Source organism: Lichenostomus cassidix, chromosome 12 (genome assembly GCF_008360975.1).
Source record: "Lichenostomus cassidix isolate B80296 chromosome 12, HeHo_3.0, whole genome shotgun sequence".
Lineage (NCBI taxonomy): Eukaryota > Metazoa > Chordata > Aves > Passeriformes > Meliphagidae > Lichenostomus > Lichenostomus cassidix.
The window spans coordinates 2,842,349-2,986,527 of NC_139493.1; the positions used below are offsets into that span (position 1 = coordinate 2,842,349).

At 43.1% G+C, this 144,179-nt stretch overlaps 1 protein-coding gene and 1 long non-coding RNA gene across 2 annotated transcripts; one reads left to right on the plus strand and one right to left on the minus strand.

Moving 5' to 3' along the window:
* The first annotated feature begins 7,775 nt into the window (after positions 1-7,775).
* CNTN3 (contactin 3) lies at positions 7,776-97,041 on the plus strand. The gene is made up of 21 exons (XM_085072269.1): positions 7,776-7,924; positions 30,030-30,163; positions 51,867-51,962; positions 63,601-63,804; positions 64,491-64,593; positions 65,552-65,736; positions 71,664-71,800; positions 73,005-73,134; positions 74,184-74,334; positions 81,772-81,899; positions 83,257-83,429; positions 85,602-85,719; positions 86,764-86,922; positions 87,003-87,152; positions 87,981-88,051; positions 88,885-89,119; positions 89,242-89,357; positions 89,996-90,182; positions 93,258-93,370; positions 94,421-94,589; positions 95,100-97,041. The coding sequence occupies exons 2-21, from the start codon at positions 30,109-30,111 to the stop codon at positions 95,198-95,200; spliced, it is 2,781 nt and encodes a 926-aa protein (XP_084928395.1). The 5' UTR covers positions 7,776-7,924; positions 30,030-30,108; the 3' UTR covers positions 95,201-97,041.
* LOC146431534 (uncharacterized) lies at positions 94,523-108,071 on the minus strand. The gene is made up of 6 exons (XR_014854681.1): positions 107,976-108,071; positions 100,866-100,961; positions 99,585-99,706; positions 97,800-97,856; positions 95,083-95,217; positions 94,523-94,632 (listed from the first exon to the last, which is right to left on the minus strand). It is a non-coding gene; the product is annotated as an uncharacterized LOC146431534 (long non-coding RNA).
* Positions 108,072-144,179: the final 36,108 nt, after the last annotated feature.

The window sequence follows — 144,179 nt, forward strand, 5'->3', positions numbered from 1 at the left end:
AGGACAGGAAATTGTGAGTTTTCTTGCAAACGGGAGGTGAAGGGTTGGGTAGGAGGGTTTCAGCAGAGGGTGAGGTCTTGATTTCTCCTGTATTTTATCAAATTCCATATTCAACTTCACATTATGCATCAACTCCTACAGATTTGATTGAAAATGAATGTTCCAAAGTTGCTGTGAACTTCGTAAAGGTTTCTTGTCACGCAGCTTTGTTCTCATGGTTTCCAGCAGCACAGCTCCTTAGAGGTCTGATGAAAATGAAGTTCTCCTTAGCTGTGTAAACACACCATCCACACCATCATCTTCTCCTCTTGCACAGCCTTTTTATACTGCCTTAACAGCAAATGGAATTTTTGTTCATAAAATAATATCTGTAAGCAATTAATGGGCTAAGATTTAATGACAAAAATGATTCGGTCTTCAAGGGTGAAGCACAATTAAGGAAAACCCCCAAGGAACAACAAAAAGTTGATTTGGGCACTCTGTTTTGGTGCAACATCTGGAATTGAGGTATTTCTTTCTCTTTTTTCATTATTTTCTTTATGCCAGTAGAGGGCACAACTGTTTAAATCACATTTATTTCCTACACTGTGGGCCATAATAAAAGCAATTTAAAAATTCATAGGGAAATAACCCCATCTATTTCCAATAATGAACATTTCGTGGCATTTTCCTGTACTATCCAGAAACTGTTAATAGCAAAAAGAATGTTATTTAAACGATTTTGCATTCCAGAACTGCAAGAGTGTTTGAGTGTTTCTGTCGAGTTTACTATCAGAAAAAGCAACATTTTGGGCAATGGGATTAAGGGAATGAAAGATAATGAGATGGAAGTGCATGATTGGAATAAAACCAGTGTTAATTCAAACCCAAAGCCCCATTAATTTGCCGCTCTTATACAATAGGAATTGGAAGATTAGTGACTTTTTATTCAAATTTTCTACAAAAACTTGCTAACTTTCTGTACAAAACCACCTCTGCAATGGGAAACAAAATCTAGGGGTAATTTTTCATTGTATTATTCCATCTGACATCCATGTAAAGGGAATTAGAGAGGCTTGGGATAAACCAGGGGCTTGGAAATGAGAAAACAACAGTTCTACTTTTCATGCACAGCTTAGGATCCTTTCATCCCAGAGTTTATTTCTGGAAAGGCTTTGAAAAATCCTCAAGTCAATAGATTAATAGCTTACCTGGAACTGTAAAGGAAAAATTAATTAACAGAAAGAACATCCAGTGGGACCAAGTTTAATAAAACAGAGAAAAAAAACAGTAACTTGTTTTCTTCCACTTTCTGGCCAATACCTTTAAATTTTTGGAGACAGCTCGGTGCAGGATTTCAGGGAGGAGAAAACCTGATATTGGATTGATTCTAATGCTGAAATGAGAGATGTTATCTTCCAGCCAACCAGCACTGTCAAGGCAAGTTTGACAGAATGACTGAAAAATGTGGAAAATTGCCAGCCGAGGGTGGAATTGGTGTTTGGGAGAGGGGCAAAAAAGGATCAACAACACAGACTTGGAAAACAATACATAATATTATCAACCTGAATGCTCTTAGAATCTTCCTTTTGTTTTAAAATCTGCTTTCCATATGTTGAGGTTCACAAGTTTCCTCACGCTGAGCTGCAGGAACATTCTGGCTGGAGGTCACTGACATGCTGCTTCCCTTATTTTTCCTCTTCAAAGCCATTTGCACAGGGTCATTTGTATTCATTACTCACGCAGAGTTTTCCCATCAGGGTATTTATAGATCTCAAAATTATTAATATTTGATTTAGGGAGGTATTCTTCACCTGGGCAGGAATTAAGGCTTGTGTTTTCATGGAGCTAAATGCAAATAGTGGCTGAAATACTTCACCAAATCCAAGCTCTTGGGGCTCTTTTTTTGCCTTGTTTATCTCTCAGGTAGGCTGGTTTTCATTTTGTTTCTTTTCCAGGTCACTGTTATTTATGCTCCTTGTTTTATCTGGCTGCATCTGATCCTGCTGGCAAAGTCTGGGATTAAATGCATTTACCTTTCCTTCCCCTCAGACATGTCTGGGATGCCTGAGCTAACTCATGAATGAAACTGCAAAATGCTAAAGCCAGAACCCACTTTGTTGTATTAAAATTTAAAGCATCAGATGATTTTAAAAGTTCTATATACAGAATTATTCCTTGGATGCATGGAAAGTGCTGTGGAAGAAACAGGGATGAAGGCAGTTCCTGATATTTGTGTGTTGACTGCCATGAATTCCTCAGCTAGAATGCAAAGCTTTGGGAAAAAAGACTAAAATCCTGCATCACACTTGCAAACAAGTACTGTCCCATTGCAGAAATCACTTTATAAATATGGCTTAAGTTCTTTTGAGTGGAATGAAAAATCCCTGTGAGTCCAAGGAGGGAAGGAGGAGTAGCTGCTGTTTCCTCCTCCTTAGCATGCTGGTGCCAGTAATCACATTTCAGAGCACTTTGAAGGAGTATCTCTTTGCTGGGCAAATATTTCCTAATCAGATTTTACTGGCAGTGGCTGCCTGTGCTTTGGTTTGTGTCTGCACCCCCTGAACAGCAAATTCACAGCCATGGGTTGGATTCTTTTATCCTCTGTAGGTTCAGCTCCTCAGAAGTCAGTCAGAGCCCAGGAGAGGAGTCATTCCAGAGAGAACCTCCTGCCACAACAAAACAACAAGATCTCAACAAAACAACAAACAAAAGGTCTCATTTCTTTAATCAACTAAGCCGAGCTTTTGGTAGGATTACAACCTCTCATTTAGAAAATGTTCTATATTTAGCAAACTTGAATAGCCCATCAGGCAATTTGTTGGAACAAAGGATGGCAGGGGTGGTGGGAATAGAATTTTGTGTTTAATTGCATTTGATTAGGAAAGTTACCCAGCCCATCACTCAGCTTCCAGGACAGCCATAAAATATCTCTGCTTCCCACTGAATTGCTGGCCAGGCCTGCAGGCATCAGGCTGGTTCCTGCTTCAGCTCAAGGTTGCCAGTTAATAGGTAATGATAAGAACTGATCCCTTGCATTTTAATGGATGTGACAAAATCAGGCAGAAGTACTGCAAAAATAACTTGAAATATAGGGGAGTGATCGTATTTTAATGCCTGGTAGCTGCAGATGTTCAAATTACTGTAATGCTATTAAAATGAGGAGCTATTAATACACAAATATCTCAATGACACACAAAAGCGGAGTGAAAAAAAAAATACCCCAGAAATAATGGCAAAACTAAAATTGCCTGTTTATTGGAATTAGCCTTCAATCACTCCTTTCTAATGGGCAAAAGGCTGCACATCTGACAGTACCACTCTCATTGCTCACCCTCCCAGAGTTCATAGATTGCTTTTATGCCTCCATCTACCTATATGGGAAATCATTTCCCCATTTTAATTTTCTTTCACTGTGATTTCAAGATATTGTATATCAGCTCGCCCTCGCTGGGCACTTAACCTTCCTATTATCATTTTCTTTCTGTGCTCTCCGGCACAATCACACTTACTCCACTTTTTTTTTTTTTTATGGGGTCTGGAATAGTCACTGTGTCCTGCTCCAGCTCCTGCCTGCATGAAGGATATTTACATCCCCACTACACCTCTGCTGGGGTTTTTACAGAGGTGTAAACCCTTAATGCAGACTCTGCACTTTAATCCGGCCGCAGAATTAATTTCCTTAATGCAGCCAGAGCCTCTCATTAGCCTCCCCCTTCCGGCCCTTCCCTCCTGCTGCTCCCAACACCAGTTGCTCTCTCCGTTTATTAGCATGAGCAGCACCTCGTGGAGGCAGTGAAATGGGAATTTTAAAATGCTTGGTGATTTAATCAATCGAGTTTGATGCCAAAAAAAGTGTTACCATTGACTGCAGTAAAATTGGACCAGGGCTGTGCTGGCTGCTTCTGAGAACAGAATTATTTTAAGGTAATTTCTCTCCCAGGCCTGTGGAGAGCAGGATTACCCAAAATGGGGACAAAGTCCAGCTGGCCTTGGGCACGAGGAGCGTGGCTGATGTTGGGGTCACTGTTGGTGACTACAGACCAGGAACAGGAGTGAACACAGCTTATCCTGTGACAAAACCACTCCAAGGAATCTCCTTGTGCTGTGGGGAACTGCCTTGGCTTGTCATACAGATATTCCCAAAAAACCCAATCCAGCTGTTACAGCTGACCTGGATCTTGAGAGAAATGCAGAATTCTTAACAGTGCCTGCAGATCAAGGTCTGAGATTAGTTGGTATCAGTGTCGGCTTAAGGAGAGAAGCATCTCTTAAAAATTAGGAAGATTAAATTTACATTAAGCACTTATCTTTAAATAAGAATCCCATGAGTATAACCAGAAAGAGTCGATTTGCTACTCATTTAACTGCATCCAAAACATCATATTCTTTGCCCCTATATTTTTGTCCTTGACATTATTATGCCTGAAAGTGTGAGTGGAAAAGCTGGGCTGCTATAACCTTTACACCTAGAAGAACAGAAAACCAAATTTTCAACTGTTTTTGAATTTATTTTTAATATTCTACTTTCTAGTGGCTGTTTCAGATGAAGTTAATTGAAAAGAAAGTGACAGTAGGGATTGTCAGTGGTAAGAGCAGACTAATGGTCCATTGAGCCCCACTGACAAGATCCCACTTTGACAATGTCCTGGAGGTGTTGTACAAAACAAGTTCAGCTTCAGCTTGAGGTGAGTTTCTTGGTATTTCTGCCAGTGGTAAAAGAAAGTCTTGGAAAGCTAAAGCAGCTGAGAGACAATTCTGATAGATTTTCCTTTTCTGGAGGAATTTCTGGTGTATCTGAGTCTGCTTGTTACTGGTGGCTAATTCCCATCTCAGATTTGAAAAACAAGGTTTGGCAGAGCAGGACACAGAAGTTACATGGGCAATCCACGTGGTGAAAACATGACCACGGAAAAATTGCTTGGAAGTGAACACAGCAACTCTGGCAGAAAACAGTGAGGGGTGTAGTTAATATAGCAGCAAGAGCTCAGTTGATAGTTCAGCTCTACACCAGCTGCCATCAGGATGGACAGGGTTAAGCTGGGTCTTCAAAATAAATGATAAATTGGGAAGTTTAGCTATGATCTCCATGTACCTGCTCACACCTGTGCTCGTAAATCAAAGCAGGGTTTTTTCCCCACTTTGATTCTTAGGAAGCATTAATTAGACAACACTCGAGCAGCAGCATTGCTGATCTTCACATCTAATTTCAGAGACCTGTCGACAGTGATGTCTGAATGACAAGTGGAAATGAAAAAAAAAAATCATTAGCTGCAAGGAGGTGAGACTGGCAATTAAGTTGTTATTATTGAACGTGAATATTGCAGTGGGTTCAGAAGCCCCAGATGGCAGAAGGGCAGCACAGGCTCAGGGACTGTGTGAAAACATCCCAGGGAACCTCAGAGAATTCACTGTCTGCAAATTGCTGCTCCTCAGTAAGTATATGGTGATACTGCAGCTCTGCTGTGTTTTCTGAAATGAATACAGGAAAAGCACTTACAAACCCACTATTTCTGCATGCCTGGGTTGCTGGAAAATAAGTGAGGGAAAGAGTGGGTTTTGTCCTCTTTAACTTGTCATCGCCAAGATTAGAGTCATCTTTTCAACCTCACAATCTCATAAAGTGCTTCTCTGACAAACTTAAAATAAAAGCATCTTTTATGTGGCCTAACTTGATACCTATGATCAGAATTTGAAGTCCTTGACTTAACTGAAATTGAAAAAATATATTAGTTGGCCAAAGGAGTCCAAAAATGGGGCTGGGCTGGAGGTGACAAAGGACACCGGGGAAGGCAAGCTGCAGGATGCATTTTCAAAATTTTAACAGCCTCTGTGGTCGGTCAAGCATAAAAACACAGGCTATCCTTCTCATGCTGGCCTTGCACAGCTAGAGCTGATATTTCCATGAGGAGAGCTGTGCCACAGGTCCCTGACCTTGTCAGCTCTCATAAGGCCAAGTGACTGGGCTGCTGTGACTACGTGACCAGCAGAGGTGTGAGGAAGCCAAATCTGCATTTGGGGTTGGTTTGCTCCTGGCTCTGTGCTCAGTGCCCCAGAGAGGAGTTCATGACTCCTCACTCCTACCTGAGCTGGAGCTTGCTGTGGAGCTAAGGCTTGAGCCCAGTCCTAGCTGAGACTTCATGCAATAATAACTGAAAGTTAATCTTATCTTCTAGGCAAAAGTGGAGTTTTAGAGATGTGGTGGAGTTATCAGACTGTGATACAGCAGCTCCAAACGGGCTGAGTGCTGCTACAAACCTCTGAGCTCAGTACATGGTAACTCCTTAAATCACTGGAATTCCATCATCTCCACGAGTCCCATTTGATCACACTCTGCCGATTAAAAATGCAACTTGTTTTTCTGAGATCGTTTATTTTCTGACATGCCTTCCTCAGAGCAGTGCCACATTTCATTATAGAGGTGGCTACACTTCAGTGCTGGACATTCCTTAATTACAGCCTCACACATGCATGGGAAAGCAAGGGCATCTCTTCAGGTCAGGGCTCCTGCTCTGAGTCTGGGTCAACAGATGCTGTGTCAAGTCACTACTGATCCCCAGAGGACATGTCATTGCCTCTCAGCCAGCAGATTTCAATAATTCATGCCAAAACTGGACAGAAAGGGAATCGGAGGTGGCAGGGACTTAAATCTCACTGTCTGAAGAGCAAACTGTTTTCCTCATGTCCTTTCTCCTCATGCCATGGGAGCAAAGCATCACCACCCTGTCCAAGACTCCTTTGTGTACAGGAGGACAGACATCAAGTCTTTTCTCCCTTCTGGGAAGGTCCCCAGCACAGGAAGGGCATGGAGCTGCTGGAGCAAGACCAGAGGAGGCAGCAGGATGAGCAGAGGGATGGAGCAGCTCTGCTGGGAGGAAAGGCTGGCAGAGCTGGGATTGCTCAGCCTGGAGAGGAGAAGCTTTGGGGTGACTGAATTGTGGCCTTGCAGGGCCTAAGAGAGATGACAAAAAACATGGAGGGGGATGATGTGACAGGATAAGGGGAAAGGCTTCACAGGAAGAGACAGTGGGTTTAGATGGGATATTGGGAAGGAATTCTTCCCTGGGAGGGTGGGGAGGCCCTGGCACAGGGTGCCCAGTCTGTGGCTGCCCCTGGATCCAAGGCCAGGTTGGACAGGCTTGGAGCAGGCTGGGACAGTGGAAGGTGTCCCTGCCATGGCTGGGGTGGCACTGGATGAGCTTTCAAGTCCTTTCCCAGCCATTCTGTGGTGCTATGATTGCCTCTCTTGCATCAACACTTCACTGTGGCTGCAAAGCCAAAACCATTCTTAGCAAAACTCAACTGAGGCACAGGAGGCTAATGCACACTTTATTATAACACACACTTCACTGTGCTTTGGAATGCTGGATGATAATTGAGGTTTCAGGAAATTTAGCACTATTTGCTATATAACCTAAAAAAAAAAGAAAAAGAGGAATTCTGCTCAGCCTTAATTACACCACCCAGCTCTAATGCTGTGATCAGCCGGAGCCACATCCAATAAAACAATAAAACCCCCACCCGGCTCCTGCACAGCGACCTACGTGAACCTGCCTCTTTCCCTGGGCTTCCAGCCCAGAAATGAGATGGAGTTTTTATTTAAGCGATAACGCCTCAACTTTCCCCGCTGGCAGCCCCGGGAGCGCATCCCTCCTCGGCGGCCTGATCAGCGGGGCTCTCGGCGGAGCCACCGGCTGCCTCCGGAGGGGCTGTGGGCCGGGCTGTACCGGGCTGGGCTGGGCAGTACCGGGTTGGGCCGGGCTGTACCGGGCTGGGCCGGGCTGTCCAGCCCCGGGGCGGTGAGCAGCGGTGGGAGGAGATCGCTGCAGTCCCGCCCCGCCGCCGGGAGCGCGGCCAGCGCGGCTCAGCACAGGAGCTGCAGGATTACAGCGCTGGCTCCGCGGGAAGGGCAGCGCTGCGGAGCTGGGCACAGCCTGGGCTGCAGGTGGGCAACTTCGGGCAACTAAGTTGGGCAGCGCCGAGCTCCCCGCCACCCTCGGCAGGGACCGTGCCGGGGACACCGAGAGGGCTCCGGGCGGGGGGCAGCGGGCGGCGGTGCCGGGCTCGGGGGTGCCGCGCCGAATTCGGGGATGCCGTGCCAGGCACCGCGGGGGATGCCGTGCCAGATTCGGGGGATGCCGTGCTTGGGTTCAAGGGATGCCGTGCTTGGGTTCGGGGGATGCCGTGCCGAATTCGGGGGATGCAGCGCCCCGCACCTCGGGGGATACCGTGCCAGATTCGGGGAATGCCGTGCCGGGTTCGGGGGATGTCGCGCTCAGGGATGCCGTGCTTGGGTTCAAGGGATGCCGTGCCTGGGCTTGGGGATGCCGTGCTTGGGTTCGAGGGATGCCGTGCCCCGCTCGGAAGATGCAGCGCCAAGCACGGGCGCTCGGTACGTGCCGCTGCCCGCCTGGGTGATCCTCTCTGCTGGCATTTGCGAGGCTCCTCGGCTGCCTGCAGGGAGCTGCTTGTCCCACCAGCCCGCCCATGCCCGGGCTGAAGGCTCCCCAGGCTCCCGGGCTGGGGATGCGCTCGGCTCCGGCGGCGGAGCGTGCGGCTGCTGAGATCTGAGCTTAGCGTGGGCTTTGGGCTCTTTCCCCCCCTAAAATTGTTCTAAGCGAGTCTGGAGTTGTTCAAGTCCTAGTGCTGTGCTGCTGTGGCTTTGCTTCTAATTAGTGCTAATTGTGCCAAAGCGAGAAGGAGTACAGAGCTCGCCCTCTCCGGTGCCGATGGGGATCCGGCGTGTTGGTTTGAAACAACCCCGCACCGCGCCAGCCAAGGCGTTTTGACAAGCGCTTTCCTTTCCCTCTCTAGCGCTAATTTTGCTCTTTCTGCACGTCCCTGGCGGCCGCTGGGTTTTGCCCAGGCTGTGTCAGAGGCAGAAGTTTCCCACAGCCGGGGAGAGCAGCTGAGCTCCCCAAGTTCGGCGATGTCTCGGTGGCTCTGCTCAGCCTCTGCTCTCCTCCGCTCTTCTCTCCCTCTGCCACAGCCTCTGCAGGGCTCTGCTGCTCCTTCCCGAGCCACTCATTTGCCTTCCCTCTGGCAACTTTATTTTGGTGTTCATGCCTTGCTGGGTGCGAGCTGCCGCTGTCCCCAGCTCCGTGCTGTGACCTTGCTGCCGCTCGGGCTGTGATTAACCCAAATCCTAGCACCATTTTGTTGTGTGCCTCGGAGGGAGATCAGCCCATTCCCGATGGGAAATGATCCAGCGATAGCCTTGGGTGGGAACTGGTTAGTCAGGATCGCCTTACTGGTGCCACTGACACAGAATCGATACTGATTTTCAGCTGTCCTCGAAGTGCTTGTGATACACGAGGGGAAAGAATGTCAGTATATCTGAGTGCAGAAATAAAATCCAAGAGCTTAGGAAGGACTAGAAACTCTCCAAAGTATTGGCTGTTGTATTTTGCAAGAGAAACTTGAACTCTAGCTTAAGCTCCACACCAGGCTTGTTTAGTGATGTATTTTTTAAATATATATGGAATGTATGAACAAATTATTAAAATCAGGAATGGAAATGCTGAACTTGTAAGCATCAAAAGCGTGTTGCTACCCCGTGTGGAATTGTTCCAGAAAGTTGTTTATTATGCAAGAGACTTTCCATAGTAATCTGGCAAACGAATTTGTGAAAGCGTTTGAGGGAAATGCTTTGGTGGAGGTGTTTGATTCTTGCCAAAATGCTGCTGCCTTGGCGTTGGAGCTGTAGGTAGAGCCACAGAGTGCTGTGAGCTCTGTCCTGCTGGCCCTCCCTGCTCCTCAGGGCTCCTACAGCATCCTCACTACTTTAGCTTCTCTCTCTTACTCTCGGCGTTGCCTTGTAGTGCAGGGAATGAGCTGCAGGCTTGGAGCTGGAAGCAGTGCTGTTTTCTGGGAATAAACCCTCCTCAGAGCACAGGATCTGTGAGTTGGCATTGGCTCTGGGGTTTTTCCACAGTGGGTTTTGTGCATGGCGCCTCACTGAGTGGAACAGGTAGGGCTTGTCTAGTTGCTCTGAAACTTGGTTTTTTCCGTGTTAAGGCAGTTAAACCACAGGATTTTTGGGGGTTTGGAGCTGCTGTGGGGTGTTGGCAAGCTCTGGTTGGTCATTCCTGTAGCCTGGCACTCATTCAGCTCCAGTGCTGGCGACCTAAATTGGGGTCTTGTCCAAAATCCCGTGCCTGATCCAGCTGGCTGCACGCCCTGCACACCCTGGAGCTGGGTGTGATGTATGGACCTACTGAAACAAGTCGTTCTTTAAACTCCCAAAGACCACGTCACCGTAGCTAAGGAGCTGTGCCATATTTTCCTGTCGCTTTTCTGTAGTGCTTCTGTTGGAGTTTCCACCCACAAACAAATGCTTCCAGCCACTTGTGCAGGGGCGGTGGTTTTGGTTGGTTGGTTTTTTTTTTTCCTGAGCAAGCCTTTCTGTCTTTGATGTTGTTTATGTTTATGTTCTTGTGGTGTTTCTTGTGGGAATTTTCCCGTTGCAATACCGCAAGAACATCTTAATGTTGTTGTGATAACAGCAACGGGAGCTTTCTGCAAACAGATTCAGTCCCTCTACTGTTCTTCCTGGAAAGGGCTGAGTCTTAGAAGTGATATAAGCCAATGGTTTTATATGTATGGAAGTGATTATCAGGGCTTACTTTGATAGCAGAAGACACAGATTAACTGCAGTCTGCAAACAAGATTTTTCGTGTATTTGCAGTGGTGTGAGGCTGTGTGTGAGGAGCCAGGAGCCTGCAGGGAGAGGGAGGTTGTTAGTGATGAGGAATGGCTGGGGCTGGAGGTGAGTATCTCTCCTGAGTGTATAAAGAAGACTTTGGGTGACTTGAGAAATAATCACAAGCCTGGTCTTAGTTTACTAGAAAATCAAGGAGAATGGGCAGTTTGTTCATCTGTGACGTAATTTTTATGTGTATTGGTTTCCATCCTCCTTGCTGCTCAGCTTGGAGCTAGGTCTGTCTTGCTGTGCTATAAATCCATAACCTCCTAGTTCCTATTTGGGAACCAGGGAACACTGGATTAGAGTCCCCTGGGATGCCTGCATGCATTAAAGTTGAACACTACTGAAGATGCAAGTGATGAGAAATGACTTTTTCAAGGGACTTGTTTGATGAAAGCATTGCTTCAGCTCGTGTTGTGCATGGCTGATGTCAAGATGGATTAAGTGGCAGCATGCTCTGAAATTAGCTTTTGTTTTGAGAAGCTTAGGGACTTAATGTTTTGGTTCTTCAAAACTGAATGTGCCACAGAAATTGACTCTGGAAATGGACTTGCCTTGGTGCTCAGGCAGAGATAGCAGCTCTTTTCCCATGTATTTTTGTTTGTTTTGTTTTGCAGCTCCGCAGCTGAAGTTTCCTTCTCTCAGCCAAACCAGGGATAGTTCAGCCAGTGATTATCCCACTGAAAAACAACTGGAATGCAGAAAAATGGAACTGCAAGAGCTGTAGTCCTCTCTTGTGCCAACATCTCCACCTTATAGAGTTGTAGCCCAGACTTTTCAGTGGAGATTTGATGCTCCACATTTTATAGGATGTGGTGTAGGAAAATGAATTACAGGGAAAAATTAAACAATCATTAATTATAATGTGCCTTAACCAGGAAAGGATTAGGGAAAGGCTGCAGATTTGCATGAGCTGAGATGTACTTTTCTGATTCAGTGCCCAAAAAGCCACACAGTTCTCTTGTCCACTGAGACAGATGAAAAGCAGATCAAAGTTGATGTCCTTTTAAACAAAAGGGTATCCAGGAGAGCAGTGTTGAGGTACCAAAAGTAGGAAGGGAGGAAGAAAGCTTTGACTGCAGTCAAAGTCAACGAAAATTTACTATATATAGATATATGTATATTTAGTATGCTGTCTAATACAAAGAAAAGACTTAATATGAAGAGAGGGGAAGTGGCAGGAGTTCAAAAATTTTATGGATTCTCAGTCTTGTGTTTGACTGAATGAAGAGTGAAGGTGGTGGGCAGCTGGTGAAACAATGCAGGTAGTTGGTATCTTTTTTAGTATAAAGTTAAAATCTGTATGTTGAAATTTTGGTGTGAGAAAATACCAGTTGCAATTCTGGTCATAGTGTTTCTAGCACTGGCTTTATTTTGAAAGAGCAGTTAGTTTTGATACCCCTAAAGTTTCACTTTTTAAGTGTCATATAGTAAAATTCTTTAAAATAAGTGATACTTTCCTTTGGTATAGCTGATGTGGGAATTTTCCCCAAATTACAACATCCAGGTATTTTTCTCTTGAAAAATAGATGTGTTGACCAAGGTAAAGAATTATTAACTGGCAGAGGTGTTGCATTTCCAGCCGAGGGAAGCAGCAGTGGGAGAACTACAGAAGTTGTGCAATCCTTGGACAATCCCACCTGCAGCTGGTGCTCCTCTGGAGAAACTCACCTAATGGGAACAGCCAGGATTTGAAACCTGCACATGTGTTTTGGTGTTTTGTTAACCCTGATTGCACACAGGAGGAGCTTGCTCTGTGTTTGAATCACAAAGAGTTTAAAATCTGGGCTGCAGAGCTGCCAGGGTGAAAAGCTCCCAGAAAATCAGACACAGCCACGTGGGCTGGGAAGGCTTTTTTTGAGTAAGTGGCTCAGGTGAAAGAAAGAGAAAAGCAGGGATGACCAGACTTGTCTGGGAGGCTCTTTTTGTCAGCCAGTTGTTGGTTGCTGTAAAACACAAATAACACATTTCTGACCTGCAGTTGGAGGGGGCAGCACAGACTGTGATGGCAAGGAGTGCATAGGTGTGAGCGTGAAAAAGCTTAACAAAATCTCTGTGCAGGCCAAATCTGACAAAAAGAAAATGCCACCAACCTCGCTGAGATCCCAGGGCACCATGTGCTCCCTGATCTGTGGCAATTCCCCAGCTGGATGGAGCAGAGCTGCTGCATTGCCCTGCCAGGTGTGGGAGCAGCTGCTCTGCTGTTCTCATCCCAGCCTGCTTGCAGAACAGCCCAGGATGGCTAAACGGCTTCAGCTGGTACAGATCAGTCCCTCCACACCGGGTTTGAATGAGGAATGCTAAATAAAACCACTTTTAATGCAGTCACCTGTGCAGCGCAGTGCCAGGGATGCTGTGGAGTCAGAGCTGTTCTGCCCAAGTGAGGAGTGATGGACAGCACTGCAAGGTATGAGCAAAACTCCTGCATATTACCATAAATCTGTTCCTATATCCTGTTCCTTTGGTTTTGGGATCTATGGTTGAGGAAAGATAAACCTGTGTGTTCAATTTTATCAGACAAATGAGAAATCTTGAATTTTACTGTGGTTTTAAAAGGATGGTTTCAGCCTCATTGAAAATTTAAACAGTTAAATCTAGATTATTTTTCTACCAACACTAAGTAGTAATGGGCTACCATGGTAATAACTATTCTAAAAATGCTCTTCTCCCTATTCCTGTTTTTTGTGTATTGACTTATTAAAAAAAAAAAAATCCTACTGGCTTTTCAGCCCTGCTGAAATCACAGTGCCATGTTGGTGATGTGGGAAGCATATTTCACTTCAATAGGCCTTGACAATTGTGAAGAGTATTACTGCTCAACGTGCTCAGGCCTTTTGTGAAATCTAAAATATAATAAATTACAGCTGTTTGTGGCTGTAAGCCTCTCGTTGGAGTAAACTGGTGGGGAAAATCAACTGGTTTTCCACCGTCTGGCTTAATGTGAAGCATGTCCAGCATCCCTTCTAGCCGTGCTGAGGTCAGGACAGTAATTTCCAGTGTAGTGCAGTGCTTGACTACAGAAGGAGCAATTCCTGTCGAATCCAATCCAGGGTGGATCAGTAAATGATGAATTCTGTTTAGCTTGCAAGCATACAGATTTTCATAGTTCGTTTGCAGAAGGATCACGCCTCTCTGCATTTGAAGGCTTTCCATTTGTTGAAGTTGGCATCTCTTAGCATTCCTGGTAAAACGTGTGAGATGAAAAATACTGCTTTAATGGCATATTGCTGTGAGGTGTTTTATGGGGAGAAACCAGGACATTCAGCTGGTGTGGTGGATGCAGAAACCACTGTTTGTTTCCCTGCATATTGCAAAATGGTTTGATTTTATCCTGCTTATAGCACTCACCTGGATGTCTCTGTCCTGCCCAACCATCTGTCCTGCTGCCTGAGGATTGTTTGTTTCTAAACCCATTAAAATGGGGGTTTTTTGCCTCCACCCAACCACTTGTCTGTGCCCTCCCTGAGTGGGGAGAATACTTGATTTTTAGGAGATGCTGCAGCAGGCAGTAGCCCTTGGTGGTCCTGGGCGATGCAGTTTTTGCATCAAAAACTCATGCCTAAAATATCAGCGTTTCCTGCAGTGAGTTTTTCTGTGTTTAAATGGAAACCTCTTTGTTGCCTGCTGCTGCTAGTGTGGTGCAGGTTGTTGTGTGGGCAAAGCAGAGTGGGAGGAAAGCTCTCTGGGTTATTTATTTAACATCTCGGCTGAGTGTGTTGGTGGAAGCTGTAAATGACAACAAAAAGAAAAGGCTGGATATGCATGTTTGCTTTCCCAGGGTGGTTTGTAAAGCAGGGTGTAATTAGTAGCATTTCTGCCAGGTCACTGCTGGACCACCAGCACCTCTTTCCCTCTGAAGTGCTGTCCTCAAGGAACAGGCTGCTGGCCAATTAAATAATAACAGTGGAATGATTTTTCATTTTTAAAACCAAATGCTGTAAAGAAACAGGATGAGGAGCCATTAGCATCTACCCTGACACAGGTGCATTCCTCTCCACTGATAAGATCAGTAGAAAACCCCAAGTTTTTATGGTTTGTAGTCCTTCAGCTGCACCAGTTGGAGCATTTAAATGCATGTTTTTAGCAGTGTGCCCCTCCTCTGGATAAAGATTTATTGATGCTGCAGAGCTGGTGTGTTTGTGTGTGTGTCAGTGGTGTATGACAAACATCTGAGCTTTTTACCCCACAGAAAATGTTCTGTTGGTTTAAACTCAAGATCTCATCTTTGATCCTAAAGGAAGGAAGGTGTAGCTGTGTTTTCTTGCCCAAATGTCTCCCTGCTGAAACTGGTGGAAGTTGGCTGGTTAAATTCCTGCTGAGCACTTGAGTTTTTTGTGTTAGAGCTGAATGCCAGTTCACCTGGACCTGTCTTAGCCCAGGGCTGCTGTTCACAGCCCCAGGAGCTCTGTGCCATCCCTGCCTGGCTGCAGGGAAAATGAACTCAAATGGGTTTTTTTTCCCCCTCTTGACAAGAAGAGGGGCAGCAGCTGCTCATGTGCAACCCTTTCCCATTCCTGGGCATTGAGTCATTTGTTTTCTACTCTTGACTAAGCAAGAGTAAGCTTTTGTCCTAGGAGGAGCTAAATTAATGTAAACCAGAGTTACATTCCTCTTCTCTCCCATTTCCCTTTCTCACATAGCACTACTTCTCTCAGTGATTGTCTTATATCTTTCCTAGTCTAAAAATCCTGTTGAAATTATAGTGGAAAAAGCAATGAAGCCTCATAGAGAACTGGCAAACTGTTTGTAGAATCAAATACAGTTCCTGAAGTGGCTGCATACACATGGTAGTTTTCCTTTTAGTTGTGGAGCTTAATCTGTTTATAGATCTTGCAGTTTTTCAATTTCTCGCTGTAATTTTTGTACCTATTTGATTTTGAATCTCACATTGACTATTTTTGCTATTGTACTGCTAAAGAAAACAAAAATTGCCGTGGCTCTGACGAAGAGCTGTGTTTCTAATGCTTTAAAAGCTGTGGTTTATAGTCTCCTCGAGCATCTCTTTTCCTTGAGAAGCTTAAAATGTAAACAGCAGAGGTGTTATACCTAACAGTGCTGTTCTTCTGTGACTGTTAAATGAACAGGCAGAGTTTCATCCCCTTTTCTCCTGGAATAAGAGATGGTGGGTTTTGCTTGGCGCTTTGTTTTGTAGCCAACTCTTCCCTGCCAGGTCATTGTGCTTCACACACTGAAATGGAGGGGCTGGAAGGTTCCAGGATTCCACTGGTTGCACCTGGAGAGTTGTTCTGCAGGTCTGTGCTCCTCCAAAACAGCTGAGAGGAGTTGAACCTTGATGAAGAAACAGCTGATCCTCTTCAGCAGCCCAGGGGAGAGGGGAGCAGTGCCAGCCCTGGGTGTGACACCTTCTGCAAGTGCTGCTGGTGGCATTTGCTGCCTCTCCAGGAGGCACTGAGCTCCAAGAAAGGACTTTTCCGAGCTTCTTTCAGGTTCTCCTCAACAACTGCCAAGAGGACTGGAGTGTCTCTTTCTTGTTAGTTATCCATTCAGCTTGGATGGAACTTAATCCAGGCTGTTGTAGATCCTTAAGACTTTGACCTTGTCCCTATCCTGTGCCATGAACACCCTTGACTAGACCCGTTGTGGGTTGATAGGTTTATTTTCAGATGAAGGAGGAGCTGAATAGCTCTCAGAAGGTCTGTTTGGTGACTGCAAGGGCTGCAGTGCTTCAACTCCTTTCTAAAGCTCTTCTGCTTCTCCTGAAGTACCACAAAGCAGCTTCTTCATAGTCAGCCTGCACTTGGAAATGTGAAATAATCTCTGAAATGGTTCACAAGCTGGGCTTACTGTGCCATTCCCCACATTGTTCATGGGAAAATCGAGGAAAACAAGTGTGGGATTCACCTCTACTAAACTGTACCTGGCTTTTTCTGGACAGATGCTTTATGGGGAGGGAGGTTGGGATTTTTTTTGCTTATTTCCTTAGTAAGAGGGCAGAATGACTGGTGAAGTGTCTTCCCCAAGTGTAACTTCACCTGAGCACTGTTGGCTATCACTTGCTGAATGTTCTCCAGAGTTCAGAAAGTTGCATAAGCTCCTTCCCTGGAGTTAAGCAGCTTAAGGAAGTTGTCAAGCTCCAGCACCTCGTGCTTCCTCCTGAGCTGTTTTCACCCAGCCTTTCCTCCCCCAGCACCTGAACATCCTGAGCTTACAGATTTTGATAACCTGCAGAGTTAGCTGCTCGTGCCTCTGTGTTGCCCTGAAAGAACAAAAAAGTTCTCAGACCTTTGCACAGTTGTGAATATAAAATAAAAACACAAAATGTGTGAAACTGATAGAAAACAGTGTCACAGTTTGGGATTAAACCTGAATTTTTCTCCAGTCTGTTCTCATTCTTAAACGGTCTCTTGATTACTTAATGCAGAATAGGCATCAGTTCTGATCTGAGTCATTGAATCCCCGAAATTCCTCACCAAGTACCTGCTGCCTTTTTGGGAGCTTTGGTCATTGTCAGAATAACTGTTTCCAGCCTGAAAAAAATTACATGTAAGTCTTAAACATATAAATCCCTAATGACATAGCCATACCTCCCCTAAATGGCTGAGGATGTTCTCTGTCCAGCAGATAATAGTCCAGAGTGACATTTTTAAGAGAACCAGGCTTGGGATTTTTATCTGGAGCATATGACAACACCCAGAATGTAAAAATGACATTTTTTTCCTCCCTGCAGGCAACCTAGCAAAATAAGGAGAAGAAAAACAGTCTCGTCTATCCTGATGTCCCTTTACAATATTGTACCAAAGGCCATCTTCTCCCAGCCCTTGGCTCCCTGCAGCAGGGAGAGAGGAATCAGCAGTTCCTCTGTATTTCCAGAAAAATTGGAAGTGCATTAGTCTGGGGAAAAAGCACAACAGACAGTTAACTGTCTGTAATTCCAATGCAAATTTCTTTTAATTCTAGATTGGTAAGGAGCCACATTTTTCTATTCCAAAAGACTCAGCAGCTTGTCCAATAAGTCCAATTAAAGGTAGTAATGGACAGTCCATTCTCAGATTGATTTATTTCTGTGCTTCCCAGGAAATAGCATTGCAGAGTTGAACTGGTTAAATGACACTTGGAAAAGGGGCTGAGATAGAGGCAAGGATGGCAGCAGAGAGCTGATGTGGTTTTCTGAGCTTTCACCAAGGAAATGTTATTGTTGCACTGATGGAAAACCCATTTAGTCTTTATGTTTGTAAAGTTTAACTCATAGTAAACTTACAGAGAATCCCAGGATGGTTTGGGTTGGAAGGCTCTCAAACCCTCCCAGGCTCCAGCCCCTCTCTCCAGATGCAGGAAGCTGCAAATTTGGGCACAGTTGTTTGTTATTTATCTGGTTCCTTTCCAAATCCATTATTCTGATCAATTCCATGAGCTTTCTCTGCATTGTGTGGAAGACTTGGAAAAAATACAGCTCTTTGTTTCACTGGGATATGTTTTACATATCTGAGACTTTTTGGACTAAAAGGGGTTGGTACTTCTAGAAACAGAATCAATTGACAAAGCTCTGTGCTTGTTTTCTTTCTCTCCATGATATCCAATATATATAAAGCCAATTAATGTTATAAGAAGGTGAAAGAAGTCTTGAAAAAGTCTCCTTTAATATTAGGCTTTGAAAAAAATCCTGCTTCCCAGATTCATTGTGGCCAGCTGAATTTAATGATCTGCTTAGTAAAAAAAAAAAGGTTGTGAAAGCCTTTGTAGAATTAAAATTCCTTTTTATGAGTTAAAAACATGCATTGCAGGCACAGCTTTGAGTACTCTTGTACAAGGTTTTTTCGTAGATGAGTTTATACTTTGTTCTTGCTTTAATAGCACCACTTCAAGCCAGGCACAATATGTTCTTTAAGGCTCTGTTTAAACATGAGCTCTGATTTTCACCTTCACTCTCCTGTGCAATGAAGGATGCAGAAGTGTCCCAAATATTTTAGCAGCTGCATCATCTTTTGGGCCATGTGTAATAAATGTGACTGCTCAAATTCTGTATTCAGCTTAGAATAATCTTTCCCTGTGAGGGAGATAAGAACCCATCCACTGTATGTGTTGACACACACAAATATCCCCTCTTCAGAGAGGATCTTCCCTTTTGATGATGGTAACTCTGGAAAAATGAAATGCAGAAGATCTCGAGTTCTGTGGGAACATCTGGGGAGAGCTAAGGGATGCTGCCCTAGATCTGAGAGGCTTAGGAAGGAGTGTTAACTAGGAGTGTGCTTTAGCAGAGAAAAATACAGATTTAGTGGTGGATTGGATTTATGTAGCGTGGCTCTAGTCTCTGTTTATAAAGGAGCTCTGGTGTCTTCTGGCCTCTTCCTTCCTGTCCTGGCTCAGGACACAGCAATGTTGTTAAACCATATAAACAGTTTAAACCCAGTGCTCTAAATCAAGGTGGTAGTGCATCTTGCCAGGGGGAATAAAGCAGCTTTGTGTGCTTGTAGCCCACTGCAGAAGGGCTGAGCTTTCTGGTTCAGTGGGTTTATTGGTTTTTAAAGAATTATGAATTTAGTTGGAGGTCATTTCTGGAAAAGCACTTTCTCTTGGTCTGCAGTGCGCGATTAATGGTGAGAGCAACGCCGAGTGCATTAAGACATGAAGTGAACCTTGGAGATCTGAAAGAAAAACAGCATCTTCTCAGGCCTGGGGCTTGTTGCTGCTTTGCTGTTAGACATGGTGCAGAAGAATTGTTGCTCTCTGAAGGAAAGTGATATTTGGGGAGTGGAGCTTTTTGGTTAGTAAAGCTCCCAGTGTAGGTTTGCTGGAGCTGTATGCAGACTCGCTTTGTTGCCGTGAATAACCTCAGAATAATATCATCATATTATTATTATGAAATAAAGCTCCTGAACCTCAAAATTTAACTTTGTGTTTGTTTCTCCATCCCACACCATGGGCTCTCTCTGCATCACCCTTCTGCAGATTTGTTTTCCTGCCAGGGCACTTTGTGTCTTGGTACTCTTCATACTTTACAAACCAATTAACCTCTCCCATCGACTTCTCCTTCCATGTTTTTCAGACCTTTGGCAGACAGAGATTCCTAATTTGAATTTAGTTCCTGGGTCGAGAAATTGATTTTTTTAGTACTTTAGATACTCTTGGGTTCATTGCCACTGAATGTTATCTCAGTGTAGCTCTCTGCTCCTTCCAGTTTGTTTGGGTTTTTGGAGTTTTTTTTTTTAAACCAAAGCTGTCAAACTTACCCAGCAAAGCCAGTGGAGTCTTTATCACATCTAACCTTGTACTGATATTTAAAGAGATCTTGTTAAGTAATTTAATTACTTGTTTTGTTGGTTTTTTTTCTCCCTGAAAGTGAGGCCTCATTCCATGGGAAGGATAAAAGAGATGTTCCACAGCTGTTTGGCTAAAACATCTGGTTCTTTCTTTAATGCTTTTGGTGGATCAGCCATATTTGCATGTATTAATCTTAGGATAGACTATAACATTCATCTTTTAGTGCCAGTGGAAGAAAACTGAGTGGAATTTAACTTCTAATTTCTGCTTTTTCCAAATTACGGTTTTATGCTGAGACTTGGTTTCCTGGAGGCACGAGGAACAAAGATACCCAAATAATAATTATAATATCTAAATTACACAAAACTGAGATGAACTGCTGTCATTTCATTGATCATCATGTTTTCTCCTTTTTCCCCTTTCCATCGCAGGGCTCTGGGTTCTGTCCTCCTCCAGCAGTGAGTTAATGAAGCAAATGTGTATCTAAACTAATGCTGGAATTAACTGGATTAATGAAGGGGAGCAGGGATGTGGGGAGTGGGAAGAGGTGGTGAAGTGTTAGTTAAAATGAAAGTATTAATTAACAAAAATTACCATGTTCTGTGGTATTAATAATAACCACAAAATGGTTTTGGTTCTCTTGCTCTCCTGTCATGTGCAAGCAGATCAGCCACACATCCCCTGAACATCTGTAATGACTTTCCCATGGTCTCCAGTGGCTTTTCTGCCTCCTGCTTGGGTGGGTTTTTTTTCTCTTACAATCTCACTTTTTGATTAGTATCTGTGCTGCTGGTTTGAAATTTGGCTGAAATGCAGCATTCAAGTTCTCAGGCAACGTCTCGCGGTTTCTTTTGTGAAACGGAAAGAAAAACTTTTGCATAGAAATATTGGAGCATTTTATTTCTATTCACCAAAGAGGAAACTCTCCCAGACTGAAGAACTTTTCAAGTGAAACTTCACAAACATCAATGCAGATTAAGCTGCCTTGGTCTCAAGTAAGACGTGGAAGGGAAAAAAAAGTGCTGAAATGGGTTCAGCTCTAACCACTGAGCTGTGACTTTGAGCTTTTCTTTCCTTTCACATCAGTGCTCTGTGCTGCAGGGGATTATTTTCCTGCATGTGACTTGGAGGGAGATAATCACAGACAGGATAGATTAAGGGTACCTGTGGCCATATCTCCCAAAGCTCAGTTCCTTGCTGAAATTGGTGAATATTTCTATCAGGCTCCTCCATTCCCAGGCTCTGTATATATTTGAAAAGAATAAGAAAAGGCTGGTGAAGCTGTATATAAAACACACATTTCAGATTTTTACCTTTATTCCTCTTGTTTGCTTCCCTGCTTGAAGCATCTTGTCCCATTTTTCTCTCTTGGTTTATTACTTCTTGGGAATTAATTGATTTTTTTGTGATTAAACTGAGACAAAACATCTCCTTACCTGTTGCATGTTGGGCTGTAAACAGTTGTGGTGCTGGAGCATCAATTTGATGTCAGCTTTGGTCTGGGGAGTTTAATTTATGTTGGTCAAGAAGAAATAAATGTGTAATGTAATGATAAAATATCAAATTCACACCATGTAGGAGACAATCATCAGCCTTTAAGTCATGTAATATATTTATTTGTTGGAGTTTTTGATGGATTAGACTCTGTAATGTGCAAAACCCCAAATAAAACCAGCCCAGCCATCAGACCTTGGCAGGGCAGTGGGGAAAAGCTGTCCTGTCTTGCCCTGAGTAAACTGGCCAGAAAAGTCTGCATTAAAATGCATTATTAAAGAGTTTCAAATCTGCAATCTGGGAGGCATTTTCCATTTAAAAACCAAGTTGAGTCCAGGGCTTTGTAGGAAGCTCCAGTGCCATGCAGCTCCTCATCCTCACACGTGTTAAGAACTATTTTTCATTTCCATTGGAAACAAACAAGTAACTGTAGTGCTGTTTCTGGAAAATTCCAGAATGTCACAGGTAATTTTTAAGGTTTGATGTGATGTTTTGATGATGTGGTTGTGTATGGAGGATTTGTTCCTGTATTGAGTTGGGCGTATGACAGAAATGCCATTTAAATTGAATAAAGTTTCTTGTAGGCACTTGAGCTTAAATGAGAATTGGAAGGAGGAAAGAGAGGGTGAGAAAGAAGAAAATTTTTTTTCTTAAATTCTCTCTTTAGTATACATTATTAGATTTATATATATACATGTATATAAAAATATATTTATTTATCTGTATGTATGTGAGTGTATACAATACACACAGCCAGCAACACCTTTTACTGTTAAACCTAAAAACTCTCTAGGGTTTTTCAAGCCCAAAGCATACTGACTATTTAATTTGTCAGCTCTGAAGTTATTCAACACAGAGTGATTTTTCTCATATGTTGCAGTTTAAATTGTCAGTGTAAGGGAAGTTTAGTGGGTTGGAAATGTTGTTTCTGTCTGCTCTGATTGAGTTTCTGAGTCTCTCCTGTAGTGAGAGAGACCAGGCAGGCTGGAGTGTTCATTTCTATCAGGATTTTTGGGACTGTGAGCAGCAATATTTGTTAGAGAGAGCTCTGAAAATCAAAGTAACATCTTCCTTAGGAGAAGTTAAACACAGTGCCCTGCTGCTGTAAATTTTGGTGCATTTGGATGATGAGAGTATTTTCATGTTGAGTTTTACATTCTTTTAAGCTGCTGAGCAATATATTGTCAGCACTTTTTAACTAGATTGACTGTGTTGCTGTTTTGTCTGGTGGCATTTAGTGGACTGTCTGTGGTGGATTTTTTTGTTGTTTCATTTTGGTTTGAAATCTTCATGTTGGGAGCAAGTTTAGGAAAGGCTTCAGGTTTGTGTCAGATTTTTTTGTTCTGTTTATTTCCTGTGCTTGCTGGCCTGTTGTCACTCTGTGACACTTTGTTCCCTAGATTTGAGCTCAGGAACTGCCTGAATTTCACTGCCTAGAATTTGAATTCCATATCAGGGCTAGCATCTTGCTTGTCCTATATTGTGATTTTGAGTAGAGAGATGAGGGAGAACAGCACATTCTGTTAAAAAAAAAATATTTGAGGTAGGTGGTTTTACCGTGGGCTGTAGCATCATTGGAAATTCAGCAGCCTGTAAATGTTTGATGAAGAGGGAGCTGCTGACAAATTGCTGTAGGTGACCCTGGCAGCCAGGGCAGCCAGCCTGGATCAGCATTCCTGGGGCTCCAGGTGGGACCAGGATGGGAATTCCAGCTGGGACACCACGAGAGGCACAGAGCAGCTTTGTCTGGCCAAGGAATATCAAAGGGGAATTATGTATGCAAGGGAAAGTGATGAGTTTTTATTGGGGCAGCCGTGCAGGATGAAAGAGGCTTTTGAAGTGGTGATTTGTAGGGGATGGAACCAGAGGTGCTCTGGAAGAAATGCTGGTGTTTGTGCCTCAGCAGAGACTGCTCTGCTGGGTTAGTAATGAACTTGGGAATGAAGGATGGATTGTGAAAGTGGCCTGGGCTGATCCCCCAGCCTGGGCAGCAGGAAAAGGGGAATTCTGTCCCTCAGGTGGATGAGAATTCTGTCCCTCAGGTGGATGAGAATTCTGTCCCTCAGGTGAGACCCAACCTGCAGAGCTGCCCAGCCCTGGGGAACAGCAGCAGGAGGAGCTGGAGCTGCTGGAGAGAGCAGAGGAGGCAGCAGGATGAGCAGAGGAGGCAGCAGGATGAGCAGAGGAGGCAGCAGGATGAGCAGAGGGATGGAGCAGCTCTGCTGGGAGGAAAGGCTAGGAGAGCTGGGATTGTTCAGCCTGGAGAGGAGAAGCTTTGGGGTGACTGAATTGTGACCTTGCAGGGCCTGAAGGAGCCATAAAAAAAGATGGAGACAGACTACTGACAAGGGATGAAGGGGCAGAAAAAGGGGGAATGGCTTCAAACTGGTTGGATATTGGATACACTGGATATTGGGAGGGAATTGTTCCCTGGGAGGGTGGTGAGGCCCTGGCACAGGGTGCCCAGAGAAGCTGTGCTGCCCCTGGATCCCTGGCAGTGTCCAAGGCCAGGCTGGACAGGGCTTGGAGCAGCCTGGGACAGTGGAAAGTGTCCCTGCCATGGCTGGGTGGCACTGGATGGGATTTAAGGTCCCTTCCACCCCAAACCATTCTGATTCCAGTGGTCACTTGTCTCTTCAGGGACTCAGCAGCAGCATCTCCTCCCTGCCCAGGCTCTCTGTGCTGCTGGCACTGAGTCCCCAGCCAGCCCTGGACAGTTTGTGACACAAATGAGACATCAGAGTCATTCCTCTTACAGAAATACAAATCAGGTCTCACCCTTTCCCCCTCTGCAGCAACACAAGCCAGAGTTCATCCAGCTTCATATTGGATTTTTATTTTTCCCCCAACTGCTCTGATTTATTTATCATAGTTCTAGAGCCCTAGATTATTTTGAAGTGATTTGTGACATGCTGTCTTGTGGGTTCAAAGAATTCCTGACCTCTGGGTGTACCTGTCTTGGAATGCCTGTTTGGAGGTGATGACCCATGTGTGTTATCAGAAGGGTGTCTGAAACTGGGAGAAATTGTAAATTTTTACAGGGGAAAAGCCTCAGGCATGCAAATTATAAGAGCAGGGGACTGAAAATAACAGAGGAAATAGTTGATTTGTGACAGGTCACTCTTCTGGGAAATAAAAAAAAAAAAAAGTAAGAGTTTTTGGAGTTGATTATTGGTTTGAAATGTTGTTATTCCAAGAAAGGAAAAATTAATGGACAGAGCACAGGTCATGTCATCGAGGGTGCAGTGCAGTATTAATATTGTGGTGTTTTAATCATCAGGGGTTTAAATGCACAAGTTTGCTTTGCTGTCATGGGTTGGGAAGGCATTTAATAATTACTGAAGTATAGAGAAATGTACCTCTGCAAAGTAATAAAGGGAAGTATTTAAAGTGGCAGCAGAAGTTGGCTTTTGGCAGTGACTGGTGAATGAGTATCTACTCTTAAATTTTATTAACACTTGTAGGGAATCACAAATTTCTATTTGTGCTAAACATGCAACCTCCTGAAATACCACAGGTAAAGAATTCTTCCCAAGGTGCTGCAGCCTGAAAGTGTTTGGTTTTTTTAACATCTTTTCCTCCTGTATGTTTGGGAAGTGCAGTTTTGGCACTGAATGGAGGTTTTGCTTGGAGCCTGGGAGTGGGTTTGGTGTTCAGTGGGACACTCCAAGTGTGTGTGCAGACGAGATAAAGCAGATTTCCACAGCAGTGCAATGTGTGGATGTTTCACTGAGTAATGCAGGAAAGGGTAATCTAATTCTGATTTCATTTAATAGCTGCCTTTTGAATTTGAAAAATGGACCCACCTTGTGTAGCACCTTCAGTGTACCAACACCAAAAATAGTTCCCAATGCCAGGAACTAAACATATCAGAAGATTTGAGTCATATTGGGAATTATATCTCATAACTGATTAAATGACAAGAGTTTAGAGAGTCTGATGAACATTTCCTGGTAAACTCTGGGCAGAATGCAGAGCTGGTTGTTGTGTGAGATGTTCCCAGGGGTGTCCCAGCACTGATGGAGCTGAGCTGTCCCCACAGGAGCTGCAGAGTAAAGACCTCTGGCAAGATGTAAAAAGGCTCTCGAGTGCTTGATGATGCTCAGAGTTATGAAGGTGATGGTGTCAAAACAGAGCAGGATTCCTGAGGACTTCCAGATAAATGCCATTCCTTAATTATTTTCTTTTTGCTACTTCAGTGCTTTTGTTGAGCTGGAGTAACTCCCCGTGGTAAAGGCTGAGCTGAGCTAGAGGTTTTTCGGTGGTTGCAGCTCTGAAATGGCAGAAGTGCAGGTAGTGAGCTGAGAAAACCCTGCTGGTGTGTTCAGGGGCTGGGATGTCGCGAGGAATGAGGGATAAAGAGCAGAGATTTTCTGTGACACGGCAGAGAGATGAGGATGTGGGCAGGGTGGGCATTCAGTCACTACAAATGTGCTCTGCTGCAGAGGGAGGAGGAGGAGGCACTGAGATCAGGGCAGGGCAGGGAGGATGCTGTGTGGAGCAGAACCACCTGTGTGAGCTGTGCCTGGGAGATGAGGATCAGTGCAGGGATGGATGGATGGGCTGGGCAGGCAAGGGACTGGGGCTCAGAGTCGATAAATGCAGCCAGACAGGAGAACTTGTAATAAAACTCTCCGCAGAACGGTCCAGATTAAGCTGTTGTAAATTAAATTTGTATAAAACGATGCTTTTAACTAGGTCTCCGCTAATGGCACACTGGAGAGAACTCGAATCCTGCTCAGTGCTTGGAAATGGAGAAGTTTCTGTCCGAGTTGCTCGCTGGTTTTGGCAGCCCAGGTGGTCACAGGGTTTGTCTGTCAGAGCCCTGCAGGGACAGGAAGGCTGGGAAGAGCCACAGGCATCTCACAGGGCTGCCTGGCTGGAGCTTCCTAATGACTGTGCTGTGCAACGAGCATCTAATGAGAGCCCAGAGGAGCTGCAGCAATCTCAGATTTCCTTGGAGCACCAGTTTAAACTTAGCTCAGGAGCAAGGCACAGCAGTGCTTAGTAGGTTTTTTAACTCTGTGCTTTGTCTTGCTGCTGGAGCTTTTAACTGGTCAATCCTTTTTTATTTACAGCCTTTCAGGTGTGGTGGATGCATCTGGATTTGTTTCAGAAGTGTGCTGCCACTGCTGGCTCTGGACTCAATATTGCCTCTGTGTTTTGTTTTCCAAAGCCTTTCCAGTCTTTAACATGAAATTACTCTGTCTTACTCTCTAGATCTGCCTGGTGGATGATGTCAAATGGAATTAACTCCTTCCTTCAACTGACAGAAATCCTGTCTAAATTCTCCTCTTAAACTGGCACCATCTCTGCCTCAGTGCAACAAATAACGTGTATCAGTGTGATTTTAATAAATAATTAGTGGTCAGCTCTGGCATTGGGCAGGTCTGCCCTTGCCTTGATACCTGCAGATACTTGCAGGTACTTTTAGCAGTTTTGATTTAGATTCATCTCAACAGAGACAACTCCAGGTGAACTGGGCTGTGTTGGCATCAAAGCAAAATCTGGAGATTACCTGGTATTGGGGAAAGAGTGGCTTGATAAATTAGGTGCAAATGGAGTTCTACTACAGGGGTATTGTTCCCTTTCCTTTGGATTTTCCAAAGCCTGTGATTGTGGCATTTTTCTAAATTTTTTTTTTTTTTTAAATTTAACATGGAATTACTTTGCAAAACTGGACTATTTGCATCATGGCATTGATGCCTTTCAGGCTCGGATCAGGGACTGCAGGAGGCAGAGGCTCAATGCAGGGATGTGGGAGATGAGTAGCTCATGTTTTCTCACTGAAATCAAGTCTATTGGCCAACTTTGTACAGTTGAAATCCCCTGATTCCATTTCGAGGGGAATCAGCGATGGAGATCATTCCCCTCCCCCAGAAATAAATGAAATGGGATACTTGAGCTTCTTGTGGAGAGTTCAGCACCTCATTGTTTGATGCTGTCCTGTGGAGATGACTTTACCATTAACCACAGTGTAATTCCATAATTTATGGCACATATTACATGAATACATATGTATTACACAATGCATATGTATTACATAATTTATTATAAAGATTCCCAGAGAAGCTGTGGCTGTCCCTGGATCCCTGGCAGTGTCCAAGGCCAAGCTGGACAGGGCTTGGAGCAGCCTGGGACAGTGGAAGGTGTCCCTGCCATGGCACTGGATGAGCTTTAAGCTCCCTTCCAACCCAAACCATTCCATGATTTTATGAGATTTTAATAATTCCCTCCCTTGGCAAAGATCTGCTGACCTCTAGTGTCAGGACATCACTTGATTTTCTGTCCTGTGGTTTCTGATCAATACAGAAAAATTAAGTTCTGGGTCTCTATAGCTCTCCTGACTTCCAGGAATTTCTGATTAATATAGACTCGATGACTCTACAAATTCTTCTAGCTCAAGCTCCAAGTTTAAAATGAACTTGCCAGCCAGATCTGACAAGTTCCAGTTCTATATATAGAAATGAAAATTCCACCTTTAAGGAACTACTGCTTTTTATGTTTGACTCTGCGTGGTAAAAATTAAGGTCACTGAATAAAATTACTAACTCTTGAACCTTTCCCAAACTTTTTATTTCGTTCAGACATTCTTGTGCATCACCTGCCATATTCTGTGATCTGAAAGTGCACAGGACTTCGAAGGCTAATTTTAAAGGAAAAAAATTGAAGCTGAATTTTTTTATACATGTGTTTTTCCATCCTGCTTAATTTGTTTGGCTGGTAGTTTGTTCTGGTGGGTTTTTTTTTTTTTCTGGATAATCAATTGTTTTCTTTAAAAACGTTGTTGGAGCAACTCATGAGAATTGACTTAATCTCTGAAAGTTAAAGAAATAGAGAAATTAGATCTGATTTTTTTCTTGGTGTTTTTTTGCACCACTTCACAGGTTTGCTTTTTTACTGCTTTCAAATACCTTTGACTTCTGCAAACAGAGCACTACCTAATAGTAGGAGGTTTTCCAATATAAAAAAAACAGATTTCTATTTCCTTTTGCATATTCTGTGGCTATCACTCTGTTTCTTTACTATCTTTTCCAACCTCAGCAGGTGCTGTTTGCCTTTACTCTTTCTGGCATTTTTATACAAAGTGCTGAATTTTGGGGGAGCCAATTTAAGTCCAGTTCTTTCCAAAAGCCCCCAAATGGTGCTTCATCCTCCCAGCCCTTCTTCTGTAAAAGTGGCTGTAAAAATTACTCTTTACTATTAATATTTCCATATTACATTGCTTTTAATTTGTAATGTGTGACATTTTGGAAACAAAATCCAGAGGCACTTCCTGAATCCCTGCAGTGGCAGTGATTTCTTTGATGCAGGTTATCCCCATGGGAAAAACCATTGGAATATATGATTATAAAAAGCATCTCACTGCAGCCTTTCTAATGTCATATTTTGGGGTTTTTAACATCTGATGGGGACCTTAATTTTTAGATTATTGCAATGAGAAAGGAAGGGTTACAGCAAAGCTGAGCTGCAGTGGTGTTCAATATTTGATTTTTTTTTTTTTTTTGGAGCAATTTCCAAGCAAGAAGCTTTTTCCAGTGCCAGCCATTGACCAAGGCTCTACAAACAGCCTGACACCACTGACTTGGCCAGGGGCAGCTCTGCTCTGTAGCCCTTCATGTGCCTCTCTGCAGAGAAAAACTACTTTGGGCTTCTTTTCTTTATGGGAAAGCAGTGAAGTGAGGAGAAACTTCAATGAGTTGCTACTTGGGGGGTGAAGAGGATTTGCATCTTTTAGAGAAGTGATGTGTCACTGAGCACAAGGATGCATTTATCTGGCTTGGAGCTGGGAATTTGAGCACTAAGTGTGATGCTTTTCCAGTGAAATAGTGGAGTTCAGGAATAGATGCTAGATTAGCAAAACCTCACAGAACACAGCAAAAATGAAGTGTTTAAAGTCATTGAAGTCTTACAAGGTTAGCTGGTAGCTACTATTCTCTCTTCAAATATTAAAATTTATTAGAATGCAATGCAGCCAGAGGTTGGGATGTATTTTTATGATTTTATACCCACCTACAAAGCTTTCCAATTTTTTTAATTTTTTTTTTTAGCTCCTACCAAAGCAGTTTTTTTTCTGGCCTGAAATGAATCTATCATATTCTCCTTTGCCCAGAGCACTTAGAGAACAAAACCAAATTAATTTAGCTTCTCCTTATTTTTCTATTCCTTGCAAGGCTGCAAGCAAGCTGACACATAGGAGTGACCTACTTTAGTATTCCTGCTTCACCTCCTGCTCTCCTTTCCTCTGCCCTCCTGGCTGTGGAACCCCTGGGATCCTCCTGGGCTGAGAGGTGTCTGGGATTTGCCAGGCTGTGCCTGGATAACCTTCCCATGGAAGGCTTTGTTGCTGTCCCAGCATGAGGAATGGCCAATTCCAAAGTTTTCTGTTTCAACAAGAAGGTTTTCCTTGTTTGGTTTGATTCTCCTGCTGGAGAGTAAAACTTCCAACACCTCATATACATGAAAAAAGTGAAATGTGAATGCACCCTTCTGTTGGGGATTAAACCCTGGAAAAAAGAGGAACATGAAAGGAGCTGTCAACTTTGTATTTATTTAAAAGTGCATTATCAAGGAAGCCAGTCCTTAAGGACCATCAAGGGACTCAATTTGCTGTCTGTTCTTTTAACAGGTTAAACCTTGCCACCTGAAAGGCTTAAACACAGAGTTCCCTGGAGAGAAGCACAATTACTGAGTTCAGGTGCCTGAAGATGCTGCTGCTGTGGAAGCAGCTGTTCCTGGTGTCGTTGGTTGGCTGCCTTGCAGGTAACAATCATCTCTAACTCCTCTTTCAGAGCAGTGCATGAGTGCCCAGATTGAAGATTCCAGCTGCAGTTGAGAAGGAAAACCCAGAAGCTCTGAAATGCAAAAGTTATGTAGAGTTCAGAAACCAAGCTTGCAGTAGATACATTAAATAATACAAAATATTTAAAGTGTGTGAATTAAAAAAATCTTTGCTCCATAGGGATGAGCTTTCAAAATCCTGGAGCTGAATTGATTTCCAAACAGATTTTAGCAAGAGCATGCTGGAAATGTAAAAAAAAGTTGTCAAACAGTTTGGAGAATGTTATTTTAACCTCTTATTAGGGTAGATCAGCAGGTATTCTGCCTCCCTATAGAAAACCATTTTTCTTATGCTTTGCCTATAAGCAAAAAGACAGTTCTTGTAAGACCTGTGTGCAGTTCAGGGTTATGAAATAACATCACAGGTAGCAGAAGATACCTGAATGCACTCAGGATGTTGTTGGCAGCAGTGTGCTGATGGAAGAGCTGCAGTTTGTGTTTGGCTTTAGCTGGACACTTCAGCCTCCTGCTGGAGCTGACTGCTGCAGCTTTGTCACAACTTGGCATTGGTTTATTCCTGAGGAGCAGCCCTGAACTGCTGAATGGGGCAGAGATTGGCTTTTCTGGCTCTGCCAGACAGCTCAGTGTTTGGAGCTGGTGCTGCTGTCCAGATCTCCTCTCTGCTGCCTCATCAGCTCTGCAGAGTCATTTTTCTTTACCTTATGGAGGTCAGTGTTTGCTCACAGCAGCACAAGTGCCTTGCCTTGGTGATCTCTGCTCAGCCTGTTCTGTTTCAGCATCCCCAAGGGGTATGAGGGGACAGGAGAGGCTGCTGTCCTGTGCTCAGGGCTTGGCTCTGGGCAATTCTGTGCCCCCTGGCACTGCCAGGCTTGCCCAAAGCAGTGCCCAGATCCCCCTGTGCATCCTTCTCAGAATAGTCAGCATGGCTCTGGAGAGGAGGGAGTTTTTCATCTTTTAGTTGAAGATGAAATCAGATGGTTTATCCCCTGATCTGCTGTGCACAGATGTGTTTGCTTTCCAAGAGCTCCAGGGCAGGGCAGGGGTGGATGGAGAGAAGTGCTGGGGTGCCCTGGGCAGTCCCCTGGCTGTGATTTCCTCCTGATCTTCTTCCTTTCCATCCCCTTCTTCCTGTGAGCAGTGCTTGTGTCCTGGCTGTCCTCGGCAGGGTTGGATTCCTGCACACAGCTCTGAGGTTTATGGAGTTAGCTTATCATGGAGACTCAGAAGGCTGGGATTTGCTCTTAGCTTAGCCAGAACTGTAAAGAAATGGAAATGGCACTGTCCCTCCTCCCAGTGGCACTGTCCCTCCTCCCAGTGGCACTGTCTGAGCAGTGTCCCTCCTCCCAGCCCTTCTCTGCACCTATTTCAGGTCACTCCTTCAGCACTGCCAAATGCCACTTTAGTGGCCATGGGGAGTTGGTAGATTGGAGGACCATGAAGAAGTGGAAGGAAAAGCTGCTTTCCCCATTTCCAAAATCCAGCTGGCTTGGTGGGGCAGCACTGCTCAGGAGCCTTGAGCACCCACTGAGGATGTCCATCCTGATTTAGCATTGCTGGATTGCTGTCACTCAGTCCCAGGCAGAGCTGCAGCCAGATGGAATTAGCCAAATTGAGCCTTTCCAGCTGCCTGACCCACTTCCCTCCAAACTGTGCAGAAGGGCTCAGTCCTGACCCACAAATCTCCTGATATTTGGAGCCTGGGCAGGAGTTCAGTGCCAGCATTACCTGTTGGCTTCAATAGCTTGAGTGTTGTTCGTGGGCCTGTGGAACAGCAGGCTGCTGAAACCCGCTGGGGAATCCTGGAGCTGAATTGATTTCCAAACAGATTTTAGCAAGAGCATGCTGGAGATGTAAAAACAAGTTGTCAAACAGTTTGGAGAATGTTATTTTAACCTCTTATTAAGATAGATCAGCAGGTATTCTGCCTCCCTGTAGAAAACCATTTTTCTTATGCTTTGCCTATAAGCAAAAAGACAGTTCTTGTAAGACCTGTGTGCAGTTCAGGGTTGTGAAATAACATCATAGCTGCAGAAAAGGAGATGATGCTGATCTTGCCTTATAAACCCTGACATTCTCTGTCTTTGCAGATAATGTATTTCAAACTGGGCCCCTTATTGCAGTGTCCTATATTGAATTGCTTCTCCTTTATCCAGTGTGAATCTTCATAGTTCATCAAAGAGGAGAATGTGAGAGGATCTAATGGAAAACAGTGGCCCTTGGGTTTTTGTTTATTGAAGTATGATTACATCTGTGGGACTAATGATCCCATGGTCTTTTTGCCCATTTACCTCGGGGAGCAAAAATGTGATTACTGAGCATTAAATATATATATATATATATGTGGAGTTTCAAAATGTCTACCTTATTAGGAGAGGAATTTAAAACACACACTTTTAGCATTGTTACATTTAAATTACTCCAAAGAGCAACTTCAAAGATAAAAACGAGTAAAATATGCAAAACAACATCCAACAGTAAAAATGCAGAACTCAGCTGTGGTGAAGTCCTGAATTAATTCCAAGTGGAACTTGGTGTAAATTCTCATCCTTGCAGGTAGAATCAGGAAATCAGGACTCTCCTGAGTGCTCTGACTGCGCTTGGTAATTTGGGGAGCAATTGCTGGCTGGAATGAGTGAGGATGAGTGTGCTGGGCAGTTTGGTGAACATCTCAGGTGAAAAGCTGAACCCCCATCATATAAGTGTGTAAATACACTTCTCTCCAGCTGGTGAGGCTGCTGGATTTCCTGACCACTTTGTGAATTTTGGGTGCATTTTCCTGCTCCCCTGGAGAGGCAGAAAAGGCTCATTGCACACAGAGCAGTGCCTGGGCTGCTCCAGCCCTGCAGAGCACAGCCAATGCTCTCTGCACCTTCTCAGCATGGTTTACTTTTTCCTGCTGCTCTCTTCTCCCCAGAATATCAGATGTTTTTAAAGGTTCTCCTGAGGATTAACAGGAAAAACCACGTTTGAAGGATGGTTGAAGGGGAAGGAAAGCTGTGAAGAAAGAGAGTTCAAAGAAACGAAACAAGGAGGACTCTGTGTGTAAATGCATAATTTTTTTTTCCTTCAGCAGATGAAAGGGGACATTTCAAACAGCATGTCCAGGGTAACTTGGATTAACTTTCTCTCCTAAAATTCTGACTTCCTGCCACCATAAACTGTGTGTCCTAACACCATGTTTACTGCACTTTATTGATATAGAGAAAACCAAAAATCATTATGAAATTTTTTCCTCCAGCCATTGCAAGCTTTGGCAAAAAAACCCAAAAATCAAACCCACAAACAAAAATCCCAGCCAAAGCACTACTGCAATATAGAGAGACTATTTGGACATTGAAGCCTGGTTCCTGTTCTATCACTTTATGCTAAAATTTGCCAATAGGGAGATTTTTCTTCTAATTCTTTATTCAGCAGTCAATTTTGAGTTTAAAACTAGATCATATTACACATACTTCTTTATGCCAATTCAGGTGTTTTTATTACTTTCATTTTCATTTTTTCATTTTGTTTTCTCAGTCTAATCCAGAAATAAACTGTTAAGCCCTCAGGCACAGCAATGTCGTGTATCAGATTCACAGTTCTCTTTTTTTTTAGTATCAAGTTTAGGAGACTTATGAAATTGGCAAGCATGATTCTTTCTTTATTTTCCAAAGAGCATGGAAACAAACCTTCTGTGCTCTTACTGCAGTGTTGTTGTGATTAAATCAAGCCACAAGGAAAGCAGAAATATCCTCTTCAGCTTTAGTCTTAGGTGAGGAGTTTCTCTATGGGCAGAAGTCCATTTGTAGGGAAAAAAAAATAAATAGCATCGTTTACTACTCTTGTTCAAATTCAGCTTTCATTAAGAGTTACAGCCTTCAGACAGAGCCAGCCTGGATCTTGATGCACAGTGCTTTTGCATATTAATAGTAATTTCCTTTTTGTGCATTATAGATGTGCAGCTGTGCCAGTTGTGACTGTCAGAACTGTTCGGTGGGATGGCTTGGCTGCCAGGATTCATTGCACAGACAGAAAATTTGGGTTGAGGTACTTTACGAGATGAGAAGCCACTCTTAAAGAGTTTCTGCTTCTCTCTGAAGGGTTTGGTGTCACAGGAAATGAATTGTGTGCTGTAGATGTGGGAAATCACTGGAGCCAACATGATCTCCTGACCTGTGAATTGGCAGAATTCAGGCAAAAATTTTATTCAGGCAAAACATCTGAATTGGTATAAAGAGCTACGTATAATATGATCTAGTTTTAAACTCAAATGGACTGCTGAATAAAGAAGAAAAATCTCCCTATTGGCAAATTTTAGCATGAAGTGATAGAACAGGAACCAGGCTTCAATGTCCAAATGGTTTCTCTATATTGCAGTAGTGCTTTGGCTGGGATTTTTGTTTGTGGGTTTGTTCTGTTGAGGTTTTTTGTGGGGGGGGAGTTGTTTGGTTTTTTTTGGGTTTTTTTGTTGTTTGGGGTTTTTTGTTTTGGTTTTTTTTTGGGGGGGGGAGGTTGGGTATTTTTGTTTGTTTGGGGTTTTTTTGTTTTGGTTTTTTTTTTGCCAAGCCTGACTCTTCTCCTGTGGTCAGCACAGGACACAGCACAGTCCAGGCTTGGGAAGGAAGGAATTTTCCTCTCTGAGAAAGGCTGAGAGCTGCCAGCTGGAGGAGCTCAGTGCAGCCCCAGTGTCACCTCTCCTTGTGCCCAGGGTGACTCTCCTTCCCAGGGCAGCCAGTTTAAAACCACAGTTTTAATCCATTTTAATTAGGGGAGGGAATCAACAGCCTCCTTCATGAGGATCTGTGTGTTGTGGTTAGCTAAATATAAACCTGGGGAAGCCCAAAGATCTTCACTGGCATCATGGCTTTTCTCCCAGTCCATGAATTTCCAAGAGTCTGGATTTCCATGGTGGGTGTGCTCTTATCAGCAGCAATATTGAATTCAAATTCTTTTTGAAGAGAGACCTTTAATAGCTTTTGAAGAGTCTCCTTGGTTTCTGCTTTATCTTCCAAGCTGCAGAAAACCCCTTTTGAAAACCCTGCTGCAGATACTGTCTAACCTTAGAGCTGAATCCTCACCTTCAGACAATTAATGCTTCATTTCAACTAGACAAACGCTGCCTTTATCTCCATTAATTAAGCTTATTGCAGATTTGATGGCGTTTGAATGGGGAAATGTTGGCTTGTGGCAATTCTGATTTTTACATAAATTACCAAGAAGGAATTTTTCAGGCGGTTTATCTTGCAATAAAATTGTGTCACTGCAAATATTACTGAGCGTGAAGGCTGTGCATTTGTACTTACACAGTTCTTCTGCCTACTGCAGTTTAAAGTGCAATAGCATTGAGCAAGTAATTCCAATCTATTTCTTGTAAAAGATTCTGGTGCTGAGGCACATTGAATAGTAATCCCTACTGGAATACTTACTCCAATCCACATGCAAAGTATTAATTTAATAGGAACTGGGATAACTCCCAGTGCCTTAGGACTTCTGTTTGTTTAATTTGTTGGTAGATAGATCTTTGCCTGGTATTTTGATTATAGCCACTTATTTGCTGTGTGACTTTGGCCTTTTGTCCCAGACATTTTGGAAAAAGTGACTTTTGAAGATTCTGAGTTTTCCCTGATTTCCCTTAGCATGAAGCCTTGTGACAAGGACAGCACAGGAGCTCTCATTGGGTGTTTTTTGGGTTTTAGTGTGAGCCAACACTGTCAAAGCTTCAGAAGAAGTGAGATTATTGTAAATTATTGCAAGACCCTTGGCTTCCAACCTTTCCAGCCCTTTACTTGGGAAGCTCAGGACAGTGTGGAGTTAAAAAAATAAAGAGGTTGTGACTGACAGTTGAAAAACAGGGAAGGTGCACTGGGTTGAAATCTAAAGCTGAGTAATTTGGCAGATGTTCAGGAAACCAGCAGAACTGAGAATAATTCAGTTTGTATTTAAAACCAGCTCTTCAGTAGAAACTGTTCTGATTTTTGTTGTCGTTCCTAATGATCATGTTCAAAATGAATGCTTTAGGTTTTTAATTTTTGGTGATTTTAAATATGTGGCTGCCAGTGCCTCGGACAAAAGCTTTGTTTGTGCCATAATTAACCTCTCAGCTTTTCTGTGTAATAACAAATGTGCTAATAGTAGCCTTTAGCTTTTCCAATCCAGGATGTGCATATCAGCAGTGAGATTTCAGGGATCAGTGTTCATCAGGGATTAGAACAGAATTTACACACAGTTTTTTCAGTTAAAAAAAAAAATAACACAACACTGTGAAGTAGAAAGCTTAACCTCGACCATATTTACTCTACGTGTTTGAAAACCTAAGCGAATAAAAGCTCATTTATATTCTTGTCTGATTAGCACAATCAGAACTTATTGATGCTAAAACGAGCTGAATTTCCATAACTATAAACAGAATATTAAAATACAGTTGACTAGCAGAGCATGATGTTTTCTCCCTCCTTGGGTGGAACATGGAGTTATGACTTTCTGGGTGACTTTTTGGGAGTCTTTTAAGAAAGTCAGAGGCATTTCAAAGCCAGGCTTTTGGGCAGGAAAGCAGAATTCTTTCTAGGCAAGTGTTTGCTGCCTGGGAATGGAAGGCAGAAGGTGAAATGTGGTAAGTGTGTTTGTGCCTGGCTGTCCTTGATTTCTGCATAGTTGGGGGTCAGATGTGCAGGAGCTGAGTGGAGAATCATTTGGCTGTAAAATCACTTTATTTGAAGCAGCCACTAAGAGTGTTTATAGTATTGTACTCAGTAGATGGGACCAGAAAGCCTTAGTGCAGAAGGGAGGTGTGGAGTGACTTTGTGCAGTGAGATAAATGAGGGAATTCCATGTGATATAAATGAGGGAATTCCATACTGGAGCCAGCTGGGTGTTTCCCTGTGGTGTCAAATGAGAATGGCAGAGTGGGTTGGGTTGGGAGAGACCTTGCAGATCATCCAGTTCCACTCCCTGGAGCACAGGAACATGGAATAGCCTAATGTAAAGAGTTTTGGGGAGACCTGGGTTTGACTGTGGTGGCTGGGAGCTTCTGCAGGTGACTGAAATTTCCATTCAGATTGCCAGGAAAAGCCCTGATGACACTTGGGAAGTTTCTGTGTGCTCCCAAGGGTGAAAAGAGTCCCCAAGCTGAGACTTGCCACATTACCCTAAATACACATCAGGGTTTATTCCCATCCCATAAGTGCCATTTTATTAAAAAAATAACGTGAGGAATTAGCATCACTTTAGTTGAGTAGAAACAACAGATCAGGATGTCAGGATTCTGTTCCAAATAAGCAGAAATTTTTGCAACTCCAGAGCTGCCACTCCACCCTCCCAGACTGAGCTGCACCTGCTTTGCAAAATAATTTGGTGCCACTGGAGGTGCCCTGAGTGCAGCAAGAAGCAAAGGAAAACACAACATTGCCTTGCCTTTGGCAGTTGTTGTGCAACGAGAACTTCAACATGGCTTAAACCTGAATTAAAAATAGCTTCATTTGCATAGTCAAGGGTAATTAGTGTATATTTTATCCTGATTCCTCGTGCAGCTATTTATAACTGAAAGCAATGCAGAGAATCTCAGAGAGTTGGATTCTGTTAAGGATTCTCCTGTAGCTCAGAGGTGGACATGGAGATATCACTCTCAATAAACACCTGAATGGCAAATTTGGATATTGGAGATAATGGGGAATAGATAAGGTGCAAATAAGAATTCCTCTTCCCAAGCTGTGCTGCATGTCCAGGAAATGTTTTTAGCTCATCCATTCCAGATTATTTCCAGGCTTTATGTTGCCAGAGATCATCTAATGGTAGAGACTTTGTGAATTAGGTATTTTAAGGTGTCATCCCATTGCTCATTTTTGAGATTTGCCATGTAGGGAGATGATATTGCCTTTTATTTAATGAGTCAGGGCAGCTCTGCGGGTGTGCAATGGACAGAAAGACATCTTCCCTACTCTTCAAAAAGAGAAGAAATATCCTGTATCAACAACTTGAAAATAGTTGAGATTCATTCCTTCCCACGATGTTTTGTGCTGGCTGGGAAGTGATTCCAGCAAGCACTGATAAGAGACAGTGGGTTTTGAGATAAACTCCTGACAGTAATGGTGCCTTGAATTTTTGGGGAGAGGAGGTGTGTGACAGTTCCTTCAGAAATTACAAGAATTGCCCTTGATTGCTGCTGTAGAAAAACCCTAAATCTGAATTTGCTTACTAGCCTTTGTAAAGCTTTATTGTAGAGCACAGACTGTAGTTACAAGTAAGACAATTCCATGCCTGAATCTGTTTTTTTATACATAATTCACCTATAAAATGTAAAGATTCATCTCAAATTTCACATTTACATCCATGGCATTGCTGCAGAGGGGACATAGTTCAGCTTTTGCAGGAGTTTGCCAAGTGAGTGACAGCAGCGAGCAACATATTGGAAAATATTACTTCTAATTCATTTTTTAAAGTTTTTTGAATCTTAACATGAAATACTGTATTCTGCAAAAGAGATTCTGAGGAGAAAATGAAATTACATGAAAGCGTAGAGGAAATGAGGGAGAAAAAAGCAGTTGTTTCAGATCATAACCTCATTGGTTGGGGTGACAGTTTCAATTCCATTTGAGTTCTCTCCAGTTCTCATCCTTTTTATGTTGGATTAAGTAACAGTTTTTGTCTTCTTATTCCCATAGCAACCTTATCTCTCTTTATTTTTTTGATGTAAATCTGCTTGTCTCTGACTATCTTTCAAAGCTGGTGAGGGAGAGGAGTGTGGCAAGGAGAGAGCAGAGACTTTCTGGCATGGAAAATAAGGGAAAGAATATTTTGGAGCAAAACAGAGCTAAAAAGAATATTTTTTTTTCCTCCCAAAGCTATTTAGGACATCATTTTCCTCTAGCTTTTTGAAACTTCAGTGCTGTTTTAGGATGTTGTGTGAGCTTAACTCCTTTAAAAAGTTTAGCTTTGCTTTGTCTCTCCACATCTTTTCCTCATCTTAAATATCTCCTATTAAATTTCATATGTCATAATTTCTCATATTAAATATTTGACTTGATTGGGCTTTGATTGATGTAAGATGTGCTTATATCTTATAAAAGTGTTTGAAGTGCACTGGAGTCAATGGACACCAATATGATTTTAGGTTTTTAGACTTTATGACTAAATTCTGAAGTCTTTTTAACAGGAGCCCTTTGAAGTGTTGGCTTCATTTCCATAGGTGTGAAAGTATATATAAATAATTAACAAATATGGCATTTCCTGCACAGCTCCCATCGCCTGGTAAAGCTCTAAAAGGAAAATTTTTTAATTTCTTTTGTGTGAGTTTGGTTTCAAGGTTTTTTTAAGAAGGATGGTGACATTCATTAGGATTTTTCCATTGCAGGATAGTGCTTAAAACTCCAGAATATGGATTATTTGGGAAAGCAGAGCTTTTATTCACTGAAAAAAATCAAAGCAAATCCTTGCTGAGGAAAGTATTTCAGCCTGGATTTGTTTGTCAGAATTACCCTAATGGGGTCTTGTTAGCCCATTTAACATGCTACAGATAATATGAAGATAATACTTAAAAATGTTTACATTACATTAATACCCCATTAAGGCCCTGATCTAAAGCCCATTGAAGTTAATAGGAATGTTCAGTAGGAATTGGATGCTTTGATCTTTCAGCTGTAGTTCTTGCAAGTTAAAAAAATCAAAAATTAAAATCATTTCAGTCAACAGAAACACATCTGTGCTGTGTCATGACCCTCCCATCATGGCTCACTAAACTAGTGGGTTTGGAGCATCCTCAAACTGAAATAAAGATTCAGAATATCACTTTGGAACGTGTTTTACAGCACCAGGGTTTGATGTAGAAGAAAGACTGTTGCTAAGAGGTGTTTAATGAGGACTTGAAATCAGGAAAGCTTGGCTGGGTAGCTGAGAGTGTTTGACTTTGTCATTTGGTAGATGTAGAGTTTGGTTTTATTTTTTCTTCTTTTTTGAGATGTAGAGTGCCCTTGGCATGGTTTTAGACAACATTATGTTATTTGAAGAACAACACCTTCAATAATTTTGTTTTGAGATGCCTTGGAAGATGTGGATTTAGGGATGTGGTTCAGTGGGATTTGGCAGTGCTGGGGAATGGTTGGACTCAATCTTGGAGATCTTTTCCAACCTAAATGCTCCTCTCTTTCTATAACAAGCACAAGTGTCTTGTGATGCACAGAATTACTCTGACATTCAGTGAATTTATAAATAAATATACAGGAAAGTTTGACTGAAGTAACCCATGGCTGCAGCCCAATAAATGTGGAGAGATTGCAAATAACGATTTAAATGTCTTCACTGGGTATCATCTTACTTTAAATACTCTTTTTCAGAGCTCCAGTTTGCTGCCAACCTTCGTATTTTGCTTTGTGATGTTTACTGCAAGGCAAAGTGGGTGTCTTAAAACTGAAGCAAAGGAACTTAGAGAGCTGCTCCTATTACACTGCGTTGCTCTGTCATGATTTTTGTATTGATTATGTATTTATGTCTTGTTTCTCATCCAGTGTGGCACTGAGTAGTCACAGAGAGCACAGGCTGGGAGTTGTGGGGAGTCTCATCTAATAACCAAGGAAATTCTCTGTATTTGTGAGAAGAGATGCAGCACCTGATTTTATTTTCCTGTTATTGCCTCTCTCAGCCCCGTGCAGCGAGACAGCTTCTCTTTTTCTTTTTATGAAACTGTATTTTTCCAGCCCATGCCTTTTTATTAAATCGCAGTTAACGATATACTTTTGAGGATTACATCACCCTGCAAGGAGCAATTTGGCTTAGGCTGGGATCAGTGTGCACAAGGAGCATCTGTCACCTAATAGATACCAGCAAAAAGATTGGAGGTGCCCCTGTGTTTTGGGTCTTTTCTCCTTCTGTACATGTCTCAATCTATTAATCTCTCCTCAGCAACACTGGGATTGTATTTGTTTTTACAAATGCACTAGCAGAACTCAGGTATTTCTCAGGAGCTGATTTTTTTTCCCCACTCCTGATGCTGAATTTATTAATCTGCGCTGCTGCTCAGGTGTAATCCCTTGTTCAGCCCCATTTATTCATCCACTGAAGGATGTGCACATTGGTCCATCATGCTGTATTAAAGGTTTGCCTCCTCCTGCCACAGCTGTCATCTCTTTGACCTCTCAGTAAACTAACAGCCTTCCACAGAATTTTGCTTTCATTCGAGTGTAATGCCATTACTGGGGAGGCAGACAGAATGCAATTCTCTGCAGATCTTGTCTCGTTCCCTTCTCTTCCAGGGAGGTTAATGTGCTCAAATGATCCCTGGATTTTCCTTTTTGCTCTCTTGCTGCAAGAAGAGCAAAAAAATAGAGTGCTCCTGGATAATTAGGTTAGATTTTGGGGGATGAGCAGACTGGGAAGATGAACTCACCAGTTGGGTAGAACTCTCTTCACCACTTGTTTTTCAAATGCCTTCATTTGTTTCCTTAGCACTTCTTATTTCTCCAGCTTTTTGACAAAAATGTTATACAGATGTTTTTATTTAATGGAAATAACCAAGTCAAAACCTCTTCACCCAAAACAAGCCAAGCCAGGTTTAAATATTAATGAGGTGTGGGAATCACTGAAGTCTGAAGTTGAACCAGCTTTGTCCACAGCCATTTGTCCTTTACAAGTGACACCATTTCAGAAAAAGCCCAGCCAGCCCCTCAGCCTGCCTGCAGTGTCACTGCTTTGCTGGCAGTGTGCTCCTTGTGCTCCTGATTTTGGGAGGGACAGGATGGTCTGAAATGAGCCTGGGGACATCGATTCCAGCCTGAGTCACATCCTCAGTGCAGCTTCCCTTTATGAACTTCCACTGTCATTGTCACATCTAATGACTTGGAATTACATTGATTGCCCCTACTGTACGTCCTGCTATTTTACCCACTAATTAAGTTAAAAAATCCAATGAGTCAGTGATTTATTGGGTGGAGAGGCTGGTTCTGCACTGCCACGGTTTCTCATCTGCTGGCTGAACTCGTGTGTGATTTGCCAGAGGCTTCCCTGGCTATCAAATGGGTGTGTGATGTGATGCTTTTGATTTTTAATAATCTGATGTTAACAGTAGTGTTTTGCATTTCCTTATCAGTTGTTAACACTCCTTTGCATTCGGCTGGTTTTGTACCTCTGATTTCTTACTACATCTCTCTTTCTGATTTTATTTCAGATTCTTTTCAGAAGAATTTTTCTTCTTTGTTGTTTAACAAAATGTAGCATTTTTCTCCTTAGTGTTTCCTAACTTCAGCTCTCAGTAACATATGCTACTCTTACTTTTTCATCTTTTCGTATAACTGTTTTTTGCTTCCATTTAGAAGTAACTTTGGCTTCTCTTTAAGCCAATTACACCTCACCCATCCCTTATTTTTCTTTCCCCTGTCTTTCCTGATGGGGATTCAGTGGAATTACTCTGACTTCTCCAGGAAATCGTTTTGCCTCATAATAAATCCTTCTTTAGTGGAAGAAAAAGAACTTTCCAAGAGATTGCAGGTCTGAGCTTTGTAGCTAAACTTGTGGTTCCTAACCATCCTTCCAGATTTTGGTATTTACTGATATCACAGCCAGGGTGGAGTTGATTTCTCCCATCCCAGAGTCCGTGGAGAGGCTGGGAAAGGCTGCTGTGTTCAGGCTGGGAGCAGGCAGGTGGGCACAGTGTGTCCTGGTGTGCCACACACCCTGAGTGCCATCGATCTGTCACTGCCCAAGGTCACCCAGCAGGTCGAGGTGCTCAGTTCTGATCACAAACCATCACTTTGGGTAATGAAGGTGATTTATTCCAAGTCATGCTTGTGAGGATCTCCTGTTCTTCCTCCAGACTCTGCAGTATCAGATCCCAGCTGGGTCTGAGCCACACCAAATGCAGTTTTGTCATCTATTTACCCCTTTGGTTAATTGGCTAACGATTACTGTTCTGCCTTCATAAAGCAAAACATGGGATTTGTTATCTGCTGGGGGATTATACTGATTGGGTTTTAAATGGCTCTCTGTTACATCTGGGTCAGAGCAATGATGAATATTGAAAGAGAGGTTTTGTAACCAGGCTGGAGCTCCAGCACGTGCCCTGAAAAGGCTGGTGGGGTTTTGGAGAGGCTGGGAGGGGCAGAAGTGGATGTGTGACAGAGCAAGTGGAGTTTGGGTTTGATTGCAGTTTGGGGAGGATTTGTCACCCTGGTGGGGCTGAGCAGGCGGGGCTGGTCAGTGGCAGGAGCAGGGCTTTGGTGAGATGGAAGGGTGCTGACAGTGCTTCAGACTGGAGACAGTGAGCTGTGCCAGAGCTGTTCATGTCTCTCCCTGCTGAGGGGTCAGAAGGAGCTGTTGGATTGTCCCTGCTGGTTTCAAGGTATCCCAGCACAGTTTTGTGGGTAACCCTGGTGGTGACTGATGCCTGATGGTTTTTTGCCTTTTCTTTTTGTACATTTTTATAGCCTTTCCCTTTCCTTGTGCCCTTCACAAAGGTTCCCTAGCCCTACATGTTTATAATCATTTTACTCTGATATTTAGCTTAGTTTGGCTGTTCTCTCTTAAAACATCCCTACTATCTCAAAACTAGAGGTTCCAGCCTTGGACAGAGCCTCCTCTCTGGAATATGTTTTTGTAAACTAGACTGTGGCCTCTTTTGGGGAGGGATAACTAGAATATGGGGACAATTGCTTCATTTGTTAAGTTTCTTATAGGGGGATTTTAGGTAGATATGCTGATTTGTGAGGTCCATAAATTGTGTGCTTGTTGTACACAGTGTGCTCTCGGTGTGTTTCCACCTTTGACAAGTTGAGCACCAAGGATCCTATTAAAACCAAGGTAATACCCTTTTTTCCCCCTAAACTGCTGTTTCTGATTATTTTTACCAGCTTTAAGGCATCATGACCCTTCCCCACTGTGCAGTGACTGACCTGGGCTTGTCATTCTGACCTGAGTGTGTCTGGCTGCAGCCTTTGGCGTGTCCTGCTCTGGGCAATGCCACCAGGATGGAGTGCTGTGACAAGTGATGGGCAGGCAGATGGGAGCATCCCCCCAGACCTGCTGATGGCATCTCCCAAATCTGCTCCCAAACCCCTTCACCCAACACCCCAGAGCCTGTGCTGGCTGCTGGGAGCCTGCTGAGGACAAGCACAGGTGTAAAAAAGCTGCTTACACACCTCCAGATCCCTAGAACAGCAGCCACAGGTCTGTCTGGGTGTTTTGGAACAACTGCAAGTCACCTCTGCTCCTCTGCTTGCCCCAAACATCCCAGCAGAGCCCAGAGCCAGCCAGAGCTGTGTGCTCAGAGCCTGCAGCTCACCCTTCACACCTTCCACTGAGCACTCAGCCTCTCCACAACTAATTAAACACACTCAGCAGCACTGCAGAGGTTCCCAGGTAAGACAGGAGAGTGGCTGCTTTAGGAGCAGGAAGCTCTGGTGTGAACCATCAGTGCTCAAATCTCACTGATGGGGCTTTTCCCTCTGCCAATAGTTGTGGAATTAGGCAACCCTAATTCTGGCATTTTCTACCTCCAAATAATTGAGTTTGCAGCCTCGGTGTGCTCTTTTAATTTTATTAGGGACTAGAGAGTTATATGTGTGTGCAATGCTGAATTAGGTTTTCTGCTTTTCATTAATTAATTACCAGCTCGTGCTTGTGCCCAGGTTGGATGTGTGACTTCACTGGGAAACTTCATCATTTAGCTTTCATCTTCAGCACTGAAGAAATGATTCTGCCTCGTGGACTGTAACCATGGCCTGTCTCCTAGAGATAAAGCTGTAATTTTCATTCTTGGGTTTTTCTGCAAACCTGGCAAATAATTATTGTTTTAAACATCTCCGCTGCCCACATCACAATAACATGAGGGTTCTTTCATTTTTTCTGCCTTATCTGCCACAGAAAATGCCCATTTTGCTTGTCAGCTGCAAATGACATCAGGGAAAGAAATGCCTTTCACTGCATTCCTGCTCGCTGAAGTCTGTAAGGAAATAACTCCAGACCATCTGCTTTAGCCACTTCTTGCTGCTGTGAAGGAAGTGAACAAAATCTCCTCTGGTTTGCTTTGATGTTCTCCTGAACATCCATTAAGCTACAACTCCAGCGTTGCTGTACAGTGCTGGGATAGAAATAGATCATTTCTCTTATCTCTGCTGTCCTTCTGAGCCTGTTAATGTAGAATAATCCCAGCGAGTAACCGGAGAGGTTTACAGTCAGAAATGTTTGCAGCAATTTGGCAGAATGTGTTTTATGCTGTGGTGACATCCCTGGGCTCACTCACATCCTGCTGGGGTTGGAGAGGAGCACATTACATCCCTGATGCAGAAATGGGAGGTTTGAGCTTCTCAGGAGCAATTAATGTCAGTGCCAAGTGCTGTGCTCAGGATGCTGAGGCTGAGGTACTTTATTTGTCAAAAGGGAGAATTCACCCACCTCTTCCTTCCAATTGTGATGTGAGTAGTTAATACATGAAATTACTCTTCTTCCTCTGCATGAACCAGGAAAATGTGCTCTGAAAATGTATCACTTTTGTTTCTGCCTCTGTCTTTCTCATCTCTGCTTCAATAATAGAATTAGAAGTTTCAATTTCTTCTAAAGTCCTCTGCAAATATTATTTTTGTTACAGCATTAATCTATCCTTGCACCTTATCCTCTGTACAGCTTACTTCAAGTGGGTTATTGAATTCAGTTCTGTAGAAATAGTCACCTTCTCCAGGTTCCTGTGAATTTCTTTTATTAGAGTTGAGGTATAACATACCTGAGGTTGAGAAACATTAAGCAGGAGAATTATTAAAATAAATACTAAAACCAAAAGTCTGTTAGTGTTTAATGTGCCCAGTTAGAAACACTGAACAGCAGGTGGAACTGGAAATAAAACCCACATCCCAGGAATCCTTTCTGGTGACGAAATATTAGTAATATTTATAGCAGAATCTGTCCATTTCTCTGTGGCATCTTTGGAAACATAAAGGAGTGAAGTCAGTGGCAGGAAAAAAAAAATCCAATTGTCATCAGCATGTTCCCAGTGCTTTAAAACAGAGCTGTTGTAGGATGGTTTTCATTGATTTATTTATTGAGGAAAGGCTTTTTGGGAATGCTGCTGCATATTTAATAAATAAACAAACCTTCAGATAATGAGAGCTGGGTCTGGCAGAGCTTTAGCCATCTGTTTAACTATTAAAATGTGAATATCCTGGTGGTGTTCAGCACTAAACCTGCTTTGTGGTTTCGAGGGCTGGTGCTTGGTAAGGCTGTCAGGATATTCTTAGGGTTTGTTTTGGGAAAGTGTTGGGGGAAGAAATAATCTGTGTTGCATCTGAGAAGTTGACTGTGGGATAATTTCCTTGAGCAAACATCCTTCCCTCCTGAGATATTTCTCCAATTGCTTGAATTGCTTTGTTCAGTGCTGTGTTTGCCTGGAGTTGAGTGGTAATTCCCAGATAATACGAATTTATGAAAGGCATATTTTTGGAAATACCTATTGGTGGAGAACATTTTTCTTTCAAAACATGCATTTCCCTAGTAATGCTGTTAGGGTTTAGTTTGGTTTTTTTTCCCAGTCCTTTCAGTGCATTTTTGCCAGTGCAAAGCATGTTTTAGAAGAAAATACTCCTTGCTTATCAGATGTTGGCTCAACTTTTATACTATTAATATACTTCTACTGTTTTATTTTTTTTTTCCTTGCTGTCTCTGGTCTCTTCCCTGAAATCATCCTTCATCCCTCTCTGTCCATCTTTCCCCTCCTTATTGCAAACTCTTCTCCCTCTTCCCATGCTGGCATCTCCTGTTCACCACACTCTGATGCATCTGTGCCACTTTATTTTTAGCTTTTCCTACTTGTGTTTCTAGAACACAGACTTTTGAATTATTCTCCTTTAATTGCTATAAGAGCATTTAATTCTCTCTCGTTTGATTTTATGCTGTACCTCAAGTTGATTTACAGGGAGGGGAAGAGTTTCAAAGATTTGTAAGGTTGTTTTTTTTTTTTTTTGGTGCTGTTCTCTGCAGCCTGTTCATCCCAGCAGGATTCATCAGTGAGAAATTCAGAATTTCCTGGGATGGAAACAACCTGCAGGCTCTGCTCACTCCCTACTCCTTCTGCACTGAGGTTTGCTGCAGTGGGTTGGGGTTAACAGGTCGTGTATCCCAAATATCCTGGTGAAAATTAGTTATACAAATAATAAATTAATTATTCAGTTCTGGGTGTCTGTCTAAAGAAATGCAAAATTCCTGATCACAGCAAAGCCTTGGAATAGCCAAATTTGGGGTATGGGGTGATGGGGAAGAAAGTTTGCTCAAGCAGGCAGGTGAGGTAGGGAGGTGTTGAAGTGTCTTGGGTTTTTTGGTTTTGTTTTGTTTGTTTGGGGGGTTTTGGGGGTTTTTTGTTGGTTTTTTGGGGGGGGAGGGTTTGGGCTTTTCTTGTTTGCTTGCTTTTTAAAGAAGCAAATGAGTGTTCCTCTGTTTTCTGCAGAAGTTCTCATTACCAGCACAGCTATTACAACGTGCCGAGGCTGTTATTTGCCCTTAAGAGCCGAGAGTGTGGAATTTCCTTTCTGGTTAATAATGTGACTTTTAGCAGGGCGAGTGGGCTGTGAATTAGTGCTTCATTAGGGGCTGGCATCAAACAGAGTCCCCACTCCAGAATTACCTACTCAAGAAAACAGCTTAGATTTGGTTGTCTGACTCATTTAGGCACTTGAACATCCTACCCATGCAGAATTATACCTAAAGTGTGTTTAACAAGTTCTGCTCCCTTGAATAACAATGAGCCTGATGGAGCAATACAATAAATATTTTTCTGGCTATTAAGGGACAATTATGTTTGTAGAGTTCGGATACTTGTTCTGCAGTTTTCAAAACATGGTAGAATTACAAATAAACATGTGTTGACACTAAAGAGCAATTGATATCGGTGTAATAAGATGCTTGGGAGTTGCTGGACTTGGAAACCTGAATTAAAAAAAAAAAGAAACAGGGAGGAAACTGAATCCTGCTGCTCTCACAGTGAATGTGTTTTGTGCATTGTGTTAAAAAAAAAAAAATAGAAGTTGGTGTAATTCCTGGCAGTGTCTGTGAATCTGATGAAGTTCCTGTATACAGAAATGTGTCTGGGGCTGAAATATCACATGGGTTTCTTGACAATATACGACATAACTCAGCGTCACCACCAGCCAGCAGTTGTGAGTCTGGAGCAGCTTTGTCATCAGAAATTCTCTGCATTTTTCATGGCGTGATGTTGTGTGTCTTTTCCAAGCATGGCTGTAGGATTTGATGTGATTTTGCCCCATCCATTCCCTTCCCATTACAGGAGAACACAGAAACCAGAGCTGTTTGGGTGGCTCTGCAGATAAATTCATTTTTATACTTTTATAAAAATGTCACAGTTTTCAGTCTGTTTTACCTCCCCCAGGTGCTTCAGGTCATGTTTTTCCCCTCGAGAATCCCCAAATCCGTGTATTTTAATGGTCCTGGGTTTCACAAGAGTGTTCAAATGCTGCTGTTCTGATGCATAAAGCAGCTGGTCAGGTTTGATACTCAAACTTCTGTCCCTCTGAATTTTGGAATCTTTCTCAGCAACTTCAAGTCTTAGTGCTTGAGACTGAAAACTTGGTTTATTGGGCAGAAGGAGAGAACCCAGTGGAATATTCAGTTTTCATATCCCTGTTTGTATGGGCAGGAACTCGTTTTGTTGTGCTCACTTTGGGCAGAATCAAAGACTTTTCCACAGAGCTGAATTGCCCCTTTTTTGGCTCCATTTTACTGCAATGGAATGTGTATTTCAGTTGATACAACTTTATGGACTTGGTACTATAGCAATGAGGCAAATATATGTATTAGCAGGGGAAAGGAGAAGAAAATGCTGTTTCAGGAGTCAGAAAGCCTCAGTTGCTAATTTTAAACTTTCTTCTATATGGCAAACTATAAACAGGCAATAAAAGCACTTAATTGGCAAATTACAGAGTTTTAGATTGGTTTTTAAGTTGGAGGGGTTTCTTTTCCTTGTAGTCAGTATTTTTTGTGACATCTTTAACAAAATATTTTCAGTGTCAGGATTAGAGTCTTTGCCTGGTGGGGTTAAGTAATTAAGTTGTTAATTTTGTCCATGAATAGTTGCATTTTAGATGAAATGGGATTGTGAGTGAGGTGGAATAAATGCAAGAAATAAAAAGATGAAGTCAGGAGACACTAATGAAAGCAGTCTGGTGACCAGTTTGAGTTTTAAAAACCTGATGATGAATAAAGCCAATCTTCAGTTCAGCAGATAAAATGCAGAAATACTTGGTGTGCTTCTGCCCTTCTCTTTCAGAGTGAACAATGGGATATTGTCATCCCATGGGTGCTGAAAGGGAGTCCTGCTCTGACTCATCTCTCCTCAGAACCATCCTGAGCTCTGCTCTTTGGTTCCAGTTATATTTTATCTATTGAGACGTTCCAGCAGGATAAGAGCCTCAGATTTCAGGGCTGCAGTTCAATCTGTGAAAATAAACAAGCTTTGCTGTTATTAGTGCACCTTTTAGGGGATTTTACTTACCCTGTCAGTTTGCTGAGGATTTCCCATCCCTTCCCCATGAGTTCATGCAATAACAAGTTTTTTTAAGAAGCTACAGCTCTGCTCCCTGGTGTTACTGTGCTTGGGATGGTGGCTTTATTAAAAAAAAGGAAAAAAAAAAAAGCAAAGAAGCCCAAGGATAAACAATCACTCTTGATATAATTCCAACCATTGGAAGCTTTGACCTGCAGTCCTGTGAATATGCTGCAGGAGCAGCTGAAAATCAGAGCAGCATCTTGTTTATGAGCAGCCAGTGCTCTCCAAGGTCAGGGATTTGGACTTCATTGTGTAATGCTAATAAAGAGCCCTGCTCCTGGTTTGCATGTTGATTTTGCATTGTGTTCAGAGCAGTGCCAGACAACGTGTAAAGAGAATACAGAAGTATATGGAGGAATGAAGTGATGATGGTTTTTGCAGCTGTGTGATGAGTCTGGTGCTTGAGCTGCTCTGGCAGGTGGGATGGGGAGCTTGCTGCTAATTGGTGAAAAATGATTATTTATTGTAGGGTGGCTCATACTCTCCATTTTTGGATGGATTTGCGTCGCTCCTTGTTTCCCCAAAAACTGTTCCCTGGTGATAACAACCTTCACCTGCAATCAGTGAGGAACAATTTCTGCTGTAACACTGCAAGAGATCAACCTGCAGGGTCCCTGTGGGATAATGGGGTTGTGCCTTGCAAACCCTTCAGCATCCCCCAGAGCTCTTCCCAAGGTGCTGCCAGCCCATCCCAATCCTGTCCATACCCATTGTTGGGCAATAAATGAGCACCTGGGCTGAAAAAGCACTGCAAACCCATTTGGGTTAGGGAAATTGTGTTTGTTAACATTTATGACTTGTGATGGTTGTGATGTAAAAGGGGAAAATGTGGTATAAGTTAATTTAATGTGTAAAATATAAATTTTATCTCTGAGTGAAACCAGTTTGGCTGTGGTTGTGTTTGTGACTCCTACATCATGTCCAGCAAAAGCATCTGAATTTATTCTGAGGATACCTGTGTGGAAATTCACTTGGAAAGCTGAAAACAGCCCTTGGAAGGAACATTGCTGTGAACTTCATGTGCACTAATAAAGGATTGTTCAACACTCTCCTACTGCAGCATTTTTCTAGAGGAAGTATTGAAATTCTAATCGCTCTTATTCAGTGTTCTCACTGTAACAGCTGTTGCTTTGCAATAATAAAAAATACTGTATTTTGGGGAAATAGCTACTGTTGGTCAACTCAGTACTCCTGTTATGCTTGGTTATGAAGACAGCCTTGTTTAAAGATTGTGTTAGTATCCTATACAAGGTTATAAACAAATATGGGTTTTTTTTTAAATTGTCTTTTGTTTTGTTATGGAAAAATACATGGTGTATTCATGGAGCAGCCTCTGTTAGTGTAGGACTTTGATCTTGGTTTGTATGATGTGTTATATTTAGCTTATTTCAAAGCTTTAATGAGGCTGTACTTTCTTGTGTCTTGACTCACCAGTTCCAGGGAAAGCCAATATAAATTTATGATAAAATATTTGTATTCATGGATATTCTGTAGCATTTGTTTCCCCCCCAGGAAGTGTTTGGACAGTGCTGTGTGTGATTTTTGGGGTGTCCAGAGCAGGGCTGGGAGATGGACTCAATAATCCTTGTGGATCCCTTCCAGCTCAGGGTATCCTGTGATCTTACACACCTTAAAATAACCCCAAACCCCGAGTCTGAGCAGAGCACTGGGTCAGCACACTGAGGGGCAAAGCTCTGGCTTAGTGATATTCATGGGATTCTCCTGCAGGAATATGGGCCAGGAGGTTCTTCTCTCTTTGGAAAGATCCATATCTGTTTCCTGAATAGCTGTTATTAATGTTATTAATGTTATTTTACAATGGGTGTGGAAGCTCAGTAGGATTGTGATGCTGTTTTCATCAGAGCCTTCATTTCCAAAGAAACAGCAGCTTAAGGACCTGTTTTTAAGTCATATTCATTGTCTCCCTTTTCATTACCAAAATCAGGCAGGAGAACAAAATGAGCCACAGGCTCTGTTCAGTTTTATCTCTGCAGAATAATTCCCTCCAGCCCTAATTCTGTCCTGTTCCCTCGTGCTGAGCTGCCTTTCCTCCTGCATTTGCTGGATTTGATTGAGGTTGGGGTTTGAGAACCTGAGCCCCTGTGTGCCATGCTCCCTGTCTGTTCCCTGATGTGCAGCTCTCCTCTGTTTCTCCTGCAGATGTGGAGAACTCCAGGATGAAGATGAGGAGCGCAGTGTCCGTCCGGGAGGGCCAGGGAGTGGTGCTGCTCTGTGGACCTCCTCCCTGGGCAGGAGGTAAGGAACCCTCTTGATTGGCATGTGCAAGACCCCTGGAAATGCCAGAGAACAGAACAAGAACCAAATCTGAGCTCAGAGGAACCAGATCTGGGCTCTGAAGCACTAAATCTGGGCTCAGAATATCCAAATTTGGGCTCAGAGGAACCAAATCTGAGCTCTGAAGCACCAGATCTGGGTTCTGTGGAACCAAATCTGGGTCCAGAAGAACCAAATCTGGGTCCAGAAGAACCAAATCTGGTTCAGAAACACCAAATCTGGTTCAGAAACACCAAAAATCAGGTTCTGAAATAAATGCCAAGGGAAAGAAACCAAAAGCAAAGGAGGGGGAGGGAAGTTTTTAAGAGGATTTACTTATATCTCGAAATGCCTTTCTAGTTCCTAGTAATTTCTGTGCACTTAACGTGTCTGATTTTTATGGCGTTTGCTGCAATTAATGTTGTATCTTCTGGAGTTAAATTCTGCCCAATTTCACAATTGCTGAGCCTGGATGGAGCCAGTTTTCCCTGTGAGCAGACAATTGCAGAGAGGAGATCGTTGTCTTTAACAGTGCTTGTGTCTGCCTGTTCTCTTGCAATCAGGGCATTCTGGGCTGTGATGGAATAATTCTGGTGTAATTCAAATCCCTGCTGTACTGTGGGGCTGAGAAAAGTGGATCTATGGATCCTTGGTGGGCCAAAAGTTGCTAGAACATTTTATCTCTCACTCTGCATCTTTCAGTCTTTGACTAATTGCTCTTGAGCCTCAAGTAATATTTGAAAGGAACTGGTTTTATTGTTTTTAATTGATATGGAGTGGCATTATTGAAGGGCTGTGATGTTAAACATCAGATTTGATGGCAACGACAAGGTAGTAGAAGCTAGACATTATATTCAATAATATAGGTATTGTGGCCTCATAAATTTGGCAGAGTCCAAGCAGACACAGCCATAAAGTGGCAATTTTACAACTGTCTGAGCTTGCAGAATTTTTTTCCCCTCTAAACTGATACATCCTCTTAAATCATCTTTATAGCCTTCCAACAGCTTTGTCTTTTCAGCAGCTGAGGAAATGGGTCGTTCTCCCAGCTATCTGTAAGAATTAGAATGATTAAATTTCACTCCTAGATGGAGTCCCAAGTGTGAATCCCCCCAGCTGTTGCCCAGCTGTGCTGTGTGTGGATTTACACCCAGAGGTGATGGCCAAGCTGAGGCAGCTCTGGCAAGGTGTGAGCTGTGCAACAGGAGGTGACACCAAACACGCTGCTGGTGCTGAGAGCTGTGCTTGGGAGAGGTGAGAATTCCCTCTGCAGGCAGCAGATGGGAGATGATTAACCTCCCCACACTAATTGTGGTGTTCATGCAGGAAACAGAGCTGGGTTACCAAACGGGAGGGAAAACTGGTACCAGAATTATTTCAAATTGTTGGGTTTGTTGAGAGCTGGAGGTTTAACTGTTCAAGTTTTCAGGAGACACAGATCCAGGTGGGAAAACTCCTCCTGCTCCTTGGTTGGGTGCAGTAAAGCTGCAGCAGGTGACATCAAACAGGCAGTGCCCCTGATCCAGCAGGGATAAAACATTAAACACCCAGCCAGGGAGCAAAGCAGTTTGGTAGGAGAGCAGGGCTGGTTTAGGAGCAGCTGACCTGGCCTGAGGGATGTTCAGCCCTTTCCAGATCACTGATCTGACTGTTTTTTGGTTTTTTTCCACTTTGATTCTGTATTTATTGCGCTGAGCTATCAAATAATTCCAGACAATTCTAAAAAACCTTCTCCACCTGCTTGTTTCCTCTCCCCCTCTAGCCCCCCAAAATGCTGTGCTTTTGTGTTCTGGAATGTTGTGCAATTTCTAAGATCTTGCCAACTTAATTGCACTTATTTCTTGCATTCTCTGTAAGGAGTTTGCAAGAAGAGACTTGATTAAATAGTGATTATTCCTCCATGTACAGCATTCCAGTGACAATAGAAACCAATGTTCATCCCCAAAGAAATGCCAGATCACAGTATGGAAAAAGAAAATTGCTTCCCTTCCACAATTTATCATATTTTTTTCCTTGCTTATCTTAGGCACAGATATTTACATAAGTCATATGAATGTCCCTTTTTAATGGGGAACAAATTATTCTAGCAGTTAGCAGTGGTTTTGTCCTTTTGAAATGTGCAGTTCCAGCTCCATTGGGGTGTGGACATCCAGCATTTAAACCAACAATGAAACTCTTGTTTATGAATCACAAACCAATATTTTCTGCATAGTTAGCACTTTCCCCCTTTCTGGGAACTAAATAAAACTCCCTTTTTTCACAGTCTTGTTTGGGATTTGCTGAGTGGAAGATTTGGTAAATGGCTGGCTCTGAGTGTGAAGACTTTCTCCCCAAATAGTTTTCTGATTCAGGCTGGTTTTATGTTAGATATTCTAAGTTGTATCATAATTGAGCACTGATGTTTGGATAATTAAGGTGATCATCTGTCAGCGTTCTGCATGGCCATGCTGCTGGATCTTTTCATTCTGTTGCACAGAACCTGTTAAAATATCCTTTCTTTTGCACAAAACAATCAGTAAATCATCTCACCCACATATTCAAAAGATAGAATGACATCAAAAATGGATTTATGTTGATCTCCTGCTACTTTTCCAGTTGTTACAACCTTTAAATTGCACTGAATTCTCTAAAAATATTTTGACTTTCTGCTGTTCAAGTCTTTAATGATTCCAAAGGGCTGTCGATCCAACAAACATCTCAATATCCCAAACTCTGTGTTGGACACACTTGATGTGCAGCTGGTTAAAAAACATTCATGTGATGCTAATTTTTGCCCAATCTGCCAAGAATGGAAAAGGCTAGACATATGGAGATCTAAAAATGATTTTTCTCTGCTATTGATTTTGTTCCAAAATTGCTATCTAACGAGTGACAAAGCCCTCAGTAAAACAAATCTGCAAGTTCCTGTAGGGTTTTACCTCCTGTTACAACTGTACTCTGCATTGTGATTATTGTGTAGCTGTTATTTCTAATTCTATATATTGTGATTTATGTTTGTTTAGAACAGTTCGTTTTCCTCATCTGACATTGATTTTGGATTTATGAGGTATTTTTGCTCTTCTAGAGAGGAGGAGGCAATGAGGCATAGTCTTTTTATGTTGTCTGGGGTGGTTTAAAGCTGCTTTAAACACAGAGAAAAAGATGATTTTTAATGGTAGAAGTGAAGATTTACTTGATGGTTATTTGAACATTTCCGCAAATTTTAGTTTGCCTGGAAAAAAACAGGCATTAGTTGTACATTGCTGTACTTCCTGCTAAATTATTCTTATGTGGAATGTGACCATAACTCAGGAGAATTTAAATAAATAACGAGAATTTTTGTGGAGCTGAACTGTTGCTTGGAAATGGCAAGGAAGTTCTGCTTGTCTTCAGTTCCTAATTAGCCTTGTGTGCTGTGTGTTCCCATTTCATGCAATATGGCAGGGATGTTCCTCCATGGATAAAGCAGCAAGGAAATGTCCTCCTTCTCCATATCATTCCCTGATAAATGTAGGATTAATCCATAAATGAGAGTGGATTTGAAGGACAGGGATCAATTCAGCTCACGGCGTGTGATGTCAGAGTTGTGACAAACTGATAGGAAATAATATCAGATCATGGAAAAATAATCCCAATTTATTGCTCAGTGTTTGCTATGACAAATCCTGCAATGAATAATGTCGTGTCTGTTCCAAAGGAATATTTAGACTTGCAAATTTTTCTGCTCGTGTCTCTTGCGTTGCCATTTGGAGACCTGCAAGTTCCAGCAAGGCTCTGCTTCCTGACTAACATGGCAGGGAGAGAGCCTCAGATGCCAGAAATATCTGGATACTTTGCTTACTTCTTGTCTGCAGCTCTTGAATAGCAATGTGATGTTTTTCAGGGAACTATGAGTTGAATTTTACTTGTTTGGCTTGGGAAGCATTTCATACCCTTAGAGCAAAGGTAAACAGGTGGAGCTCCAGAATGGGATTTCTGCTGCACATCAGTGTTTTCATAGCATTGCATCCTAGAAAGGTTTGGGCTGGAAGGACCTTCAAGATCTCACATCACCCCTGCCCTGGCAGGGACACTTTCCACTGTCCCAGGTGCTCCAAACCCCATCCAACCTGGCCTTGGACATTCCAGAGATCCAGGGGCAGCACAGCTTCTCTGGGAATTCCATCCCATCCCTCTCCACCCTCCCAGGGAACAATTCCCTCCCAATATCCCATCCCATCTCCCCTTTCAGGAGGTGAAAATCACCCTGGTTTCCCACCTTTGCTTTCTGCTTTGGTTGCAGCTTGTGGATGACACACATCTGGAGCTGAGCAATAAATCACACTGGCAGAGCTTCTTGCACAGAAATGCATTCTGAGGAGAGTGGGACCTTGAATATTGCAAGAGCGATGGCCTTAGAAATAGTTCCACAGTGTTCTTTGTGCTCTTTCAATCTGCCAAGGAGAAATGGCGTTTTTATTTAAAAATATATTTTGCGATAGTCCTGCTGGTGTCCTCATCATCATCTGCACAAATTTCAGCTGACAGCTTGAAATCAAATGGTACCTGAGAGACACTTACAGTTGTCCGTACGAGGGAAAATAATACATGTTCACAGCTGGGTTTGCCAATGATTTCTATCTGCCAGAGCATTATTTTCACCACCAGGAACAAACCAATGCTGCAGAGACACTCTGCTATGCACTTGGTCAAATGCAGTCTTTCTGAAGCACTTTTTCCTTTTGATAAAGTTGTTCCAGGCTAAATTAATATACCTTATTTATATATTTGTGCACCATCTGCAGTTACTTCACAGTGCATGTTTTTCAGCTGACATGGAGGTGTGTAACTGACCTGAGAAGCTTTTAGCAGTTTCTTACCCTGAAATCTCACAGAACTCTTTAACTCCCTGTTCCATTATGGGGTAGCTGTTGGAAGAATGGAGGGGATGGAAAGAAAGAGGGAGAGGTGGATTGGGAAGAACCAAATTGCAAGGAAAAATAGCAGGTTGAACCTTTTCACTTACCCACTCCCAGGTATCTCAGTTGTGCCTTGGGGAAAAGAGGAGAAAATTGGAGAAAATAACTGCGTTTGGCTCTTCACCAAGTTTATTTTTATCCCTAAATTGTGACTGTGGGGTATTTCTCCTTCAGCTCTTTATTATCTTCTCTACTAAAATATTTGGGATTTTCATTGGGAACAGGATAATTGATTAGGAAGAGGCAGGAGGGAGATCCCAGCTGATCCCAGCACTAGGAACAAGAGTGCCAAAAGGAATTTTTGTTTTTCCCAAGGGTTTATCAAGTACCTTCCCCTAAAAGAGTGCAAGAGTATCACATGAAAGTGTCACTAATTACTGCTTCCACATGTAAATATTGGTGCTTTACTTTGAAAATTGACTCCTGGGTATTTCCCTTAGTTTATGTCCCTAATATTTAACATTCACAGGAAATCAGATTTCTTTTAATTCAGCAATAAACTAAACTGTCGCCTTTTTATCCTCAAAATTATTATAGGCAGGAAGCAATTTTAAATACTTCCAACTATTGAAAAAGCACAACAGAGCCGTTGAAAATGCTCTCAGCAATTAAATGTAAAGTTCTGGGGAGGTGATTAAAAGAACAATTTGTCACTTGAAATGGATCTGGCTAATGGGGATGTATTTACATTTTGCTTCCTAAAGCACTTTCTGACTTTTCTGCCTACTTTCCAGAGTGGGAACAGTGTGATCAGAGCCAGGACACTTGGAATGGCACAGCGAGTGTGGAGCAATTAGTGCAGCAATGAGATAAAGACACGGATCAGTCTCCATCCCAAACTGCTCCGGGGGAAGCCAAACGGGGAGTTTTGTTCAGCAGTTTTGTCAGCCTTTCTCGTTAACATCTGGGCTTCCTGGGGAGCACCAGGGGGTGTTTAACCTGCCAGCTGAGGAGCAGTTTGGGATTCAAAAGGGTCGTTTTTGGGGGTGAAAGCTGCCCCTGGCCAATGGTCCCAATGTGGCTGCAGAGCCTTGTGCTGAGTCCTTCTCCAGGGAATGAACCCTGGGGAATTGGGCTGGCTGTGGGGGTTTTGGTGTTAATAAAGAAATAAGCTGTCAGTCTGGAACATTTGTGTCCCAAGGGTGAGCTGAGGAATGGGGATGCTTTAATTCCAGTGGTGAGCATTGCTTTTGACACTGCTTTGAGCGACTTAGAAAAGCTCCAGGAATTGCTGAGTGTAGGGAAGGAGTGACCTTGAGTGGCTGTGTGACATCCCTGGGACATCCTTGTGACATCCCTGTGAGCACAGGTGACAGAGCACTGTCTGCAGCTACCCCTTGTCCACTCCTGTGGCTGGGGGCCAGCAGAGAAAAAACACAATTTACCACCTTGGGAGAATTACATCTGTTTTTGTATCAACCTAAAGCTCATTTCAACATCAGAAAAACGAGCAGACTCTCACCCTACCCCGTTTAAAAATGAAAATTCAGTTTTAGCCTGAAGTGGGAACCTTGCAACTTCAGCTGAAAGATTTCAATATTCTCATTAAATGAGTAGATTGAAATGGTGAGATGCTGTGTGTGTCTCACGCTGCTCTCATTGTTCTGGGCTGTTCCAGACACACAAGTTGCATGGCTGATTACCTGCACAGCAGGCTGAAAATTGATCTGCTATATTTTAGCTATAAAATAATTCACCTTTTATGCCAAAACAATTAATGTTATACATTAGTTTCAAATCAGAGTGTTTCCATTATACTCCGGAATAAAGTTAATTTCTCGGGATGCTTTTTCTAGTTGCCCTTGTATTCCCATCATGCAGTTTACATTTTGTATAAACAGAAATTCAGCCAAAACAGATATTCTGCAGAGTTCAGCTGAAGTTTCACTGGTTGGGAAAACATTGCACCTATTTTCAGCAGATCCTCACTGTCTCATCTTACTCCTGGTGGCCACAATCCAAGCCCTGCTCTAGAGGTTGGATTTGTAAATGTCATTATTTTCATATAGAGAACATTACAAGAAGTAAGCTACCAACCCACAGTTTGTTCTCTGAAGTGTGGCTGCAGCTAAAAACTTTCTAATTATCAGTGATAGAACAGTTTGATAGAACAATCCAGCAGCCCAGGATGCCACTCAGAAATGCACAGTTTAGTTTGTTTTTTCCCAGCTGAACCCACCTGGGATAGTTTTTAACTTCTGGGCATTGAATGTGTGCGAGAATATACCCTAAACCCTCGAAATAACAAAAAGTTTCTCTCAGATAAAATCCTCAACTGTTTTTCCATTGCCAGAATGATGCCATTTGTGACAGTGGCACCTCGTGACATTTGCAGCTCCAGTTTACCCATTTGTTGTTGGAGCACATAAACACCTTGTCCTACGCCTCCAGGGCAGAAAGCTTTTATTTGGGAAGCAACCTTTAACGTTTGCCAGAAGAAATGAGGGAGATATTCTTTATTTTATGGCAGGGAGATTGCCAAGAGCAGCTGGTGCTTGGGGCTCTCCTCAAGGAGGATGGGGTGGGGAACTGAGTGGAGGAAAATTGGCCCAAGGAAGAAAGGAAAAGTAGTTAAGGAGCAGCTTGAAGGTGATTTATGTAAAATAAACCAGATTATACCCCTCACATTCCTATCTCAATCCCACAATGATTTGCCTGCAGGAGATGAGGACAGTTTGCACCCAAGAGCATCCTCTGGGATATTAATGCTCTTTTACCCTATTAATTAATTAATTCCCTGCTTTGAAATAATTTGTTTGCACTCTCCTGGAGGTCCCTGTAAATACAGAGCTGTAGCAGGGGTGATCAATGGACATTTTTGTGGTTGATTGTCCCAAAAAACCCAACCTGAGTGCTCAGTGTGATCTCTCAGAGCTCCTCCCTAGTGATGCTCATCCACAAAGAGACTTTGCTCCATTTTCTGCCATTTCATACAGTTTGAGCTAAAACTGGCCCAAATGATGAGCTAATTGATTTCTGCCTTAATTATGGAGTCTGTCATTATCCTCTCCAAATCACTGTTACTTTTCTATTATTTTTAACTCTAAGGTAGATCATTCAAAAGAGCTGTTTGCTGCAAATTTCCATGTTTTTAATTGCAGTTTCTGTCACTGCTAAATCCTGCCTGATTGCTTTCTTGCACACCGTTTTGCAGAAGCCATCCTGTGGGATAGGCAGAGAGCCAGCTGGAGACAGAAAATACCAGGATATTTCAGCTTCCCCTTGTGTCTCTGGTGCAGAATATTGTAAATTCTGGACTGTGGAAGTGCAGGAAATAATTAGGATTTAGGTGTCAGTGAGCAACATGAAACTTCTTTATGTTTGGTGGTTTGTTTTTTTAAAAACCTCAAAGTATTTTTCAGTCACCCAAAAATCAAGAGTTTTCATTTCTGACCAGGTTTATTCATGGAAACACCCACTTGATTCATTCAAATCCAATTAGTTTTGAGCATTTTAAATCTCTTTCAGAAGAATATTGCTCACATCACTCACCTGTGGCTGTTCTAGAAATCCCATTTAGGTGTGAATTTTGGGGCTGACAAATACACATTGGGCAGTGATGGTCCAGGAGACCATCCAGAGCTGTTACTGAGTATTCATGAAAATAGTGGATAAAATGAACTTCATGAATTGTCCTTCTCCTTTTGAATCAGAGGTTTGTGTGCCTTTTTTTCCCCCCAAAACTTTTTCCTTTTTTCACTTTTTTCCCCCCCAAAACATTTCTGCCAACTTCCTGAATTTAATCACAGCTGTGGATTTCCACATCTTCTCTTGTCGCTTAAATTCTCTTTACAAGAAGTCAAATCACCTTGGTGCTGTAAAAGGTCTCTCAGTGATGTGTTGCAGCCTCATTAGAAGAAAATGTGTAATATAATTTAAAGCCACTTTTTCAAAAAGATTTGCATGAATGTAACTTGACTTTGAACATAGTTAAAAACAAAAAAATGCGTGGGGTTTGCACCATTATTTTCCTTCAGCAACCACAATTTGGGGTTTTTTTAAGGTTCATAAATAGCAGGAAATGACCCTGGTAAACCTCAAAGGCCGTGGTGATTCAATTATTGAATTTCATAGAAAAATTCAAGTTTTAAAAATGACAGGTAATTTTATAAGCCTTTTTTTAATTGAGCACTTAGGTGCACAAAAGGCCTGGAACAGTGTGAACATGCTGAGTGTGTTGGAGACTGCACAGTAAATAATAATCAAATAATGCAAAATAAAGAGAAGCCGCCAACCAAGACGTAGTAAACAAATAAAAATTGACTAATAACTGTAATTTCCAATACCTTTTCCATGTATGGTTGCCAAATAAGGAAAAAAATGCATTGGAAAGCAAAGGCTTAGAACTCAGAGGAAGCCCAGGAGAGACATATTGCTTCCATTTATAATAGAAAATCAACTGAAAACTTGTAATTGACAGAAAGGGACTCAGTTGGTGTCCCTGGAGGTGCCCTAAGATCAGCAACAGGCAAATGGTGTAAACATAATAAATCACACCACTAGTTGTTTAATATGATTTTTTTTTTTTTTTTTGGGGAAAATAAGAATACAATTTTGTAAAGGCCAATAAATATAAAATGAGGTAGTGGTTGTGGAGCACAGGGAAAGAAACACACTGCTCCTTTTTTTTTAAGAGAATCAATGAAAATATTTGTTGAATGGGGAATTAGGTTTCTAGGAGTTTTTATTCATAGGCTGTTGAAGGATCCAATTAAACTGGAATAGACTTTGCATGGCTTTGGTAATCCCAGGGACTGATTTCTGTGGGTTTACTCCTGATTTAACCCCACAGAACAGGAATGAAATGAAGTTTCTTATTTTCCTGCTGCATCTCCAGATCTTTCCATCCCCTTGCACTGTTTTGGACATCCCTTTTTCTGCTTTTGTGAAGCATAAAATAATATTTAGAGTAAGGAAACACGAGTAGCTGAATAAATAGCAGAACCAGTAAAGCCTGGTGTCACCCTCTGCTGTGTCTTGGGGATGTCTGGGTTGGATGTTGAGCTGAAAATGGGGTTTTTTGGTACCTGGCTTGGTGTGCAGCCTCTTCCTCAGCCCTGGGATCACACTATCCACCCAGCTCTTCTGTAGAAAGAGTTCTACTCTATTTTCTAGTCTTTCCCGTTTAGAAAAACCCTACATTCCTTGCTCCCTAAAAGACCTTGTAGTCCCCTTCAAACTCGTCAGGTGCTCTCTTTCTTTTTTCCCCTTTAAGAATAGTTTTAAATTTATTTTTTCTGTCGGAACTGGTTGATGGATGGAGCAGTGCCAGGCCAGAGAGTTCTGTAGGAAGGAACTGTAGAGAAAACCATCCCTTCACTGAGGAGATGCTGCAAGTCCACAGAGGTGATGATCTAACAGATCTTCTCCACCCTAGATGATCCCATTGTTCTGGTTTTTTTCAGCCATAAATATTTCTAAATCTGACAGAAGTTTAACTCCTGAGCAGAGTCCTGGGACTGTTAATGGTTGACACACGCCACTGCTAGGAAATTATCTTAATGGGAGAGGTTTAAATATTGATAGAAGAAAATGAAATGCAGTTTAACGATCAGCCCTTTCGTTTGATGCCCTTTTTGCATTAGGCAGCCCATAAATATTTCAATAATTTCATTTATTGAGTGTTTATTTTTTCATCTCCACCATCTTACCTCGTGTTAAATTGTCCTGTTGGCTTTGGCGGGCTGGGGAGGAGTTGAGGAGGTGTCACCTCTCCCAGATGTGTGTCACCTCTCCCAAATTTGAATCCAAGCTGTGCAGCAAGGGATGATCTCCATTTCCTGGGGCAGTGCTGTGCTGCACTCACTGTGACACCAGCAGAGGTCAATCAGGCTGTAATCAGCGCTAATTAGCGCTCACAGAAGCTGTGATCTTTGTGTGAGTGGCACGAGGGTGAAAATTATTCCTTGCCTAAAACACCATTAACAATTAATTTCCTTTGATCTGTAGGAAGTGAGTGAGACAAACACGTGGCCTTGCACAGGAAGGGGATTTTGCCAATTAAAATTGGGCACACGAAGCTCAGAAAAATAATAAATTTGGTGAACGTTTTGCCAAATCTCTTAGTTTATCTTTTGAGTTGTGGGTTTGTTTTATTTTCCTTTCAAATAATCGTAATGGATGGTAGGGAAGACTACTTTGCCACATCATGCAGATTTTTTTTTAATGGAGCTTTTATGGATTTTTGGTATGAAAAAATCGTTTTGCTGTGTGACGAGCCCTGTTGGGAATTTAGTTTCTTCTGACATTCCCTTCACATGGATTCTCCTGTCCTGTTTCTACCTGTTGAGCATCTGGCTGAGTTCTTAAGTAGCTACTGAATGAATAATCTTTCTGTTTTATCAAAGTTTGGTCTTGTTTTTGCTGTCTGCTCCTATTTTGATGCATATTAAATTTTAAGAGAAAAAGATAAGAGATTTAAACTAAACCTCTACCCTTGTGTAAAGCATTGTGGATTTCTTTTGCCTTTTCTGTTGGAGGAGGTTAAGAATTTGGTGATAAAAATAGGGGGTTTTTCTAGTTTCTGGTACTTCTTAAAATCTTTTCTCAGTCATTGGCTCTATTCATTACACCATAAATTATTGAAAAACAACGTTATAAAACACAGCAACAACCTGATACTTGAAGCAAAAAAACCGAAAAAACCCCATCAAACATACTTTCCTCTGTTTCCTCCCGCCCAGACCTGTCGTTTGCGTGGATCTTCAACGAGTACCCCTCGTTTGTGCAGGAGGACAGCCGGCGCTTCGTGTCGCAGGAGACCGGGCACCTCTACATCGCCAAGGTGGAGCCGTCGGACGTGGGCAACTACACCTGCGTGGTGACCAGCGCGGCCACCCAGAGCCACGTGCTGGGCTCCCCCACGCCCCTGGTGCTGCGCACGGACGGTAGGGCAGCTCTGGGGTCTGGGGATTGCTGGGAATTGCTGGGAATCAGAATTCCAGGCGTTTTGGATTCTTAAACCGTCGCTTTCCGCGCGTTGTCGCGATATTGGCGGCTTGGCGTGATGCGTTAGGAGTTTAGCCTCTGAGGTTTTTATGTGTCTATAATCCTAGGATTCTGTAGTGTAGAACTCTAGGGTCCATTTTTAGACAAAACAATTCCTCTCTAAGCCCAAAACTCAAGGTCACCTCGCTATCTGAAGCCTCAAGATAATGTAAACAGTGAACTGGGGGGAGAAAACTTGGAGTGATTGACTTCATTACCTGAAGCTGTAATTGTAGTTTGCATATTCCCTGGTATGCAAATGGATAAAACTTACAAAGTATGAAAAACCTGTGACTCGCTGTCCATTCTGGGTGTAGCCACTGGGTGAGCTCTGAATGCCCTAAATGCCCCTGAAGGCATTCAATAAATTTAATTGCTTTTTATTCTCTTAACTTTGTTTATCCTCTGTTTTAGGTAACCATCAGGCACCAATATAAACTCTTTTTTTGCTGCCTGCTCCCCCTCCTAACTCTGATTTCACTGTGCTTCCCTTTAGAAGGAGAGAGTGAGAGAAATGGATTTGATGTTGAATTTAATGCAAAAAAAAGGTCTTTTGAAAGTTACCTCTCTCCGTTGTCTTGCCTAGGTGTGATGGGAGAATATGAGCCCAAAATAGAAGTTCAGTTCCCTGAGACTCTCCCAGCAGCCAAAGGCTCCACTGTGAGGCTGGAATGCTTTGCACTAGGAAAGTAAGTTTTTGATTTCATCCATGCTGAAAAGGTTGAAGCACATTAGGGTTCAGCTGCACAAGAGCTGTGGGGTTCTGGAAGTTGTTTCCAAACACCTTATTTTGATCATCTCAACTCCTGCCTTGAAATAAGCAGGCAGAGAGTCTTGGAGTATATTTTGGTTTTGTTTGGAATTAAGATGTGTGTGTTGGCAGCACAGGAATTCACGTTTCATTTCAGTTTGAGTCAATCCAGTGTTGTTTTGCATATGATCTTTGAACTAAGCCTCTTTTCTCTGTGCAGAGAAATGGTGATCAAGTCTGTGAGAATGTTGTCTGAATTTTCCTCTTAAATGTGTTTGATGCTTTCATAATACTCTTCTTCCTTTATAGCCAAAATAAAGATTAAAATGCATTTCTCCTCTGAATGATGCTTCACACACAACTAATATCTTTTCTCTTTCACAGATGATCTGAGAATGCATTTATGTTTCTGTAAATGTATTTACTCACCACTGTGTGGTTTGTTTGCAGGCAGCTCTGTCAGGTGCTCACAGCAGACTGATAACTTGATCACACACTATTGCTTTGGCTCCCCGGCGAGGGGAGGGAAACTTTGCAAATCAGGGAATAAAAGGCTGCTGGAGGATGGCAATTCCAAAAGACTTGCCTGGATTCTCCCTCCATGCAAGCCACTGATAAATCTCACCCATCTTTAGGGGAGGCCAGTGCTGGTTTACAAGAAATTTTGCAATTATTGGGCGTTCACAGAGTTATTCCTGACAAATTTGGTAGAGTAGGAATCAGCAGGGAATGCAAATCAGGTGCCCAAGTGTCTGACCATCTGTCATGTTCAGTGTGATCACTGCTTTTAGCACAGCCTGCAAGCCACTGCTGAATTTAGTTTGCTTTAAGTATCTCATTATGACAATCAAGGACTTTGAGCAAAACTCTTTAAAATCTCATTACTCTCTCTTTAGCCCCGTGCCTCAGATTAACTGGAGAAGAACTGACGGGCTGCCGTTTCCAAGTAAAATAAAGCTGAGGAAATCCAATGGCATGATTGAAATCCCTAATTTCCAACAGGAGGACGCAGGGCTGTATGAGTGTATCACCGAAAATTCCAGAGGGAAAAACGTTGCAAGAGGACGTCTCACCTACTACGGTAGGAAACTTTCTCTGCCCGTGAAATACAAAGTGCTCTGCTGTTCTGGGATTTCCAGCTCCTGCAGCACCATCAGGCTTTTGGGATTAAAAATCCCTGGCATTTGAAGTGCTCACAGAAAATGAGAACTTCTGCACCAGTTTCTTGGTAGGATTTTTAAGGAATGTCTTAACGCTCACAAGGGTTGCTGAGAGTGAAGCAGAGAGTGCTTGGGCTTGTTTTTACCTATGATGGAAAGACTTTTCAAACACTTCTTCTTGGTCCATTGGTGCAAACCTTCAATTTTCAGTCAATTGGATTTATTTGGGGGATCATTTAGGCCTCACATTTATGGGAAGTACGAATTTTATCTTGCTTTGTGAAAAGATTACTGGTGGATGTTCTCAATCCTGTGCTTTCAAAACAGCCAATTCTATTTTCGAATGAGTAAATAAATGGGAGGATATAATCCACTATAGGAAATGAAATAATATGAAATTTTATAGCTGGAAAAAAAGGCAGTCTCATGTGCATTTAGGGCTATAGAGTGAAATGAGTATCAGCAAAGCACACTGGTGGTGGTGGTGTAAAGCGAGAGTGATTTGCAACAAAGTGGTAATTGCCAATTTTTGTTAAAGCCAGATCTCAGCAAATATAATTTTCTTTACTTCAATGGCAATTTAAACAGTGTTTCTGACTCTGCCTTGGAATGTTTCCCTCCTGTAGGAACAGTTGAGCAAAGAGATGGGTTTTTAGTTGTATAAAGGCACAGAGCACAGCCCCTCTGCAGCTGGGAAAAAGTTCTTTACTCCTCTGTGGGGAGCTGCTGATGGGTAGAACACACAGAGATTTTAGCCCATGGAGATTGTAGTTTGAGGCACAGTAGGTTTTATAAGAAAGAAGGAAAGGAGATTTCCCCCCCTGTCAAATCCCAAATTAGTCTTTGCATTGAGTGAATTCCCTATTGCTGGAAATGGTCAAGGTCAGGCTGGACAGGCGACTTGAAGCAACAAAATTTTCCTTGCCTTTATTGTAATTAGGACTTTTTGAGAAATCCTACAAATAACAAAGGATGAAAATTCCAAGCTGCTTCACCTGCCAGTGTCCTCTGCCATTCCAGACTTGGCACTTTGCATTTGGTTTTATGAAAACCTTATTTGCTGCTTGAAATTTCCAAAATTGTGTTTTTTACATCAGTTTGGTTCAACGTTCCTATTGCAGTGTTCAACCAGGGCAATTGTGAGATACATCAGTGTAAATTACATATAAAATAGAGTAGATTTGTTCCATTAGTCCTTGTAATTCCAACAGTGGCCATTCTTGGGAAGTCTGCCCTGCTTCCAAAGTTCTGCTTCGCTCACTAAGAGGCCACAGAGCTGAAATAAAGAATGCTGCTGATCAATAAAAACAACCCAGCTGCAGTTGTGTCACCAAACTCAATCAGTGTGAACACTTTCACTGCAAATCTGGACAGGGATTTGAACCCTCAGATGGAGCTCATATTCCAGCAGGAATGTCAGAGTCATCCCTAATGTGGATGTTTATCTTCAAAAGAATAATGAGACCTGTAGTGGCAGTAATGGCACTCCAACTGTTCCATTTCATTTGTTCTGCTCCATGGAACCCATTCTGCAGAATTAAATAGATTTAAGTAATCTTCCTTATTTTGTGACTTGCGTTGTTGTTGCAGATAGAATTCCAACAAGCTTGGAGTCAGGGTAGGATTAATTTGACTCTTGGGGATAATTTGAAGGTTTTTAGTTGTTTTTTGTAGATTAATGATGTTCTATGACTGAGGATAATGTCTTCTTGTGGTTTGCCACCTCATCTGATGCCAAAGGCCAGAAATCTGTTTGGTAAAGAAATCTAACCACATCCCACTCTTTCTTTCAATAAAAGATCAATATTTAAAGAAGTTGTTCCAAAAGCAGATGAGGATTTGGGGGAAACTAATGCAATATATCAAAGACATAGAGTAAAAAATTACCCATCTGCCAGAAAGGAGCAATGCTGTCAAAACCCCACAAACCTGGTGGTGTTAGGGAATGTTGGTGGCTGTTAAAACACTTCATTTGTAGAAGTTTAAGGCTTATCATACGTAGAAAAATAGAAATATTACAAATGTAGAAATGGCTTTTTATTTCAAAAGTGACAACGTTTATTTTCCTCTTAGCAGAACAAAGCATGTTTCTGCCTGACCCTGAAAAAACCAGGATAAGAAGACTTGGGGTTAACATTTTCTGAGTTGTCATAGTGAAATAAGATGAAGAATAAATCTTTAGGGGGAAAAAAGTCTCGACAGAATTTTTTTGTGTGCCTGAAAAATAGGTTTTTCTTTCTTTGCAGACTTTAAGGATTCTTTGGAAATGTAACATAAAGCTAGTCCTGAAGAGAGGCTTGAAACATTTATTGCTCTGCTGTGAAGTGAAACACTCCTACTCTGATTTGTTTTATGAGCTGAAACTGGGAGGTTTAAAATCTGAAAATCAGGTTTTCCAGTGCATAAATTGTTTGGTTAAAAGCCCCCACACTTGAGTTTTCATCCAATAATGAATTAAAGTCCTGAAGCCACAAAGCATTTGAATATAAGCTCAACTTAACTCCTGTCCATAGTCATTTTCTCAGGAATTCCTATAAATCTCTGCACATAACTCACTTCCTGAAAAAAAAAAACTAATGAGTCTGTTATATTCTAATTTATGGTGAGTTTTAAATATAGCTCTCAACCCATAGCTGACGTTGGTAATTAAAATAGATATTCTAATGCAGATACTCTGTTCTTTCATAACAATACTCACAGACTATTAATCTTCCTGTCTTTCTCCTCAAGGATTTTATCAAGAGAAACCTGACATCAAATGTTCAGTTTTTTGTCCTTTTTACACTTCCAACATTTGTTAAATGCCAGTTTCCTACTCAGGGGAGTTCAGGTTGTGCTAAAAATAGGACAAGTTTATCCAACTTTGATTGAATGTAAAACCTGAATATATAAATTATTTGCTTTCCCTTTATTAGTGTGTTCGTTTGTCATCACTTTTTGCATCCCATAAAGAGATAAGGGAAGAAAAAAGAATCCACAGAGATGTTTCATGGCAGAGAAAAACGAGAGGAGATGAAATAATCACATTTTTGTGGTTTTGGATGCACTTAAACACGAAGCACGGTAAAGATATGTAAGGCAATTAATTTAAAGTATAATTGAAGAAAATATATTCTTAATTAGCCCGTGCTGATGTAACAGAAGTCCTGCTTGACAGTACCAAGGTAAAATATTTGACAGGGAGAAGGAAATTCTGCTGCTGTTCTGCTCAGCATTGCTGGTCTGATAACAAAGACAAAATCCCCCAGTAATGAGTAGATTCAGCATTATTTTTTTAGTGTATCAAAAATACACTATTATTTTGTAATAATCTACCAGGAGAATTATACTGAAACTGTGTTATTAGTGTATGTGGGAGAATATCTCTGTTTAAAGGTTTTGTTTAGCCTGACTCTGCCTTGTCCTTGGAGATATCTTCAAAACATCAACAACAAAGCTATAAATGACTAAATCATACCAATGAGTCTCTAAGTTTCATCAGCTTAGAGTTCAGCTGTTAAAGCTAATAATATAATTTTCTTGCTGCACAGACAAATAGTTTGTCTTTTTTACATACTAAAGCTTCTCCCAGTGGTTTGGAATTACCTGTTGCTCGAGGGCATTTTTCTTTTTAAATGGAGTTAAAAAAATGGACATTTTCAGGGATGTATCAGCTGCTTCTCTGGGTCCAACTGTTTTATGAGAAAAAAAGTTATTCATGCTTGAAGTCCCTTGGAGTTTAGAGATGAAATAAGGGTTGATCCCTGCTGCAGGCAGCAGTGTGAGTGTCAGAGCCTGACTATCAGACTGCCTGGAAAACTGCAGGTGACTCTTTCTGGGTGGATTTTCCCCTGTTTGCTTCACAGCTGCTTCCTCTGGGAAAATCAGAATAAATCCTGATTTATTGCCCAACTGCTGAGCTACCCAGAGGTGTTCCAGAGTTTTCCAGCCCAGCTTCCATCGTGGAAATGGCAAATTAAAGGTTCAGGTGTGGCAGGCAGCATTCAGTGTGAATCCCAGTTTGGGTTTGTTCTGGAAGGGCTTCCAGAGGCTTTGGCTCCCAGCAGAGCACAGAGCTCCCTGGAAGAGTCACAGCCCTGAAGTTCTGCCTTTCCTTCCCTCTGGTCCTCTGGCTTATGGAGTTGAAAGGAGATTTTGGTTGGGTTCTCTCACTCTGAAGGAGATCATACATAAAAATTGGTGTTTTGATGCGTCTGTGTGCTTAATCCACAAATAATTTACAAATCTCAGCACAGTCTGGGAAAAGTGTCAACTTCTTCAGCCATGGCTTCAGGAGCATCACTGCTCTTGGTCTTCATTCACATCAACCCCCAGAACATCACAGGATTTTGTAAAAGTCTGGAAAAGTGGTTCTTCCTTCCCTGTCAGCCCACAGGGAAGCCCTGGAGTGGAATGAATCAACAGCTGCTTGCTGCAGGGCTGGCTGGCTGAGGAGAAAGGTCATCATCACCACCAAACACGAGATGAGCAAAGCCTCTCCCTGGGACACTCTTTATGAAGTTCCACACTTGTTCTCTCCTTGCCTCTGGGACCAGCAGTGCTGCAAGGAATATTTTAGGCTGAGGCAGCTGAAGGGAAGTGCAGGCTGGTGCTTTTCCAAGTGACTGGCCGTGGAGCTGACGGCTAACCTGCTTTGGAAAATCACTTACCTGCAAGCATCTCGTCCTGGGGGAGCTCTGGATGAATCTTTCATGAAGATTGCACAGCAAGTTCCGAGGAATTCTTCATATCTTCCCAAAATACGGATTCCTGTCACAGTCTCCAACCCTGCCCTGTGAACTCCACTGAAATTAGCTTCCAACCTCTCAGTGCAGGACAATGTCTTTTTTTTTTTATCTCAGTGAGGATGTGCTGCTTGTTACTTCCTTTAGGAGGGAGAAGTAACTCTGGAAAATTCCTTGCCCATCGCTGAGTGTTTGCAGCCAAGTTTCATTCTACTTTTTTAGCTGTTCTCTCCATAGGCAGTGTCAGGAATTTATCTTTTCTTGGATGAATAGCATATAAACTTTCTAGGAAATTGAATAAATTGAAAGAAAATCCACAGATTACCTATGGAACAGTGCAGAGCTGTTGTGTGAAATAGCAGTGAAGGAATGAAAGAATAAACTGCTGTTGCCTTTCATGCATTGATGTTTGTTTGCCAAGTGAGCTTTCTCCTACCACCACCCTGTGAAAGCTGTGACAGATGTTTGAAATATCTTTACAGTTTTAACTGTATTTCGGGTACTTCTGAAGGATGCATGGTGGTATTACATCAAATTTTGGCTTTGAAAATGGTGATTTTTGTGGACTTTCTTCCACTGGTTTGTGTTAGCCAAATTCTGTGCCAAGACTTCTGCTTTCCAAAACAGCCTCATCTATCCATGTTTTCATCCAGTTAAGTGCTGCCTTGCGTTAGAAAACAATTTAAATGGTATTTTGCACTAAGGCTGACATACCATTATTTTTTTTTTAGGACTTAAAGGATCCTCTTCAGCATTAATTTGATGCTTTAGCCACATCACTTATTTAATTTCAGTCTCGCCATTAATGTCTTTTCTCGTACATTTGCCTCGATTGCAAAATGATGTTGTTTAATCATTAGTGATTTTAATATTGGTTTCACCAGTCCAGCTTTAGTGATCTGTACTCTCAATTTTCTTCTGGTTTACTGCTCGTCATAAATATGTGTAAGAGGAATAATAAGTTATTTGTTTCATTGGGGGCTTGAAGCAGAACCAGCGAGAATTTCTGTTGGTTCAGATCAGTCTGTGCAGAAAATGGATGATTTCTGTGCCAGTTAACCCTTTGGCTCTGGAATGGAGCAATAACTGGTGAGGATCTGTGTTGATGTGTGTTTCATCTGCAGCAAAGCCCCACTGGATCCAGAGCATAAAGGATGTGGAAGTTGCTGTGGAGGACACTTTGTTTTGGGACTGCAGAGCGAGTGGGAAACCCAAACCATCCTACAGGTGGCTGAAGAATGGAGAGCAGCTGGCAGCTGAGGTAACATTCTGCTGGGAAAAATAACAGTAATGCTGTGCAAAATTAAAAAATATTCACGCAAACGGGAAAATCCCCAAAAGTTTATGGAATCAGTCAAGAGCAGTATTTGATACTGGGTTTGTATTTTTTGGGAGCATCCTGATGAGACATCAAAAGCTGCAGAGATAAGTTGTGTTGTACAAAAATATTCCAGCTAGAGGCAGATTCAAAAGCAGCAATAGAGCCACAGAAAGAAACATGGAAGGAATGACTGGAGAAGGAAGTTTAATAGCATTATACATAGAGAACTGTAAATAAGGGATGGAGATCTTGAATTATTTTACTGTATTCGGAGTTGGCATTTCATTAAAGGTAGTAAGAAAATATTTTCCAGCTTCTTGACAAAAATCCTATAGATTCATAGGGTTGCCACTGCTTGATGGCAAAGAATGGAATACAGATTGCAATAAAACATAGGTATTTGTTTTAACACTGTTGTCATAGTACATTAATAGGAACTAATGCATTTGGTGACAGGGGAAGGAGGTTGAAAGGATTGATGTGGAGAGGACAAAAGGATTTTGTCTGTTACTGTGTGTCTGGTTTTCCCCAAAGGTTTTCCCCAAACTTTGGTTTTGTTTTGCTCATTGGTTCCTTTTCTCACCAGTTCTGCCTCTCAGATTAGTCACTTTTTACTGTAATTGGTGCATCTGTCCAAGAGTAAGGAAGGTGAGAAGCCTCAGATACTTCAGTAGCTTTGCAGCTCCAAGGCACTCCAGTTTGAGTCTTTGGTTCAATGGCTGATGGAATATTTTCTGCTCAGCATTAGAGCTCATTAGCAAATGGCACAAGTGAAATCTCTAAATAGTGTGAAATGCCAGTGCCATCTGCACGCTTTGGATGCTCTGGTCTGTCCTGAGGGGGCTGGTAGGATTTTGTCCATATTTCTGGAGAAATAAAAGGGTATTTGAGATTGCAAAGCCTCGGTGCAACTGGGCAAGTTTGAAGAATTATTTTCCTACACTGCACTGCCAAGTGTCCATATTCAATCACCATTGCTGTGCCATGATGCAGTCATGTTGCTTCTTTCAGAACTCTTCTCATGATTATTCTGTTGCATTTACCCTATTTGTCATATTTATGCTCTCCTATTTATATTTCTTACTTATTTCAAATTTTTCACAGGAAATATATCATCAATAAAGATATTTTTCTTAATATTCAGGGAAGGATCCAAATTGAAAATGGTGCACTTACAATATCAAATCTAAATCTGACAGATTCTGGCAGATACCAGTGCATAGCTGAAAATAAGCATGGTGTCATCTCTTCGAGTGCAGAGCTCAGGGTTGTGGGTAAGTTGTTCCTTTTTTTTCCCTAAACACAAACCTCATTATCCCTTCTCCACACCCCCTCGGATTGCACCTCAGATGTAGCTCACTCAGATGCTGTCACCGAAATAAAACATTTCTGTCAACCTGCTGTCTGTATCTGCAGTGCTGAGGAGTTGACTCATCTGCTGCCAGAGGATTTGCAGGCAAATCATTCATTTCCAACAGAACGGGAGGAATTATTCACAGGGGGAAGAGCAGGGGGTTGGACAGGAGGATTGAACCTCTGGTGGGGTGTGGAGATGCTGCTGACTCCTCTGTGCTGGGCTCTGAGGGGTTAAAGCCATTGTGTGCAGCCCTTCTTGAGCCAGGGGACAGGGAGTGACATTCATCTATCCTCCCAGTCTGGCCAGGCTTGGCTCTGAAACAGCAGCAGAGCTCCTGGCTGATGCACTCACAGAGCTGGGTGATTTCTGCCTCAGTGTAAAGTCAAACCTGAACCCTGTGCTTTGGGGACTCAGGTGATTCCCTTTCTGATGTTGATCAGCTCCTTCAGCCTTGCTCTCCTCAAACACTGAATTTGCTTTCCAAGTTGGGTGTTACTGAGGAGAAGCCATGAGCTTTCTCTGACTGTTCATGAGAACCACATGCACTCAGTGAGCTGCAGCCATTCCCTGTCCTCTGACATGAAACCAGAAACCTCCCAGTTCCTTGAGGTAAATGGGACTCCTGGTGGGAGATTTAATAGATTTATTAGATAAATCTGCTTCCTTCAGCAGAGCATCCAGTTGGGGATGTGCTGAGCACTCCTTGGGTTCTTTGAGCTTCAGTTTCTGTGACTTTCTGTGCTTGCCTTGTTGGCTGCTCACCTGCACAGCTGAGACTTTGGTACCAGGGTGAGGTACAAAATAATAGGGACAAGGAGGAGAAATACCTGATTGGCCTATAGAAGATCTGTGTGAACTAATTAACGGTGTTAATCGTGTTTGGAATCTAAGTGTAGTGTAAGTGCTAAATATCATTCATCCAATTAAAAGCGCTTTATTTCACTATTACTACTCCTTCTGTTTTAGCTTCTGCTCCAGATTTTTCCAAGAACCCAATGAGGAGAGTGATCCAGGTTCAAATAGGCAGCACAGTTGATTTTGAGTGCAAACCCAAAGCTTTCCCTAAGGCCAAATGTTCCTGGAAGAAGGGAGGTGAGCAGCTACACGAAAATGAAAGGTATCAAGTTTCGTTGGTTTATTTTTTGTTAATCTTAAAAGAAGCTTCTGTGTGTGTGTTTTATGCAGTAGTGTCAGCTGTACATCCAAACAGTTTTAGAGCCTCTCTGAAGTCTGGCTGGCTTGGGGTTTTTTGCTTATTTTTGAGTTGTGATGGTTATCAGAGCACTGAGAGTGAATGTGTAGTGCTTTTTCCAAGGTCAAGGGTCAGATTTTGTTTCCAGCTTAATGCAGAGTTTGGCCTGATTTAGAGAGAACAAGTACTGATAGAAAACTGGGAATGCAAAACCTATAAAACAGTACTAAAGCCTTCAACAAAATGCTCTGAAAATGTTGGCAAGAAGGGAAATGAGGTGTGTTACAGCCATGGGGATGATGTGGCTGAGAAAAGAAAGAAAAGTTAATTGGGAGGTCAAGAATAGCAGATGAAAACATGAAAAGAAAAGGAAAATGCACTTCCAGGTTCTTTTTAAGCAGCAGTGATCCTACCAGAGATAACAGATGTCATCATTGTTTACAGGATGGTGAATGTGTTTTGGGCTTGTAATTCTCAGGGGAGAGTTTGTGATTCACCCATACCCTGAGCTATTGATTTCCCACAACATGTAGGTGGGTTTTTTTCCCAGCAATAACCATTAAAGCATTATTGAGTTAGTCATAAACCGAAATTGCACGAGTGCACTGGGTAAATTGTATAAAAAGACAGTGCAGGACTGTACCTCTGTGCTCTGGAGCAGCTCTTTGGTTTGCATCTCTCTCCAAGTGGGAATTGCTGACTTTCCAGGCTTTCTGTTTCACATTTTATAATTTACACAGACTGGGAGTTCAGGTGCTGAACTGGGACAGCAAAGAGGCTCCTTGGGTGAAAGGTGTGATGGAAAGAGTTTCATATCAGATTGAGCATGAAATAGTCAGTGTGGCGCTTTGGCACTCCAGCTGCTGCCCTTCAGTGCTCAGGACAGGCTGGGCACACTCAGAGGAGCAGAATTATGGTTTGGGAGTTCCCTCTGTGCCCAGGGCAGCCTTTCTGGCCAGGATTATGGTTTGGGAGTTCCCTCTGTGCCCAGGGCAGCCCTTCTGGCTGAGTCACACCCAGGCTGTGGTCACAGAGCAGCGCTGGGAAGTCCCAGTGTTTGCAGGGAGCAGTGGGACTGGAGGAGTGAGTGTTCCTCTCGTGGTGTCACACTGTGCTTGGCAGATAATTCATGGGCAGGGAGCATCCAGAAGTCCAGACACGAGACTGAGGAAAGCAAAGATGTGGTTTTTGGAGGAGGATTGCCATGGCAGTGTGTTTGATTTGTCTCTGCTCCTCCCAGACTGGGTGTTGGGTTGGACAAAGCTCAGCCTGGCATTGTGAAGCTGATTCTAAATTAGACAAAATTCTTCTGGTCCTATTCCTGTAAAACACCACTTTGTACTTTTGTTTTGCAATTTCTAAACCCAGAAATCTGGATTTACCTTTCTGCTACCAGACAGATAAAACTTCAAGAGCGTGCAGTAGAGCCCTTTATATTTTTTCCATCACAAGCCTGGAGCTTTCTCCTTGTACCCAGGAGCTTTGGGCACTCTCCTCTTTGCCCTGGCTCTTGGTTCACAGGGCCCACAGTGGTTTCCATGTGTTGTGGTGTTAAGTGCTGTCAGATGTGACAGTTTGGCATGAGCTGGGGCAGCTGTTGCTGCAGAGCTGGACATGAACCACAGCCTCACTGGTTGGCTGCCAACCTAGCAAAACCTCGTTCAAAATGGCACTTCTTGGTTATTCTTTCTATGTGAATACTTCTATCCTTTAATTGAATTATATTAATATATTAAATTAAACAGTGATCCCTAAAATTTAAGTGAAACCTGTTGCCTTTGGATGGTCCTCAGTCAGTTTTATTTTTACAACTGCTTTGGTGAAGCATGTGTGAAAAACACACAGCACCTGATTTTGTCCATGTAGGGAAATTCCTAGCTTTTGTCCCCCTCTGTTTCCATAAAAAGCAGAATGGTGTCCTTATCCTTTCCAGCCCTGCCTGTCTCTTTTGCTGGAGCTTGTGTAGATTCAATTCTGGAGAAATTCAAAGCTGCCAGGCACTGCTGGATCTCACAGAGCTTCTCCAGAAGAGAAATTCAGGCATGATTTGTGTGTTGCTTTGAGCTCTCTGCCTGCCTGCCCATCAGAACTGGGCTTGCTGTGGCTTTGTTTGCCTTTCCAAACCAGTATCCCCAGTTCATTTGGCACCAGGCTAAGGAAAGCAGTGCTCAGTTCCCAAAAATGAACATACAGGATGCTGCCTGCTTGGATTTATGAGCATTAATTACAGCTTTACTCCTGCAAAGTACAGATGATTCCAAAATATGACCCAGAGGGTGTATTTTTGACGGCACAGTGTAAATGGCTTCCAGAGGAGGCACAATTCAGTAATCCTGAACTGATCTAAATGAAGTGAGGAGAAGAGCAGAGTGTGATTCCTTGCTGGAAACACTGGAGTTCATCACTGTCCGCTGGGAATAATTGCAATTCACAACTTTCTTGCACTTCTGCAATTCCTGCAATTCAGGAAAGGCTTTCCAATTAGCAGCACAAACCTGTTGGGGAAGGTTTCCTCTTTTTTGATTGCAGCAAACAGGAGGAATGAGTTCCTCCCACGAGGATAATTCTGGACAGGGAGGTCCAGCATGGACAACACCTGCAAGAGGAGAGGAGGCAGAAGGAGTTTTTAATTTAATTCCATTTGAAGCAGCATGGATAGAATTGATATGTCTGAAGAAAAGTCCTATTTGAATAATAAAATTAAAGCACAAATACTTGAATTTCTTGTCATCAGACAACTTGGGTTTGACTGAGGTACTGACCACAGTGCTTCAGTAAAGCTTGAGTTTCATTTTGATACCACTGTTGCTTGTATTCTTAATTTATTTTTAAATGGTGCTGCGTTTTCAGTGTGTAGAAGATTTGGATAATGACTCAGTAAATTTTAATTAAATGAGCTGAATATGATATGTCTTGTGGAGGGAAGAAAATATAATACAAAATGGATTCATGAGCTCTGGGCTGAGAAATCACTCAGCATCGAAGAATGCAATCTTGTTTCTTGTTAATTTTGCAAAGTGTGTGATTTTTTTTCTTTTTTAAGAATATCTTGAATAAAGAGAGCAAAACAATAAAGAGCAGTGGAGTGCAGAGAGAAGTGAAAGCATAGGATAACATGCAGAAGGAAAGACAGAAAATGGAAATTCAATTTATCAGGTGCCTGAGAGACCTCCACCTCCAGATGGATGAACTCTTGTTGTGCTTTTATCCTCCAGAAAAGGAGGATTAGTCATTTAACTGAGGTTAAATGCTCCTGATGTTCGTTTAACTCATCAAAAACAGAATAAATACTAAAATATGCTGCAACCCAGACATAACCCTTCCAAGATTTCCCGGATGTTTTATGTATATACATGACTTTTAATTGTCAGACAGCACTTGGCAGCTGCTGCCTGTGGGCTGCAGTGAGTCCTGTGCTCCTGACTTTATCAGGGTGAAAAAACAGGATTTTGGATAATGCAGAGCAGCATTTCACCTTGAAACAAACTCACTTCATTCCTAGATGTTTCTAGATTTACCAACACTAGAAAAAGATGAGAAGATGCTGGAAAAACTTCACTCAAAGACTTCCCAGTGCAATTCCCTTAGGAAAACTCCTGTTTTAGCAGCTTTCATGGTGGCAAAGTGATGGCAAATTAAGGGAGGCAAGAAATAATTCCTGATAAAAAATTGCATGATACTCAGAATTGTTAGTTAAGGGTTTTAGCTTCTCTGCAATTTGAATTAAGTATTTTTATTCATTTTATGAAATGCTGTGCTGTGAAAAGTTACGCATTTACTTACCACTACTTGTATAGGATTTTTTTTTTTTTTTGCTGACTTTCCTGTTAATTAATCTGCTTTAATTTAGTTGGAATTTGATTGATGTATTAAAAGGCAATTCTGACCCACTTTTCCCACTGTTCCTTTGCACTGAAGTGTTATGACCTGGAAAGAGGAATGTGTTTGTGTTTATTGCCATATCAATAAGGATCTGAAATAGTTGGCATTTTTTGCTGAATAATCTGACAAACGGAACAGGCAGTGATTCCTGAGGTTGATGATGTTAGTTTAGGAATAAAGCATTGCCCTGGGAAGATGAATTAGGTTTGCCTTCCTAAACAGTTGCATTAATGATGCCAAATTGCAGTGGCAGTCTGAAAATCCTGAGGCACATTTTGTCTTCTCTAAATATAAATACATGAAGAGGTTTGATTTTTTAATAAGTATATGAAGAGGTATAATTTCTCTCAAGTCAGGAACCCCAAAGTCCTCAGGTTGTGTGGGTTTTAATTAAGAGGGTTTTATGCCATCCTTTGACTGTAGGGAAGAATAATCTTCCCAAACATCAAATTGATCCCAATTTTGCTCAAGAATTAGCAAGAGGTGATGAGTTTGTCAATGATGCTTTGGTGTGATGACCAAACAGATCCTAAATCCATCTCCACTTGGAAAGATGAAGATGAGTTTTGGGATCACTGCTCCCCCATGGTCCCTTTTGCAGGGCTGAAGGTTTTGTGCATTTGCCAGTTTGCCAGAAGGGTTCAGGCTGTGGGAAATGGAATTCCCATGGAAAACTGCTGGCTTTTAGCAGAATGGGTTGAAAAACCCCTGTGGGTTCAGGGAATGCCAGGGGCTGTATGGTTATTTTTGTGTGTCTCAGGTCTGGTCTCTCCCTGGCAGTGTTCCAGCACTGTGTGTGAATATTTAATAATTTTAAGTAAATGAAAAGCTTTGCTTTGTCTTGTGTTTCAGCAGAGCTGGTTTTGGGTTTAGGGTTTCTGCAGGCTCTGAGTTGCATTTACTGTTTTGTAATTGGAAAAAGTGGAGCATTTCTCTTTTTCTAATTTACCAGTAAAGATTTTATTTGGACTATAATATTTTTCTCAAATTGATTTTTTTTTTTGTGTATTGTTTGCTTTTTGTTTTTAATTCTAGGGGAAAAATTGCTCTTCATTATATCTGGGTTTTACTAAGCCTTCTGCTTAATTATTTTAGGCAAGCTGGGCTTGCAGGTAGCTCAGAGCACTCTAAAAGTGATTCGTTTTAATTAAACAATAGACATTTTCAGGTTTATTCCCTGATCCTGCTTTTTCCTTTGTTTGATCTTAGGCTTTGTCAACACTTGGGGTTTCTTTAGTTTTGTATTTTTTGCTATTGGAAGTTTAATCAAAGTCGATGAAGCCTCATCTAGAAAGTGCAAGAACACAGGAGTTTGCTTGCAACCATAATTGAGACATTTTAACACCTTTTTTTGATGTCATTCTAATTACCTATAAAACGTATTACTCATGTCTTTAACACTTTTAAAATACCTATAAACCATATGGCTCGGTTTAATTAATTTTAAACGTTCCATCTTAACACGAAGTGCAGCCAAATATGACTTAGGAATTTTCCAAAACAAGTTAATGAGCCTCAGGGAAGTCACATCCCCCCTTGAAAAATGCCTCCAATGGCACCCCAGCAGCTGAGGTACCTTTGTGGTTATAAATGGATTAAAGTGCCTATTTATAGCTCTCTTTCTCACCCCAACAAGCTGCTTTTGTCTGTTGTTCTAACAGGGTGACTTGTTATCTCTTGTAATTTGCATCTGCTAATTTCATTATTGCACCACCTTTGCCCGAAGGAAGAATATCTCAGCTACAGCTCTGAGAGGAAATTTTAAGGAAATGCAAAATGCAATTTGAAATAATTAGGAAAAAAGCATTCAAAAGTTGTGTACATTTCTGTGTTATAATCCCTAAAATTATCTTTCATTGTAAAGAGCAGTGCAGCTGTGGCAGGAGTCCAGATCTGTGATTTTAGACATTTAAAACAGTCTTCATAATTGTAGGAATAGGTTAAGGAGGCTGTTTTTTGAGGGTTTGGTGAACTTGCTGTTCAGGGAGAGAGGCAGTGGAATCCCAGAGCTGTGATGAATTCCCAACACCATGGTTTGCATTTAGGGAATGTGGTTTGGGGTCAGACAGTTAAAGGGTGAAGGATCAGATCACTGAGCCCTTGATGACCCTTCCATGAGCAAGGCTCAATATCCAACCTAATCCAACCTAATATCCAAATCTAATATCCTAATATCCAACCAATATCCAGGCTAAACCTCCCTGGCCATTTCCTCTCATCCCTGTCACTGGGAGAAGAGTCTGACCCTGACCCAGCTCACTAGCAGGTTTATCTGAGAGTTGATCCCTTTTTTAGAGAAACAATGATCCCAATTCCCACCTAACACCCCAGAATTTAACCACAGAACTCAGCTAGGACCAATGATGGGGATCTACTGACATCATTTCACCTTAGGTGTATTAATTAACTAATTTAGTAGTGAATAAGCAGCAGTTAATATCAAAGCTCTTGCAGAACCCTCCCAGCTCTGCTGAGAGAGGGAGGATGGCAGCGTGCAGTTTGATGGCATTTTGTCTTTTCAGCTGAGCAGGAGTGCAGCTAATGCAGGCAGAGCTGTGCCTGGAGAGGATTTGTTTGCTGCTGGGTTGGTTCTGCATTTGGGCATTTCCAAAACTCCATCTCAGCCAGGGTGCTGTGGTGCCTCTCAGGTGGGCTGAGGGGGTGAGAGAGAAAAGCTCTGGAGCTCTCCTGATTTAGACATAGCAGGAAAATTTGTACCTTTTGTTAATCGTTGTGGATATTTTTATAGAGATTTAGTCATTTTTCTGTTCCAGGTTGGCTTAGGGTAGAAGTCCCTGCAGCTGTGGATAGAGCAGATGGGAGGACAAGAAATAGGGAGAGAAGGAATCAAATCAGCCCTGGCTGTGCATCCCTGCTGGCTGGGATGTCAGCTCTGCCCTGGGGATGTTCTGCTCCTCTGGCCATGGCACTGCTGCAGGATTTCTTCTGTCCACATCTTTTACAAACACCTTCCTGCTGCTCCCAGCTCTGTCCATGGGGGAGGTTGTGTGGGGTGAAGGGAGTTTTGTGTCCTGCAGGTCCTTTCCACAAAGGAAGTTCATGAGGAGTCCTGTAGAGTTGTCATGGCAATCACAGTTATTTCAAGGGCTGCAGGAGGTAAACGACAGAAGAGTTGAAAATGTTTCTAGTTTCAGTTGGTGCAGCTGAAAGAAAAGGTGGAGTTCATGTGGGATTTCTCTCTTTCACACACATATATATTCACACATCTCTTGAAAAATTGGTTCTAATGGCTAATAACCAGTAGTATATGCTTTGGGTTTAATTTCTTTTATATTGTCAGTGAACTGTCATAAAACTCTCAAACATTAGGTTGTTAATTCTCCTGATTTCAGCAGGGACAGAGCTCATTCTCTCCTTACTTGCTGCAGCTTAATATGGTTTAACATGGCAACAGTAGAGTGTTAAAGACATTTTGTCTACAAACACTGCAACTTCACAAATCCCTTGCTAATTTTTCAGAATCACACTGTTCAGGGATGGAGGGCTAAGGATAGCCAATGTGACCAAGGGGGATGCTGGCAGCTACACCTGCCTGGCCACAAACCAGTTTGGAGCAGCCAGGGGCTCCACCAGCCTCATCGTCACAGGTGGGTGAGCTGGGGATGAAGGTCTGGAAAGGGGATGGAGCTGGAATTGCAGCCTCAGGAGTCTGCAGGGATGTGGGAGAGAGTAAAGAGTAGGAGAAGTTATTTATTTAAGGATAAAAGGATAGCTGTTACAGCTCTTTTATGAGTTGAAAAGACACCGAGGGATTTTTCTGACTTTGACAAAGATATTGCTCAGATGTGAGGGAGTTTTGAACACTTCACTCCCTCCTCTCACTTCTCTAAACACTAAATAGTGCAATTATGCTTTTAAGTTTGTGGGTTTTTTTTTTTAATTTGTTATGAAAAAAACATGTCAATCAAAAAAAATCTTCGCGGTAATTTTATATTCCAGTGGAAAACCTGTTTAGCCCAAAGGAGGTTTAAATGCTGTTTGCTTATGGAAAAAGATGTGGTGGAAATTCCAGCTGCAGGGGAGCTTTCAGGGACTCCATGGGCAGTAAAACACAGTCTTTCAAAAGCAAATTTCATACAGAATTGTTGTTCAGAGGGATCTTGCTCCTTCCTCCAAGTCACCCATTCCTGGCTGCTGCTGGAGATTCTGGATGGAAAGAGCCAGGAGTTTGTGAAGTTTATCTGAAAAATGTCTTCTAATGTTCTTTTTCAAAGGTTTTAATATCTGGAAGATTCTCCAAACTCAGAATTATCTAGTATCCCCCTGCATTATGTATCCTATACATCTCATAGGTCCAAACAGAATTATTTTGTTCAGTGAATGAACAGCTTCATATTTTCAGCCTGTGCTCCTAAATGATTCATCTCCCTTTATATACAAATAACAGAATTATATACAGAGGGTTCCTGGAATTAAATTTTACTTTTACAGTATTTACAGCAGCTGAAATTTTTCTCTGTTAATGTGATTGTGGAATAACAAACAGCTGTTCTTAATGAGAGTATCTATATTCTGGGTGATGTATGGAACTAAATATCCAGTATGTTCTTCTTTAATGGATTTCCTGCAGTTTTTGGGTTTATTAGCTGCTTCCCTTACTCCCTCCTCTTGCCCTGCCCAGTGGCTGCTGCAGCTTCCAAATCACAAGTGTGTTTGCTGAGAGCCACCCAGGCTCTGCAGTGGCAATTCTGCTCTGTGGGGTGGGTTGGCTGCACCCTGCAGGGTCATATCCACCTTCCCAGTGCCCAGCAGCTCCTGCTGGGACATCCAGGGACACAGTGCTCCCCAGGAGGGGTCAGGCAGCATTCCCAGCCCAGCTGCATCCCTGGCAGTGATTTCCCTGGTCAGATAGAGGAGCTTGGGGGGACATTGGTGGCAGGCAGAGCTCAGCAGTGCTGAGCAATCCAATAACCAATCCCATAACCAATATCTGTGCTCCTGCAGAGCCCACCAGGATCACCCTGGCCCCTTCCAACATGGATGTGACAGTGGGGGAGAGCGTGGTGCTGCCCTGCCAGGTGCAGCACGATCCCCTGCTGGACATCAGCTTCACCTGGTACTTCAACGGGAGCCTGGCTGACTTCCAGAGGGATTCCCACTTCGAGAAGGTTGGAGGGGTGAGCTGCACCACTTTCCTTGCATTTCCCTTACAGCTGCAGCCAGCACAAACTTCTTTTTTTCAGCATAGAAATTAAGATGTTTCTTCTGAGAGTTCTCTTCTGTTTTTGAAGGAAATCATCCCTTGGCTCAACTGGCTGCCCAGCACTTGTTGGTCATGTGCTTTGTGGTTTAGAGTTCAAGTTTTTTCAGTTTTTACCTCTGTTTCTGCCTGATCTACCCCAGGATCACACAGAATCAGCCATGGCAGACAGAGGAGCTTGACACAGAAAACTTGCCATAAGGGATTTTATAGGGATTTCTATTCTATTTTATTCTATTATATTCTATTCTATTCTATTCTATTCTATTCTATTCTATTCTATTCTACTCTACTCTACTCTACTCTACTCTACTCTACTCTACTCTATTAATTTCTACTCTACTCTACTCTACTCTAGATATTCAGGGGCTTTGGGGTTTTAACCTCTTATTTGTGTAAAGAGGAATTTGAGCTCATTAGTAGGAAACTTCCCAGGTTACCAAGAGATCCATGAACATATTTTGTAGGTTTTATATCACACTGAGGTCAGTGGAATAATTCCATCTGGAGTTCCATGCAGGCCACAGTGAGTAAAAAAGACTAAATATGTTCTGAACCTTCCAGGACTTAGAGTGTGTATTTCTTAAACGGAAACATCACTGCAAAAATCACTGGAGCTTTCTTGGTTGGAAAACACTTATTTTTTTAATGGTTAGATTTGCATGTACTGATGCCTGGGAGGTTCCTGTCACACAGGCTGAGGTCTCCAAAATCTGTTCTGTTTGAAGCCTCCCTCCCTCCCCTTTGTGGAGATGTCTGAAATTGAGTTTGCTGAAATAAGTCTGTGCAGAACGTGATTTTGCTTGTGTTCACTGCTGGTGTTGGGCATCCCCTGAATATCCACTTCCAATCAAGTAGATGGATTTTAGATTGCTTTTGACTCAACTTTTAATTTATTGTGAGCAATCAGCACTGAATTGTCCTGCAAACAACTTCCATCTGTGCTTTCACACCAGACCAGCTTCACACATGGAAGGGAATCAGGCAGAATTGGCTTCAGCTTGTGTTGAATAAAGAATGGAGACATTGTAGTGCTGAAACAAAGGAAAATAACCAAATGTTTTGAAAGGTTCATTTTTTTTTTTTCAAGGCTAAAATGAAATTAAAAGTCATGTCTTTTCCTTTTCTCCCAAAGTACTGTTTGCCTGGGAATCAGTGGCCAAAGTAGCTGAAAATACCCACAAATAGGGTTCTGTCCTTGAGCAAAATGCTGCTTCTGCAGAAATTTTTTTTTTTAAATGAAATACTTTAAACATTGAAATCTGACTGAGGCATTTTTCACCTGGAAAATTCAACTGAAAATGTGTTGAAGCAGAAATTCAGCTGACACAAAAAGGACTTTTTTATTTTTTAAGGGACACTATCTACCAAAGGTTTAGTATCAAGTTCTCTGTTCAGTGATGTGGAAAACAAACAGTACACAAAGAGCCCTAACATGATTTGAACTTGTAGTTTCATTCAAGTTTTATTTCTGTTTCCCATGATTCAGGAGATCAACACGTGCTGTGATCTGAGAGAGAACTGTGGGGAAAAAAATACTAAAGATTAGATACTTGGTAAATAGCAAAGAATAGAACTTGTAAAATGGGAAATTTAGCCTGAAATGTGCAACTTTTAAATGAAAGTATGCTCACAATAACATGTAGAATGGGCTGAATTCAGCTTTGTCCTTTGCATATTTGAACTCCTTAAAAATCTGTCGTGACTTGATTCCCAAGTTCTAGATAAAAACTCCATAAATTCTGTCTAGAAATCCAATTGGCTAATGGCCACAGAAAGCACATTTTTCTCAGGGCTTTGAGACAGATGGTTGGTCAGAGAGCACTGAGGTTTTTGGGGTTCCTGGCAGGAGATGCTTTCCAGTATGAGCTCAGCATGGTGTAGCTCACTTTTCCCAAAAAAGGGACAATACCTCATATTTTTTAGGAAAATGCTCCCAGGCAATAATTTGCTGTCCTGGTCACCGGTTGTTTTTGAACAACTTCACTTCTTTGGTGGATTTCTTTCCCCTTTGCAAAGCAAATCTTAACATTAGAGTGCAAAAGAATTTATCATTATTTGCATTAATAAATACTCTGTATTCCCACAGAGTGCTTCAGGGGATTTGATGATCAGGAACATCCAGCTGAAGCACAGTGGGAAATACGTTTGCATGGTGAAGACAGAGGTGGACAGCGTTGCCTCTGCAGCAGAGCTCATTGTGAGAGGTAATCCCAGCTCCAGGATCACCTTTTCCACCTTTTTTAATACTGTAGGCTGCAGAAACAACTGATGCTGTAGGTTACAGAGCCAATCTGTGGCTTGAATCCTGTGGGGAATGACTGGGAGTTGAACTGTGGCTTTCTGACTTGCACCTGGGGAGAATCACAGCTCAGCTTTTGGGTGAAGTCTGATTTTTCGCAGAGGAGCAAAGAGCTGGAGGTTGTAAAGGTGACTTCACATCTTTTTTCAGTGTCAGACCTTCAGGTCACTGACCAGAGGGAACTCACTGGCAGCTCTGAGTCTGCAAAGGGAAGTGTTGGGGACTCCAGAATCCTCCCTGTGAAATGGCACTTCTGCCAGAGCCCAGGAGAGGCTTTTTCCTAGGGTTTAAAGCCTATAAATGCAGGTTTATTCCTTCTCATTCCAAGCTGGAATGCTCACAGCTGAGCCAGAATTGTGGCTTTCTTTGCTGATGTTCCAGCCACAGTTACTGCAAGGTGAAAGCTTTGATCTAGGAGAGCACATGATCTGATCAGCACCTGCTCATAATATTTTAAAATTTGTCAGGTGTTTTCTCACTGTTAATGCACTGTTATCCATTTCAACCCCTTTGCTGGTGCAGGTGAGACAAAACCCAGCATTTTGGCCAGGAAGTGCCCAGAATGAGGATTTTGCAGAAGGCAGCAGGAACTTTGTCTGACTGAATTGTGGCTTTGGTGGGTCACATGTGCTGAGAAATTGTTCCAGTGCCTTGTACAGTAAAGCTGCTGTAGGTAACCAGTTGACAGACTGCAGGGATGGATCAGGAGATTAAAGAGAACATGCAGGACTAAAGGAAAAGACATTGGAAAGATAGAGGGATGGTGCTGAACAAAGGTTCTTGGCTAATAAAAACCAAACCCAGTCATCTGTTCTGCTTTGCAGAATATTTCAGAGTAATTTCAGGCTGAATTATCTGAGTTGAGTGTTCTCATCCCAGTCTGAATTGTTTCCTTCCTCCCTGAGGAATCAAAAACAGGAATCCATCCTGGTTTGCCATGCTCTTGCAGGCTCCCCTGGGCCCCCCGAGCAGGTGAGGGTGGATGAGATCACAGACACCACTGCCCAGATCTCCTGGCAGGAGGGCACAGACAACCACAGCCCTGTCACCACCTACAGCATCCAGGCCAGGACTCCCTTCTCGGTGGGCTGGCAGAGAGTGACCACAGGTGAGCACCATCCCTGCCCTGCTTTTGGGAATCTCTCTCACACCATGTGCTGAGCTCCCTTTTCACTTTCTTCCCTGCAGTTCCCGATGTGATCGATGGGAAAACCTTCACCAGCACGGTGGTGGATTTAAATCCTTGGGTTGAATATGAATTCCGTGTAGTTGCCACTAACAAAATAGGAGGTGGAGAGCCTAGTTTGCCCTCAGAAAAAGTAAGAACTGAAGAGGCAGGTTAGTGGGTTCTTCTATTTGTTTTTAATTCAAGAATCTTGAATATTAACCGTAAAAAAAAAAAGGGAGTGTTCATGTCTTTGGCTCTTTGCAAACAAGCTTGGAATTGCCACGGATATAAAAGCCTGTAACAAGTTGGTTCATATTTTTCCATTTAGCTGTGGGACAGTTTGTGTTGCATTACTGAACATCACAGAAGCATAACATCTAAATCCATTTAAACTGCAGTTACTGTGCCAAAATCTGCCCGTTCAGGCAATGCTGCAGAGTCTGAAGGTATTAATGGATGGAAAGAGGTTAATTTTGACAGGGATTTTCCATTCCTGGTGTTTGATCAGTGTGAACCTTTTCTGTAAGCAGCACGTGGCTCAGAAGAACCCATCAATTAAAACCCCAGTGCACTTGGAATGAGGCCATTTCCCAGTTTATCTGCATAACATCCCTGGAAGTGTTCAAGGACATGGAGTTCTGAGCAGTGGAAGGTGTCCTGGAAAAAAATGATCTTTAAGGTCCCTTCCAGCCCAGGCCATTCTCTGAGTTAACTCTATGGAAAAATGAAGCTTGTCTCCAGTTTTTAGAAGTTCCCAAACACAGCACAATTGATATCTGTGAGCTGCTGAGGTTCCAATGCTCAGAGAAACCCCAGCCTGGCCCAGGGAAGGATGAACATGGGGCAGGGCTGGGGCTTTCCAGGGCTGCCCTCCTGCCCCAAAAACACTACCCTGATTGCAAAAGGAGGATGAATATGGGTTAATTCAGAGCATGAGAGTGATGTGATGTTCTCTTGTCCCTGCTCTGTGTGGACATCTCTGCATTTCCTTTCCACAGTTCCCGAAATTCCTCCATCTGAGGTCAGTGGGGGAGGAGGCAGCAGATCTGAGCTGGTCATAACGTGGGATGTAAGTGTTCTGGGCAACAGTTTTCTTCAGAGAACTTTTTCCTCCCCTTTCCCCCTTTACCCTTTTCTCTCTTCTTTCTCTGAATTTCCCTGGCTGCAGCAGCTTCTCCTCTGTGCCATGTGTGATGTGAGCCTTTCCTCCTTCCCTGTCCTATGTCCCTGTGCTGGATGGAAATCCCCAGGGAATTCAGTGCCTGTGGCTGGGGTTGTCTCTTCTCAAGTATTAATGCTATAAAGAGGGCAAGAGGGTGGGGGAGAGAGGAATGTTAAGCCAAAAATTGGGCTTTACAGTGCAAATTTGCAGTTCTTGCTTTCCCACCATTGACTCTGGATAGATGTGCTAACCAATACAATCTCATCCTACTTTATATTATATATCCTTTTTTAATGATTTAGAGGACTGTTAATATTCTGTTCCAAGCATTGACTACTCTGTGTGGTTATCTAATCATAATCTTATCAGAGGAAGGTTTAAGCCACTGTGTGAAGGTGGAATTGGACTCCCTGATAGCTGACCAAGCAATTATTCATTTTTTATGAACTATGCATCAATGAAAGAAAAGTTGAATTTACCAAAGAGTGTCTTAAAGCAGAATACTTAGTAGAAAACAAAAATTACGCCTGAAAGTTGTTCTCCTCTTGACATGCAGAAGTTCAGATGGGTGGAAGGGAGCAGATTTGCTGTGCTGTAGCTGAGCTAATGGAGGGGTTGGTGCCAAGGGCAGTGCCTTTGGCCAAGTGCCTTGGACAAGGAGTGCACCATGTCCAGGAGGCTGCTGGTCCTTCCTTGCTGCCACACACCCCAGAGACATGTCAGCTCTGTTTCCTGCCCAGCCTGTCCCTGAGGAGCTGCAGAACGGGGAGGGCTTTGGCTACGTGGTGGCTTTCCGCCCCTTGGGCACCACGACGTGGATCCAGACGGTGGTCACCTCCCCAGACACCCCCAAATACGTCTTCAGGAACGAGAGCATCCTGCCCTTCTCGCCCTACGAGGTCAAGGTCGGCGTGTACAACAACAAGGGGGAAGGACCCTTCAGTGCTGTCACCACGGTGTTCTCAGCTGAGGAAGGTACAGCCTTAGCCACCCCAAACCCTTCCCAAGAGCTGTAATTCCACCAGGGAATGCAGCAAAGCTCAGGGAAATGGGATGTTTGGGTTTATTTCCACATCACCCCGTTGATTTCCCCCCAGAGCCCAGCTCAGCCCCCTCGGGAGTGTCAGCCACCAGCCTGTCCTCCTCGGCCATCGAGGTGTCCTGGACTGCCATCCCCTGGAAGATGAGCAACGGGAGGCTGCTGGGCTACGAGGTGAGTGTGTTTAAATCAAAATATTTGAATGAATCAACTGTATTTATAACATAAAATCCACTCTTTGTTTGTAAAGGGTTATGCAGGATGCAGGACAACCACAGAGGTTGACCCCAAATCTTGCTCTTCTGCCCCACTTAAGCCCAGAAGGATAATTTTTTCTATCTCAGGGAATTTTTTTCTATCTTGGGAAAATAGAAAAGAATGGAGTTGTGTTTTGCTTCTTGTGCTGCTAGATAGTCGTGTGTCTGACCTAACTCCAAACTGACACTTTCTCAGAATTCCATTTACTTTCGAGGAAGCTTTTTTATAAAGCACATTTTTCTGAGCTTAACTTGTTTCCTTTTTAATGAAGTAGTGGTTTTCCTCTTGTCATTCTTTGGTTCAAGCAAGATCTAATATTTCAATTGCCTTTTTCCTACAGTCACACTAAAAAGAGCAGCAAGCCTGAGAAGCAGATGGATAAGAATATTTTATTTTTGCACAGTAAACATATTCCTGAAACTTTAATGGATTCCTACCTTTTTCAGCTGAAGGGAGGAAAAAAAATAAAAGCACTTTAAAGAATCAAGTACAACACTGTGGGTGAACAGCCCATTCCATGCAAGATTTAAATGCTTTTCCTTTTTATCTCCTAGGTTAGGTACTGGAATAATGGCCAGAAAGAAGAATCTTCAAACAGAGTAAAAGCTGCAGGGAATGAAACATCCATAAAAATCACAGGGTTGAGGAGCAACTTGGCTTATTTCACAGCTGTCCGTGCCTACAACAGTGCTGGAGCAGGACCCTTCAGTGCCACCGTCAATGCCACCACCAAAAAGCCACGTGAGTAGCTCACATTAAACGGGGAGAAGCAGAAAGGTGTGGGAGACATGGAGGGGAAGGAAAAAATGTGGTTTTCCTGGGAATCACAGTAGGAGTGACATGAATTTCCACAGAGTTACACAAATGGAGCACAGAGCTTTTGCCCTCTTCTTCAGCAGGATGAGAAAAACTCAAGTGTTCCAGGGGAGCCCAAGAAGATCTGTAATTTCTGCACAGAACCTTTATTGTGCTGCTAATGACTGGGAGAAATTGAGAAGAAAAATCTGTGTTATTTAGAAAGGGGGAAAAAAAGAGACTTGTTGAATTTTTCAGCGTTCTCTAACGTATTTATAAGTTCTCTAGGGCATGGCTTTTGAAATGCAATGAACCTCATGCAGTTCATGCAAAACAATCCTTCATGTCCACTGCTTCCCCTTGAACAAATTGCACAAGAGGCCACTGCTGCTGCTGGGAAAGGCAAAATGAGGCTGGAGAACAGCTTGGCAGAGGCTGCACTAATTTCTCCGCAAGTGGAAATATTTTTAGTGTGCTCCTCTGCTGTAATACAACTCAGAATCAGGGTCATCAGTCTTGAAGTGTTTCTGTCAGAGGCACAAGAACACACAATTAAATCTGTCTGAAAGGTCAAATTCCCTGCAATAGTCATTAACATCCCTCGAGCAGAAGGAGTTGTATCATTAATATTATGAAATAAGCTAGTTTATCAGGAATTGTTATATGCAAAAATGAGTGTCAGGCTGTCAGTGAGGACTAAACCAACTCCCATTTGCCAGAGTTTAAATATATTATATGCACAATTGCCATGAACTGGCTGATCTGAAGTCATTCACTGCCTGCAGCCTGGACAGGCCATGTGGAAAGTAGTTTTTTTCTAATTAATCATCTTTGTGGGTGCTCACTGGAGGTGGTGCCAACCTGGTCAGCTCAGGGATTTTCAGCCTTTTTTTTAGGGTTCCCCCAGCTTTGGGGTGTGTGACTGAGAGCTGGACAAGCCCCTGATCCCACAGCCTCAAGGGCACTGCTGTTTGGAATAATTAAAAAGGAAAATTAATGGCATTATGTCCATGGATCTTTCTGGGGAATTGGGAGAGCAAAACCATTGCAGTACAGTGCAGTGTTAGTCTGAGGATTTTGATAAATTAGTTGAATTGCTAAGAGAAATAATTCTCTGTGCTCTTGCAGTAGGAACTGATTTTTCATTCAAATGTGTGATTTTGAATCAATCCCGATTTCTAATTTAATTTGAATATTTGTGATTGGTGTGGTTTTCACTGTGAAGGATTTACATTCCCCCCACAGGACCTGCCAGGTACATAGCAGAAACTCTTGCCATGTCAAGAAATACAAATAGTTCAGTTCCCTTGGCAGTATATTTCAAAATTGAAATTGAGTCTTGGACAATTAAAATATCTTTGCTTTTACATTTGAAACATGAATGCTTACAGCCCAGAATAACAAGTGGAGGTTTAAATAGTGCTGTGTAAAATGGCAAGGGAGTGGGGAAGACTTGCCTAAGTTGTTACAATTATTTCAAATTAGAAGGTCTTGAAATAAACCCAAATGTTCTGTCCATCAGCTCTGGTTCTGAGAATTTCTCCTGTCTGAGAGCAGCTTGGAGCACCTGGGGAGGATCAGAAATCCCTGCAGCTTTTGGAGATGTCCTGACATGACTTGATGGATCCAGATTTGCCAAAAATTGAAGTTCTGGAGATTTTGGTGTCTGCAGCAAACTGGAGCTCTCTGAATCCCATTGACAGAGGCTTACAGTTTTTATATATAATTACTCTTCCTTTCTTTCCACATGTCATCTTAATATTTTGCTGTGGATTTCCAGGCTGACTCATTGCTTTTGAAATTCAGCTTTAATATCTCAGTGTGAAAACTCCTCGGAGATGCTGTAACACTTCATTCTCAGGAGTGAAACAATCTCCTCTTGCATTTACAAGGAGTGGTTATTATTAGAACATCAGGTTAAATCTTCCTCAGTACATAGAACAAGACAAATAGTGCAAAAAAAAAAAATAGCTGTGGGTGGTTGACTTCAGGATAATTTAAGTCTCACTGTTGCTTTTTTTAAGTATAATCAGGTGGGTTTTGATCTGCCTGCTTATGGAGAGAAGGCAGGGAGTTATCTGTGTGAAAGAATTGAAAAGAGGAGGGGAGAAAAGAGGAAAAAAATCCACAAGCACGTGGATAAAAGTGTTCAAAACCACTGCCAGTGCTTAATGCTGGAACCTCCATATCAAAGCACAGCTCAGTCCACCTAGGCAGCAGCTGCCTCCACTAGGTGACAGCAGCAGTAAATTGTTTTCCTTAACGCATTTACAGGAGATTTTAATCACTGATTGTGTCACTGCATGACCCATTTGCTGGGAAACCAACCTGAGGGTTGTAAGAGGTTTGTACTTGGCTGGAAGCTTGGCAGCTCCCAGGAGCAGGAAAGGACAGAGCCCAGAGCATTGCAGCTCCTTTGCAAATAGCAGGCTTGGGTTGCTAATGAACAAAACATCCCAGCAGATTTCTTTGGCCAAAGCCCAGGTTTGGGGCAGTTCAGCCCCAGGCATGGCACAGGCTGAGCTCAGAATCACAGCTCCAGGTAGAAGAACCAGCAGGAAAAAAAAAACCCTTCAAATATTTTACATTAAAAACATCTTAAAGTAAATCAACATAGTGGGTAAATTTGAATATTCACTGAGACCAGATTTGGCTAACAATCTATTGTGAAGAATTTTCCTATTCTTGGCACTATGGTAAAACTAGAAATTCTCTGTTACCATCGTTAGAGTTTGTTCTGATTAATCAGCCATGTCCCAGGACACATCCTTCTATCTGAATGTACTGAATGAAGGACCATCAGCAGATATTTCAGCCTCAGAAACAACATTTCTGTGCCATTCTATTTTTTCCTTTCCCTCTGTTTTCCACATTTAACCTCTGAACCATAAGGTGCCAAACAAGGAGCTGTGCTGGAGTTGCTTTTGCACCCAAAATGTAATGATAGCCAATTACCTGACCTGGTGAGCAAATCACTAATGCCAGTTAAATTAAAGTTGTGCTTTTCTTGTGTGTTTGCAGCACCCAGCCAGCCTCCAGGAAACGTGGTGTGGAATGTCACAGACTCCAGAGTCATCCTGAGCTGGGAGGAGGTCAGAGCCATGGAGAATGAATCTGAGGTCACAGGGTACAAGGTGAGTGAGAGAGCTGCAAACAATCCAGAGCTGCAAACAATCCAAAGCTGCAAACAATCCAGAGCTGCTCTTTCCTCTCTGTTTGCATGTTCAGGGGATGCACAAAACCACCCCTGCATCATTGCAGGGAGTCTCCTTTTTAGGGAGTTTAAATCATGTTCTATCAATGTCTCACCATTAATATCCAATAATTCCTTTTCCTCTCCATGCTGGAATTCCTCAGCTCTTGGGATTCCACCTACACCTGGATCTTATAACATTTAAACACTTATCACATCCAGAACTCTCATTTTAAATGTGTAACACTTACCCAAATGTATAAAACTTGGAAAGAAACCAAATAACCCAAAACTTAACATGATGGATGCAGTTTCCATTGCTGGCCAGGTATATATATTATTTATATTATATATTTATATATTAGTTTATATTAATTAGTTTATATTATATTAGTTTATATTAGTATATATTAGTTTATATATATTTTTATATATAATAAACTTTTATATATTACATATATATATTAAACCGATATTTTAAGCCCTTTCTCCTCTTACCCACTGTAGGCCATGCTCATTTCTCTGATAGAAATTACACTGTTGCCTCTGCTCCAAATCTGATCAGCACACAAATGTAAAAGTATTTAAATATGTCATATAAATGGGTGTAAAAGAACAGCTGAGGATGTTCCTGATAAGCTCTGTACAGCTGCATCCCACATGATCCATTCCTGCATGAAGATCTCACTCCCCACTGAGCTGCATTGGCAAGAAATATATGTTTACAGCTTGTTCCAGTGTCCCATCACCCATTATTTTATATTACCACAATAAAAACAACACATAATATATATTATCATCCCACATTGTGCCATTTTAAATTAAATCCGGAATAAAACCCCTTGACTGATGTCCCCTTCTTTCTTCAAATGTCACAGAATATGAACCGAAAATGAAATTTTTTCCTTCATCCCATCACTTTTAAAAGCTGAAAGTTGGTTTGTAAGACAGGAAGCTGTCAGGGCAGGTGCTGAGGGTGTGTGTGTTGCAGGTTCTGTACAGGACCAGCAGCCAGGACAGGGTGCAGGAGTTCACCACTGACACCACGACAGCCGAGCTGTGGCTGCAGCTCAAGGATGACTATTTTATAGAAGTCAAAGCCACCACGGAGGGAGGAGATGGCAGCAGCAGCGAGCAGATCCTCATCCCCAGACTAGCCAGTAGGTTGAACCACTTTCCTTCACCCCAGCTTGCCTTTGTGTCCTTTATTGACGGGGGGAAAAAATAAAATTAATACTTTGTGTGGGAATAAGGTAATGAAAAGGAAAGCAATTAAAAGTCTTCATGCCTGTATGCATGGCAAACTCCATTCTGTTGAACTGGTAAATTACCATGTAGATTGGTATTAAAAATGTTTTTTACTTCTCCTTTTTAAAAAAAATTATTGCCTTGAAATTAGAGTCACAGAAGAATCATTAAAGTTGGAAAGACCTCCAAGATCACTGAGTCCAACCTTTGACCAAAGAGCACTAAAACCATTTGTAGTCACAGCATTTTGCAAAGCATTTTTGCAGTTTTTAAATATTTGCTGTATTTTTGTAAATCTCTTGTGCTTGTAGGAATTCTTTTTAAAATTACAATAACTTTTTCTTAGCATGTAGGAAGAGTAATAATGTGGCACAGCACATATTCATGCTTTCACTTAATCCTGACCTTTTCCTTTGTCACAGGTATGGATGCAAGAGGTTCTGCTCCATCAGTCTTGAGTATCTTCAGTGTCTCCAGCTTCTTAGCAACAATATTTTCCTTGACCCTTAATTCAGTGTTGTGATGATATATTTGCATTTGCTGGGAAAGAAAAAAAAATTGGTTACTAAAGTGCTTTTTATAAAAAAAAAACCTGCAGTGGTTAATGCATGTTTTTTTCTTCTATCCTGACGTGTTTTTAAATTCTTTATATTTCACTGTAAGTTGAAGTAAAAATACCGTGTAAAGTTTAGCAAATCCTTGAAAAAGGAATCTAAAATGCCTTAATACTTGAACCAAAGGAGTTTACATGTTCCATGCTTCAGATGCAGTGTGAGAGAGGAGGGGAGGGATGGCACCACAGGGGCAGGGCTGTGGGGAAGAGCTCAGCTCAGTGAGAAACTCCATTTTTACAGCAACACTGAGTTGTTCTGGGTCTGTTCTGCATCGTCACGATGACATTTGATGTGGAAAGATGCAGTCAGAGCTGTGGCTGTCACCAATCCCAGTGGCTGCTCCATCATTCAGCAGGATTGGATCCTTTCCCTGCTGCCCTCACTGGGAGTTCCTGAGAATAAAGCCTGAAATCCCAGCCTGGAGCAGGGCAGGGGCTCAGAGGTGGTTTTGCACAGTTCCTGAGGCAGAGCCTGCTCTGCTGCTCCTGACAAATCATCTCCCAGCTGGGATCCCAAGGATCCTCTGGTGATGTTTGTGCACCTTTTCCAACACCCACCCTTCACCCGTCAATCCCAGCTTCATTCCCTCATCTTCCCCACCTTACATTTCCCAGCCAGGTTATTCATTCACACCAAACTCCCACCTCCAGCAGGGTTCTATTTCCCTCCTGCCCACATTTCAGGAGCAGAAGTGCCCAGCTGGCAGCACTTTGGAGCTGCAGTGGCACCCTGGCCTTACCCAGAGGGACAGCCACCCTTCCTCCCTGCCCTGGGACGTGGTGCTCCCACCTCTGCAGCCCCAAATCCTCATCCTCATCTGCATCACCCTGAGTTCAGAGTTACAGTCAGACCTCTCCCTCCTGCTGCTCTTTAACCAGTTCTAACTGTTTCACCTGCCCTGGCACTCACCACCCCTGGCACAGGATTTTGGGGAGTTTATGGCAATACTGTAGGATATAATAATAAGTGATACAACAACACTTCAGGCTGGCTATTCTAGAGACATTCGTGCTGTCTTTGCTAGCAGTAAATTAAAGATACATTAAGCCTGGTCCATTTGACTTCTAGAGTTGTGATTAGTCAAATTAGCCTTTTAGACACCTTCAGAGGTGACACCATCCCTGTTCCAGCACTCCAGCACGTGTTCACATGACAGAAAGCACATCCTCTTAAAGACTATGGGGTTTTAATTCCCCATTATTACTAAAACACACAGAACTACAAAGGGAGAACCACAATGAATCAAATCATAAATAAAAAAATACCTTGATATGCATTGAGCTGGCCAGTGAGCTGATGAGCTGCAGAGCCCAAGTGCTGCTGAGGTAAGCCAGAGCTGTCCATGAGCTGTATATATGTACATAGAGAGCTATAAATGACTTTGTTGCTTCTCCACGTGGCTAACCAGCGTTGTTTTCAGACACTTGCAAACAGGGGGTGGGTGGGACATGGAAATACAGGTGTTCCTAGTAAGTATAGTTCCATTTCATGCAGCAAAGGGTGACTTTTTTCTTGTTCCACAAAATTCTAGTCCAGGTTCCTGTACTGCCCGTTTTTTCACGCGCTTACATTGTATTATTATTTGATTTCTAGTTCTATATCTCCATGAGATATTGTACCCAGTACCTTGTTTCATATTGAAAAGGTTGAAATTTATCCTTAAACTTCCAGTTGTGTGTGTATCCTATGGTTATCTGTATGCATTTTTTTCTATTGCTCTAATAAAATATTTATTACATTGAGGGATAATGGAATATCTCAAAGTATTGCTGCTTGTTTCTATGATATATTTGCACACATTGGGGGTTAATGCAGCTAAAAATGGTTGTTCTCAAGCTTCTGAGCTGCACCTCTGCCCACAGCAGGATGGACAAAAATCCACCTCCCTTTCCCTGGATTAATTTCCCATCTAACTAGTCAGGCTGTTTCCTCTTCCCTAAACTGAAAAAAAAATCCCTAATTTAATTATACTGAAGAAGAGTTAGTTTTAATAATAACTGACTCAGTGTATCACTATTTAGCATTAAACTGCAGGTCCTTTTTGTTGTTGCAGTTGCCTGTTTCTTACATGCTGCACCTTCCTGTAAAACCTGAGATTTTCCAGCACTAAAAATACTTCTTCCTGGGACCACAGGCACAGCACAACTAATTATTTTAAGCTTTTAAACTGTGGATTCTACCTGCATAATAGAGAGCTGATCCAGGTGCTGCAATAAGGGTTAATAATGATCCCAACAAATCACAAGTGTGGATCCATGACTGAAGTAATTTTTCTTGAGTAAATCAGGTTTTTCCTTTCAGATGGTTGTAGTTGGACAATCCTGCGTTGCTCTGCCTCCCCAGTGTCCACTTTAGTCTTCCTTTAACTCTTCCTCATATCATGTTAATTCAGCTCAGGTTATTTGCATTAATAAAAGTGACTTGGTTCTCCAGTGAGTTGGTAAAAAAGTTGTCATTGGGAGGAAAGTAAAGGAGGAAAAGGTGGAGAGGCAGTAAGGATAATCCTACCTCCTGCAGGCATTGCCAGAGCAGCTCCTGGGACCATCAAAAATTAGCAACTCAGTCCTGGCTGAAAAGGAAAAAAAAAATCATCAATAAAAATGAAAAATGTGAATAGAATAACTTACACAAGAACTGCAGGTGGTGGGTAAGGGGGTTCTGCCATTCCATTGGACTTGTGTTTCCCCAAAAATAGCCAGCACTTTGTCAAAGCTGATATTTGAAATCTTGTAAGAAAGATTGGTAGGCTTCAGTCATAGTTTTAAAAATTGCATTTTCAATTCCCCATCCAAAACCAGAGCTGTATTCTAAATCCGAATTTCTCAGAGGTACTTGGAATAAGACTTCTTTTAAAAAACACGACTTTTCCTTTGAACAGTTTACTGTTGGATATGTTACAAATACACAGGATCCTCTATGAATACAAAATGAGTTAAAAAACTAATATCACTCCAGCCCAAAGAAATACTGGAGATCTCCATTTTCGACTTAATTTGCCTTTCAGTGGTGGCAGGCAGACGTGGGCAGTGCCTGTCAGGTTATATATGTTATGTCTTAATAACAGGCAATAAAGCAAGCTGTCCAGCATGAGGGAGTGCATTGATCTGACAGCTCTGCCTGAAATAAATAACAATGGGATATTGTGAAAATAAAATGAGTTTGTAAACAGGCCCTGGCTCTCTTAGGGGAAACAACCGCCTCGATTGTTTTATGCTAATGCTGTGAACTCCTGAAAAGCAATAAAAAGGGATGTGTTTAGCAGAGATAGAGCTGGATGCACTTTGCTGCTGCTTTATCAGGGCTGATGGATGGAGAGAGGCATTTGGGATGTGGTGCAGGCACAGGGAGCTGCCCTGGCATGGGGATGTGCTGCACCTGCAGCAGCTCTGGGGAGCAGCCTTGCCTCTCAGAAAAGGGATTTCTTGAGCCTTCGGAGGAAGCAGGAGGTGCAGCCTGGAAAAGAGGGCAGAATTCCTCTATTTCTAAGCTGAGCTCCTATCAGCAGCCTCAGCAAGCTCTGTTCCTCAGTTATTCATGCCTCACCTTTGACTTGGAAGGTTCCCAAGGTGGCTGAGGCTGTGGACACCTGACTGGCACCCCTGGGGCTCCAACCCTGCCGTGGGCATTCCCTCCAGGACAGCCCTGTGCCAGCCCTGCCCTGTCCCTCTGTGCTGCTGGCAGGTGTGCCAGGGGAAGGGCACTGTCCTGGAGATGCCATCAGGGGACACGAGTGTGGCTGTGCCCAAGTGCTCTGCCACAAACAGCTGTCACTCTCAAATAGCCAGTTTGGGGTTGATTTCCCTGTTTTCATGGCTGTGATGCCAGTCCTGTGCCCTGCCTGGCATGGGATGCACTGCAGAGCTGCCCCCAGAAGTTTGGTGTTTTAATAAACAAACACTCACCTTTGCTGTGGTTCATCCTCCTGCAGAGCCTGAGCTGCCACACTGCCGTGTCCTCGTTGGAATTCATACCCTGCTCTGCCTTTGCTTTGGGCTTAAACACTGTTTTCAGACTTCACAGTTTGTGCATGAGAGTGTTTTAGTATTAGAATTTCACAGGACCTTCATGTGCATCCTTCCTTTGCTTTTTCCATCCTTAAGGGTCAAGAAAACTTTATAAACTCACTTGGAATTAAATTTCTTTTCTTGAGCTCCTCACTGATCTTTTTGAGGTCAACAAGTGTCTTTGAAAGTCTTTTTTTTTCAAATGCACAAATACAGGAGCCGTGCCTGTAATGCCATGCAGCATTACTGAGACACTTTCTTCCCCATGTACCCAAGATTATTTTCTTACCCTTTAAGAGCATAATTAGTCCTGTGAGGTCTGGACCATGCCTGCTCTTCGTGCTGTGCTCTTCATTCCTTCCCAGAGATTAATTCCCTTTGGGGGGGAGAACATCAAGGCATCGGCAGATGCTGGAAAAGGAAGAATCAAAAGTATCCTGTTAGGAGCCTGGGAAAGGATGCAACTTCAAGGTGTTCATTAATTCAGCCCATGATAATTCAAACTCAAAACAGCTCCTAGGATGGGGGAACAGCCAGAATTGTCCAACTTTTGAGGGAGTGCAGCTCCTTGCTGCCTGCTCAGCCCCCATCCTGCCAAACCCTGCACTCCTGGGGATGCAGAGCTGCAAGAGGAGGGACAGGGATTCACTTCCTCACTCCATCATCAGCCAAGGATGCAGGACTGGAATCCCCCAGCAGCACCCAGGGAGGGTCTGCATGCCTGTGGGCAAAGGTGGCACCTCAAACCAGCTGCCATTAATTAACACATGTGGCCATTAATGAAAATGCAAAATAAAAGTGATTGCTTTGAATGAAAGTCACACACAGCTCTGGAGGGACTCCCTGCTTGCACAGCATCCTCCTGCTCAGGGGCACAGGGCTTTGGGAATCTCCTGATCCTGCAAAGTGGGGCAGGAACCTGTGGGGACAAACTGATGCAGCCCTGAATCTGCTCTGCAGCCCCAGAGAGAGCTGCAGGAGGATTTTGTCACCTCCAGGGAGGTGCTGGGGATGTTCCCCTGAGGCTGGAGCACCTCCAAGCCCTCCCCACACCCATTCCTCCAAAAATGGGACATTGACAGCAGGATAACATCCCTTGGGAATGCTCTCCTTGGGGGAAACTCTGGTTTGTGTTGGAACAGAAGCAATAACCTCTTAGATCAGGTAAATGCACAAAAAGAAACAAATCAGAGAAAACATGGGAAAGTCCTGTCTTTGCTGCCCCTGATGCTACAAATAATAAATCATTTGCCCAGGACTGTGAAGGAGTCACTCAGAAAAGGACATGTGTTTAACAAGAATTTCCCTCATTAGCAATCCAAGGAGGGCCTTGCTTAAGGCAGACAAATAATTTAATTTTTGTCACACTTCCTAACATTGCCACCAAACTGAGGCATTTACAGTCACACTTGTCACAACACTAATTATCTGTTTGAATAGCAGAGCTCTCTGCTGATTGAATGAGTTCTGCCATGAGAGCAGATCATTTCAGCAGCAGTAGCTGATCATCATTACTTTTTGGATATAGGATGTAAATAGACGGTAATGACATAAAAGATGGCTTTGGTACCTTTAGAGCAGCTTCAGCCAAGATGGGGGAGTTTCTGCAGCAGCCAAAAGCTTCTGCTCATGGTCTGGAAAACAATGTCTTGGGGGTTTGTGTTGCCTAGGAAACGTGAAAAATAAAGCACCATTAATTACCTCTTTCCAAGCAAGCAGAGTATCCAGTGCTGAGGGTTTGATCCCAGCTAATGAATGCTCACCCCAATTGCAGCTGATCAATCAGCCCTGCAGAGCCAGGGCAGAGCTCAGGCTCAGCAATCCTCCAGGTTCTGCTCTGCCTTTGCAGACACTGCCTGGCCAGTTGTGCCTCTTGCCTTCACATCCATAACCTCCTAACGACTTCAGCTGGTTTTCTTTTCATGTAAATGCATTTCTTTTTCAAGGAGGTGCTAGCAGCAGACCTGGTAAACATCCAGGCAAACACATATGCAAGTCCTATATAAGTCCCATACATATGTGGGATATTTATATATATATATATACACAGTAATATATTTATATTTTTATATAGATATTTAATATATTTTCATAAAGATATGTATATATACACATGAGTATATAAATAATAATGAACATAGAAATAAATAATAAATAATAAATAATAAATAATAAATAATAAATAATAAATAATAAATCTAAACATATATTATTATAAATATACATTATTTATCTATATGTGCATATATATGGGTATATGTTTATATATATCCATATAGATGAATATATATATATATGGGTAAATATTTTATATATATCTATATTTAATGTATTTTTCATAAATATATGTATATATTAATATACACAAGTATATAAATAAATAATGGATATAGAAATAAATAAATAATAAATCTAAACATATATTATTATAAATATACATTATTTATCTATATATGTATATATATGGGTATACTTTTAATATATATCCATATATATTTTTATATATATGGGTTCATTTATCTATAGATGGATATATATATCTATAGATACACACAGACATATGCACATTATATATATATATAATACATATATTGTATGTATAATATAATAGTATTGTATGTGTAATTAGTATTACATGTATAATATATATCTAGTATGTGTATATACAATATAAATATATATATTTTCTCCATAAATGAAACCATGCTGATAGTCCTGGCCACTGGCACAGAACCACGAGTTCAGCCAGACATTCTGCTCTGTCATTCTACCCAAAATGCTGCCAAAATCTTTACTGTTATATCTTCTGTATAACAACTTTAAAGTGTAATTAAACATTTTTTACTGCAGACTACACTCACTGCTTTTCTTCCCTCCAGTATTGGTGCTTTGGTCCTAATTTTCTAATTAGGAAATATAACTGGATAACTCCATGAAATAACTGCAATAAGAAATAATGCTGTGAAATCAGTGAAACTGGAATCAACCTCTTCTTGTAGGAGTTTGAAGTCATCCTAAAAGTTTATTTTGGGAAGGCTGCACCCCCTGCCAGCACAGCCCAAAGCAATCAGAAAAACTTTAGGCACAAAAAGTAGGGATAAAAATAATTGCAGTGATTCTGAGATTTTTTTATATTAGTCCCAGCTATTTTAAGCAAAAAATTGCTTTAAAAAGACACTGAAAGACAACCTTTCCCTTTGGTGAGCATCCATTTCTAAATGAGCTGTTTACATGGCTAATTCTGAGTTTTCTTTTCTCTCTCCAGTTTTCCTCAAGGACTGATGCCAGAGGCAATCTCCTTGAATCTCCTGACTCTTTCTGGAGGTTAAACTGGCTACCAGAAAGCTGGATCAAAGGGAAAGAAAAACTTTCTTTGGGAAGCACAAAAATATTTACATTAACACAAGATGAGCCAGAACTCTTCATTTCTACCATGTAGACACGCTTGTAAAAAGCAAATTAAAATTTGGCCATTTTTAGTTCAACTGGGGAGGAGAGAAGGGATTTTATAGCTCATGTAAGTGAAGAGAGACAAGGCTGGAAATCAGTTTGTGATGCAGCTAATTGAAAAAAATCCAGAGTTTTCAGGGTTTCTTGCCTGGAGGAGAGAATTTCTCTGAGCCATTTTAATGCACAAGAGGAAAAGTGAATAAAGTTTTCCCACCACAGACAATTGGCTGGGAAATGGCAGCCAGAAAGAGCTGGATTGGAGCAGGCAGACCTTGAAAAGCAAGACAAGAACTTTTTTTCAGCCTTTTCTGAGCTCCTCAGCTGCAAACACCAATTTTGGCAGCAGGCTATTAATAGAAGTGATGAGAGATAACACAGATTCAGTCGGGGTTGGTCACTGCAGTAAAAAAATTAGAGATATTTTTTCACAAGATATTTCTGAAGAATTCTCCTCTTTCTGGCCAGCTCTGGTAAAACTCAGACAAAATGGGGAGTTGAGTGCACTTATTGGTATTTATTCTAACGAGTTCATCATCTCTCCTCACCCATGTGCTGGCAGCAACCCATAAATATTGGGATATCAAACACCCACTTGTGCCTGCCCTGGGAGGAGCAGAGTGTCCCTTCTGCACTTCATTAGCTGTCCTCTGGGGAGGAATGAGCAAGGCCAAGCTTTCAATTTGGGAAAGGCTTTCCTCAGAAGCTGTGAGCTCTGTGATGTTCTGGGGCTGGCAGAGGCAGAGGCCACCAGCCCTGAAAGTACTGCCAGCCCTCAGGAGGGACCATGAGGATGGTGCAGATGACAAAGGTGACCAGGGTCAGAATGCTGAGCATCAACATCGTGCTGGAGTGGATGAAAGCCCTGATGAGGAGCAAAAATTGCTTCCCAGAAACTCCCTTTCCTACAAGGAAGTCATTTCTGCTCCTTGAGTCCAGGAGAACCAGGATGCTGCTGCCTGGGGCTACAACTCTTAATTGGAGTTTAGGGGTTTTAATCCAATATCTCTTGATTTCCTTGAAGTCTCCTGGATCAGAATCCTCCCTTTCACCTGGGGAGCCTGACCATCCTGCTGCACATTTGGGATGAAAGCCCAGATTTCACACTTGATTTCTAGACCTGGATCATGAGCTAATGGGCTCTGCTTTGTACAGAGACAAAACTTCAACACTGAATTGCTGAAAATCGGGTTTGAATCTCATTTTTTACCCCAGCTCCATGAAGTTTCAGTTAATTTCCAATATTCCATGTGCTCTTTTGTCTGGTCCCAGCCCAGCTGCAGCCACACAAGTCCTGCATTCCCAGAGCAGCTCCTGACTCTTGCTCTTCTCAGGCCAGCACAGGGCTGGGATCAGCTCCCAAGGAGAGGAATTGCTGATGGAATTCATGTCTCTTCTGGCCAAAATAACCAGATAAACTTATAAATATAAGCAGACACTTTGAGGGACAACATGCTTAAAATATTGAATTATATGGTAGTGGCATAAAATGGGAAATAATTGAAATTGGAAGAGAATTAAAAGAGCATTAAAGAAATGTCTAACATTTTCTCTATTTCACCTGTGAATAATGCCTCATTCATTGCTTTAAAGATTCAAGAAGGGCTCAATAAAGATATCTGAAGTGCCAAATAAACATTATTTGTTAGTGAGTCCCACCTGCCCAACAGCTGCTCTACATGGCCTTTAGCGACATTTTTCATTGGTGATAAGGAAAAAAGCATTTGAGCAGAGAACCACAGAATCATTTAGGATAGGAAAGACTTTTAAGATCATCGGGTCTGACCATTAACCCAGCACTGCCAAGGTCACCACTAAACCTCATCCCCAAGCACCACATCCACACCTCCTTTAAATCCCTCCGGGGATGCTGACCCCACCACTGCCCTGTTCCAGGGCTTAACAACCCTTTCAGAGGAGAAATTCCTCCTAATATCCAATCTAAACCTCCCCTGGCACAGCTTGAGGCCATTTCCCCTCTCTTATGGCTCGTTACCCGGGACAAGAGACATCGATTTCCCTCTCTGTGCAGAGCACTGAAGTTTTGTGAGCACAGAACTCAGACACAGAGCCCAAATGCTCAGGTGAGCACAGCAAAGAGCACTGGAGCATCGCTGCTCACCGAGGGAAAAATCTTCCTCTATGGCAGGACAGGACTCCTGGCTACTGAATTCAGGACTTAAACACGAGGAAAAATATATCAACTACACACCCAGAAAGCTGAGGGAGTGATGGGCTGGTTTGCCCACAGCCCAGCAGCAGAGATGCTGCTGATTGCCAGGCTGCAGACGGACGCTGCATGGAGAAATTAAACTCCAAGTGGTTGGTCGTGGGGTTTTTTTTACCACATCAGTCAGATTTTGCGTCTGTGGGAAACTTTTCCTCAGAGAGGCTCTTTTCACAGACACAGCAGGGAAGGAGGTAACAGCATGAAATGAGAGAGAGCTTGAAAAGCAGCGGCCGTGCTGCAGGAAGCCCAACATTTGCATGTTAAGCTACATCTACTCCCCGAACGCTCAGACACATGAAAGCAACCCCGGATTTTTGGTTAGCAGCAGATCTATTCGCTGCAGCCTGAATTTAAAGGTCAGGGATGTTTAGAGCTGGGGTTTTCTTGCACTTAGCTGGAGCAGAGCTCCACGGCTCTCCTCTGGAGGAGCAGAGGGAAAAGCACCGTGCCGGGACAATGGGTCACGGTCCTGTCTCAGCAAAGAGTTTGACATCAGTCCCTGCTTCCCAGTGCCAGTGGCCCTGATTCACTGGGATGTTGTAGGAGAGACACTTCTCTGATACCAGTGACCTTAACAAGAGCTTTTCAGAGCTTGTCAGGCTGTGACAGCTGAATCATTTTAGGCATGTAAATGCCGCGTGAGTGGAAAGCAGCTGAACGAAACCTTTTTCCCAAAAACACAGCCCTGAGGAGAGTATGAGACATTCCAACTCAGTTTGGACCTGTCTCATCTCCAGAAATTAAACTGATTTCTGACCAGGCTGAAGGTTTCCTACCTGACATGGCAATTGTGCTCTTTGGCTTCTCCCCACAGGCCGGAAGGGCTGGCAGGGCTGATAGTCATCATCTCCGTCCCACCTCAGCAGCACCAGGGCTGAGGATGCTCAGCTCTGCCTCCTGCCCCTCCTCATCCTCCCGTGCCACCCTGGTGAACAGCCAGGCATGGCAGGGTTGTTATCCACACCCCTGAGCTCCCCAGGATGCTGTTTCCTGCCTGGCTTTGGCATTCGGGAGCAGGTGAAGTGGGAGATAAAGAATAAAATGATGACCCTTGTCATTGCCTCCCAAACGAGCAGCATGATGTGGCTGCGAGTTTGAATAGCCAGGGAAGAGGCAGACACATGCTGGATTGACTGAGATAAATGCTGGTCACAGCTGTTGAATTCCTGGTGCTGATGAAGGCTGCAGAAAAATTGTGTGTATGCAGAGAGGATAAGAGATGAGGGCTGCTGTTGCCTGCCAGGAGATAAAGGGCTCGAGTGGCTGCTGCGTTGTTTGGGTTTGTGATTGGATTGATATGGCTCATGTCTTGGAACACTGCTGATAGAGGTGAGCAATTAAACAGCAACACAGGCCAAGATCCTTGGATTCACCTGAAATGCACTGGGGAGCTGCTGGGGAAGGGAAGCTGGAGGGACTGATCTGATCCAGGGTTAAATAAAAACCCTCCAGAGGGTTTTTATTTCTGTTCTTCTGCACTGGTCTTTTATCTCATGCTGGTGGGATGGCACATGGTCCCACCTCCTCTGGACAGGGGACACAACCTCTGAAGCCACACGGGAGGGAGAGGTGGGGACAGATTTGTCTCACACACCCCAAACAGCAATACATAAGCAGCACTGAGAGCAGAGACAAAACCCCTCAGACTTCCCAGCACATGGTGGGATTTAAAAAGAGCTGTTTCCAGTTTCCTGCCTTCCCCTCCCTCCCCTTCCTCTCACAGCACTGAGATGATTTCCCACAGAACTGAAGCAAAGCACCAACCCCAGCAGCATCACTTTAAAAATGAGCTTGCCTCACTCAGAAACCCCCGAGGTTCCCTCAGAAACCCTCGGTTTCTTGTTCAGCGCTTCAGTGGCAGCCGAGCTCAGCTCTGGCAGCAGCTCCCAGGGGTGCCACCCGCGTCACAGGGGCAGTGGGGACAGGCAGCTGGCGTCACCGAGCCACCAGGCTTGCTCAGCAAGGCACAACACCCACCTGGGGCTCTGGCAGACTCGGCTTTAGCCTCCCAGCTCGCTTGCATGAATGCATCTGTGCTTTGCTCTGCTGCCTCCACGAGCACTGCTGCTGCTGCTGAGGCACTGCTGTGCTGAGAGCATCACTTATCCCGGGGAGGAACGAGACACAAATTGCTGGGGCTTGGCTCTGGGTTTTGTACCTCCTTGCTGTATCCACACAAGTCCCCTGTCTTATTCTTGGAGTGAATTTTCTGTTGCTTTCTGCCTGTAAACCTCCTTTCCAAGGGCAGCACCTTCCATTAGTGCAGTCCTTGGGGCATCCCTTTGGGACAATATGGGACACTATGATGTGTTGGGGTTTTCCCTGCCACCAGCCCTGAACCACCCTGACAGATTCTGTGTGTCTGCCTCCCAGAGTCCCCCTGAACAGATATCAGCCTGTATATCTGCCATACAGCACAGCAACACAGCCTGGACTGCCCTGCTGTGGAGGGAGGAAGAGGAAAAGAGATTCTCCTATTCTTTCTCTGCCTTCAACAAATCCACACCTGATGCTACTTGGCATTTACCTCTTACCTTCTCCTCTAATCTGTTCCTGTGCTGGGATTCAAATCCTGCCAAGGACAGCTGAACAGCCCCAGAACTCTTCTCCTTTTCAGCTCTGTCCCCTCTGTGGGGTTGCATTAAGTCACCCAAAGGTTCCTGCTCTGTTCAGGGCTCAGAGCAGAATTACATAAAGCAGCAGCACCTCTGCAAGGCAGAACTGATCTCCCACAGGGCATGAAACCAGGTGTAGCTCTCAATGACCACCTGAAATGGGGTTTTATGAAATTGCAGGTAGTACCAAAAATTTCAAAGTAGAGAAAAAATTCTGACATTGCCTATAAATGAAAATATTGACTGTTATTTTTAAATGCATTATTCCATGAAAAATGTGGTCATACTGCATTTAAACAGGTGACCATCTCAGGATTTAGTGCATCCGCTGAAAATTTTCATTATAAAGATAAAAAAAGTTTAAAAGCTTTGAATCAGAGTTGCTCACCTGTAGCATCCTCATCTGGGCTCTGCTCAGCCTCTCAGGCACAAACAGCTCCATATCCTCCAACACTTGAATACACAGTCAGGGAAACTTTCCTTTGGAAAGAGTTGAGAGAAAAGAAGGTGAATCACAGGTAAGGTTGAGTTAGGAACTCTTATGTCTGTTTGATTTTGGGCACACTTGTAGTTCATGTTTAGAATTCAATTATTTACATAATTGACAGAAATGTAAAAGCAAAGAAGATACAGAGTGAAAATATTTGTGGTTTCTTATGACAGCAAAAGACAACTTCAAAACAGCTTTAAAAATGAAGGCCAATGTTATTTTTAGATTTAGAGCTTTTAATGGTGTCAAAACCACACAACTAAATCAGTGATAGGCAAATGTTGGAGACACAATACATAACATTCTGGACTAAGATACATGCAAGACCACAGTCTGAACTGGGAATTCTTGTCCACTTTGCCTTCCTCAATTGCCTTTTCCACATTCCCACTGGGAATTCACACCACATTGCCTTTTTTTTGGCCACCAGGAAGTCAGAAAACAACATTTGGGATTCCTTTCCCAATACCTGCCATGGGCAACAGAAATCCCAACCCACACAAAGGACTCTTCAATGACCACCCACATTATCCTTTCCTTAAACACGTGTAGAGCAGAGCAAACAAAGGCAGAACTGGAGGCTGATGTGTGCTCTGTTTCATGTTTTCAGTTTCTGTCTCCCCACTGGTGAATGGAGGAGCACGTGGGGCTGGAAATTACCAAGCAGGTGTTGGAAAGACATCTGTAAGCAGTTCTGCTATGGTCTAATTAGTGCTCTGATACATATTACACTGCAAAGTCATCATTATTTCCTCTTCATTAGCTGCTGAAATATAATGCATCTTAAAAAAAAAACAAGAAACCAACCCATTTTCCTTTTTTTTTTAATTTTAAAAACCCCAAGAGCCTGTTTCTGCCATTACCATAACAAAGGCAATAGGAATATGATTAATGCATCCATCCAAACTCTGTGCATTGTACATTAAACACCAAGGCACCATCTCAGCCTAACGTGAGCTCCCACATTCTGAGACACAATTGTCAATATTCACACTTGCACCAAAGGAAATGTTTAGAAAGGAAGCAACAGCAGAATAAATCTTTTCTCCAAGGAAATGCTGAACCCTGCTCCTGCTCTTTGGAAACGGGGAGGCCACAAGTCCAGCAGAATGCACCCAGATTATTCAAGGCAGGGTCTGAGAGCTAGGGGAGAGCTCTGTGTTGCAGTCCCTCCTGTGAGAGCCCTGCACAGTTTGGAATGACTTCTGGCTGCTTCTGGCTCTCTCTCTGCCCCAGCAGGAGCTGCAGGATGCAGAAATTGCTGAAATGTAGCCATTCCTCCTCACAGGGACTCTGCAAGAGCTGCAGGACTGAGGGATCCTGGCCAGTTCCACACATCCCAGCTCAGTCCTGACCTCAGACTGCTCTGCCCCCTGTCCTGAGGGTCACCTCTGTCCTGTGGACATCCATGACACAGCTCCCCACTGGGATAACCTGTGCCAAGGCTGTGTCCCAGGTTGTGCTCCAGGATTCCTTCAGTGGTGCAGCATTTTTGGTTGTTCCAGTCACACAGCTGGGGTACAGGGATTTGGGGTTGGGAGGTGGATCAGGGATCCAACTCCTTTCCCCTGGGTCTGCACAGCCTGGACACCCACAGGAGCCACCACAGCATCCCCACAAAAACACATTCCCTTTTCCACCTCAAAGCTTAATTCTCCATCAAATGTTGGAAGTTGAGATGAACTCACCAGAGGGCACAGCAGCTCAGGAAGGAACATTTTTCTGCCTGCTTGGCCTCTGACAGCAGCCCTTTAATTACAGCACATGGCAAGTCTTCAGCAAGTCCCTGATCATGCCCAATCCCCCAAACTCAACTTAAATCTTCTCTGCAGCTCCACTCTCCACCCTCTCTGACAGAGCAGTGACAGATGCTTCACAAACTGATCCCTGATGGAACATAACACCAAGTCTATAATGAGGCTTTACTGCAACAACAGATTTTACCCCTCTAGAGATCTACAGAAATCTGGCCAGTTTTTAGGATAATTCAAGCTCTGGGGAGCAAGAAAACCCCAAAGTTGCTGCTGGTCATGAAGCTGATGAAGCAGCAGAGACAGCAGTGCTGGGGGGCAGCTGAAAACAGCCCCTGGGTTTTCTAGGGATGTTTCTAGCCCTGGCTCCCAAAAGCCCCCAAAACCACAACCCAACACAGCCAGGGGCTGATACCAGGCAGGGAAGCTTTAATGTGCCTTCAATTTAAGGACAAGGGAGCAGCAGCAAATAGGTTAAATAATTTAGCCCAGGTTGTTCAATAAATGCGTGGCAGTCTGGGCTGGGATCTGGAGATCTCATCTCCTGCTATCGACTCGATTTAACATTGCTGGAAACACCTTAATTATTTTGTTTTGTTGTTACAAAGAGCTGAGCATAGGAAATAGTCTCAAGCCCTGTGCAGTGCTGAAAAGAAAGCTCGATGAGATTTTGTTTCTTTTGCTGAGAATACAAAGAGCAAAAGGTTGAAAGCAGATTGGCCACTGAGTTCTCCTGCTTTGCTCTTACAGGTTGTTTTTCCTTATTTTTCGTATTAATCAAGCCCGCTCTGAAGTTTCCTAAGGAAAAGGGTAATGGTGTCAAGAAAATTTAACATGTGCTTGAGATGAATTCAATGCAGCTCTATTACCTGTAGGTCAGCTTGTTTTTTCTTTTTGAGACAAGTTTACATCTCAGCTTAAGGAAGCTATTGAACCACACACACCAGGAGCTCTGTGCTGCTCCTCCAGCCACCTTGGGGCAGCTGAGGAGCTCAGGAGTTGGAGAATGTTTTAATGCACCACGGGCATAGCATTTGATTTCATACATTGATCACCCTGTGCACAATTAGTCAGTGCAAGCTTGCAGCTGGTGCAGCTCCTCACTCTTGTTTTTGTAATGAATCAAACCAGAGTGAGGGGAAGCAATCGTGTTCCCTTACCTCTGAAGTGACATCCAGCAGCAATCACAAAGCACGAAGGATTTTTAAAATCATGCAGAAGCTCAGTCCCCTGGAGTTAATGCTGACTGGTCTCTCACCTGTGGTTTAAAATGATTTTAAATTGATGCTTAAAGAAACATGATTTTTAATTTTTTTTTTTAATTGAGGCTAACCTCCAGCTTTTAAAAAGCCAGAGGAATAGTGACTACTTGTTGAATTTCAGTTCCGGACACTTCATATTTGACAGGTAAAAATTACAAAAATATTTCCTGTATTTAAAGGCTTTTCTTCCTCATTTTCAGATGAAAAGATTCAGATATTTATATTGTATTTTAATTGCTGATTACTCAACAGATAGAGGTGAAAGCCTTTCACCCCTGAGACTTCTGAAGATGTTATTTTGACATGTCCATGCAGACCAACACCCACTCAGCACATCAGGATGTAACTGCAAAATCAATTAATTCAACACCTATTTCTGCAGCCTGAAGTGTAATTACCCATGAAACGTTGATGGGTTTCAGGAGAGCAGGAATTCATCATTTACTCTTAACCTGGGTTATTTTCCCCTCCCTCCAGCCCAGAAGCTGTGCTGGGATGTGCAGGGAGCAGTGATGGGTGCAGGTGAGCAGCATCTCACCTCCTCTGCACCAATTCCAGGGATTTTAACCCTTGGGAAGGTGAGGTGGAGCAGCAGCAGCAGCTCTTCCAAACCCAACCTGAACCAGCTCCCAGCACAGACACCTCAGCAATGCCTCCTCCCTTCCCCTCTCCACCTTGCCCTGAGGATGAGGAGGTTCCAGAGTGATTCCTGAGCAGATCTGCAGGATCTCTCCTGCCTGATGCACTCAGCAGCACAGCAGCAGCTCCACTGCCCACCTGCAGCACTTCACCAGAGCCACGGGGCTTTCAGAGCCCTGCAGCTCCAGTTATGGATGCTGGGCATTACCAACAACTCTAAACACAATCATTAATTCATTTATCTCCAACTTACGGTAGCCTTTGTGTAACAAAGCGTTTTACAGTTGAATAATCTTAATTTTTTTTAGTTCTATGTAAAGCAGGCATCATTGGTATAATCCTTAGAATCTAATAATGATTCCATCAGTGTAAAATCATTATCCTTAGGCAAGAAGGAAACCAATTCAATTATGATGTTGGTTGAAAAATCGAGGGTGAAAAGTTGTAGTACATATTAAACTTGAGGCTGGAAAAGTTGTAGTACATATTAAAATGGTTACTACAAAATTTGTGCATCCAGGCTAACAAATGCTAATATGTTCTTTTGTTACCTTCTAATTTATATGATTCATGTAAGCCTGCAGCAAGAGAAACTTGTTTTAAAATTCATCTACATTAAAAAATAGCAATGCAATGAATTGTAAAGTTATTAGCATTCATGTCTAGTTGTGTTATTAAGCTGTACACATCAAATCGGGTAGTACAAGTACAGAAATGTCATAATGAAGTAGAACAGCATTTAATCAGAAGAATTTCTAAAGGTCATCAGAGCATCATATAAATTCATCCATGCATGACAGCAATATGAAATAAATAACTGCGAGAACACTGTAAGAATAAACTTCATTCTGGGAGCTTTGTTTCCAATAGTAGAAGAATTAGCTGAATTTCATGCTGGGAGAGCAGCTAACTAAAAATACTGAATTCTGGAGCTTTAATTAATGAAAGCTTAATAAGAGGCAGATAAGGAGTTGTACACGAGGGAGCTAACGAGGTGTTCCCTGATATTTCCCCACCACAGCTGATCTCAGACATCTCCCTACAACTCACAGGAAGTGCTCAGCTCCATTTCATCTTCCTCATTAGCCAGATGAGCCCTAAATGATTCCCTTTAAATACCCAACGATTTGTTAATATTTTAGCACTCATCACAACACTTTAACTGCTCTAGGATGTGTATCACAGGTCTGACACCTGGCAGCTCCAAGCACCAGAGCTGTTCTGGTGTTTTGTGGCAATGCAGAGACTGGGATGCTCCAGCCTGGGCTGTGATCACCCAGAGCCAGGCTTGGTACTTGAAATAGTGTTTTGTGCACCTTGATGTGCACAACACCTCCCTGATTTCACTGGGAGGCTTCCCAGAGCCAGCTCAGCTCTCAGGGGTGAGAGGCACTGGGCTGTGGCTCAGAAGGTTCATTCCCACATTCCCACATTCCAGGAGGTGGTTCTGTGCAGTGGCACCCAGGTGGGATGAGAGAGGCTAAATCATTAATTCATCAAAGGCTGTTCCTGAGGCCCTGTGTGTGTCAGTGGCTTTCACCTCATTATCTGGCCTGGGCAGAAGATGAACCCTGAATTTTGAGCTGATCTCCAGCCCAGGGAGCTGCCAGTGCCAGAGGCACATGGGGATGATGAGCTTCCCTTGTCAGAGTGACCAGCTCTGGGCAGGACCAGGAGCCCTGCACAGAGGACCTCCTCCTTTATTCTCTTTGAACAGGATCCCTGGAGCATTTTCATGGTAAGGATTGTGGGTTTCGTGATTTTAGTTCTTTGTTAGAATTCAGGCAAACCCTGAATAGAGCCCTATCTGTGCTGGCGAGGAGAGAAAGAGATAAAACACTTTTCTACTTCCATGGATTTCAGCTGGACAAAGCTCCAAGCACTGAGCAGCCCTTAAAATGGATCTCTCAGCTTTTCCAGCCTAATTGCCAATGGGAATTTTTGACAACCAGCCTGCTGGTTCTCCAAGTTCCTGTTCATGCCTGTGTCTGTGTTGGCCCTTTCCCTCTGAAAGGAGAAATACAGTCCCAGAGGACTCTGGAATTTGGCACCAGAGCAGAGAAAAAAATACAGCTGCCATGTATTTCTACCCTGACAAACCAAGTGGATTATCTGTGTGATTTTGTGCATCGCCAAGAGGAAAAAAGAACATGCTTTTGTACATGTCAAACTAATTTGGAGAATCTAGCTCTGTCCCTGCAGAGAAGTGCTTGTTTGTTCCTCAAATCACACAGAACAAGCTTGTTCAGCCCAGTTCCCAGCCCTGCCTCCTCTCCATCCTCCCCTGTGCCTGTGCTGGTGTGCTCAGCACAGGGCAGTGCTGACTGAACCCACAGCCTTAAATTCTAATTCCCTTCAGCAGAGCAGTTCCTGCTCTGGGGACCAACACCAAAATATCACTCTCTGCTCATCATGTGCTAAAGCAGGGCCCACTGACACACACAAAAAGGACATTACATTGCCATTTTCCATCTCCATATTTCATATGCCCCATCAAGAGAATAATTTCTTTTCTCTTTTCCTTTTTTTTTTTTTTTTAATTCTAGCAAATTACTGCAAAAAGCAACAGACAGCTCCAGAGGCTGAGCACAGGCTCATGCATCATGTTCATATCTTTTTTAAATTCATTAATGTCTGCACTAAATGAAAGAATTTATAACCACACTCAGGTTCCCCAAGAAATCATCCTAGCAGCGTGTTTACTGAATCAGCAGGAAAAACGAATAAACAAAATGAAATCAGAAAAGAAGAGCAGTATCTAAATGAAAGCCAGAGGAACTGAAAAGAACCATGAGATTATAATCTTAAATTAAAACCGCAGCGAGGGCAATATAAAAGATATTCTAATCACTACATCCAATTAAATGAAGTAAATCACTAAAGCATGTTAAGTGCCTTAACTATTACAATAATTAAGAATCAAACAGAAATCAAGCATCTTTGAAAGACTGATGATGCACATTAGTGCACAGGGAATGCTGGTTCCCATTTGAATGCAGAAAACAGATTTCTGGTGCCTAAGGCCAGTGGGGTCCAGTGTGGAAATTCCCAGTGGGAAAGGAGTGTTGCCCAGTGCCCCGAGGGGAACAGCATCCTGTGCAGAATATATCTAATCCCTGAGGAGACAAACCCACAGGAACCTGAGCAGAAATTCCATGAAAATCATTATACTGAGACCTCAAAGCTGTGGGCAAACAGAGCTTTGTCCATTTTGTTGTCTCACAGTTGGAAGCTCCAAAGTACAAATTAGAATCAGAGAATCTTAGAATGGTTTGGGTAGAAAAGGAGCTTTAAAGGTCATTCAGTCCAACCCCCCTGCCATGGGCAGGGACATCTTCAACCACATCAGGTTGCTCTGTCCAATCTCATTTTCAGCATTTCCAGGGATTTATCACATTCTGGGGAAATGATCCAGTGCCTCCCAACCCTCACTGCAAAACAATTCTTTAAGCCAAGTTTAAAGGTATCCTTTTCAGTTTAAACCATCAGCCCTTGTCCTGCTGGCTTTGGTCTCTCTGATGGAGAACAAAGCCCTGTGGCTCAGGGATGACACCACCAACCCTTTCCAGCAGAATGTGGATTATTTTCCAAATTCATCCAGCACACACTGCACATCCTGGTGTCAACCCAGGGAGAAATTCCAGCACAGCCATCCAGGCAAAATCTGTGGATCATGTACAGCTCCTCATTAAATTACAGACAGTCATGCTCCTGTTTTATATCAGTCTGAGGCCGTGCATGGGTGATAGATATTTTAATTAGCAAAATTAGCAACCAAGAAGTACAATTTAGACACAAGATTTATCTGCAAGTGGTAATTCCCCAACTTTTCTGAAATAGCTGGGACTAAACCTTCTGAATACAAAATGGAAACAGTGAATACACACAAACCTCATCGATGACTTCCCTACTTCCAGAGAGGTTTCATAAATCTTTTTTTTCCCAAGTCAGATCATTCCTGCTTAAACTGGAGCCATTTTTACTAAATCACAGGTAGGTAGGGCTGCCCAGCCTCCAGAAAGATATGCTAAAGTTGCTATATTAAAAACACACTAAGAAAATACAAAAGTGCAAAGTGAGGTTTTTTTTCCCATTCTTCTTCATATTTGTTTTCCCTGTAAGAAAAACACACTGAAGTGCTCAGGGTAGGATTTCATGAGCTGCCATGCTGTCTCAGGGCACCAATCCCTCCCACACACACTGTATGGAAGGAAAGAGAATCCAGCAGCACTGGAGGGTTGCTCATCCCAATCTATAGCTGACAAGTAAATATAATTGCACATTGAGCACAACAATCCCTGCTAAAACCATCAAATATCTGCACTATGTCTGAGTCTGTGTGAGAAGTGCCAAGCTGCCATCCAGGGAAAGGAGAAGAAAAGGGAAGCTGTTAGGGAAAGAGGAGTTCCAGGCTGTTCTGGAGAGGAATCTGAGCAATCTGCAGCCTGCAAAGACCAGATCAGCACTTAGCCAGGACCAAAAACCCAATTAACAGGGTGTGACACTCCCAACTCTGCAATTCCATTTGCCATATCACTTTGAAGAAGCTCGTTTTCCCCAAGTCCTGCCCATAATCACTCCTGTGTCTTGAACCACAGAACTATTAAAATTTCACAGCATCACACCAAGTACAGGTGTTTCACTGGCAAAACTGATCAAAGAATTCCTCCTGTGCTGCACTTCCAAACCTTAACCTGCTCCAGTCGTGGTGCTGAGAGATCCTGGCAGCCTTCAGCCCTCTCAGAAACCAGAAGATGGAGATGGAGGAATTGACACTTTATCAAACATGTGTTCTGAGCTGTAGCTTCCAGATTAGGCTATATTCCCACTGTAGGGATTTGCAGGATGATGCTGCTTTAAAAATACTGCAATTTAAAGACAAAAAACAACAAAAAAGTGCCGACATTAATCTGAAAAGCCTTAGGAGAGGGAATCCCTTCAAAACAGATACTTGCACCCACAATCCAATTCAAACTTTCTCAGTTTTGACACAAAAATTTGCAAACTACAATGGAGAAAAAAAAATCCCAAAGCCCTTGGAGACAACCTTGCCCTTCAGTGCTTGTGCAAGGCTCCAGTGGGAGACTCCTTGGGTTTTAGGGTTATTCTTGGGGTTATTTTCTCCACCTGGGTATCCTCCCCAGATCCCTGCTGCTCCTCCAGGCAGCCAGAGAGATGCTCCAGCCCCTCCTGCCCTGTCAGCCCCCCTGGCACTGTGGCAGGTGAGTTCAGTCTCCCCTCCCAGCCCTCCTCCTGCATTATCTGGATCATGTAACTCTTCAAATGCTCATCCCTGAGGATTTCTGCAGCCTCCCAGGCCTTTCAAACACTTCCTCTCTCGAGAGCCTCCACTTATCTGTGAGAATATTTTACCTTTCACCACGTAAAGCTTAGATTTTTCTGTGTTTGAACTTCAGTCTGCTTTATTTTATCTTTCAATATATCTCGGTGTCTTTTGCAGTTGCTGGTTATATTATTATGCATTTGAGCAGGTCTCCCCCAAGGAATGACCTTATCTGTGGGTATTAAAGCCTGACAGCTTTCAGCTGTTCTTTTACTGCTGGATTTGTTCTTTGGGCTGGGGAAGAGGAAGGGAAGCTTCACTGGAAAACCAATAAATATCCACTGAGATCTCCCTGCCCAGATTTAACCCTTCACACAGGCTCTGACCACAAAGCCTTGGATAATTTCTCCATCTTTTCTTTCCCTAAATTAGCCCAAGAAAGATAAAAACTTGCATCTCCAGCAACATTTTGGAAGTCTGGCAGTTCAGAAATGAGGATTGCTCCCCCAAAAGCAGAACAGGAGGATTTGGTCAGGGCATGTGTGATTAGTGCCCCAGGTGTCACACACTGACCAACATTTCAAATACACATCCCAACAGCAATAAGGCAATGCCCATACCCTAAATATGCTCCCATTTAAATTACAAAATGTTATTTTACATTTAGTTTTTCACCTCGTCAAAAATATATCCCTATGAATGGAATTCTGGGCACCCTCATTGCATATTCTGCTTTTTAAGCCCTGTAAATTGTGATCCTACACGCTGCCTAGTGATGGGGAGTTCTTTAGGGTTCCTGTATACAGCTCTGCTCTTCCCATTACATTTCCAATAAAGCATTTCCATTTTTATATCTGAAATCCCAGAAACGGCGCTGGAGAAACCCAGCGTTTAACTCTTAAATTTGATACAAACTATTTCACTCCGCGTGAAAAGCATTTTAAAATTACTCCAGTGCAGATTGTGGTTCACTGTTGTACTTGGTGAGCTTAATATGTCCATGGCAACTGATGAATATTACTGCTGCTCCTGCTATAAATAACAGACCTATTTGGCAAAGTCTGGGATGTAAATATTAAATCCAGCACAAAGGCAATTTGCTGCTCCTTCTTTTGCTCCCCTCTGAGTTGGGAGCAGCTTATTTCTGAGCAGATCACAATATTGCAGAAAGCACCGATTTTGACTGACATTGCCTTCATCACCAATGGCACATTTGGGGCCAGGAGTGATGCTGAGGAGCAGCAGCATTCCCAAACCAGGGGTGCTCCCAGCACAGAGGTGGCACAATCAGATTTTGGAGAGCCAGCAGAAGGTGTGGCTTTGTTTTCAGAAACCCAAAAGCAGAGTCTCACCTGCAGCACCACCTGGGCAGCCGGGTCACTGTTTTTCCTGTGCAAACGAGGCTGGAAGGCTGCGAAAGGAGCAGATTTCCTTCCCGACAGATGGTTCTGTGGGGTGTGAGGCTGTCTGGAATCTCCTCCTTGTAGCCAGCACAGCCACAGTGTCCCTGCAAGCCCGGTCACTCCCTGCCATCCTGGTCACTCTCTGCCATCCCGGTCACTCCCTCCCACCCTGGTCACTCACTCCCTGCCATCCTGGTCACTCCCTGCCACCCTGGTCACTCACTCCCTGCCATCCCGGTCACTCCCTGCCATCCCTGCTCCTCCCGCTGTCCCTGAGCAGAGATGGAGCTCTGCAGGAGCAGGGCATGGTGGCACAGTGCCACCTCTCCTCCCCCGGTGGCCACCCGAGGGGCAGCGACAGCCAGCAGAGCTGTCACCTCCCTGCCCGGCTGTAGCCAAGCCTGGCAGGGGTGCTAATTGCTTCTGAACGGCCACGCCGTGGGGAGGATTCAGATGAGCTGAACTCCGCAGAATTCTGCAGAATTCCCCCGAATCCAGCTGGGTGTTTCCCTGGCTCTGCCGGGACAGCCTGGATGCTGGCTGGAGCATCCCCGGGAGGCAGAGCGGCAGCTGTGCTCAGGGAGGTGACAAGCAGCTTCCTCAGTCCCCCCAGGGTCACTCTGCATCCCCTGCCCGTCAGCCTGGCGTGTCCCACCCCGGGACCTGGAGAGACAGAGCCACCTGTGTGTAAAGGGCGTGGAAAATGAGCCTAAACCCATATCCTAAACCCACATACCAAACCCATATCCTAAACCCACATCCCAAATCCATACCCTAAACCCATATCCTAAACCTGCACCCTAAACCCACATCTCAAATCCATATCCTAAACCCACACCCTAAACCCACACCCTAAACCCACACCCAGCTCAGGCATGAGCAGTAACCACAGCCAAAACAATATCCTCATCCCTGAGCCTTCTTTCCCCACCAATCCACTCTCCACAGCATTTCAAATGGGATCAGTGTGTTGTGTCCCACCCAGGTCTCACCTTCCTGCCATTCCCCCAAAACATCACCAATTCCTTGGGATGCTGCAGCCCCTCAGCTCTGCCCCACCGAGCCACTCCAGGCTCTGTGCCAACAGGTACAGCTCTTCCCACAACGGTAAAAATTAGTTAAGTTGGTTGGGAATAAAGTATGGAAAGCCATTTGGAAATATCCTTTGTCACAGCATCAGAAAAATCAGGAGAGAAACCACCTGATTTAGCAGCAAACCAGCAGCACCAGCATTGCCCTCCCCTCCACCCAGGAATTTGGGTTTGGGCACATTATCCAAATCTCCTGTTGTAGGCACAAAGCCCTGAGCTGAGGGGCACAGCTGTGGGTAAACAAGGGAAACACGAGAGTGGGAGAAACAAATGGGAACGCTGGAGAATTGCTGCTCAGAGGCAGCGCTGAACCCTCAGGCAGAAAGCTCTACAACTCCTCGTCACAAACACATCAATTACAGCGTTTCCATCCTAGCTCTCCATAGATTATCCCATTAATATCAACCTGACAGCTGCCATGCAGCACATCCAGCAGTGTCACTGCTCCAGAGCCTGCCACTAAAATGTGGGGTTGGGTTCTGCAGCGCTCAGCTCTGAGCTCAGGAAAAGCATGGATTACATGTGAGGAAACTCCTCAGCTACAGAAATAAAGAGCTCAGAACTGGTGCCAAAATCATGCTTGTAACGCAGTTTAAGGATGTTGTTCTCAAGCAACTTAACTAATTTTTAATGTCATAATAACAGGTAATTAAACTGTAAAGCAGCTGTGGGTTTCTGGCTGTAGGTGATGTAAGATTTATATTTGCTGGGATGTTCACCAGACTCATCCATAACCTGGATTCAGTGGGTGAATAAAAAATAAAAAAATTGGGTCTTTTTCCACAAAGTAATTAGATGGACAGGGAAAATATCAACTTTTCTTGCAGCAATTCCTCTGTAAACTGCCTCAGTGGAATGGATGGGATAGTTGAGGAATTCAGGCTCTGTTCTGCATGGCTGAGGTTTGTAAGGCCTGGGATGTGGCTTGGGCAGCTGGCCCTGGGAAATCAAACACAAATGCAGATGTTGGGGTGGAGAGGAGGTGAAAGATTTCATCCTGTGAAAGGGAACAGCAGCTAAAGCCCATCATGAAAAATAGATATTAAAACCTTTGAGTTTATACATTTGGTTGGTAGCCTGTTCCCTACATAGCCTAAACAGGGATAAAAAAAATATATAATAATTCATCCACATTTAACACCAACTAAAGTTCTTACAGAATTTTTTACTATAATATTTTCTTTTTGTTTAAGAACTGCATGTGAGAACCTATTAACAGCAGTCACCAAAAGTTGATAAAAGCTGTTCTTCAGCTTCTTCTCCAAGGTAAATCCTTACAGTAATGAAGCATTCTGAGAAAATAAAACTCTGAGCTGAAATTTCCCTCAGGAAAAGCTCCTGCAGGGCTGCTCTCACCAACAGGGGCTCTGTTGAAGGTGAGGTAAAACTGAACAATAAATGCAATATTTCCATATTCCAGACTCTCTTCCACTGAGACTGGAGGTGTTCTACAGCACAGCCAAGGAAACCATGAAATCTTTTCATTCATTTAATGACAATTACAGGCAATAAATCTAAGAGAACTCCCAGCCTGCATCCAGCAGGCAGCTACAGACTCAAGGTGAGGATGCTCTAAATTCTGCTGCACCAAACAAAGCTCCACCACTTAAATCCTCCTCTGAATCTTGCCCTGAGCCATCTGAAATGCACTAACAGATGCAGAATGAGTCTTTCCATGGTAGAAACACCTCTCAAGAGCATATCCACCTTCCAAACAGCTTTGCATTTTGTTTACTGAGTTTTATTGTCCCTGCTTCCCAAGTGCCTGCTTTCAAAATCTCTGCTGTTTCCTCTACTGTTGCTAATTTTACCTGTTTGGGCTATTTTATGTTTCTTTCCGCCAGCAACTGTTTTTGAATTCTCTATTAATGGCAAAATGTTCACTTCATTGCCCCACAGCCGTTCCCAAAGCAGGCATTTCCATTCTGCCTCATCCACCCTTCCTCTGCCCCACCAGGACTCATTCCCATCTGCTGGGGCCTGAGGTGCAGCTCTGCAACTCTGCTGAGCTAATTCACAAACCTCCTTCCACCCCCAAGTTTCTGAGAGTGTGAGGAAGTCTTCCAGAGAAAAGAGATTTTACTGCAACAGACACGAAGGAAAACCAATTTATCTTTGTTCTTATCTACAGCTTTACCTGCAAGAAGCTACCAGGACAGTATTTCAATATACTGCTGCCAATTCTCGTTGCCTGGATTAAACTCTCCTGGTTTTCCCTAAATTGCCAGATTTCAAATATTTTATGGCTCACATTGTTTAAAAAAGGGTCACCCATGCAGTACTAGGAGGAATCATTTTGTCAACTGAACCAAAACAAGGTATAAAAATTCCCACCATCCAGAGCACCTGCAGCAGAGACCTCATCCCCCAAAGGCCAAACTCAAACCATCTCCACCAGTTTACAGTTGATTTTCTCCCCTAAATTACAAGGCCAACAACAAATCTCAAAAGGCAAGAGCTGCTGCTGCCACCTCTGATTACTGCAGTTTGGTTTTGTTTACCTGATATTTCCATCTGGGTGATTAAGCATTTGAACCCAATTAAAAGCTGCATCATTCGCTGGAAAGTTCACAGCCACTGACCAGGCTGCTCCACTTGGAGCACTGGGAAAGAGATTTAGATTTTAGGAAGGAATTCTTTAGGGTGGGGAGGGGTTGGGATGGAATTCCCAGAGAAGCTGTGCTGCCCCTGGATCCCTGGAATGTCCAAGGCCAGGCTGGACAGGGCTTGGAGCAGCCTGGGACAGTGGAAGGTGTCCCTATCCATGGGAATGGGATGAAATTTAGGGTTCTTCCCCACCCAACCCATTCCATGCAGATTTCATGACTATCCCTGTTTGCCACAACAACTCTGCTTTCAGCTGGGGAAGGGACTGACAGCTCAGCACCTCTCCCAGCACAACACTCATCCTTTGCTTTGCATTTCCAAATGTTTTCTGATCTCTGCACTGTCAGTGCTGAAACTGTTTTACACCCCATAAATTCCATAATGTGCCCAAGTAAAGATCTGCAAACCCTCGTTATTTAGGACGATATACATTGAATTTCACGCAGTTAAGCTGCTAGCACATTTTACAGTGCTCTTCCTAGAAATCAGCTCGGTGTCATTGGAGCAGCTTGGCTCCTGCCTGCAGCTTCCACAGGCACAGGCTGGAGTTGGGGTCAAATGTGAGCACAGAAAAACACAAACTCTGTCAAGGCAGTGGAGCTGCAGCTGCTCACGCTGAGCCCAGAGCAGCACGGGCAGGGCTGCATCCCTGCAGCTCAGGACAGGCTGTCCTGAGGAAGAAAGCAAAGTCAGCAAGGTCTGAGGCAAATGTCCAAGCCAGATTGTGGTTTGGTGTGAATGAATTAAGGTGCTGCCAGCTCCTGGTGCAGTCTGAGCTTTGCTGCCAGCCTGCTCGCTGCCTTGTCTGAAGCAGCTAAAAACTTGGGAACAAGGGATGTTCAGACCTTTCATCCTCACAGCCTGAAAGGTCTCCCATTCTTCATTCCTGGGTGCCTTGCCATCATTCCTAGCTGCTGTCCTGGCCACCCCTGGGCTCTGCAGGTTTCTGTTCTCCACGGCACTGACAATGCAAACCATGCCATGTGCCAAAACACAGCAGAGCAGAGCAAACACACTGCAGCCCTAAAGGCCCTAAAGGCCCTAAAGCTTCCCACATCCAGGACCTGCACAGGCAAACATCCTCTGCCTGGATCTTCTCCAAGCGCCAGGTTTGCCCTGTAAGCAGCACAGCAGGAGGAAGAAGAGCTGCAGGATGGGCAAGCAGGAGTCAAGCTCCTGGGCCAGAGCTTGGGGCTGCCAGGCCAAGAGCAAACACTGCAGACAGGGAAAAACAACAAATCCAGAGTCTGATGGATGCATAACAAAACAGAGCCCAAAATCCATGTCCTCCTGCCCTGCTCTTCCTTCTCCAGCTCCATTCCATGCCCTTTCCCACTGACAGACCTCTCCTTCCTGCAAGCTTTTATACCTTCCAGGCCTGACTGGCAGTCAAATTTATTTCCATAAATCCACTGAACTGTAGATTGCTTTGCTGTTAATAGTTTCCTTTGCTAGCAGACATCTCCCATGTGTTTGAGCATTTCAAAACCACTTCCAAGCACACTTTGCTATCTCTCCTTAGCATGAGCAGCCAAATCCCAACACAGGGTTTGTGGTGGGGAAGAGTCTAGCAAGGAATGAGGCTGAACAGAGAAATATTGTCACCAAAGAGTGGAAAAAAAACAAAACCAAAACCAAAAAAACAGGAAAGAAAGAAAAACTGACACTGGAAAAATGCCAGCCTGGGACAGTTGATCTTAAGGCTGGCAGCAGAAATGCCATTAAGGGCTAAAGGAAGAGGGTCTCTGATGACAGATGGATGCAAAGGCTTACACAGGGTTGATTAAAAAATCAACAACAACAAAAAAGTCACATTTCTCTCTACTTAGTAACAATTTATTGCAATTCACAGGCACGACTGTGCAGAAGTTTATAGTCCTTCACCTACGCCGCAGACCAGAAAGGATGTAAAACCACCCAAACACATGGTTTTCCTCAACTTGAGCTTTTTCCCCTCTCTGGGGAAAATCCTCCTCTTGGCACCAAACTCAGAGAAGATTTTTTCAGGATCAGTGTCAGGGCCCTGTGATTCTCCTCCACCTCAAGCATCCCATGGGGTGCATCACTCTCTACCCATGGATGGTTCCATTGGCACTGTAGAGTCCCAAGAGAATTCAAATTTGAACTCCATTCCAATAAACTCAAATTTAAGGTCTTTTCACAGTGATTATAACACTCAACCCTTTTGCAAAAATACCTGCTTGAAAGAAGATCTTCAGTTGTTAAAAGCAATGTGGACTCATTAAATTATTTCAAACAAATGGGACTTGAAAATTAAGCTTTTAAATGCTAGATCTATAGAAGAATTTAAAAGTTTAAGGACGCAGATAGTGACCTGCTAGGATTTTTATTCTGAGTGCTTCTGTCAGTATTTAAATATCTATGAAAACTGGCTCACTGACACATTTAAAGAATAAGAATATGCAGCAAGGTCTTTAAATGAGTTCAGAAACCAAACTCCCATACATTTTGTCCACAGCTCCTCAATCATTGTGTGGCTGGGAAAGGTTTATCTTCCAGCTAAACAGGATCAGTTGTCAGAAAACCAACAGCTACCTGCCATGGCAAATTACCCCCCAGCCCAGCCAGCCCAGCCCAGCCCCGTGATTGAGCTCCAGGGATTAACAAACAACTCCATTTCACTAAGCTGGCTGTGCCAGAGCTTCAGCCCCATGCAAATGAAGAAAAATGCTGTTGCCATCAGTGTGTTTCACTGGGGTGTGAGCCTGTGTTTGTCACAGGCAGGGGACACAGCCCATCACTCACTGCAGCCCAGCAGAGCCACGGCACTCCCTGACTCCCAACAGCTTTATCAGTGGCATCCAGAAACCAGAGAGAGGCAAAATTCTCTCAAGTGAGCAAGGAAAAGTCATCACTGGTGCCTAACATGAGGCTCTGCAAAAGGCAGAGGGATGGGTGATGCTCTGCCCATTTGGCAGCAGCTCTTCCCAGCAAGTCCAGCCTGCAGGGGCAAGGAAGGAGTCGATATCACACATTAAATAATCCAAAGCAGGCTGGTAATAACCTGCTAAAAATAACTGAGTAAGCACATTGCCTATAAAACTCCAAACTGCCTGCCAAGCCTTGCAGGACATGCGCTCCTCCCCCTTGCCAGGCATCTAAATAGATATTGCAGAGGCTTGAAAAAAGCCCAAATGAATAGGTGGCACATAAATTTCCAGGTAGGAGAAGAAAAAGATGAATCCCCTATAGGTTTCCCTGGTTTTCTCAGAGGATGGTGCTGACCACTGAGAGGGAAGGGAGGTCTAACCTGGCATTGCAATGGGTTTGTTTCTGCTCCACTGTGTCAATATTCTGCCTGGGATTCATTTCTTGCCCCTGGGATAAAAGCTCCTGACCTCAGCAGCAAAGGGGGCTGCTTTATTCTAACCCTGTTTTCTGCACAGACATTTATAAATGAGGGACAGAGGCTTTTCTGCAAACAACTCCTTCCCTTGCTTTGTTTTCCTCCTCATCTAAGATAAAAGACATTCGTGATAAAGTGTATTTGTACAGGTTTTGTCAAACCAGAGTTAGAGCTGGCTGGGTGACAAAAATCTGGGCTCTCCAAAATATATTCCTATTTTAATGACTGTGATTCTCCACTAGGGAAGGACCTGGGGATGCTGATCAACAATCACCTCAGACTCTCCTCTCACCCACAACCTTCTAGAAAAAGGATTTTGGTTCTTACAGTTTGAATCCTGACCCTCCCTTTATCCTCCTCTTTTCCCTACTAGTTTTATCCAAGCGTTTCAGAGCAGCTGTGACTGTGACAGTGATCCCAAAACACTAAGAAATAGTCAACTCAATGAACTGGTGGAAGAACTGACAGCAAATGTTCCAAGGGGGAAAAGAATCTCATCCCAACTTATCCAAATAATGCAGGGGCAAACCCAAGGTTTTTATGTAAATCCTCAGCTTGGAAGTAGCTCCAAGTACAATTCAGGCAACACAGAATTAAAGAGAAGACATTAAAAAAATAAAAGATAAGAAAAAAGAAAAAAGATAAGGAAAACAAAAAAACAGAAGAATGCTTTGTTTTTGGGTAGGAGAAGGATCTGAAACCAAGAGACAGTTTGTTAGATATGTCCGTTCTGGAAACATCTCAAACCTGCCCAGAGGCAAAACAAACCAACCCAATTCTTTGCTGGCATTTGGGACACTTGAATGCTACTTGCCCTGGGTACTCAATTTAATAAAAACAAATCACCCTGGAGCAACAAACAGAAAATTTGCTAGTAAACAAGACAGCTCTAATTATTTAACAGTGGAATCCAGAATAATTAAGCCACGGTATACAGAGCAGCTAAAAGCTAATTATATAATCAAGTATCCAAAATGTTTCAGCTATCTTTGGAAAAACAGAAAAAAACCAGGTTGTTTCATTTCGAGACCAGAGAGTCGCCAGCATCCCCAAGGACAAACCTTCAAGGTGATGCATCTTTGCCTTTCCCAGAGGCTGCCTGGGACTTGGACTGCTTCCCTGGAGGCACAGGCTGCCCATTCCAGCAGCTGCTCTCCCTGCAGGCATGGCGCTGGCAGCTGGGGGGACTCTGCTCCCAGTTCCCTGCCCTCTCTTTTCCCTGGGATGCTGCCAGCTCTGCCTCAGCACAGCAGCAGCTCGCTGCCCAAATTCTCCCCCAGCGGGTCCAGGCACAGGCAGAGGGAGCAGAGCTTTCCCTGCATGGGATTTTAGGAGCCTACAGAGGGTTGGGATGGAGGGATAGGCAGCAGAAGGGACAGCACAGCCTTGAGGCACACCTGGGAGGGAGCTGGTGACTCCTCTGCAAGGCACAGAGCCTGCAGGGAACCTCTGCCATCAGGCAGTGCTGGCAGCCCCAGGGACAGAGCTGGGGAGTGCCAGCAGTGTGAGATGACAGCAAAGGTCGGGGCTGTGCTGCAGCCCGGGAAAAAGCAGCCTTTTCTCCCGATGTTCTGGCAGCCAAAGGTGCCAGAAGAGAGGGCTGGATTTTGGGATTGAGCTCCCTCAGTGCCTCCTTGCTGTGCCACCTGAGCAGTTCTCCTGGGAAAGGGCAGGCAGAGCACTCCGGAGCTGGGATCCAGCTGTGCATCACCTGGGGTCGGTGCCTGAACATCTGGGGATGTGGGACCCAGCTCCCCAAATAACACAACACCCACCCCTAATTTCTGCAGCAATCTCAGCTCTGAGCAGCCAGTGGCACTGGTTTGGTGCCAATGTCATTCCTGGGACATCCCAGAGTGGAGGAATGGCAAAACCCTCAGAAATGCAGGCACAGGGGCAAAGCAGCTGCTGGTGAGCACATCTGGCTCCAGCTCTCCACCTCCTCCTGCATCCTGCTCATCAGCAGCCACCACAGCAGCTCTGCAGATGTTTTTGGGTAGCTGGGCCGGGTGCCAAATCCATGTCCTGACCTCTGAAAACAGCGATTTTTCCCGTGACCAGGCACAGAGCATCAGCCGCTGCCGAAACCATCAGTCTCCCAAGTGATGATTCAGTCTCTGTTTCCCTTCAGACTTCATCATTACAAGGTCATCAAGCACAGCGTGGCTTAAAACACACATAAAACAGCCACCAGAGTTCTTAGGAATATCAAGCAGTTTCCCTGTCTTTCTGCAATGCTTCAATCTGGCTGCTGATTAACTCTCTGCTTTATATTTAAAAATTCCACTTGCCAAGAGAGTGTCTGAGGGGGTGTTTGAAAGCTGAATGACACGGCTGTAATTACAGGCAAATGGATGCTGCATGGCTGAAACAGGATGGCTGCAGGAAGACCGAAGGGTGAAATTAAATACTTGAGAGAAGTATTTAAAAAAAATTAATGAAACCCCCCCCCGAATGATGAGGATTTTAGCTAAAAGCTTTTCAGTGGCTTTGCCTCCTGGCTTTAGACTGACTCGTTCAGGTTTTTGCCTATTAGGAGACTTGTAAACGTGCTTTAAAATGCTACTGAGTTCCTCAGCTGCTTGCAGCAGACAAAGTGCAAGGTATCACATGGCTCAAATTTGCATTATGGAAATTGGCAGCACAGCCCTACGGCCAATTTGACAGACTCCCCTGCTCCACAGACATGGCCAAGGGTGATCTCTGCTCTCTTCACTTCCACAGGTGTCCACACTGACCAAATCCACTGCCTTTCTGCCAAAAGCCCTCCCTTCTTCCCTCTCCTCCTTTTTAAACCTTTGCTTTAGATCACTGCATCCTCTTTCTGCCAAACCTGCTGGCTTTCCATCTCCCCTTGCAGCTACATGTGCCAAGAAGAGTAGCCAAAGTACTTTTTGCTCTCTTCTTGAATTGGAGACCTTCCTGAGCTGGTTTAAAACTGTTTTCAGGACACACAGCATGGAGAAGCCAAATGAAGGAGCAGATCCTACCTGCCCATTGCTTTTCCCTTAACAAACCCAGTGCTGTCTAATGCTGGCTCCACATCTCACTCCCACTCAGGACCATAACTGCACCATGGAATGTCTGCCAGGACACAGCTCTGCACCTCCTGGCTTTGCTCAGGTGTGGCAAGCACAGACTCTTTCCCAAGGGAATTTTTCTCTTCTTCTTCCTGTGTTCTATAAACAAAGATAAAGTTTGGATGTTATTGAAACAGTCTCTGGAAAGATAGGTGGTTCAAGCCTGGCCAATCTCCTGGAGGGGGGTTTGAATTGGCCCAATCTGGACAACCTTTTGAAAGTCTATATAAGTCTTAGAATTAAATAATAAAATTCAGACATTTGACACGGTTTGGTTCTCGCACTCTGCTAGCGTTTCAACAGCGACACTCAGGCACCTCCAGCCCTTTCCTTGGACACTCCCTTGGAGCTCATCCCTTTCCACAGCTTCTGAATCCCCAAAATTCCCCTCCAGACTCTGTGCAGAGCAGTCCAACACCCAATCCCAGCAGCTCAGGGCTGGAAACACCTGTGCTGCTGTGTGGATATTCACATTTTGCTGAGCTGCTCCCACCACCCTGCCCTGCTGCAGCCTCCCCGGCAGAGCTGACGTGCTCATTAGCTGAGCTGTTAATTTTACGGTTGCATTAAGTGGCTCTGGTTTGGTGCCATTAAAGCACGTGGGGCTGTGCTTGATTGAGTGATTGATTTTACACAGTTGTCTTCTTCCTGCTCTCCTAGGGATTTTTATTTGGGATTAACAAACCTCACCGTTTCGTTATTCCACCTCACAGCTCCGCGGCTCGTGTTCAACTTCTCTTTCTTTATAAATAAAATTTCTAAAGGGAAATAGCAAAAAGCAGCAGTCTATAAGAGATCAGAGCCATACACACATTTTTAGGGCCTAGCAAAAAACCCCCAAAACCCACAAACCACACAAACCTTAAGGCATGACACCCCAAATACTTTGTCTCATTTTTACTAAGGCAACAACTTAGTTTGGTAAATACTACAAAGCTGTAATTACAGAGCACCAAGTCCCAAGATATGGTTTTATATAGCTGTGTATATATATGATTTGAAGTAACTTGCTAAAGGTCCAAGTGCAACCAAAAAATGTCATGGGTTTTTGTTAATCTACTGCAGGTCTGAAAAGAAGATCAAGGAAAGTCAAACATCTAATTAGTAATGTATTTCTTCAGAAACAAATATCCAAAAGCTGTTCTCATTCCATAAGAGTTTGACATTTCGGATTCGCTCTTCCCAAAATGAGACAAAAATTTAAAATATTTACATAACTCAGCTGCAATGTTCCATTTAGATCATTGCTGGGTTGATTATTTTTCAAAGTCTCTTATTAAAAACAAAACAATTCAATGGCTATTCCATTTTTAAAGACAGAGATCCCAAAAAGGTACTGCAGGAAGACAAGGTCTGCCAAGTCCTGAGCCTGCAGCAAGCAAGAAGATGCAGTTAGGTCTTGGCAAGATGAAAGTACAGCAGAGAAGCAGCACTTTAAAAACCCTTAAAATTGGAGAGGCACAAGATGATACCCCATAAAGCAGTGAAAGAGTGAAGGGCTGTGTGATCACCTGTCTGGAGCCTGCAGAAAGCAATCCCAAGTTTTATAGGCATTAGAAAACTTTGCACTGCTCACCCAAAAATAAAAAAGTGCTTTGAAAAAAAATCTGCCCCCAAGTCCTCGGAGAATTTAAGGGCAGAACAAGCTGGCGTCTTGAACAAAGATAAATAAGACACTTTATATTGCTTTTCAATTATTTCAGGCTGAGGATCGCAGTGTGGGAAAGAGAAAATGTCAAGCAGAGATAAAAGCAGAGCAGACATCGAGAGAGGAATGTGGATTTCCCTCAGCCAGCAGCTTCTGCCTTAACACCCAACCCAGTCCGGAATCTGCCTGTCCTTGGCAGGCTCTGGTGCTGAGAGGGGAAGGGACAGTGGCAAAGAGCTCAGAGCTGCTGGAAGGGACAGTGGCAAAGAGCTCAGAGCTGCTGGAAGGGACAGTGGCAAAGAGCTCAGAGCTGCTGTCCCAAGGCTGGGGATGCAGGGAGAGGCAGCACTGCCATTCCTGAGCTGGGGATGGGGATGCAGACCAGGGACAAGCCTGGGGATGTCCAGCCTGGTGCTCCTTGAGGCTGAGCACCAGGCAGTGAGCCTGAGGAACATCCCTGCAGGGCCAGAAACACCCAAACCCAAACCCACGAGGCTCCTGACAGCATGAAGCCTGACCTGAAATCTGAACATGAGCTCAGCACAGCATCCTGTCAGGGCTGGATCCAGGATGGAGCTGTGGCCCAGGGGAGACACTGTCCTCCTGGATGTTCCCAGAGCACACACTGTCCCCGTGGATGTCACAATGGCACACACTGTGCCCCTGGATCTTCACATGGCACACACTGTCCCCATGGATGCTCCTAGAGCACACACTCTCTTCCTGGACACTCCCATGGCCCACACTGACCTCCTGGATGTCCCCATGGCACACACTGTCCCCCTGGACGCTCCCAGGGGACACACAGGCTGGGTAGGGCCAGTGGGGGACCAAACCTGTGACCTGCAGGAGCTTCCTGCTCAGCCAGCAGCAAAGCCTGAGCAGGGAAAGGGGATTGCAAAGTGGCTGCAGCCTGCAGGGAGCTCTCTGCTCCATTTAGGACACGCAGGACTGAGCCAGCTCCTCTCATCACAGAGCCAAGACCTTTCCTGCAGACACGAGGAGAGGGAGGGAGATCAGTGGGGTGTTACAGCTGAGGAGAGGCAGGACAGCAGAGCTGCCTTCAGCTAATGGCTCAGCAATTTGGGCTCAGTTCTCTCTGCTGCTGGGCTCAAAATATCTCCAGTTTCCCAGAAGACAGCCCTGGCTGGCAGCCTGCAGCCTGTGCTGAAGCTGTTCCACTTTGGAGAGGACAACTAAAGATTTGTTTTGCTGTGCAGAGGGAAATTTTTTTTTCTTTTTTTTTACCATCATCATCTGGTCCACTTTCAGAGCATTCATCCAGGAAAGGTCCCAACCAGGGCTCCAGGGATTGTTGAAGTACATCTGATGCTCATTAGGTAAGGTAAAATCAACAGATATTCACCAGGGCATGGACAAGACAAGAGGAAGGAAATCAAACTACTAATTCAAAGGGCAAGGGGAGCATTTCTGAGCAGGGTCTGAAGCTTCTGTGGGAGAAAGGCAGCAATGCTGATGAAGGGGAAGAAAAAGGAGGCAGGAGATGTGAAAAATTTTGCAACTAAAATAGGAAAGAGAAGACTTTTGAAGAGAAATTAAAGGGAGAATAAGGAATCTGAGTGTGGTGGAGAGGAAAATGTGAGCAAGCAGGGTTGAGCTGGCAAAGCCAGGCAGAGTGAGAAGCTCCTCAGCAGCTGCAGGGAGTAGGACAGGGAGGGGACAGCAGGAATGCTCCTGAGAAAGGGACAGTCACCCAGACACAGGAGCAGGCTGAAGGGATGGAGGAGAAGGAAAAGAGCAGATTTGGGGAGAAACAGCCCCATTTCCATGGACAGACAAAGCCTGGAAATGGAAAGGAGCCAAGTGACAGAGTGCCAGACACCACTGTGGGATGGGGGGATTCCACTGGGGATCCTACTGGGGATTCCACTGGGGATCCTACTGGGGATTCCATTGCCTCCTCCCCCATCCAACCCCAATCTCACTGTGCACCTTCTGACCCACAAAGAGACTTCCCTCAGCTCCAGAGGGTTCCCTGCTGCTCTGTTTAGTTCTGGTAATGTTCAGACAGCAAGAACAAGGCTGAATATCCATGGGATTAGGCTGATCCAGTTCACCCAGCTCCTCACACCTGCTACACTGATGGTTTGAAGGCAAGCTTGCTTTCCTGCAAACCTTTTAAACCTTTTTTCTGCTTAATCCTGTTCACACAGAATCCACTTTATCTTCTGATTATGATCCTTACCCTATAAAGGCTCTGCACAAGTACAGTCCTACTAGTAAGGCATAATATTAACAGCATGCACAACCTTGCCCAGTACTGAACTGCTCCATCACAGTAATTACTGACACAAAAGTGCTTGATCTAGTTGAATAAAATCCATGTACATTCACCAGGAACAGAAATCACAGCTGCTAAAAGTCAGATGCATAAAAGCAGCATTAGGGGGAAAAAAAAATGCAGATTGGTGGAGAGAAAAAAAAAAATCTATTGTTGCTGATTTACCCATTTACCAATCTATTTTTGCCTCTAAACTGAAACAGGGTTTTGTTTGGTGACTGGCACATATTTGAGTCACATCAGAAGGGAGAGAATAATCCCCACCTGCTGTCATATTGTTCTCCAGCTGATTGTCCTCTTGATCTGTAGTGCTCATATCACAGCAGGGAGCACATGGAGACTGAGAGGAAAAGGGGTTTGGACAGGCAGGAGAGATGTGCTGGAGAGAACAGGCAAAAATGCACAGAATGGCCTAATCAGCAAAGAGACAATCAGGCTGTTGACAGGAGGGGAAAGAAAAAAAAAGAAAAAAAAAAAAAAACCAAACAAAAACCAAACCCCCCAAAAAAGACAATTTTGTTGGGTAAGACACAATTAGCAGAACCCCACACTCATGGATACAGATCCTATGCCCTCCCTGCAACCCACACACCTGATTTTCTTTCAGCAGAACCATTCTCCACCAAAGCCCACAACAGCTCAGGGTATAAGACAGTCCAAAAAAATCAAGGTGTGACAGATACAAAATACATAGAAGGCAGATTTTCCAAGCTCTTATTCCTGCTGTTTGGGCACTCCTGCCCCATTCCCAGCACTGGGAGCTCCCAGCTGCCCCAACACTCAGGGGTGAGCCTTTAAGTGCTTTTGTCTCCAAAGCAGGAGATGCCTTTGGGCTACATTTTCACAGATTAGCTGTTTGTACAAGTGAATTGCTTTTGGAAATTCCCTGATCCCTCTGGGATCCCTCTGGGATCCAGGAGTGCAGTCCAGGTCTGTGCCAAGGCACTGCAGCCCTGCTGCTGCCACACCCAGAGCCCCGCAGAGCGCCAAAACCGCTGAGTTAAAAAAACCCAAAATGCAAAATTCATGTTCTGCCTGACCGATTTGAGCCGTTTTGACAGAAGTCCAAGCTCCATCAGAACATTTCATTCATCCTGAGCTCCTTAATGAGGAAGACTCATTAGCATGTAGTCCAACTCAGGTTTCCCCACCTCGCAGCACATCCCAACCTTCCACTGCTCCATTACCTGAGCACAGCTCCTCATTAAATATGACACAGATTTGTTACATTGCTGAGCTGGCTGTAAATTGAACTTGTCATAGTGAAGTGCATGTTTTCCAGTTCTTCATCTCTTTGGCTCCTGTTGCTATAGTGACCATCAGAAATCAGAGCCTAAAAGGCAAAGGGAAAGAAGATTCTTTCTCTGTTTAAATAGCACCTTCCATCCCCAACACGGGCACGTTCTCTCCTTTCAGCTTCATTTGTTAGGATAACCACACAAAAGAGCTGAGCTCCTCCAGATTTCAGGGTCTCATCCAAATCTGCTGAAGCCAAAGGCAGCATTGTCAGTGGCTGCAAGCAGCTCTGGATCAAGCCTGTATTGCCTCAAAGATGAACTCAGTGCAGATTTGCAGCACTTTGCAGCTCATTTCAACTTAAACCCCTCAGGGTAGGAATGTGTTGGTGTCCTGTCTACAACAGGGACTGATGCCATGAGCAGGATGGGACATCCTCCATCTGTCCATCCATCCCTGCATCCATCTGTCCATCCGTCCATCCATCCATCCATCCATCCATCCATCTCATGGACAAAGCCAGTGCTGATCCTACCTTGCCATCACGTGCCCTTTTCATCTCCAGGATTTATATCCCACTTTGTTTAAAAGACAGAATAAATGCTCCTTGCTAGTGGATATCAGTGCTAAGAGACAAAAATAAGCCAAGCTCTGCACAGCAGGCCGAAGGCACAGTCTGAGCAGAGCCCTGTGAGCACCAAAATGTACATCACAGCCCCAGCATGGTGAGCTCAGCCTGATCAGCACCAGGAGGTAGAAGGACAGAGGTTTGGTAGGACTTCCAGAGAGTGAGCACTGAAGAAAGGAGTTGCAGGATGTATTTTCCATGGACTCACAGCTCTGTTTGCATCTCCCTAAACATATCAACTTCCCTCCAAGTAAGAAAAAGCCCCTGAATGCTCCCTGCACTTATCCACTCTGCCTTGAGGCCTGAAATCAGAGGTACCAGAGTCATCCTGTGGCTCAGAGATCAGCTCCACCCTCCTGAAAACATGGCACTGCCCAGCCCTTGCCACACCTGCAGCTCCTCCTTCCAGCCCAGGCTCTTCCTGCTCCCTGCCAAGGCTCCAGAGCACAAACTGCAGACAGAAACATCCCTGAGCCATGCTGGAAATGCTCCATCTGAACCAACATCTGGCTGGTTTAAAGTTTGGGTTTGAATGCTTTGGGATACCAAATCATAGACACAAACTCCCTTGCTGATGAGCTCTCCTGCAATAAATGCAAGCCATCAACATCACACCCTGCAATTTAGCCACTCTTGCATTTTATGGAAATATTAAAAATGAAATGCCAAACAGATGTTCAACAGACCTGGTATGATAAGAAAACAAATTAGAAGTTATGAAGCTAATGTTTTCTTAAGGGAGGAAATGCAAAGAGCTTGAAATTCGATGATCAGTAAAAAAGTGGAAATGAAAAGTTGTAACTTTTTAAAAATAGGTCAGAAAACCACAAGATTCAGCAGAGGAACACCCTCTTCCACATCTGACAGCAGGTGGCAGCAGGATTCCCACCACGAATTCCAGATTTGGAATGACATCCCCTTCATCATATTTGAATGTTCATCTGTGCCCTAAGGTGGTTTGGTGAGGGAGCTGACAGAAATAACCCTGGGCTGAGCACATCTGAGCACATCTGCATTTCCAGAGCTGCAATCCACTTCGCTGCCAATGGAAGTTCACAATGCAAGAGCTGAAAGTATTTGGTGTTTAATAATTACTGTAATTTAACAGTTATTGGTACCATTCAAAACTCTCTGTTGCTGTTACATTGCAGCACTCAGTGTACATGGGCCTGAGAAACCTGGGAATCTAGAGGGGAAATATTTCCATGAAGCATCACAAAAATATTGATAGGAATTCCTAGAGAATATAGGAAGCTCAACCCAAAACTAATTCAGGAAATCATTTGGAAAAGCAAAGCAGAGAGGACTGAAATATCTCTGATAAAGCATCTCGTGCTGGTCAGACTGGCTCCCACTAAAGCTTTATTGAATTAAGGACTGCTGAGAAAAAGCAGGAAAAAAATTATTATTGATGATACAAGGCTTTGAAACATTTAAAGGAAACCTTACTCTTATTTATTCCACCATGTTACTCACTGAGCAAGAGAGACAAAACTGAAGGAGCTGCTTAGTAGTTTGTTAACTGAAATGCAATTAAAGAAAAACAAGACCAAAACGCTTTAAAATACTGTGGAGGTGGGTTTATTATACTATTTTATTTTTATTTTTGTACTTAGCTTGTTCCTGAAGCTTATCCTTTAAAGCTGCTCAAAGTAGGGAGGAGTTGCAGCACTAATGGGAGCAAATGGGCCCAGCTGGATGGAGGAAGAGGAATTAAAGGACAATAAACACAGAAAAACAGGGTTGGCAGCACAGCCAGCCAGCCAGCTGTGGCACAACTGACCAGAGGTAGTGAAAAACCCCAAATGATGACCCAAACCCCACTGTGGCCAGAGAAATCCCAGGGTTTGAATGAAACCCATGAAAACCAGAAAATCTGAGGAGGAGGAGACCAGAGGGGATTTGCCCTCACCAGCTTTGACAGAAAAGATTTGAAATCCTTTAAACCTATGAAGGATTTTATTTTTTTCTTAAATATTATCTGCAGGGTTGAATAAAAGAAGAATTCCACCAAGGTAAGAGGCAATTCCTTCCTCTGTCCTCCTGTTTCTAAAGGATGAGATCCAAGTCATGAATATTACAGTGACTTAGAGATTCATTTACACAGTTTTAGTGCTTTGGACAAAACACAGCCCCTTCCCAAGCCTGATGAAATATTGTTATCCACATAATTCATTTTGTGCAGCTTCAGCAAGGCATTTGGATTTGTGGCTGCTCCCATTTGAGGGTGAAATTGAATTGGAAATTCCTGGGTGAGCCACATGGACGAGGCAAGTCTGAGTACCAAGAAAGCATCAATTCAATTCCCCTTCCAGCCCCAAATAAAATCCCACTGGAAAGGCCTGGCAGAGAATCCCCATTGCTGTGACAATCAAGGACAACACAAAGAACTGCAGCCAGAGGTGAACACAAGCTCTTTCCCAGAGATGATAATGAAATTGAGATCTGTTTTATTAATAGTGTGAAAGCTGATTGCTGTGAGCAGTAATGGGAGGCAGCAGAGCAATTTATGGTTTAGCCTTTGATAACATGTACTTATTAAGGCTGTTATTGATTAAAGGTAAATTAGCAACTCACTGATTAAATCACCCCTCATCTTTCCCTTTCTGCTGTAGCAAAGAACCATGGAAGCAGTGTCAGGTTCCTGGTTCTCAGTTCTGACCCTGACTTTCGATATATTTGGGTTTTTGGACATTTTCAGAAGCTTAAGCTTTGTTTGAGCAAATGTCCAAGTGCACACATTCTTTCTGGGATGTGTTATCCCACCTACTCCTTACACAAATCCACACCAGAAACCTGCTGGGAATAATTTAAAAAACCCAAAAGAATCCCACGAGCTGTTCTGCATAAAAATGTGAGTGAAACAGGTACACCAAAATTAAAGTTTCTCATCTATTCCATGAGAGTTATTTCATCTCCATTCCAGCACTACCCGTAGCAATACTGAGTAAGGAAATATCTAAGGAGACAATTCAGAATATAACAAAGACACAAATCTGGAAAACATCAGATTATACAAGGAGGATGATGTGGGGATCAAGTTTCTAGCAAAGTTTCCATACATTGGATAAAATAAGGGCTTGATTTGTTCTCAGGGTTCACTTTGCCATAAAGCAAACCCCACAGTGGGACAGAGCTGGAGATGCCCCTGGATCCCTGGCAGTGTCCAAGGCCAGGCTGGACAGGGCTTGGAGCACCTGGGACAGTGAAAAGTGTCCCTGCCATGGCAGGGGTGACACTGGATGAGATTTAAGCTTCCTCCCAGCCCAAATTTTCTGTGATTCCATGAAATTACTGTGACCATCCATCCCCTCCCAAACATTTGGAAAGAAACACAGGAAGCATGAAGCAGTTGGAGACTGGAGCCATCATATTCAGAGTTATTCTAACTTTCTAGAAGCCTAAAAATAGCTTAAAATCACATTCCCTCCCTCTGTGATCCCCAGGCAATTCTTGTGAGAGCCACACCTCTGGGTCAGGAAAGGCATTTCTCACCAATTGACCCAGGAACTGCAGGACAGCTGAGCTGGAAATAAAAATACTTCAAGTCACTCACTGTTGTGTGAGATGCACAGATCCATGGATAAGGCTAGCAACAGCCAGATGGATGAAAAATTACACTTAAAAAAAAAAAAAAGCAGAACAGGACAACTAAAAACTCCCTGGCAGAATATTTTTTTTTTTTTGTTGGATAATTCTGACTAATCTAAACAGAAGTACCAGAAACATGTCAGAATTCTCATCTTGTTTAAAAACTGCAAAGAGCCGTTTGCTGCTGCTGGAACACAACATTTCAACACATCCGAAACTCAGTGCTGCAAATTTCCAATCTGAAAATATATTCTCAAGATTTTTACAACACTCTGGGATAATACCAACTAAAAAGGCAACACTGGGAAAAACATTACAAGTTCATGCATCTTCAGTGGTCTGAAACCAAGGCAGAGCTTGAAGATAATTTGTTTTCCAGGAGGAAAATGGGGTTATTGTAGGGAAAAACCATGCAAAGTTATAGTTTTTCCCATATTTTTGGAGGTCCTTGGTGTAACCAGCTCCCTCTTTTAGGATAAACAGGTTCCCTGACATTTGGCTCCGTGGCTGGAAAAGGATAAATTTGCTGAAATTAAAGACTGTATCATGTGAGAGGACAGAGTTACAGAACAACCTAAAAAGCACCAACCCAATATCAACACTTGATATAAGCATCGAGTTCCTCTGCCTCAAAAAGGACTAAACCCCTTGCATTAAAGGAGCTTACATAATTCAGAGTTACATCCACATCTCTACCTATTTTTATCTCAACCACACAGGCTTGTTCACAGTGAGGAACTTGCTGCAAAATTCTCATTTTTCTGCTCTAACTCGACAATAAATGCTGATTCCTCTCACCCTCTCAGAGTTAGATAATGTCTGTCACATACCCTGTTTTGCAGCTTCTTTGCCTTTCTTTTCTTACAAGCACCATGAATTCCAAACACCGAAGTGTTTTCCCCTCCAGATTAACTGAGCACCTGAGCCATGCCAGCTCAGTAGTAAAAACTCAGCTTTTCAGCCCCACAACCCTTGGCAAGATAAATCCTGCAAGATCATTTCGAGGTAAGTTAATTACAGACTTGAATTTTAAATGCCTGCTTCATGTTCTTCTCCTTTGAGTCAATAATTCCTGCAGACTGCACATCATGCTGTCATTTAGCCAGGCTGGATAAAAACACCACCCAGCCCCTCTTTGCTGTAAACCTTTTGCCATCCACTGGCAGTGATTTCATGCTGGAATATTCGTGTTAATTTGCACATTCTGACCTGCAGCACTGGAGATATTTGATCACTCCAGCAGCAGCTCTTATGTAAAGAGTGTTTTTCGCTCTGGTTTAACATATGCTAATAATGATATCTGTGCTGGCACTGCCCCAAGAGTTTTGAAGGAAAATTCAGATTCAGCAGCAGCTTTTCCACCACTGGGACATGTAGACATAGACAAGACTTTTTCAACTGTGTTTGCACTCAATCCAGGCCTCTAGGATCAGGGATGTATCTTTTAATTTTAATTCCCTCCCCAAATCGTGCTGAATTTTGCAATAGTTGAATAAAGATGCAAACACTGTGCATTATCCATTTTTAAAGGACTTGGAAATTTAAATCTTTTTAATTTTAAGGGAGGGGGGAGGGAGGAACTTGCTAGTTTTCCCCATGATTGCTCTAATTATTAATTTCTCTGTGAAAGCAAAAAAAAAAAATCCTTAAAATGCTGCAAAATCTCTACATTGTACATCCAAAAGGAGGTGGAACTGAAATCAGTATTCACTACAAACATTAAGATAAAAAAAATCTATTCCCTCCAAGGGCTTTGGTTCAAAACATCCCAATTCCATGGCTGCACACATTGACTCTCTTTTCTCTCAGGGCTCCTGCCCTTGCATGCAGTTGGTATTTATTCTGTGAAATCATATTCATAGAAAACGAGAAGCTCTTTCTTTTTTAAACTTTCTATGCAACACTTCCAGTTTCTCTCCAACCTTTAACACGTTTATACACAATATATATAGCAAAAAAAAAAAGAAATTAATGGGGGTGTAGAGAAAGGAATTAGACAACAAGAATATTTTCTCTTTCTGTAACTCACAACATGGGCAGTCGACCAAGTGATGGAGGAAAAGTTAAATAACTTTCCCAGAAGAACGTGGAGGTTGGCATGGATTCAGTTAACAAGAAAGGCAAAGTGAACCAAGAAGTGGCAAAGTTATTTTTTAAAGCCTCCAAGAAAATAGGTGGCAATTAACACATTCATTTTCACATCTATTTTTGGGGGTTTTTTTAAAGGTCCTTTCCAACCCCACCCATTCCATGAGCTTACATACCAAAACAATATTTCCTTTTTAAAACTCTACATAATATCCCCCACATTCCATACGTGAATTCATTTTCTTTCTTGCCAACGATTTTTCCCTACAGAGCTTCACAGAAATGCGTTTGCCAGGAAATAAACACAAGTTTATCTCAGAAACCAACCTGTAATTTCAGAGAAAAGATTAATTTTGGCACATTAACTGACGGGTGCAAAGTTTTTGTCCCTGAAATGATTTGTTTTTATACTATTCCTCCATCCTAATTATCCACTGCCAAGAGTCTGAAGGGAATTACAGTGCTGTGATCAGCAACGTTGACCTTTTTGCCTTTTCAGTACCTCTGCTAAGTCAGTTAACCCGGGGAGCAAAATTAGAACGGAGACTGACACTGGAGTAAACACCAGGAAAGCAGTGAAAATGGTGGGAAATTACCCTTTTCCCTCCCTCCTTGCAGCATTAAGAGCAGAATCTCAGCTGCAACCTTGGTCTGCTAAATTAGGCTGAGGTTTGGAAAAGAATGTTCTGATTGTTAATCATGAAATGTGCTGTAATCTTCGGCGAGGCAGCTCTAACCTCCTCAATCAGCCGCATTTTCTTACTTAATTACATGATTTTAAGCACTTCTAAGGAGGTGCTGTCAGATTTATCCTGGAGTTCTCTTAGACATTCCCACTGTAGTCATGGTGATGATATATAGAAATGGACAAAATGCCAGAGACCAGGGAAAATGTCAGAGCTACGCAACACCCACACTTGCTCCTTGCCTAGAATTTACTCGGTGTTTTTGAGTTAGCTGGAAAGATTCTCTTAGTGCATTAATGTACCAAAATAACAAGATTAATAGTGGATGGATAATCTCATTGCTAAACACACACACTGGGGGAATTCTCACCTCCAAGAGTAGCTCACAACTGCTTGGGAGACTCATGGGTGAGGAAAAGGCTGCAGGATGTGGATGTGGATCCTTCTGGGATATCAATGCCTCTGCAGGCACAGCCAGCCTGGGGAAACAGCCCTGCTCTGCAGAAACCAAGCCTTTCCATGCTGCCCTTCCTGGCCTAGGAGCCAACTCCCATTACTCTGAGTCCTGCCAGCTGCCTCCAGGCTGCTCATTACTCCCTCTCAGATGCAGGGAATTATTATTACCTGCATCCTTATAACCAAGGGGATGGAATATTAGTGGCAGTGGGGAAAACAAATTATGAAAATTTGTTAATTTAGCAGGCTCCCACCAAACCTTCATTTTCTCTAAATATTCTCCTACCAGCATCCATTTTACAAGACCTTTACTATTGGTGAGTAGCACACTGTGATCCCATTAAACCAACAACCCTCTTCAGTTCTGACAGAAAGGCTGAAGTCTCATGGGACATATTTGTTCTCCCAGGAGGTTGCTTAGCTCAGCTCCTTGTGGAACACCCTGACTGTCATTTAGCCAAATTTTCTCCCAAAACTCCTTAATTTAGACCAAAGCAAACATGGGGTTTTTTTAAGATGAGGCTACGTAACAACCAAGCTCCTGATTTTCAGTCCCTAGCCCAGGTAGGAGTTAAATTTCCTTGGTAACTCCACAGTGTGAGCAAACTAAAGACAACAGGGCTCTCACTTCATGCCAGCTGTAGATCTCATCTCCAGCCCTGGGAATTACCCAAGCTGAATAAATGGGTGAATAGCTCCCATCTTGAGTTTATTTGCCTTTTATCACTACTTCCCACTAAGTTTGACTCCCATTTCTGCAGTTCCCACCTGTGGAAGGGTTTCTGCTGCTCTGATAGCATCTGAGAGCTCCAGCAGTGGGCTCAGAGTGAACTCAGTGCTCCCTATTACAGAGATCTGGTTATGAGCACATCATTCCTCACCCAACGTGCATACAGCAGAAATCCTTATCTTTACAGAGTGAGGAGGTCAGCATTTACTGCTGCATGCACAGGCAGCACTCAGTACTGCAGGCAGAGTTCACCTGTTCATAATTTTTACGGTCTGCAATCCATTTCAGATTGAAACATTGCCGTCTTTACGGGGGTCACGAGGACAGTTTTTCTTATGCTGCTCCAAATGGATTTTTGTTGTGTTTTCATCGCTCATTTTGCAGTGAGCAAAGGTGCAGAACACCCCGAGGAAGAGTGAAACGGGAGGCAATCAGTTCTCACATTTCAGGGGTAACAACTCTTTTCTGTTCTCAGAAAAAAAAATTAAAAATTAGAGGGTATAAATCAAGAGCAGAGGCAGGAATTAGAAAGGGTCACATCGGCTGGGGAAAGAGACACAGGAGCAGCCAGCAAGGGGAAAGTTGTAGATAATGATGTCCTCTCCATCTCTGCACAGATATTCCAGAAGTGAAAGGAACCCCCTGTGCTTGAGCCTCTGCAGTGTGACACGTTCCCAAATGGGACCTGGTGGGACCAGGGGCTGAAATCCCATCTCCTGGCTGAGCAGGGCTCTGAGGTCTCTTTCCCTGCTGCTGCTGATTGTGATAAGCATTTGCTCATGGCAGCTCAGCTGTCCCTCCCAAAGGCCATCACTGCAGTTAATAATGCACATTCTGCTGGATCAATATCTCCATGAGCTCTGTCCCTGAGACAGGAAGGTTATTACAGAGATTGGGTTGCTCAGGCTCACTCCATTCCTGGGGGAATGCAGGTGACTCCCACTGCAGGGACAATGTGCTGTGCCATGGATGGGCACTGAGAAACTGCTGGAGAGACAAACCTCTGCACAGAGACACCAACAGCTTTTGCTGTGGGTGCAGGAAAAACAATCAAATCAAACCAACAATTACAAATTAACTGCTAATTTCCAGCTTTATGCACAAACACAGTTTTCATCCCAAAGTACTTGTGGCAGTCATGGCTAAATTCTTGCTTTTGTCTGAATTAGCAGAGCTGATGTGATCAACAAGACAGGAACTGAGATTTCTGTTAACTTCATGAGCTTTGCAGAATTCTACAGATTATTTTTCCACACTCATTTTATTAGTTATTAAAATCTCTCTGGTTGAGGTTGGTTTGGTGCCTGTCTAGAAGAGATTCGTTTCCAGAAGCAGAAGATTTACTGGGGAATAGCAAAGTCTGGAGTTTGGCATTTATTCCTACATCAACTCAAAATAAGAACATGCTAATTAATACTCATATATATATTTTATATTTTCATGGCTCCTGCTATGTCTTGGTTGGTGCTGCTGGATGGAAGGAACCCCTGCCAGCCCCTTCCTCTGCTTCAAGAGCCAATTCTCTTTAAAGAACAACCTCAAAGTTAATTCAGGAATTGCTGAACAGGAAACTCTGCTTACCCCACACACAACCCTCTGAATTTTCAGAGCATCATTAGCTTTTTGAAATTAAGAGCAAATCCCCTGAAACACAAGAAATGTTGGCAAATAAAGGAGTTGAAGAGTCACCATGAGATAGAATTTAGTCAGGTTGCCTCAAAAATTGCTCATTCCATCTACAGCTCCATTTCTCAGCACTTTTCTCTATTTAAATTTGCATCATTAAAGAAGTTGTTTTTACAACTGACAAAATCTTAATTAGATATCCCAGGTAAGATTAAAAACAAAAGGTTCCTGCGAAACAAAAACCAAAGCTTCTTTCTTTGTTTCTCTAATGTATTAAAGTATCATTAAAGAATGTATTTATCATTTGATGGGTTTTATCTTAGAACAGCCTTGAGACTTTCAAATTTCATCTCTGCTGCTTTTCCTAGAGGCCTTTTTTAGAAGTTCAGAGATCTTTTTACAAGAGAATTTTTTCATCAGAGAGAACAAATTCTTATTTATCCAAATCAGCCTTTTATAAAAGCATGAATTATCTTTTCCTCTCTCATCAATTTTAGATTAAGATCCATTTGGGATCACAATACTGCAACATCTGCCTTCTAGGGAAAGACCAGACATGATTCCTCTGGACAAATGGAAAGCTCTTTAAATCAAATCAAGTTATTTTATTTATAAAGGAAAAAAAAC

What these genes read in the sequence shown, in the direction of transcription:
- CNTN3 (XM_085072269.1), top strand. Translation starts at nt 30,109, where the DNA reads ATGCTGCTGCTGTGGAAGCAGCTGTTCCTGGTGTCGTTGGTTGGCTGC. An exon ending in TGCAGAGCTCAGGGTTGTGG is followed by an intron (nt 73,135 to 74,183) that starts GTAAGTTGTTCC and finishes CTTCTGTTTTAG; the next exon opens with CTTCTGCTCCAGATTTTTCC. An exon ending in GGTGTTCTCAGCTGAGGAAG is followed by an intron (nt 89,120 to 89,241) that starts GTACAGCCTTAG and finishes ATTTCCCCCCAG; the next exon opens with AGCCCAGCTCAGCCCCCTCG.